Here is a 122,639-nt window from a genome sequence, read left to right as displayed (position 1 = left end):
CCTCACCCTCCCATTAGGGCCATAAGACTATTTAGCATTAAGATGTAAGCAGGGGTGTAAGGAGGTCATTATTTGCATAGGGATGCTAAAAACATCTACAGATCACTTTTGCTGGCCAGTGCACCTCGTTGTGCCAAGCCCAAGGCTTCTGTTCCAGGCCAGGGATGTGGACGGGCTCCAGGCCAGAGCCTGGCTTCAGGTGATGGCCACCACCAAGCACTCAAGCACATGTTGCACTCCAGCAGCACAGGATTGTCTCTCCTGCTGACCTGAGATCCTTTGGCTCATCACCCTGTGAGCCCTGGATCTGGCCTTGCCTGGGAAAGAGCATGCTCTGGAGTCAAACGCTGGTTTGAGCTGAGAGCTTGGGAAAGTGAGGAGAAACACAGCTGTGCTGTCCCACTGAGTCCTCTAAAGCTTCGGCCAAACTACTGGAGGGGTGTTTGGCTTGCGAGTGACTTTGCTAAAGCCTCGCTCAGTCCTGCCAGAAAGGTGCCATGGTTGCAGCAGCCGGCACACTGCCCCTCGCTCCTCCACAGCCTTGTAGATCCAGCACTTCACACCACTCAGCTGCTCAAGTATTCACATTTTAAGGGCCACTCAGTAAAATTACTTCCCAAAAAAACCACAATTAAGCATCTATTGCAGGGAATGCCCAGGAAAAGTGATTAAAGAGCACCACGGGAGCTGGTCCTGGATGACCCTGCACTGCCCTCCCTGAGGCCTGGCAAAGCCCTCCAGAAACCACCCAAGACCTGCTGGACTGAGGAGCCACAGTGGCAGTACCTTGGGCTGCAAGCTTGCCCATGGGGGCTGCCAGCAACCTGCAGCCAGTCCCACAGCTGCCATCGTTGTTTATACATGTATATGGAGTTATATACATATGGCTCTTGGTTTCTGCCGTAGCTCAGGTGCTGACTGCAGACGAGCTGGTGAGGGAACACAGGCTGCACTGCAGACCATTGTCAGGGCAAGGAGCACGTGGTGGGAGAGGAACGGGTGTCTGTAGTTTCCTGTGTGTCTGGGAAGACCTCTCCTGCTCTTGGTTAGCTGATCACACTCACTGAGCTATGGAGCAGTTAGTGCCCAGCTCTCCTGCAGTATCACAAACAGCTGACATATGTTCCAAAATCCTTGGAAAACGCCAAGCACACAGGGAATGCCTTTTTTATAAACCTTTTCTGGCTATGTAAAGGCTGGATGCAACTGGATGAGGTTTGCTTGGATGGGGAGGGGGAAGGGGCTGGAGGAAGCTGGTGCCGGCACTCTGCTGGCCAAGACTTTTCAGGTGATTTAATTTCCGCATTGCCCAGGTGTGGACTCTGCCTGAGAGACATCGGGAACCAGCTCTCACATGGCAGTTTGTCCCCTTTGGGACTTGCCCTTAGCAGAAGCACTACACTGCACCCCATATTAAGTCAGGACTGCCCCTCCACTGCTCGGGCAGCCTCCTTTTGTGGAGGCAAATGCTTTCATGGGCAATTTCCCACTTAATAAGATGTTTTCATATCCTGGATTCTTGTTTGAAAAGACAAAGTCAACTTGTGGAGAATAAAATGGCTGGTGATAAATGTTTTACTGCAAGATGCATGGCCAGGCATCCTTCAGTGCTTTTGGACACAGTAGGAACGGATCAAGGCAAAGATCTCATCCCAGGGGCCTGGGACTCGCAAAGACGTTAGTGCTAGTGCATCCAGCCAGCTTCCCAAGACACTCCAACATGCCACAGAATTGCAGAGGTTGAAAGGGATCTCTGGAGGTCATCTGGTCCAAACCCCTTGCTCAAGCAGGGACACTTAGAGCTGGTTGTCTAGGAAGCTTTTAAATATCTCCAAGGATGGAGACTCTACAATGTCCCTGGGCAACCTGTCCCAGTGCTTGGTCACCCTCACAGCACAAAAAGTGCTTCTTAATGTTCAGACAGACCCTCCTGTGTTTTGGTGTGTGCCTATTGCTTCCAGTCCTGCCACTGGGCACTGAAAATGGCCTGTCTCCATCCTCTTTATATCCTCAAGTATTTGTACACACTGATTGTTATGTCTATGGAGCCTTCTCTTACTCAGGCTCAACGGCTCCAGCTCTCGCAGCCTATCCTTATAAGAAAGGTCCTCCAGTCGCTTATCATCTTTGTGGCTCTTTCCTGGGGTCTATCCAGTATATTCTTAGAATTATACAATGGTATATTCATGTCTCTCTTGAACAGTGGAGCCCAGAACTGGACACAGGTCTCCAGGTGTGGCTTCTCACTAGCACTGAGTAAAGATCACCTCTCTCAGCCTGCTGGCAATGCCTTGTCAGTGCATCTCAGGATACCATTTACTGCCTTTGCTTCAAGGTTCATTGGCTCACGTTTAACCTGGTGTTCACCAGGACTTCCAGGTCCTTTTCTGCAGAGCTGCTTTTCAGCTGGGCAGCCCCCAGCAGGTACTGGTGCACAGGGTTGTTCCTCCCCAGGTGCAGGAGTTTGTTCTTGTTGAGTGTCGTGAGGTTTCTGTGCTCTGGATGGCAACATGGTCCTCTGGCATATCCATCACTCCTACCAGTGTGGTGTTGTCAGCAAGCTTGCTGATGGGATGCTCAGCACCGTCATCCTGGGAATTAGTGAAGGTGTTGAGCAGGGCTGGACTTGATCTTGACCTATGGGATACACCAGCAGTCACTGGCTTCCAAGTGGGCTTCATGCTGCTGATGACCATCCTCCAGGCCCAGACAGTCAGCTTGGTGTCAGTTTGCCTCATTGTCTGCTCTGACAGTTTCAGAGGCCTTAGTGAAGTCTGGGTAGACAGTATCTCCCCTGTCTGCCAGGCCGCTCACTGAACCCGTGTTGGGGATTCATTTTTTCCATTCTCTGATCTTGTTTTCTCAGAGGAACAAATTTCTGTTTTCCTTTGTTTGAAAAGTTTTCTGGGCTCAGAGGTAGGAGCTGGATGCCCAGCAGGCAGCAATACACACCCCAGCAGCCAAAACTTTATCTCATACATAGGAATATTTATTTTTTCCTTCTTAAAAATGTACAAAAAATAAAATAACTGTATTTACAGTTTATCAAACCCCTCTCCCAGTTGCAACACTATTAAGTTACATGAGCTATTTTCTTAATATAAAAGCACACTATTTATACATAAAGGTTCCTTGTTTGCCAGAAAGAGGGCTTGTCACAAACTTTGGCACAAACAGTCTTGTTTGTATCTTGTCACAAAATTCATAGGAAATGGAAGAGCATATAAACATTTCATAAGCTTTACATTTTAAAAGTCATAAGACACTCCTTTCCAGTTCTATATCAATCAATATACAGCATCTCTGACAGATGGAGAGTTTAGTTTTTACTAACTGTTTTGAATTAATTTACAACATTTAAACAATTCATAAACTGAAAAAGGAAAAATATACAAGAAAGACACTTGATCTCTGAACTCCATTGACCAAAAACTTCATTAGAGAGGACACACAGAGGACAAAAAAATCCCTTCTCTTTGTAATTTACATTCAGTGGTAAAAAGCTTGAAAAATGTCTTGATGAGGCTGTTACTGCACATCAACTAAGCTTCACTGCAAGGACGCACTTTATTTTGGGGATATCAGCGCCTGACTGCCGAAATAAACTTTGAGATTTGGAGGTTCCATACTAAGACATCAAGTGGACAGACATGATGCCAAATCTGTAGTGGGAACCAAATTTCAGGCTTTGGAAGACCATTCTCCTTTTGTGCATCTCTATCAGAGTCTCTCAAAACCCAACGCTTAACAGCCACTGAGCTGCTCTAATCCTTCCTAGGGAAAAGGAGCTGAGCAGTGAGACACCTTTCATGCTGCACTAGTTAAGATTCAAGACCACTGTCTTGAAGAAAGAAAGGGAATGAGAGTTTTGTTCCTTTAAATAAACAACCACAGCAGGGCCACAAAGGGATAAAAGGAGGCAAGGCAGATATTCCTGTCCCCTGCTGAACAGCAGCCAAATCTCACTTCCATTTAACTTGTAATATTTGGAAGCTCTAGTGTTAATGTTTTTCATTGAAGAAAAGCAACATGTATACTTGAAACAATATACATGTAAGCACTTTGTACTCCTCAAGACCCTGAATCAAGCAGGGTACGAGGCAGGCCACTGCTTCAGAAGTTTGTGTTACTCATCCTGGCCCTTCCCCATCACCTTGATAACTGTTTGGGACCAAGAAGGTGAGTCCTGAGAGCTCATCACTTGCCACAGCAACACCCACGGTTCAGAGCTCCTCCAGTAGCTGATGCTGTCACTACAACTGCAGGGGTGCAGGGTGATCTGGTCTTTGCAAATGTCTTAGGTCCTTGTGATGCATCTGCATCTGGAGCAGAGAAACAAAGCCCTCAGACCCTGGCAGATAAAGTTCAGTGAGATCATCCTTAACTAGCTCTAGATGTTTTAAAATAATCTTACCATCAGGGTAAATCCTGCTCATCTTCCTCAACTCTGCTGCCTTCACTGAGTCTGTAAGAAGGAACTAAAGGCAGGACTACGAGGAACTCATACATTTTAAGATTTATTTAGAAAAGCTTTCCATTAATCTTGGAAGCAACTTTCCTTCTCTGGACAGTGCCTGACTGAAAGCTCCTAAAATGGCAATGGAAAGACAGCTCCTTGAGCCCAGTATTTCTTGGAACATTGCACTGCTTGCTGACCCTACACTGCTCCTCAGCACAGGATGCTGCAGCATCCAGCAGACCCCAGCTTGCCTCCACCCACATGTAAAATACGAATGTCCCATTAACCTGAGTACTGGTGCTGCCAGGACAGTCCTGTTCTTCTCACTGTCCTCTCTTAATGGAACACATCCTAATGCAGGCCAGCCCCAGCATTACCTGTAATGGAGAGAGCTTGGATGGCAGGTTTGCTGATGGCAGGGAGTAGAACCAGGGCCCACTCCCATGTGCATTTACCCCTATGCTTCAGCTGCAGCTTCTGTCCAGACATCACAGAATCCCAGAATCTCACAAGTGAGAGATGCCAGCTGATACCCTTCTAATCCCAAACTTCTGATCCAAGTGACACCAGTCCTGTGTGCTGGTCCCAGTCCCTAACGCCACCTGCCAAAACTGTCTTCTTTTTTAAGGAAAAAAGCAGCTGGGTTAAGTCAGCATAGACTTTTTATCTGAGCAAGCCAAGCAGAAACTGAAGCACCTTAAATCCCCTGTATTCCCAGGATGTCTGCTCCTGAGCCAGGTGGCAAGAACATCTCTGCTGGAGTACATACTTCTTTTAATAATAGAATGACTACAAAACTCCGCATCAGAAGGAAAAAAAACACATGACAAAGGAAGAGGGAGGGAGACAGAATAGATACTTTTGCTTTGCAGACATATGTGGATTCTGGGTATGTTAGCCCTGATGCTAATGGCCTGATCCTTTTATAGATTCCGTTCCTATGCGACCTGATCTAGGTGAACTTGCTTCTGTACAGGGGTTGGACTAGATGTTCTCTAAAGATCCCTTCCAACCCCTACCATTCTATGATTCTATGAAACTTTGACAGGTTCCTAAGATTTCTATCTGAAGTACATATTTTAATGGGGTGCTATTGCTAATAAAGTTAAGAAAGAGTGCCAGAGCTTGCAGAAACAAACCCAATGCAAAGACATGACCAAACCAGACTGGTCAGCTATCCCAACTACTTTGCCTGAGTGTCAATAGCTCCATACAGCTCAAAACACTACAGAATGAGCCCTGTTAAATGAGGCAGCACTTCTTTATGCCACTAACCACCTATATAAAAAAGCAGAGTCTGTGACCAAATGAAAAAAAAAAATTAGAAGGAAAAAACTACAAAGAACCTGTAAATGGTGCATGTAGGAAAGGACTCACATTTCTGTCTGTCACACAGGATCCACACACATGCATGGAGAACAAAATACTTGCAGATGAAACTCACAGGCTTGTGTGCTGAGTAAGGAGCTCTCTATGACAGTCAGAGACGTTGGAAAGGAGAGAGTGCGGTGCTGGGTTTGGATGTGCTGGAGACGTTCAGGCCTTGAACCATTTCCTGGTATAACTGCAGCCTATGCAACCTTCTCTCTTCACAGAATTCATGAGACAGGTGTTACTGGATGGGATAACCAAGTAGCTCAACTCGGGTTCAGATCCAGCCCTTGTGAGAGAGAGACCTACACCTCCACACCTCAGTTGTGGGATACTCGGTCTCCACAGATAAGATTGTTCCAGTTGGATAAAGTATTTACATCAAGGCTGGGTTTATACCTCACCTAAGAGTTCTAGGAATCAGAATCATTCAGTGGAGATACAAGAGCAAGTACCCTTAAGAAGAAGAGTTTAAAGTCCTGTTTCTTACAGTTTAGAGGAATGCTTTAATGAGCAGGCTGTTGCAGAAAGCACCTTTCCCTCCAGAGTCTTGAGAAAAGCCCACTTTGAGAGCCTCCACTTCATCAACAGAACAGGTAGAAGTCCCTTCTGTACCTCCACCTGGCACACCAGGCAGCAGACACATGGTGCCTCTTGGATTTGGTGACAGCTGGATGGAACGCTCAAGTATCTCCAGCTGGGACTTGGGCAACCTAAGTGGGTCCCATTGTGCCAAGGGTATTCCAGACCCTGTAGCATAGGGTTTGCTCCAATAATTCACTATAAAACTGGGTGGGCAAGGGTGGAGCATCTGAGTCCAGGTGCAATTATCAGCTTCTCGGTACACACTCCTTAACAGACTGCAGTAGTCTAATCTTCTAGGAAAGATTCTGTTAAACCCTAAACCCAACACATACAAAAACATAGTGGCAGTAAACATGCCCACATACAGTAGTTAAAATATATTATTGCATATTATAAACATTATATACATGGTTAAAATGGTTTCTTTACCATTTACTTACAAGTGACATCTGTAGCTGAATGCCTTACTTACAAGTCCTCATTGCTACGTGCTGAGAACTACCAGAGGTATTTGGCAAAACTATACACTAGAGAGAGATATGGATCAATCTGAGCAAGTGAACTGTCAGCCACTTTCCCCACCTTTAGCACTACACCAGTGTTTTAGCAATGACCGAGAGAACTACTGGTAAAGTGATTTACACCAGATTTGTGAAACTAGACCAGCATGGATCCTTAAAGTGTTTTAGAATGAGCTTATCCACACAAAAGTATGGATTAAAATGCTGCATTTCACATCCTGGTTACAAATCTGGGGGCTGGTAACTGCTTTTACACTACAGAGTGGGGAACAATAAATAAGGGTCCTGGTTAACATGAGTGGCCTTGTGCTTGACAAACCCAAGTCTGTATGCAGTGGGTGCACACATGCAGAATGGACAGTATTTTCAAAGCAGTCTTGTAACAGTTTCTCTGATCAATGTCTGTCAAGTTCCCGGGGAATCCTCTGCTTTTCAAGAAGGATGAAATGCTGTGGTTCCTTACAAAAAGGCTCTGCATGAAGCTAGATCTCTGTCAGTGTAATCTTGAAGCCTTCGACCATGCTCTCCATGTGCAGGATGAACGTGTCCTCATTGGAGTAGTGTTCAATAATGTTGTCATCCATGTTTACCAAGATACTGGTGACAAAGGCAAAAATCAATATGTTTCAATATCAGGACACTGAAAGGGAAAGCCATGCACTCCACTGCATGTGCTTGTTTCACTGCAATGCAAACCCAGGCTGCAGCACTTGCCAGCACAGGGACAATGGTGGGAATCATCACCAAGATCTGCTACATAGTCCCTTACAGGTCTGGCCAGCCAGTGCTTCCCATGCCCTGTGGGCTCCCACATGCACAGCTCCGTGGGCTCCCTGGGCACAGCTCCTCCTTCTCTGCCTCAGCCCCAGCATGGGAGCAGCTGTGCCTCTGGAGTGGGAGCTGCTAGCATGGGGAAGCGGTGTAATTTGCACTTTACACACAGCTCACAGGCCTAGAACTCAGCTTGGATGTGAGAATATCAACAACAACTATCAGAAGTGTATATGAGTGCTTTCCTCCCTCTTTACTGTAAAGTGTTTCATCCACCAAACACATTTCTTGGAAACAGTGTTAGAAAGAAGCAAAACATGAGAAGTTTCACCTGTCTTCTCAAAAGCTAAAGAAATTCCCAGACAAAATGATGCCCTAAGCTAGAGTTACAGCTGAAAATAAATGATTGATTTAAAAGTGTATCACCACAGCATTGTGGTTATTCAGATGTAAAAAAAAGTTAAAGTGGAGAGATTTAGATTTATGGGAAGGAGCAGTAGCCTAGCTATTCTAAAATCACAGCTGTGATGCTCATGTCTAAATTTACTGAGCTGAAACCCCTGCAGCAAACACTGCTGCCTGCCTTTCAGATTCAGATAAGTGGCCTACTTCTTCCTAAGCCTGCAGGGAAACTCCACATCGCATTCACAGCAAAGGCTGCCCCTCTCCCATGCCAGTGCTCCGTGGTGTTGCCAGGCATACAACCTATGAAACAAACTTTACTACAAAACAGGTTTTTTCCAAATACAAACTCTGTTTCTTCACAGTAAGCCTACCAATACTGGCCATACACAAAGTGGAGACTTGTGTTTGCCCCTCTGAAACCCCTTGCTGTTTCCCCAGACAGTAAGATTTGAAGTGTATAGACTTGTCTCCTCCACGTGCTCACACTGCCCAGCACTGTGAAGCCCCCAGCATAGCTGAGATCTGAGTACTTCTGAAGGATCCTCCAACAGTCCCAAGTCAGTGAGGTTTACTTACCCCTTTTTGCTCTTCTTATAAAGTTTTGCAATCTTTTCAACTGGCAGCCCATATTTCTCAGAGATCTGAATTGATTAAAAAATAAATATCATTAAAGACTAGTGAGAAATAGGAAATGATGACCTCTCACTTTAAATATGGGCACTGACACACTAACTCTGCAGACTTTGACAGGATAGCTATACAGAAAAGTCACTTGCAACCACACCATACCTTCATTTAAGAAGAGAGGAATCATCCTAAACACTCTGATTAAAAAAACACAACCATTTTTATCTAGAAACTTGGTTTTCATGGGATGTAAGTCACCAAAACTGCCTCAGCATCTCCTACTGCTCTGCTCAAGGAGTCAGCACTCTTCCCAGGTTCAAGTTTTAGCAGGGAATCTCGACATGATCAGTTGCCTTTCTGCCATTTCTTATTGCCGTTTTCTGGGCTAGTGGAAGCAAAGGCTTCTTCCACTGGGCTGGGGGCAGATGAGCAGCAGCACAATAGGAGCTGACAGACTGATGGATCAACACAAAAATAAATGTGCACATCTCTGTTTCTCAATGGCCTTTCAAGGTCCATCAAGATAACAAAACCCTCCACAGTATTTCTTTTGCGGGAAAAGCATCTTCAAGGGAGTACCTTTATTGGGGGAGGGCTACAAACATGCCACACACAGCATCAGGACACTTCTGTATTGTTGGAGAGGTAACTCAGTCTAGTTACCAGAGCAGCAAAAAGGGAATGCTGTTCTCTGAGTGTACAGGTAACAAGATGAGATGCCCCAGAGAACATGTTAACAAGGTAAAAGACTTCTAAAATAAACCTTTTGCCAGTTACTCAACTAAAGCAGCAAATACAGGAAAACTTTAGAGCAAAGAACTGCTTAGCTGAAAAATTACCAAGACTAACAAGCACTTCACTGAGATGCTTTAGCATTGCTCTGCAGTAGTGTATTAGTAACTTTTTTGGACATCCATTCTGCAGTGAGCCTGTGGTGTGCTCACGGAGACAGTGTCCCTGTGCCCTCCATCTGAACCAGCTTTCCTTTCCAGATCATTACTCTTTTTTTTTAGGAGACAAGTTTCACAGCTCACACTTTAGAAGAGGATTGTCCCAAAAGGGAAAATAATTACAGAAAAAATTCTTTTTGTCAGTGATTTATGTTCTGTGCTACCCTACTGCCAACCAAACTAAGTTTCCCATCCTTCCCACGTGAAATGAGTTGCAGCTAAACAGCTGACTATGTATTTTGGCATTACAGAGTGGCAATGCACAATTAAAAATCCATTTAAAGACTGGCAAATTATCAGCCACTGTAAAATCCTTTATTTGGGTTTACATTCAGACTTTGCCTGAAGAAAAAGTGATATTTTAGAGAGTAAATTAAAGCCATTATCATGAAATAAGAAATGGAAAGAAAGCAGTGAATAAATGAAAGCAGTGGATAAACTCAGCACCAAGGAGAAATTCCAACAGCCACAGGTTGAACCCCAAGCACAGCTCCTGGTCAGAGAGCCAAGATTCACTAAGAGAGAGAATTAATCAGCCTACACTATCCTACATCATCTGTATTTGTACAATTGTCATCTTACCCAAGATACTATTCTGTACTAAAAAGTATAGCGTTAACTCCAAGATTTTAAAGAACCAATAAAGTTGCCTTTACACTGCACAGTGTCCCCTGACCACAAGGAGTGGCCCCCTTCATATATTTACAAGAAGAAGGACTTCTCCTCATTTGCCTCTCACACAAGCATCCTTGCTCCCAGACTGTAAAAACAATCTTTTTCATGCTGAGCTCAGTGCAGCCTGTGCAAAAGGCTCTGTGAAGCCTATGGAAACGCCACACGCACAGGGTGGAAATGCATCCCACAAAGAAGTTCCATAACACCCTCAGCTCATCTGGAGCAAGTTCAACTGTTTGCTCCAAAGTGGGCAGAACAAGGGTGCTTTGTCAGATCCCTGTCTGGGATGTACTCTCCATGGCAGATGGGACACTCTGCCCTGCCCAGTCTTCATGGACGCCGGACACAGCCTGTGCACACAAAACCAAGGGAGGATCCATGGGCAGGATCCCCAGGAGAAGGAACTGTCTACCTCTGGCCAGAAGCATTTGTGTAGCTACCCAGTCCTCATTCACACTCTACCTGTGCCTGTCATTATCTTTCCAAGCCTCCATCCCTTCACTGCCTCATTCTGTGCTGCTTACTGAGGGCAGTTGCCTGACCTGAGGCTGGCTACTCCTCTGGGGTACCCAGGCAAGCTTTGACTGTCTTAGAGAAGTTCTCAGAGAAACTTTCCTGTTCTCCTTGTATTCTAGCTTTGCATACTGTGGATAGAATGACATTGCATAAGTAATCTGGTGGTGAACTCTCATATCTCTGGTTTCATTGTACCCCTGAACTTTAAGGTTTCATGTAAAGCACTAATAGAAATGTCTCCATTTCATCAGATTGTTGAAAAAAATCCTTTGTAACAGGAATCAGAGAAAAACTGCAGACTGAAACTGCAGAAAATGTCACAACTGAGCAAATATGAGGAAACAATCTATATTCCTCTCTGGGTTGTTAACTCTGAAGTCTAGTGATATTATAAAGATCACTTTAAGATTCTTTCACCGACTCCATGCAAATAAACAAGCAGGCAGAAATGTTCCTGTTCTGAGGAGGATTAATAGCAGCTAATATACAGCATTCTGCACATTCCAGCATAAAACTTCCCCAGGATATTTGGGATATCTAACACTCATGCATTCCAAATGTTGCTCAAAGTGGTTTGGGACTCTGGGACACCATTTCCTACAGAAGCTATGAGAGGTTGGGCTGAGAAAGCCTTGCCTGTCACACTGCCTATGACAGGTGTAGGATTTATATAACATGCAGGGATTAGTGAGCTTTGTGAAAGACTTCCAGCTGACTGAACAAGCACATTTCTCAGGAACCCCTGAGGATTCAACTAATTATACTAAATAGCAAGCTGGGAAAGCAAGGCCTGGAGTGGGGGTATGGGAGAGCCTCCCTCTCACAGACTCAGAAAACAAGTCTCCAGTGCAAATGTGCCAAGCCCTGCTGCAGAATCTGAGAAAGCAGAGAGTTAGCATCTGCTAGGGCATCTCACTTAACACCCTCTTCTGAAGCACTTCTGTTGCCAGCTGAGGTGGAACACCATTACTGCCAACTTCCATCTGAAACAACAGGATTTCCCACCTGACCTCAAGCAAGCTACAATAAAATTCAAAAATATATCTTTATTTGGAGGAATATATTCCTTTATCATTTCCATTGTCTGTTTCTCAGTCTTCTGAGCAGAGAATTCTTTCCTTCCCATAGGAAGCCTGAAGCGGTGGGAGAGGCTTCACAGTGGCACTGAAATAACATTCTGGGTGTCCTTTTGGGCTGCAGTCCCTTGGCATGGCAAGTTTGTAGCACGTCTGATTGCACAAGCCACCAGAAATGCTTTCTCTGATGGAGTCAGGAAGACAGGAAAAGCAACATCTGGGCTGGTTGAGGCATGTAGGAAAACATCTTTACCAACATATTTCTGTGGAACGGTTTGATCTGTTGCCCCGCATTGGCTGAAAGGACACATGCAGAGACTGGTATCTAATACACATTGGTCTAAGCAAACTATTAAACTCAGTTGTTAGATTTAATTTTAGAAATTACTTTGAGAGATGTCTTAATTCTGCAATTCAGCCCACTTTCTGTAATTTGAGCAAACAGATGAATCTGCTCAGTATAAGACCCGAGTACCTACTGAGATCCACAAAGTTAACCCGGCTTTGGTTCAGGGAGAGCAGGATTTAGAGCTGGTCGGTCACCACGTGCGTGATGTTTCGTGACGGGCAATTGTTTTGCTATTTTCTGTTGATCAAGATCAGCTAGTGTAGGATGCAAATACCTTAAAGACCAAACATTTGCACTGCTTTCTGAGATGTACTGTATCTCTGAAACCTGAGGCCTCTAGATATCTGCCAGAAGAAAGAAATCTGAGAAGGAATTTGACTGTTCATTTAGGATGGGGGCATATGAGAGAATAAAATAAACATAATATCTGAGAAAACAAAATCATTATTCATGGAAAATTGGGAGAAAGCCACAGGCCATGAACAGTGATTTAAAATTTAAAAAAAAGGAAAAACCATAATCAGAGAAGATGGGCATGATTCAGGGTCATTGCTGCTATCCTTCAGGCCTGGAGCTCCCATAATATTGAGAGCCTCAGTTTTTAGGTTTAGGTGCTGAGTTTAGAATTGAGCATTTAGGACATGCACAATTCCAAAATTACATAACTTGCTGAAACGACTGTAGAAAGAGCACTTAAGAATATGCACTTTGACAGCTTTTTGGCATTGATTTACCCACAATATCCAACCAAAGAGAATTAAAATTTTCTGAATGTGTTCCTTCCAGTGAACTGGGACATTTTACAACAGATCAGATTTCTCTGGTGCCAAAAACTTGCCACTGAGTCAGCAGCTGTGCTGACAGAGGTATGCAGAAACCTTTCCTGTTTCTGCATCAGCTTTGTTTTTTATGTTTCACAGTGGCTGGAGAACAGGCATGGAGAGGCACAGTCTACTGGAGATAAAACATTCACGTTAGCTTGAAGGTTTAAGGAAGGATTATAACACACTTTTAACTTCCATACAAAGACAAGATGAAATTGTGTTACAGCTGATCGTGACTCAGACTGCAGCCTCTTCAAGCGAAGCCTGGCTTTTATTATACACGTGTATTCTGCCTAACAACTGAGCTGCAGTCACAGCTAACAGTGTCGGCAAAAGCACTGTTGGGACATCCTTAGAATGCAGCTGACTCACCTCAGATATACCCCGCTCTGAATAGCCACTTTAAACAGCTTCACTAACCCACAATCCTGTTCTGCCTTCTGCTACTGGTCAAATAATGACCAAATAACTCAGTCTTTACAGCCTTTGAAGTGTCTGGTATATGCAACAAGACTAGCATTCAGTTGAGCTTTCTAGGGACAGTTTTATCCATTCCCATCTCTTCTCCACAAAACCAAGGCTGGAAATCAAACCAGAATCCCGTGTGTCAATCTCACATTAGTCCCCACCACCAAAGCAGTGAGACATATGGTTGTTTCTTAACTGTTCCTCAGCAAATTTCACACATCTACTAGCCATCAGCTCATACAAACAAGATTAAATGTGGAAATAACCACTCATAATCACAGCTAACTGTCAACGAGCAAAAACTCAAGTCAGAGAAGCAGCAGGAAGATCCCTCCAGAAGTGAGGGCTAGAGAAGGAATTTGAGACAGCAGGTATGAAAGACTGGTCTGTATTGGCTCAGCAATTGCCTTATATGCTGGACAGCAATTACAGAAAAGTCATATGAAATTCACACAGAAACAGTGCATCCTTGGGTCTCTTTTTTAAAAGATGGCTGTGGACACACTGATGGGCATTACAGGAGAAGATCCAACAGGCTCTGAATCATTCATTCAGAAAGAAGCATTTCAGAAAACGAAGCCTGCACCTTTCTGCTTCCCTGACACTAGTTAATTACCACCATTCCTCAAGGCTCGGGCCTCCAATAAACCAGCTCTGTGACACTATTTAATCATAGCTGATAGCACTGAGTTCAGAACATGCCAGCATTTCAGAGATGGGCTCCATAAAGCCTTTATGAAATGCTTTACATGTATGTGAGAATAACTTCATCTGTATATTTTGTTTTATCTTAATAATACATTGAAAGCCTTAAGATTTTCTTGCCAAGAAAGACGAATACCGTGAGGACGTTGGATACTTACAGCTTCCATTAGCCCCTTTACTGTGGGTGATTTCAGCATCAAAGCATCAAACACCTCATCTGTCTCCTTCCTCACATACAAAAGCACTGAAACAGAGAAAAAAGTAAAACTTGGAGGAGGTTCAGTCAACTGAACTGATGAAACACCCCACACTGAGTAGAAAACCAAATATTAATCCATGACAGGTAAAATGAAGTGCTGAAGATGGTTTGCACTTAAAGAAATGTACTCTCATATCACCAGCGACCTAAATGAGAAAGATATGTCACAATTGTTTTGAAAACAAAGAAAACTTAGCAAATTTCATTTAATGTGCAGAATCTACATCTTTAAGAACTTAAATCTCCTTTTACTGAAATAAGCTAAAAGCACCGATGCCTTGTCTCTGGGTCATAGGACAAAACACACGTTAGGTCTTCCTAAACTTTTGTCTTGGCTTGCACCTCTCCAGGCTTCATCGAAAAGGCTGGGAAAAGACATTCAGAAAAAGCAAGTCTGGTTTGCCTTTTGCTGAGCCTTTGAGTCCAAAATCAATTAAAAGGAAAATAAATTATTTTCTCTGACATTACTTGGACAACTGCAAATGGGCCTGGCCAGTCTACAAATAAACACTTGTAAGAACAAGTCCAAAGTCATTTGAGACATAATAGGGGAGACATCGAAAAGCACAGCTGGGGGGCAGGCATTTACCTGCTTGGGTACCCAAATGCCATTTGTACTTCTGAAAACCTCCTCTTCCTCCCTCAGACGTCCTGTCAGGTTTTAGTAGTTCACAGGTGCAGCGCCTTGCCCTCTCTAGCTCGTTCTCCCCTCTGACTTGTACAGGTAAAAAGAGGAAACTTGCTATTACATGGCAAAAGCAAAGCAGACAGCTACAAAGAGAATAAACATAAACACTAGAGAAGTGTTGTAGGTATAATCTCACGTGACTCTCATAAGGTTAAACAAGATGTTCTGCAATTCATTTTGTTCCCTAAATAAATCACCTTTTCAAAAAGCAGTGCTGCACGTTAGCCACAAATACATGTGCACTGACAGGTGTTCTATGTCTGGGGTTTGAGGTTTTTTGGTAGACAGAAAAAGATATCTTTTGCAACAAATAATCCAAAACATGGTCCAAATGTGGCCAAAAAACATCTTCACCAGGTAACTCAACAGATGACTTGCAGATGAATCAACAAGAGATTTGACATACAGAAGCAATTGTTTGGAAGCCAATTCCTCAGGTCAAGACTGTGGCAGGGTGGACTCTGACTCATTTGCAGAGAATTGTAGCTTTTCTCTACAGGCTTAAAACAGGGGGAGATCAGTCCCCTGTCTTGGTCTACAAAGCAGATCTGTGACACAATGGTGGTTTTTACATCTTTAATTCAGAAGTAAGAGCCACAGAAGTGCTACCACATCCTTTTCACCTATGGTTGGTAATTCTTTGGGACCTGCCTGATGCTGTCCTTTTAGAGGATTTAGAAGCTCAGATAACTTTGGATCACAACCTAAGTAACTGTAAGAATGTAAGAGAACAAAAAAAAATCCACATCAGTAGTTAAATTGTATTTTGTCTGACACCTTTACTTGCATGAGCAAGCTCTCACTCAAAGTGCTCATTTTACCTGTACCAACACTTCTATTAATTCAGGAATCCTTTTCTTGTGACTAGAGGGCTGCCCTGTTACTCCCAGCTTTTCAAGCATCTGGACCTCTGACTGCCTTAACAATTACAAACATATTTAAAAGCAGCAAAAAATGACTCGGTCTGGGATTAAAGTTGGGGCCATTACACAATCCAAGTGTTGAGCTTTAAATCTCTCTACTGTGCTTGGTGTGTCAGGCAATGTTATGCTGAGTGAAGGATTCGTTACAAGGATAATGGGGAACCTGAGTTATTCTTTCCCTCGACAGGTGTGAAAACCCCAGCTCTGATTCACTAAGGCACTTTTCCATAAATGACTTCCGATGACAGTGATGCCTTAAGAAGCCCCTGTGTCATCCCTGCCCTTAGACTCCGTTACTCTGGCCTGTCTCAATCAATTTTCCTCCACGATGAACTCTCTCACGTGGCTGATGTAAGTGAAAAAAACACCCTTTTCCCCGACTTGTTCTTCAGAAGAGATCAGGCCCCTGCTTCAGTGAGGCCCCATGGCAAGGCAGCCAGCTGGCCCACACCAGGAGGCACAGCTGGTCCAAGGGAAAGGAAACAGCTGCTCTGCGGCACTGCCACTGAATGCCAAGCAATGACTGTGACAGCGTGACACAACTCATACTTATGCCCTCTGATCTCACTCTCATCATGTTCATGGCATCTAAAGGGGCTCACTTTAATAGCACAGATTGCAATATTGAGGGTGTGCGGAGGCAGAAATCTTGTACCAGGCAGTGAACTACTTTTGACTGAAAGTTAAAAGATTAATTCAAATTTGTCTGGTCTCTACATTACCTGGCCTCAGTTCTTAATCTTTTTACCAACATTGAAATCCATTTTACTCCCTAATCCTCTTTAGATATTAAAAAGGATTGCAAAAGATGGGGGTAATGAAACAGTCCTGCTTGACAAAGTTGCAAAGTGGCAATCAGCTTCTGTTGGAAGGCGAGGGAGGTTGTTGCACCTGGGAGATGTTTGGAAGTTAGGCCACTGCATGGGGGGATTTAAGTGTGAATGCAAAAGAACAATGCTAAGACTTCTTTCAAAAGTGTTAACAGCTTGGCTCTCTATTGGCAAATCTGCCAGGACAGAAGGCACACAACAGACACATGGCAAAAATGAAACTAAAGACATGATGGGACTGTAAGACTTGGGCCCACGTTTGGAGTTTTCACTAATTGTCCAGGCACAAATTCCCTAGGTGCCAGAGTGAATACTGTCCTCTATAGGGATGGTTCACAATACCCCAACTGTTATGAATCCAGAATGTTTCAGGCAAACTAACAAAGCTTTCCTGAGATGAAAGCTAGACAAAAATATTACTTTCTTCAAGCTGAGAACTACAGGACTAGAAACCTCCCTGATGTGTAACACAGTTGCTGGATTTATAATTAATGGGAAACTCCCTGTGAAATCTGAAAGGGAAAGTAATTTGAAAACTCTTACTGAGAACTCAAAACAGGAAAAGGCCACAAGTCTAGCCAAGTAACTAGCTTCAGCTGCACACTTGGTACAGATTAACATACTTTATATTTCTGTGTTGGGCACTTATATCTCCCTTACAGGTGAAAGAGACAAAAGAATAAATCACAAAGAGGCAGTACTTGTGTGAGATTATGAACCTTGTTTTACTGACGGTTTCCAAAACCCCTTCAAGACCTGTTCTCTTGAAGGCTGCCCTCTAACACTTCTGCTTCCATCAAACAGTATTACAAACAGGTGAGGCCACACACTGTCACTTCAGTTCTTCAGCTGGATCTCTCACTGGGTGCTACTTCTCTGCACTGCTCTGATAATGAGCCACTTTGGGATTACACTGCTTTTCATTTAAGATTTCACATACCAGACCTGCTCTCTTTCAAATGTTACACCAGTGCCCCATCCATACCTGCCATCTAGGAGCCACTGATTCTGCTCTGCCAAATACATCTGTGAGAAAAAAGGTTACTGGTATGGCTAAGCCTGGAAGAAACAGCTGAACATTTTACTACCCGGTGACTCCTGTGGCAAAGACAGTATTGTCAAACAGGCAGATTCAGCTGAGCTGTGCTCCATCAGCACAATTCCAGATGCAGGGTTCCCGATGGCAGGAAGTTCACCAGAGCAAAGGCCATGCTGGAAGAGGCCTGGCTTCCAGCCAGCATAATCCAAGTTTCAAGAAACACTGAACAGGAAAGGAATGTGAAGAGACCATCCTCTAGCTTCTCTGGTTCTGTGTCTCTCCTGGATTTAATTATTTAACATAGTTCTGCCACCAGTTGAAAACAATTTTTCCTTTAAAATCTTCCCATTGAAATGGATGCAAGCCCTGCATGATATTAGAACAGCTTACTACAGCAAAGGACAGGAATAATCAAAGCAAATCAACATCTCCTTGCAGGCAACTCTCCAGGCTTCCAGCTGGGAAAACCAGGTGAAATTGCAGCCAATGACAAGTTTTTTATATAGCCCTTGTGGCTGTTCTCTTCTGTTTGATGGACTCCTGATAATGTGAATTTGGCCACGGCCTTGAGTCAACCAGAGGTAAGGTTGATCAGTGTTGACCTCACATAATTAATTGAAGATTTCATTAAAAAAGGAATATGTTCATGATTATTCTGGGAAGGTATCAGTCTCCATCCTGTAATTTTGTGTGCTTCCCATGGTTCAAGCACACCACCCTAACCAAAAGAGAAACTTTGCAAATACAGCCTCACGGGAAGTTGTTTCTGTAAAACTCAAATGAGTCTTATAAAGGTGAAACTAAGAACAATTAAGCTCCCCTCTGTACCTTGTTGTTTTGTTGTCTCACTAAGTGATGGGTGAGTCTCCAAAACACTTGTGAGTTTTAGTTATGTAAGGTGGCCAAACCCTTGGAGCCTCCAATAAACTTACATGCCAGAACTCACACCAACATTCTCCAGGGTGTCAAACTGTGGCAGTGTAGGAAGTTACCACCTGGGGCACTGCACTGGAGGTGACTATACACAAAGCAAATTTTGTAGACAAAACCACCATCTGCTCATTCCTACCTTCGGTGCAAAGGTTAACAGCTCTATCTAAACCATTGCTTCAATGCTACTCCACCAAAGCTTCACTGCAGCAGACTGGAAAACAGGACTCAAGACTGGTACAGTATATGAAACATGACTGTAATAATATTCACCCAAGGCAGTAAAACCAGTTAAGGGAAACAAACGCTTGAGCAATTCAGTTGGGTCTGCTGGAGGACATCTCTCCATGCCTTCTCTCTCTAATTGGGTAGGAAATTTTTGAGATTTTATTCAGGCTAATTTAAGTCTGCAGTCAGCAGGAGTTTGCCTGTGTAAGGGCTCTGTGTTTGACCCAGTGCATCTTGCATATTTGCCTGTGATCCCAGCCAGAACAGAAAAGATGAGCAAAAGTTAAAAATAGAAAACTGCTGATTTGCTACTGGACCATTTATGAACTATGTAACTTGGCCAATGATCAAGAAACTTTCTAGCTTTTTTAAATTTTATATACACTTGTGTCCTGATCCTTTCTTGAGATAGCATAGTCTCTTTGTTTGGTTTTTTTTTTCCTTTCTGCTTTCAAGCCATTTCTAGCATTTGTTAAAATGACTCCTAATATACTGGTAGGTGAAGAAGATCTCTTCTCCCATCTACGCAACATTTGCAGTAGCACCAAACAACTGACTCGGTTTGAGCCACACTTGCCCTTCCCAGCTTGAGGGCATGAGCCTCACAGTGTTATTTTTAACTGCTAAGAACTGACTGTTACCTCTTTTAAGGCCTTCTTCTTTCATTTGTTTCAAAGGGGATGGACCAAACTCCTCCTCCACAGGCCGGAACATCCTTTTGACCAGGACACTGCCACTGGAAAACATACAACAGGAACCACGTCACAGTAAAACTGTGCTCCCATCAGAAGAAGAGACAACAGCAGCAGTCATGACTCACTTTGTACCGTGGCAAAATCCCCATTAGCTACTTGAATAGCACTAGACCACAAACTGCATGGATTTAGCTTTTAATGCTTATCTGAACTCTCCAGGCTTCTCAAATTGCCAAGGCTGACTGGCTGGGACAGGTGACAGAAAAATATGCTCCGAAGTTACATACTATTTTGAAACACTCCAAAGCCCTTAACTATTTAAATATTATGAGGTGGGAGGGGTGAGGAGGAAGGAACAATTAAGTAAGGAGCTGAATCCACATTTACACAATGATCCACCTCTCTTTGGGGTCAAGGCGATAACCTCAGGAAATACCAGCAACATTTCTAAAATCTGAGAGTGTACAAGCCAGTAAGTTCAAAAGGAGTAACACACTGGGCCAGACCCAGCCCAAAACTGTGACATGCTCCAGTGAGGAAGCTAAGGGTTGAAGCCACTACAGCTGCTCCCTCACCACCTCCCCTGGGTGCAGCTCTGGCAGGACTCAACATCTCGTTTTAGTCTTGGAGAAGAGAACTTAAGCCAATGTGCTTGGTGCAATAAACCTCTTTGTTTCTCAAATTCCACCATGAGCCTTATGAAGAACATTAGTTGCATAAAACAAAACAAAAAGGGCCTCGTGTTTTCCAGTCAATGCTACCTTCAGGTGCCCAGCCACCTCCTACCACAGGCCACTTTTTGCAGGCTTACATGCGTACAGCTGTCTGAACTCCGAGATCTGAGGCTGTTCACTTGGGACTCAGGCAACTTATCAAAATATGGGGCTTGCACACATTACAGTTAAAACTGTCTGAACTTCACCCACACACAGTAAAGCCCTGATTTCATGACACTTCTAACTATTTCAGGGTCTTTCTGCAATTATTCCAGTCCCTCCAAAGCAAGGGATGGCGTTTCCATTTCCAACCTTCCCCCTTCCCAAGATGTCCCATTCTCTTTCTGCCTTTCTCTCCTGGCGCTTGGGCATTCTCTCTGCAGTTCCTGTATTTGTTGCATACACACACCTGCACTGCTACACATCCTTCAGGAACAAAGTTCAGTGCTTCCTTTAAAAAAATTCTGTTTTTTTTTTTTTTTTTAAATTATTTGAGAGTCTCTACATATACAAAAGGCACTTTATTGTCAAACACATTGTCCTGTCCCTGTATTGAACTTTATAGCTCTTTAAACTGGTTTACTTGGAAATGTAAGAAAAATAGACAGAAAAAGCTGCCAGTTGACATGAAGGAAAACAAAGTTACCATTAAAAAAACCCAAACAGGCCCTCTACTAATTCTACATATTATTCACCTACCATTAGTAATGGGAAAACATGAAGGAAGGGGGAGAAAGGGGATCAGTTTTATCTGGTTTTGTGTTTTATGTCTGCTTTCTGTGACTTCAAACTGCAAACTGTGAATCTGGTGAAATAAGAAATGTCTTACCCTTCTCTCTCATCATCTGTATTATAGTAAACCTAGAAAGGTGGAAGAAAAAACAATTATTCCCAAAACTCAGCCACCTGCTTAACAAAATAACTTCAAAAAGGGAGAAAAGACAATAAGCAGCTTGCAGTTTGTCATCTGTTAAAAATCCTTTTCCTTCCATAAAACGCAAACATCTCTGGCTCTAATTGTGATCTGGAATAAATATGTCTTAGAAAAACTGCTATTGAGTATCATCTAGTGGAAATATATCAAAGCATTTTGTCAGATGTTGCCCTCTCCCCTAGTTTACACAATTTTCCCAATTATTTTACAAACCTCTAAATCAGATCACTAGTCCCCTAAATTACCCCTAATACAATTCAAGCTACAACACTCAGAAGCTTTTGTATGTATTTAATACTGTCTGAAAATCTAATTAAACTATAAAAACCAAAGCTGAACTACAAGCCTAACGGAAATACAATTACTAATAGTACAGCTGAAGCTTTTTTGCACAGGCTGTGGGCAGAAGCTCGAGTGCAGACTACTGTTCAGTGTACATCAGTATAGCTCACAGTCACTGGCATAAAATTTACAAGAGCAGCAAACGTGGCTCACAGAGGCAGGGGAGGTATAAAATCACAGTCTGTTGTCAAAGGCTTTACAGTTACTCAAATTAGTTAATCAAATTCCTGCCCCCATGCCTGTACCGTGGGTCCATCGCAGCATGTGTGCCAGCATTCCAGCTGCTAAGTTACTGTGAGAGTGTGGGGCAAAGGCAGGGCACTGCTGGGGCAGGGCAAGGCATCTCAGGCAGCTTCCCAGCACTTGTGTTGGCAACTCAGAACACACCCGGCTCCCACCAGCAGCCTTCACCTCTAAACCTGTACAACAAAAATGGTTCACTGGTGGGTGTGTGCTGAGGTCTGTAACTCGTTCTATGACCAGGACCTGAAAATGGTTCCACTTTCATAGTAAAACATTCATAAATAATAAATTACTGTCATAGTAAATAATTCTTTCATTAAGTAATACACAGAACAACTGTAAAGTTCAGGATAGCAAAGATGACACTACTGCAACCGGAGGGCGGAGCGGAGGGCGGAGCGGAGGGCTGAAAATGGCCTGAGAGCTAGCAAACTAGGGCATCTTCCAGGTAGTTTAGAATTTTTTTTACAGGATTATATATCTTAAAGAATGCTTCTACTTTTTCCTGTTTTGAGAGAAAACCACATTCTGCTTTGAAAGCCATGAGGACAGAAGGTACCCAGCCCTGCTATGTGAGTGGGCGTCTTTCCAATTTTGGAGGCTAAGTCAGTAACAGCTGTGATTGCAATGTCTGTGCTCTTTGTGCTTTGCTCTACCACAATTCTCACTGCTTTAAAATAAATGACAATTCCAACAGTCAGCGTCATTTAATCTTGACTATTTTAATCTTTTGTGGCAGGATGCATATAAAATGTCCTCTTCTATTGTTTGTCTTTATAAACATATGCATAAAGGTCTCATTCTACTCCCTGAGATGCTAACAAATAACAGGTTCGTATTAAAAACACTGTCAGAGCTGACCTTCCAATTCAGGTTTGTAATTTCCCAGCAAGCAATAAAACAGGTCTTAAAAGAGCCAAGTCAGCAAAGACTTCCTCATATTTACTGATGATAATGACTGCCAATATTAAATATTAACATCAGCATGACAGATTTTCACTTTGAAGAGTGAAAATATTTTCTTCCAAGGAATTCCCAGATCTCTAGGTGATGTCAATAGTAAACGGGGCAGGGGTATTTAGTGGTCCTACTCGTGACTTCCTTACACAGGTAAGAGCTTGGTCTCTGTCTGCAGTTGTCACAGGGAGGGGGATCTCTGCTACCACAAGGTGGCATTTAGTTTCATCAAGCCAAATAGCACATTCAAAATGAGTCTTTTTTTCAGCCACAAATCAACCTTCTCTTTCAAAATTACTATTAGTTCCATACTTTCTTCTTAGTAAAAGAATGGCAAAAACCTAACAAACACAAACTAGTCAGTAGTTAATGAAGTATAAACTCCTTTTTCTCATACAGAGCTCAGAAAGGCACTTGATTCTTGTACCGTCATTTTTAAGTGACTCACCAAGAGCTGCATTGACCAAAAACGAGAGCTGAAACAAGCAGCCTCCAGGAACAGTGATTTATTTTCCTAAAACCTGCCTCAGAGCACAGGCAGCCAGAGGTAGATGTGCACCATCTCATCTCATTACCATTTCCTACCTGTCCTGTTCTTTGTAGGTTTCCAAAGTGAACATCTGGTATGAAGAGAACTGGCTGGGAATCCAGGTCAGACATTGTTTTGAAGAAGGTGATATCACTCTTTTTTTGCAGAGGGAGTGCACTCAATTTCCCTTCAGCTGCTAGGAAGATCACAAAACCACATGGTTACGACAGGAGGCATGTTAAACGTGACTCAGCCCCAAACCAGAAAGGCCCGTCTTACTCACAGTTATTGCACGAGGCTTGGGATGCCTGGCCTTTGCCTTTCTTTCTGTTCTGCTTCCTCTCTTCATCTCGGATTTTCCTTTCCGCTCCCTGATGTAAAAAAGACAATCCACAGACATTATCCAAAGGGGTGAGCACAGTGCCACAGCAACAGACACATCAGAAATGTGAAACACTGACTGGTTATATCAGTACAGGTAAATCTGTCCAGAGTACTGGGAATGTGCCAGCTTCAGAGAGAACATCTGTCTCCAAAACTCAGGCTGATACATCCAGCAGCCCCCATGAATGGAGACAGCAAGAGGAACATATCCAGTGCTGGCTTGGAGGAGATAGGGTGGCCACCTGAGGCAGTGTGCAGTCTGTAGCAGAGCTGTTGGCACCACAGTTTGCACAAAGGACATCTGAGTCCAGCACCTCAGGGATGGCCGGCGAGCTCAGGCCAAATACTCTGCGTATGTACTGACGTAAAACACCTGCAGGATTGCTATCAACTTACATCACGTCTGTGCTAAGCTTTTCCCTAAACTCGCCTCCACCCACCTTGTCTGGGGGTGGCATTGCTCTACTGTGGCCGGCTTTGTTGAGGCCTTTGAGATCTGCCAGCGTAAGAAAGCTACACTGAGAGCTCGCCAAGAGTGCAAGTGTTCTTACAGACAAATACAGGCATTTCAAAGAGGGAAAAGCCCTCCAGAAACTAGAAAGTGATATAGCGCTGCACTATTAGGCCTCAGGAACTCCTGGGAAGTTGCAGGCTTCTGTTATGTAAATAGGCTCTCAAAAGTTTAGAAAATAAAGCTCGTTATTGACATAAAAAGCAACAACACCTTCTTTGAAGTTCTCCTAATTCACTTTATAAATACAAATATCCATGTTGCAAAGGGTATTAAAGATCCATATGCTCCCAGACAGTCAGCTTGCAAAATTAAAGACTTTTTCCAATTTAAAATTAGAAGTTTCCTTTAAAAGAAAGAAGGCAGAGGGAGGGAGGTAAGGAAAGTCAAAAATATCCACTCAAGATGGCAAAATTCACACACGAGCCACTGAAACGAGCTTAAAAGAATGCCAGGAAAGATGTACTCCTGGTTGTGATGTATGTGTAGATTTCCAGAGGTTGAAAGAGGCGAAGGAAGAAACAGCTCTTTAAAGACCATGAAGGTGTCTAACAGAAACATTACCTCCAGACTCAGGTCTCAGTTGTCATTGACCTCAAACACAGAAGCCAAGGGATTCAGAATTGTGCCCTTATTAAAATTGTTTCTAGGGGTACATTTGTGTTTTTAAAAGTCCCCTTTTCTTTGGCAGAAAGAAGCACAAAATACGCCTCAGAGCCACTGTCCTGCAGAAGGCACATCCCCAAGAGCCCCGTGCCAAGGGCTGCAGCCGTTCCAGCCACTTAGCGCTGCGCTCGGCTGCCCCATGCAGCAGCACGAGGCATCTCCCACACAGCAGGAAGCCTGAGTGTCCTCTCAGGAAAGCAGAAACTGAGGACAACTCATCCTTTCACATACAATGAAGAATCTATGCTTTTCTAATTTTTCTTTTCTATTCTCTGTAACTATAAACTTTGTAAAGCTTCACAGCTTTGCCTTCATTCCTTTAAGGCAAGGCACCTCCCAAGTGCTCTGAGCTATGGGCAGTCCCTGAGCAGCATCGCCATTCCCACCCAGCCAGTGCTTATTTGTGCCACAGCCACCTCACAAACACAGCAACTGAAATACTCACAAACCTACGTGCCAGTCACTCTGAGCTAGGAGCATCGCACATGACACAGCGCAGGGGCCAGTCAAGCCTACATGATGCACATCACTGTTGTAAGCATTGAGACAATGGACCACAGTAAGATTTTTGCATGTATTTCTGCTGGACAGTTTTCACAGCTGAGCCCTCTGACACATATCTAATAAATTAAGAGTTTGTACATCTCTTTAGGACAGAGAAAAAATAACCCTTTCATAGGGCACTATAAATTAGGCCCTGACCAGTCAAACAATTGAATGAGTTTTTCATTGATGTCTGTACTTTGTATAAGTGCAATGAGTACTTCTGCTACTAATCCTTAGCAAAACACAACCTATGAATTTCAGCTGATTTCATTTTTTTTTTCTCCACATATTCAACATTTAAGCTTAAGTCTTGCCTTCTAGCCTAGTAAAACCCTCACCATCCTAAGGACCACTGGCATCACTGTTATGAAGCTCATGTGTACACCTGTTTCTATTTAAAAGTGAAAGCATTCCACGTCTGTAGGGCAGGCCCATTGACTTCAGCCTTCTTCTCTGAAGAGATGAAGACTAATAGTCAATTAGAGTTGCTCAATACGTTATAATAGTCCATTTTCTCTATGATGATCCATACTGAAGAGAAGAAGGCAGAACTGCATGAATTTCAAACATGTAGTTTTTCAGAGTAAAGAAAAAAGGATTCATTTATTTGATTTTGGAACAATGTTACAGTATTTGCCAAATCAAGTGCTTTTGTTTCTTTTCAGCAAAACTAATCACATGTAGAAAATCAAAATATCTCTGAATTCCCCGTTCCCTCATACATGGTGGCAAATGATCTTGAAACATATAAATATAAATAGGCCTGGTAGCAAGTTTCCCTGACAACCTACTTAAGGAAATTTATACTCTTATCATACTGCAGCATCAGCGAACTACACATGATAAAAAGACTGCAGGGGTAGAGAGAATTAGCACTGAGAAAACAAGATGTGCATTGGAACAATTGAAGATTGCTTAGTGGAAAATAAACATGGACAAAAGACTGAAGAATGAATAGGGAGCAAGAACACAATTACAACCTTTTGTGCCTTTATCTCCATAAATTTGTGTCACAGCACACACTGAATCTGAGTCAGTGTCGCTCCTTAAGTTTATATGTAAATGAATACTAAATTTAAGCAACTGCTTGACTAAATGCCAAAATATATATAATATGTAACACTTTTCTAAATGCAGTTTTATTTCCACAAATATTCCAGTTTTATATCTTTCCACAACAGTTATGCTGTGTCTCAGATAGAGGACAATTATTTATTAGCTAATGATTTTCTTAAGAACTGGACACCTGTACCTGTGATTTACCTAAGCTGATGTATCAACAAAGAGGCATCATCACCACAGAAAAAAACGTTTGTAAGCACACCGTCAGGCATAGGAATATATTTTCTTCCACATTTCAAACTAAGATACATTTCAGTACCTGAATGAGAGGAATTTAGTATGCAGTTCCTCTGATCCAGATGATTGCAATAAATCGGGCACTTTTCTCACCAGTTTCTTTTGGAGTTGTCAGACTAGCCCATAATGGTGCAACTCATGCTTTTTTTAAATAGATAAAAATTATTTTATGTTTGCTGGGTTTTTTTTAATGGCCACATAATAGTACTTTAATTATGACAAAGAGGTGGGCAATAATTGTCTCAGCTTCATGCCTGTCCCAAAGAGGCAGTCAAGCCTGGCTTTGTCACTAGAGGACGAGTCACAGACTCACAAGAGAAACTGAGTCCGGAGCCTCCATTTAGCACTGCCTCAACCAGCACCAAGGGTTTATTATAGTATCTTGGAAAGATGAGGGTATCTAGCCTCACCAGCTACCTTCCCACCATGAGACACACACAAAACAACCAAGGGTTCAGGCCCAGCCAGCATGGGTTTATGAAAGGCAGGTCCTGCTTGACTAATCTGATCTTGTTCTATGACAAGGTGACCCACTTAGTGGATGAGGGCAAGGCTCTGGATTTTGGCTACCTGGACTTTAGTAAAGCCTTTGACATAATTTCCCACAGCAGCCTCCTGGAGAAATTGGCTGCCCGTGAACCTACTCTGAGATGGGTGGAAAACTGGTTGAGGGCCAGGCACAGAGAGTCTCAGTGAATGCAGTTAAATCCAGTTGGCAGCCAGTCACCAGTGGTGTTGCCCAGGGCTCAGTGCTGGGGCTTGTTCTGTTTTATATCTTTATCAATTATCTGGACAAAGAGATTGAGCGCACCCTCGGTAAGTTTGCTGACAACACCAAGCTGGGCAGGTGTATAGATCTGCCTGAGGGCAGGAAGGCTCTTCAGAAGGACCTGGACAGGCTGGAGTGACGGGCTGACACTAAGTGCCAGGTCCTGCATGTCGGCCACACCAACTCCAGCCAACACTACAGGCTTGGGGCAGTGGCTGCATATAAGCAAGCACTATGCCCAGGTGGCAAAGAGGGCCAATGGCATCCTGGCTTGTATCAGAAATAGTGTGGCCAGAAGCACCAGAGAAGTGATTGTCCTCCTGTACTTGGCACCTGTGAGCCTGTAGCTTGAGTACTGTGTTCAGCTTTGGGCCCCTCACTACAAAGACATTGAGGTGCTGGAGTGTGTCCAGAGACGGGCAACAAAGCTGGTAAAGGGTTTGGAGAACAAGTCTGATGAGGAGTGGCTGAGGGAATTGCAGTTGTTTAGCATGGAGAAGAAGAGGCTGAGGGGAGACATGATCACTCTCTACAATTATCTGAAAGAGAGCTGTAGTGAGGTAGGGGTCAGTCTGTTCTCCCAAGTAAAAAGTTAAAAGACAAGAAGAAATGACCTCAAGCTATGTCAGGGTAAGGTTAGATTGGACATTAGAAATAACTTCTTCACCAAAATGGTCATTAAACACTGGCTCAGGCTGCCCAGGGAGGTTGTGAAGTCACCATCTCTGGAGATATTTAAAAGAAGTGTAGATGAGGAGCTGAGAGACAGGGTTTAGTGGTGGGCTTGGCACTTTTATCTTAGTGGTTGGACTTGATCATCTTAAAGGTCTTTTCCAACCAAAATGACTCTATGATTCCTCTGAGCAACACAGATTCTCTCAGTGCCACCAGCAAGCAGAAATTCTCCAAAAATGTATTTAGTTATAAAAACAACATGACAAATAGATGTCGGTAAAGATACAGCAGCATAAGGGAGGGGAGCAGCAGGCCTCAGTCCCCTTGGAAGAGTCAATTAGCACAAACTGTCATGTGAATTGACCTTGATAATTTTCATTCATTTTCATTCAACTCCTTTTCAGTCTTGCATTATATTAATAAGCTCCCTGAATGCATTTACATTGCACAGATACATACCCTGTTATCAACACCCTTGAGCCCTCCAGTTCCCACTGTCAATGCAGTTTTGATGTGGATAACGCTTTAACTACCCCCTGACCTTTTCTTCTACTTTGAGACAGTTTTGATTAAAAGACTCCACGTTCATTTCCTGCTTTCTAGTCTGGATATTTGAAGTACCAATTAAGCCAATGGATGCAATGAACATGTTTTATTCAATATCTCCACCAGTTGTGTCCACAGGTCACCCTTAATGAGTTTGTGCTCTGAATTTCCTTCCTTTTTTAAATAATTCAGATTTTTCTAATTGCTTTACAAAAACAGGTAGATGAAAACGGCTTTCTACTTTGATATTTACTGAGCTTTTAACATTCAGATGGAGCTTCAAATCTCTAAATGTTTGACATTCAAAGTTACAATTAAAAGCATAACATTTTGACTGCAAGACCTCAGTGCATGCATTTACATTCATTACTTTCAAAGTTTTTGCTCCTAACACAACTGACTGATTAGCTCTCAAGAATCCGTTGTCAAGACAGCAACAAGGGAACCAACTGAAAAAGGGGAAGGAGCAGCAGTACAGAGACCTGCAACAGTTGAACTCTTACCCTTTCCATTAAAAAGTTAATGCTACATATTGCCTGGGGCATGGCCTTTTGTCTTTCTATTCTTACCTGTAAGATGGTAAGACTAATTTGGGTAAATTTCCAAGTCATTCAAACAGATGTAGGCTCCTTAATCCCTGAACCTTGACTAAAATCTAGGCAACAGCTTCCCTGTGGAAAAGCTTTCCTGGCAGGGACAAAGTCATCGGCTGGCAGGTCTTAATCACACCTGAAACGTGGTCAGGCTCACATCTAAGAATTGTCACTGAGCTAACATTTCTGAGCAAGTGTTTCTACTTGGTGATACACAGCTGACCACAACACTGTCAGACTCATTAAGGCATGATCTATGTTTTGCTGCCTGTAAAGGAGTAGGGAAATACATTCTAAAAGAATAGAATTTTACAAGAGGAGGAGTGAGGAAAGAAAAAAATGTTACTGAACTACAAAATGGAAATGATTAATATAATTTTGCAGTTTACTTTTAAGAAGAAAATCCTAGCAATATAAATGGCCTCCAAAATAACTGCTTGTAATTAAGTGTGGAGGGAGGTGGTACGTGTGGTGTGTGGAAACCATCACTGGCATCACTGAGACCCGGTGTTTTCCACTGTATCATGAAAGAGAGCTTAGCAGGCCTTTACTGAAAGGTGGATTTCTCTGTCAGAAATCTCTCTGCAACGTTTACATGTTGCCCAAACTGGCTGTTACAGGAAGAAATATGTTGTACTTTTCTATGGCTTTTTTGATATTCCTGTATCATGATCTATATAACATGCTGTCCTCAAACAGTCCAACTATTGTTCATAAGCTAAGGATTCAAGGCCAAAAAGGCTGTAAAGCAGAAAAATAACTACATCACAATCTGTTAGATCTATGACACAGCTGATCCAAATTCTACCAAACACATATTTTTAGGGAAAGAAATGACATTTAATTACACCTGAAATACAGCAATTATAAAATATTGTAAAAACCTGCCTAACAAGGTTCCTCTTCTAGCAGCAGTAACTGTGCTTTCCACTTACCTTGTCACAAAAAACTTTGATCTGGCAGTAGGCTCGGTGGATGGGTTTATTGCTGCGGTTGTTGTAGCTGTAGGTATCAATCTGAATCATCAAGGGAAGCCCTTTTACTCCTTTTTGTGAGGAGAAGTCTGTGCTCAAGCAATTCACTGTGATGAAAATCTGTGTGCCAGAGAGATTGCTTTTAAAATGTGGTACAAGTAACTATTAAACTTCGGGAAACATGTGACAATAAATGAGAAAAAAAGCAGATTCCCCCCTCAAAAAGATAAATAATTCAGCAATGAGCCACACTCTGGCAATTCACACATTTATTCTCCACTTCTGTTTTAAGTCCAGCAAAGATGCTCCCATGCTGGGAAGAAAGATAAACTTTTAAGGCAGATATCAGAGTTTCAGTTTGGATCAGGTGCTCACACTTAAGGTGAATGACTTGATTATCCCAATTTGCCATGCTTTTGTTCACACCATAGAGCTCAGAATGCATGAGCTAGATTCTTTTTAGAAGAGCCAAACCAGAAGATGTATTCTAAGAGCAAATCTCACATGCTCCAGCTGCTAATGGTTGCTCAGTCTGTGAGAACTAAGGATAATCTGAGATAAAATCTCCTAAAATCTACCTCATATGGATATTAGCTTTTTTGTCCTGACTGTTTTCACTCTACAAACCTGCCCTGTATGTTTGCTCTATTTGTTAATATAGACACAGGAAGATCATCTTGCATTGTGCTTTCCAGCTGTCTTTTAGTCTGGCTTGTTCTTCTGGCAGCTCACTACTTAAATTCAGAGTAGCCAAAGAGAACTCCTATTATTTTTCAAATTCTCCTTGCTGTCATCACCAGTACACCCTACTCTGTCCCATCAACAGATACTCTTGATCTTCACTTTAAGAGTCTTTCACTGTCTTTCTTCAATTTCAAAAATGCATCTCATCTTGTCTTGCAAACTAGGAAGGAGTTTCTCACATATTTATAAAACTATTCTCTGCCTTTTCTCGAAAGTGTCCTTTGCCATCCACACAACTTGGCTTTGCCCTCTGTTCCCGAAAACCCACCCTGCCTGCTTCTGCTTCAGAAGTCCATCTCTCGCTTTCCTTCTGCGCCCACTTAACTCTGCTGACAGTCACCTCCTGCCCTCTAACTGCCACTGGTGCTATGGGACAAGGTGTGACTGACCTGCCATGTGTTTGTACAGGACCCTGGGATCTCCCATCACCAAGTCTCCCAAGGGCTGTTCTGATGCAAAACAAGCATTGTGAACTGAAATATCACTGATATCTCTCAGTCAGGACAGCCTGTGTGAAACTTGAAACTGCATGGAAAACCCTATTATTCTTCCCAGTGAAGAATATGTGCATTATACTGGGACAATTATGTATTAATCTGATTCTGTCTTTCACTTTTCCTCAGTTTAAAAAACAACAGCAAAACAAACAAACAAAACTCCACAATGGTGAACTCATGAAAAGGACAAAGAAAATCACCAGTAGTTATTTCTTGAACCAGGAAGATGTAAAGCCAGGATTTTTACGATGCAGTCAGAGCAGCTTGTTTGCCTGACTGAGCTAATGGCCAGCTCTGTGTTTCTGCTTCTGATTGTATCAGAGAGCTGCATTTACAAATGAAGTAGTTGAACTTTAACTGCCAGGGAGAGGAGGGAGATGGGGAAGGGCCCTAGGTGAAGCCCTGATTTTGAAGCTGATAGTGTTATTTCTGTTTCAAATTACAACTTGGTCTCCTCCAGCTCCAAAGGTAAATGTGGATATGTGTGCACATGCCTTTGAAATACAGCCTGAATTTTCATTTGCCTTCAGTCTCCTTTTCAGTGTCAGGGCAATGGTTTGAAGTGCATGTGAATGCTGCAGTGGAACACTGCAGTGGAAGGAGGTCAGGCATAAAACAAACGCTGCTCTTGCTATACCTTCACCCATACTTCTGCTCAGGGATTTTCCAAACCGTACGTTAAAATGTGAGAGGGGATATGCAGGCTTTGCACACTCAGCACTGTGTGCACCTACCACCTTTGCTGCATACTCAGCTAAGAAACAAAAAAAAGATCTCGTCTCATCTTAATCAACTACATACACTGTGTGTCATCTCTTCTACTGCTGCCAGAAACACTGAGCAGAGTAGGGGTGGCTGGGGAAGACACACTATCGTTTCAAGAGTCCCCATACAGCAATAACGGATTATTCAGCATGAATAATAGATTGATGCTGTAAGATTCAATATCCTTGTCCTGACACTGCAATACATCAGGATGTCTCTGAGGAGCAATGACTGTATGTTCATGCGCAGGCAGTGTACTATGCTTTCTGTCATATCATTTTCACCTCGCAGACAGACAGATGGATTCAAATTAACACACATCATTTATTTTGGGGACAATTTGCTGTCTCTACACAATCTTCTATTAGCTTTGATGTAAAGCACAACACTGACTTTGGATTTGAGGAGTGTGCAGAGGGAAGAGAAAGGAGGCATTAAAAGAAAGTTGTGCTACCTTAGTTAATTTAGTGGTTTTCTTCTTTGTGTGACTGAAGATTGGCACCAGTTTTAACACCGTGATGCAGCAGACTGCTTCGTAGACAACCTAGGGAACCCTTCTCTCAGTCCCTGCTCTGACCAGAACCCTTCATCTCTCCAAAGCAGCAGCTGAGGAATGCCACCTGCTCTGAGCAGTAATGATTTCATCCCCCTGCCCAAGCACAGCCTGCTTTGCACTTTACAACCCTCATTTTTCCCTCCTTTGCAACTCCTGTCCGTAATGCAGGTACTTCCACTCTCAGTGACACAAGGAGAAAAACAATCCCACAGGCAGACATGAAAAGACGAAGTCCCACTCTGCCTCCCCAGGAAGGTTTAAGATTCTCCTTGCTCTGGTTTCTTGCATAGTAGAGTTACATGGTTAGAAAATGTAAAGTTAAGGAGAAACAACAGTAGCTGGAGTAGAAATCACTGCTTTTCTGCTTTTTTTTCCCCAAGACCTTGTCTACACTTGACTTAGAACAATTTTAATGGATGACACCATAGCTGTACATGAATTTACGTACAAACTTTTTCCCCTCTGTGCAAACCGGACTTTAGCGATGTTTTGCTATCAGCAACATGTTTAGGTTGTCATTATAGTGATGTCTCTTTTTTAATGTCAGCATATTTTAGATTAGAGCAATTAATGACAGAGTTCCACCCATCTAAGTCTCCAGCTCAGGCATGCCATTGGCAATGAAAAACTAATTTGGAGAAATAATTGGTGCCTGAGAAAGTTTCAAAAGTGGCCTAAGATAACGAGAACTCTTCTGTTTGTTGTAACACATGTCTAGAAAAAGCACTCTTTCTCTCAGGGAAGGCGCCCCTCCAGAGTGTAGCTGTTATTATGTGAATTACTGATTGTTTGTTAAATACTGCAGCATAATTAGTGATGTACAAGACATAAACACTGTAATCTGCCTTAAGAGAAAGCAAAGCTCAGAAATGCATTTCCCCTTTTATCATTTAATCCAGCCAACATGACTCCTGCTGCGGTAACTTGGTATATACACTCTAAAGGTCTACAGTTAAGAAATTTCTAATATAAGCCTTTTATTACTGTTTACATTTCTGGCTCCCACTGTCTCACAAAGAACCAAGGGCAGAAGGAAGGCAAGAGTGTTACAGCACAAAATCAGAAACTTAAAGCAATTTCTCTACTGAATCTCAGCAATACATAGAATCTACATCTAGGTGATGAGCCTTCACAAAATCTTTTTCTAAAAGGTTCATTCCTCCAGACAGTAACAAAGAGTTAAATGACTTGTCTCTCAAATGACTAACATCAATCCCATCATTCCCGGTATACACAAAAAGTGTGGGTTTATAGTTTCTCCTGCCAGCCTTTACCTTATAAATCCCATACAAAGGTAAGACCTTTGTTTTATTTCAATACAAATGTCTTCAGCAAATGTTTACACTACTCTTTTGAAGCTTCCTCAACCCACACCACACCCTGGCAGCTACATAAAAATGCCATTTGCTTTGAATCCCAGACACATACTTTCCAAGCCATTTGTATACACTGAAATGTCAACATTATTTGCTACCACAGGTTAACTTTATTTTAATAAATACGAGTGTGTGTGCATGCCTAGCACTTACATATATTTCATATATATATATATATATGTATGTATGTATGTATGCTTGCACACACAGACATGGATGTTTAACGCAGCTGCCAAATCTAATCCTACATAATTTCTGGTACTAACTCCTCAGAATGAAGTATCTTTTCCTCTGACCTATAAATTTTGAGAGTAGAGAAAATATTAATTCCCTCCCTAATTAAATGAGATTTCGTGCAACTTAGGAAGTAAATTAATAATTAAAACAAAATAATTTTTATACTAGTCAAAACCTACATAAACAATCACTGGCAACATTAGAGAATATGGACTGTCGTGCGACAAATCACTGCTAGAGACCGGGCTACTCCATAAGCTTGATTTTACCAATGTGCCCACTGGAATCATAGTTCACTTCAGCCCACAATATCCAAGAATCTATTTCTGCAAATCACTCAGTCATTGAAAACAGCTTATTACAGTCTGGACTATGCCAAAGCTCATTAAATAGCTGGAAAGTTTCCCAGAGGCTTCAGCATGCTTTGGATTAAAGATCTACATTTCAGTTAAATATAGCAGGACAATGATTGCACGCAAGTATATACAACAACTGCACAGCACACGACTACTGTACATACAAAAAAGCATATGCCAGCACCTGCCTGAATAACATATCCACCAGTATCTGCGTTTACGCATGTTCACTTGCAGTGCTTAGCACAAGTCAGTAACTTCTTGATATCATTGAAAAGTACTTTTTGTCTGCTTTAAGGTGACGTTTTTCTTTAACAACTATCCACTGAATTCACAATTTTGAGTTTAAGGTTGAGAAGTACTTTCTGTAAAAATACAGAAGTATTGTTTCATAGGATCACAGAATCTTAAGAGTTGGAAGAGACCTCAAAAGATTACCCAGTTCAACCCCCCTGCCAGAGCAGGACCACCTAGAATAGGTCACACAGGAACTCATACAGGTGGGTTTCAATGTCTCCAGAGAAGGAGACTCCACAACCCATCTCAGCAGCCTGTTCCAGTGCTCTGTCACCCTCACAGTGAAGATTTTCCTTATGTTTCTTTGGAACCTCTTACGTTCCAGCTTGTACCTGTTGCCCCTTGTCCTATCATTGGACATCATTGAGAACAGCCTGGCTCCATCCTCCTGACACTCATCCTTTATGTATTTATAAACATTAATGAGGTCACCCCTCAGTCTCCTCCAAGCTAAAGAGCCTCAGCTCCCTCAGCCTTTCATCGTAAGGGAGATGCTCCACTCCATCATCTTGGTGGCTCTGCACTGAACTCTCTCCAGCAGCTGCCTGTCCTTCTTGAACTGAGCGGCCCTGAACTGGACACAATATTCCAGATGTGGTCTCACGAGGGCAGAGTAGAGGAGGAGTAGAACTTGTCTGCCCACACCCCTTCTAATACATCCCAGGATGCCATTGGCCTTCTTGGCCATGAGGGCACATTGCTGCCTCATGCTCATCCTGCTGTCCACCAGGACCCCCAGCTCCCTTTCCCCTACACTACTCTCTGAGAGTTCATTCCCCAAACTGTGCTGGTACATGTGGTTATTCTTTCCCAGATGCAAGATTTTACACTTGCCCTTGTTGAATTTCATTAGATTTCTCTCCACCCAACCCTCCAGCTTGTCCAGGTCTCATTGAACGGTTTCAGAAGTAACATTATCCTAACCACTTTAAATTACCAAAGTGTTAATCAGAGAAAAGGCATATCTCAAAGAGTTGGCATCATTTATGATAGTCTCCTTTGACCAGGAGAATTCTGGTTCTTAATTAACTTTCTTGCAAACTTTACTTTAGTCAGCAATAGGACTGCAAACAGGCAGATATAAGTCTACTGAAAAATGAAGCTGTCTTCTGTTGAAAAACCTCCACTAGAACTTTGCCAAACAGACAGATGCTGCAGCAAAACCTTCTGTAGAACAACAGCAAGGCAACTAAATATCTCACAACATATCATAAAGACTTTTAAAAGATGGTTAAAAAGTCAGCCAATTCTTGTTAATTGTTGCTTGTTTCCTCACCTTTTTTTAAAATAACTCCTTTAAAAACACCAAAAAAAGCACTCAGGTTCAACTAAAGGGATCCAACAAATTACCTTCCTCATAAATGTTGTATATTTACACATAGAAGTAAATTTGAGAGTGAAACATAGATGGACTGTACAAAAAGTGTTCTTCATCTTCTACCTCTGCTTCCTTACTGCACAATATTGCTGTCTCAAGGAAGCACAAGGAAGAGTAGCCCTTCCACTCATTTCCCTGTGTTCTGCTCTGAATGCCATGCCCCGCAGTAAGCTCTAGACAACAGTCCCAAGCCGAAAAGGATGTAGATCTAGAAAAATATAAGGCATGCTGGGCCCAACTTGTTTGTGCCAGATGGCAAGGGGACTGCTGTTGCCAACTAAATACAGCAGAGGAAATGCTTTCAGAGTGGTCTTTCTGACTTTGGTGCTGTTCCCTTAGTCCACAGTGACAGCAAGATGATTCCTCAGTTCATCACATGCTGTACAAGATTCCCTCTTCCATTGACTTGTCCTGACAAGCAGCAGCCAGAAGACAAGTGACTGAGCAAGGGGAGTGTCATGGTTTAGCAAGGAGCAGCTTTTGCTTGGTAACAGGGTGAGGGGGTTGCAGTGAAGACCCGGTAAAGAGTTTGTGGACTCTCCCGCGGCTCCTGGGTTCACATCCACCTCCGGCCCGGCTGGGCCAATCTGGCGCCTCTGCCATCACTATTTAGGGGACGGGAATTTTAAGTGCTGGCGGGGAGGTGTCAGAGTGATACAAGATGGAGGCAACGTGGACCCCACAGTCAGAGAAAGAGGAAGGAAGGAGGAACACCAGACCAGAGACCCCTCTGCACGCTGTAGCGAGAATGCAGCTGTGCCCCTGCAACCCATGCAGGGCCACGGCAGGACTCAGAGTTACCAGCAGCTCTGTGTGAGTGCACCTGGCCAGGCGAGAGACTGTATGAGGAGGCAGCCATGGCGCAGGCCGTGCTGGAGCCTGCGCACCACAGAGCAGCCCCACACAAGAGGCAGAGAGGAGCTGCAGCCTTTGGGATAAATGCACATCGGAGCAGCCCGTGCAGGGCTGTCGTGTGTGTGAGGTACCTCAAGGACTTGCACCTGCCCTGAGGAGGGACAAACGCAGAAGCCATCAGGAATAGACTGAATCAAACCCCCACTCCCTGCCCCCCTGGGCCGTTCACGGGGTGGAGGAGGTAAAAACATCAGGATCAGGGTTCTGAGCCCCAGAAGAGGGGAGGAGTGGGGAGAAGGTGTTCTTAAAGGGCTGGTTGGACTCTTCATGGTTGTACCATTCTGTGTTGTTTTATTTTGGTTATGTTTTGGGGTTTATGGTTATGCTTTAGTTGGCATTGCATTAAATTGTTTTCTTCCCCAAGCCCAGGAGCCTGGTCTGTTTTGTCCTGGACCTTAAGTGGCAATTAAGCTCTCCCTGCCCTTTGGCAATCCTCAGGTCTTCCATACTTGAGGTTAACCCTGGTCTTTTTGTTCCCCGATGGGCCAAAACCATGACAGGGAGCTAGAGATAACACCCCAGTTCCCTTCACATTACTGAGGCAAGAGACAGAGACCTCTGCCTATACTCGCCGATGGCCTGCTTCTTCCACATAAGATTCAACTGAGCTGCTGCCTCACAAACCCTTCAACAGGCTTGCCAGCAGTAGGCAGATTCTGGTGGTCTTATCTGTGCTGCTATACCCTCATCCTGAAAGGCTTGCAGGAGGAGGGTACTGCTCTGCTTATGTGTGGGAGAAATCTGGCTTTCAACCAGCTGCCCTCCAGGAGGAGTAGGAAAGTGAGGAATCTGACGCTCCAGGTTAGTCTTCTTAGATCCAGATTTAGTCTCCCAGAAGAGACAGTGACATTTGGTGAGGTGATTTTTGGTTAGGCTGCTCTTACTCGATTTTGCAAGATTGCTCCCCTCTGTGCTTCCAATGACCAGACTGTTTTCTTTATTTCTTCCCGGGCCAGTAGAGCACTTCATCACATCGTATCTCAGAGGCCCTGGAAAGAACTGCTCTGTGCTGCTTTTGTCTGACTCGGAAGAGAAAGGTCTTTGTGCCTGTGAGGTTAAGTTTTAATCTTGAAATTGTAATGAAAAGGGAAAACAACACTGAGCAGAAACAATGGAACCAGTTGAAAGATCATCGTTCAAAAAGTTAAGAAATGAGAGTCTGTAATCAGGCCTTGGAATTCTGCATCTCACCTGGATGAGGTAATTGCTGGAGAAAAAACAGCCTTCAGGGACACACCTCAGAGTGCACAGCTTTCAAACACTGCAAGAGCATCCTATGGGAATCCCCAGCCCATCTGGTTATTGTATTGGACTCTCCAACAGGAGCAAGCATGTGGGTACGTGTATTCTTGTGTGGGAAGGGAAACACTTCAGTGCATGATGATAAGCTTTCAGGTACAACCTGATTTATGCTTGATAGCTCAATACCAAAGCAAGTTATTAATTCGCTTAGTTTTATCAATACATTTGCAGTTCAGGCTCCTAAAAGATCAGATATTTGATAATTACCACCAAAATAAATATGTATAAACCAATTTGCATTTTAAAGACTACTTCTTGCAGAAATACAGGTGGCTTTCTTACATTTCACTCCTGATACTTTTTTTATCCAGCAACAAAAGAGAGTCATCATTTTTAAATCTTACTATGTTATATTTCCAGTGATCACTATGAGAGTTGTGTTCTGAATGTTCTGACACTTAAGGCAAGAGCAGCGTGAATGGTGTGAGATTAGAACAAAATGGCCAAGGATAACACCTGACATTTGTGGATGTGGCTTTCTTGCTCCTAGATCAACAAAGTGTCTTGCTAATTCTGGCTTGCAGCTGTGAATGCAAATGTGCTAAAGAACTGCCAGTTCTGGCAATGGGGATGGTAGCTGCAGGTGGGACAAGGCTGTCCTGCTTTAGCACTCGAAGAGCTTCTGTAAAGGTCCTTGGGAATGTCTGTCTTGTTGGGAGATGTCAAACCTGTATTTGCTCACATGATCACATGCACACAAGGGTCATCTGTTGTGACTGCAGAGAACAACATACCACTGTATTTTGCAATTGAATCACATAACAGGGAAATATCTGGGACGGTGAGAATGTAATCATTATATGAGTAAACATAGCACTATCAGCAACTGGGCCAAGTACAACTCTGTTTACGAAGGCTAGCTTTTGAAAGAGCTGAGCACTTTTTAGAACCATTGTCTTTTCTTTAGTTCTCTATTCTTTTAATCATAATCATCAGAGATGAAAATCCCTGTTACTACAAACCTCAGCAATCTCAGTCAGCAAGTCAGGAGAGTGGGTGTTAATGCTCGACGCAGTCTCTCATAGGACTGTGATCCTGCAAGGTCTCTAATGCTCAGTTAGTGGGGACTCGTGCAGGGAGATGTCTCTGTATTCGAAAGATCCCTGCCATTACTTGAACATTGGGCATTTTATATTCACTGTGAGAACAGTATCAGGAGTTTGCTAAGTTCAATAGTGTTTGCTGCTTATTATTTCTACATCCCCATGAGTCCCACATTACTCCCACTCACTTTAAACAGCATATTTCCCTTGTTTGCTTTCCATAGACCAACTTCTGGCAACTTTTCATTTCTGCTACATTGCGCCATGCAGCTGAAACACTCTGCCACCCTTTGGATAGCCTGATGTGTATGAAATTTGTTAAGATGCTTCACTGTCCTTGTTTACAGGTCCTGTAGCAGTTGCATCCCCAAATGTGAAACCCCATAGAATCATAGACTGGTAGGGGTTGGAAGGGACCTTTAGAGATCATCTAGTCCAACTCCCCTGCAGAAGCAAGTTCACCTCGATTAGGTCGCATAGGAACATGTCTCAGAGTACTTAACGATTTGAAAAAAAAAAAAAAGGGATGCACCAGACCTCAAAACTCTGCTCATTCCCAACAAAAAGTATTAAAAACAATGGCACCACTGCAAGGGAAGGCACAATCTATCTTACAGAATATTGATTACTGGAGATGGTAATAGGAAGTTGACAATTTAGAGAGAGAAAACATTCACCTTGTGTCCTACAGTAACTCTGCAAATAGGAAAAAAAACTTAGTGCTTCTCATGCTGGGCATATTTTAAATGGAAAATCACTGAGAGGACTTAAGAAAGAAACTGCACTGTGAGAGCCCTGCAGGCTTCCCTCAGAAGTACACCTCTATTTATCAGTAACACGGATGTGAATGCAGTGTCATTCCCACAGCCGGTACACTTCATCTTGCCTTACACAGATGGCCAGAATCCCTGGGGTCAGCAAAGGACCACAGTTTGCTTAGCTTTGCAGAGACCGAGCTCACAAACCTGCATCTACACTTCTTAGCACTTCTTAAAATGGAAAGAAGTGGAGCAGTGACTAAGGATGGATGGTACTTATAAAGGGATACCATCTACATGGCTTTTCCTCACCTTTGCCTCCTCATTGACATCCCAAGTAAAGGACACAGCATTGAATGCGATTTCTTCAATATTTCCGATGGTATTAAAACTCTCCTTGTAATCAGCTGTAAGAAATAACAAACAAAAGACTCATGAAAAAGGTTTGAACTTTCTTTTTACGGGTTGTAGTATATCTTTGGTTTTTCATCTGGGTTGTCTAATGCATCAAAACTACCTCCCACATTGTTTATGTTGAATTCTTGATCAGCTTAATTGCAAAGATGTAAGAAATATACTGCAGCTTGAGTCTTATGCATAGTACATCACTAACTAAAGTTCTTACAAAATAGTGCTTGCTCTCAAAATAGAATTGGTGTGTCTGTAGTGGGAATGAGCAAGTGCATTTATTAGCTTGGCACTAAACTGGAAAATTAACTAAAAGCTATTACAACGTTTCAAATGACCATTCAAAACTTGACATAAATAAATGACACTGTAGTAAAGCCTAAAATTGCAAACAAACATAACATTTTTTAATTGTCTGTCTACAAAATCTGCACCTTCTTCTCACTTCCTTCCACAGGGCTGTTAACACTATCAATAAGGAGCATTTCAGAAGGACTGGAAAGCAAGAGGAAGTCCAAATTTCAAAAATTACCCAAAACTCCCCCAACACCTGTAAGGGTGGAAAACCACATAAAACAGACAACTTTCAGGTCTTCTTTATATTATAATCAAAAAGAGGAACAAGTTCCTATTTTCTCTCCCTTTGCCAGCCAGTTTAACACATTTTCCTTTTTTTGATGACAGATTAAGAAACAGCTTTGTAAGGATGGTACTATCTGCTTGATTAAAGGAACTTCCAGATTGTTCATGCAAATGCATCAACCCTCTCTGGGACATATAATTTTCCTTAGAATCCCTCGAGGGCTGTAATTGGACCCAGGGCTAAAGGGCTGACATTACGTCATGCAGCAATCTTGATCTGCTATTTGCCCAAATCTGTGCTTCAGAAGCATGCCGACTCTTAGCTTTGTGATCTGTTAAGAGAAAGAGGATGTTTTTGTATTTTATAAACGACACACTCAAATGGATCCAATATTCATTTCCTTTTCTAAAAAGAAACTGTTGGTCTCTAAAAAATAATTTCCAAGTAATAACTGGTTTTAGTTCATTTATAACAAAACCATTTCATTTCTGCAAGGACAATCACATTTAACATTTAAGACAAGTAATCAGTATACTTTTCTCTCATCTCATCTCATCATCATTGTGCAAGGATGATGGCATTTCACTGGGCAAATGAAACTGTGTAACCGAGATACAGGAATGATTTTGGATACAGTAAAAATTCTCTGTTTTTACCGTAGGAACAGCGAAAGATATTTGATGATGCAGCAAGTGAACACTATGTTTGAGAGGGCAGGCAGGCTTTTCATTCCCATCATGAACTCAGATCTCCTTTCTAACTAGTCATTGCCTTCACTATCTAAATTCAGTGTGGGAATGCAAATGAGAGGAATTAAAAGACACATAAGCAGTTTAATATGCATGTGCACACATCCACCCACCCCTTCAAATTCATGATTCACCAGAAAGTGCCTTGTGCAACTGACTGCTGCATATGGGCGTGCTGTGTAGGTGCACTTTGGAAAGACATGAACAAGATGTCTTGTAAAGACATGTGTTTTCTTCTCCTAAAAGGCTGTCAGAACCTCACATCCCACAAGCTTTTCCCTTCCCCCAACATATGCCTCCGCTTCCCTAATTGTCACACACAAATCTCATGGATTGTCTGACATGCTGTTTAAAAGCAGCAGTGCATCCTATTCCTCTCAACTTACAGATAATTAAAGAAGGATTCTCAGTTGATTAAGAAAGCATTTACATCCAAGGGTATTTGAAAGTTGTTAGTATTACTACGATTTTTTCTCTTCTGCTGCTGTGAGTTACCAAAAATAGATAATGGGGATCTGTGAGATGTAAGAAAATGGCTCTAGAAGAGTTATTTCCTCTTTTGTTGGGTAAACTGCATATTAAACAGTGGTAAATGTCAACATTAAACACATTAATCATTTGCATGCACTACCAACCATTTTAGTAATTTTTATACTAGGCACACAAATAATACAAAGTAACCTGCAAAAAAATATGGGCAAGATTCTGGAGCACAAGTAACCCCAATCTCCAACACTCACTCTGTTTCCGTGCTTGAATTTGCTCCAAACTATGCGATAGATTGTAAATAATCAATATTTGCTGCAATCTACTGTAAGATTCTTTAGCTGACTAAATTTTAAAAGAAAAAGCTAGTGATCCAAGGGTAGAGCACTGTGGAAAAGTCGTCTTTTTTTTCCTTCCTTCACTCCTCCTAAAACCAGTGAAAGTGTCTCCCTCCTTCTTCACAAAAATACAAAACAGTACACTGCTTACATTTGGAAAACACCTTCCTTGCTTGCATTTCTTTCATGCTTGTCCATCCATCTGTCCTTCCTTCCTAACTGTCAAGTCCTCAGGTTTATTCCTCAAGCACTAAGGACTAGCTTACACGTAAATACATGTTTATCCTATTAATATCAATGCACCTTCAGACTCAGTACACCATCTAATCCATTCAACCAACCCCTCCTCTCAAGAAATGCAACAGCCAGTACTCAAATTAAAGCAATGATCCCTGCATGTCTGGAGTGAGGAAAGAAGTTACTCATTCCCTCTGATCTCCAAAATACAACTACAAGCCAGAGAGCAGACAGACCTGTGCCACTGGAGAGAGACCGCAAGCACAGCCCTCATCTGTGTCTGAGGACTGAACAGCTGGACCCCAGACCTAGAACGTCCCAAGTTAGAACATCCCAAGTTCACTTGGCTCTCTGCCTGCTAAGGCCCAAGACATGCTCTAGGTTAAAAATGTATTCATAAACAATTACAAAAGATTCACAGATGTTAAAACATATGCTACAAACATTAAATTAAAATAATGATTATAAACATCTATGGAACAGGATAGAGAGATTTATGGCTATTCACAGATAATTCTAAAGGAGCCCAATGCAGTATTAACCCTTCATATACCATTGATAGTTGAAGTGAAATCCAAAATAAAAGGGAAGTGAGGTTATCAACAGATTGCCAGACCAGCCCCTGAAGATGGAACAAATCTTACACACCTCTGTCCCTAGTAAGCTTCTCTCACTGGCTGTATAAGTGGTTCTCCAGAGCATATCCTGGCATTTACTGATCTCCCTCATAGACACTTAAATTCTCTCTTTTAACTACACAGGGCCTGGACACTAATTCAGTATTCTTCTACAGAAGCTCTTCAAGGATCTGATTTTTTAATGTAAAGGGAAATCTTCATAGACTCACCCAGTAATTTAACTTGGATGGGATCCCTGGAGTTTATCTGGTTCAACTCCTGCCCTACTCCCTCCCAAAGCAAGGTCAACTTCAAATTTGGATAACTTGCTCTGATGCTAAAACTAGAAGATTTTGCTGGCAGTAATTCTGCCTTAATAAAGCCTAATAGCCACAATATAAGTCAAAAAAGAAATTAAATTTACTTCAGAAGCATTCTCTTGGTAAGAGCTAAGACCCTATTTTCAGTTTTCTCAAGAAAACAACTGAGCAACACCTAGGTCTTTCTTCTGAAAATGCTGAGATGAACTGTGCTCTTACAGTTCTTATGTCTGAGAGGGAACGCTGTATCAGTAAGTCTTACTACAGTGGGCTTTGCTTATGTTTGCACTCCAAATAAAGGGTATGTGCCAGAGTGCCTCAAAAGTCAGCACAGATCTATTTCATCTGAAATTAATGGAAACATAAAACACTCACTAATGCAGACAAACACAGAACTCTGGCAGAGTCCTTGTTCTGCAGAGCATTATTTTACAGAATATGCACTCTAAAGTGACTGGTTCAGGTAAGGGGACTGAAATGTGACCCTAACACCACAAGCACAGTGGAGTCAGAGGGTGTTGGCACTGCAGTGGAACGAGCACATACCTTCAAAGGTATTAGCACTGCAAGCTTGTAGGGACTAGCACCAAAAAACAAGCAGCCTTCAGAAATAGCTGTGACGTGACATAGTTGCTCTTTTAATGTGTCATGATGGGAGTCATTTGCTCTGGGGTGAAGGTTTTACTATCCCAAAGGAATAAAAAGGAAAAATAAAAAAGGTTGGCAAATGATTTGGGCAGAACTATGATGATAAGAGGCAGAGAGGAGATTCACCAAGAGCTGCTTTGACCAAACACACTTGGCTACGTATAATGCCAGCCTCAGTGGAGACTGCAACATTTGAAAGTCAAAGCACTGCATAAGTAGGACTGCTTAGGGACTGATTCCCTAATCACCCTTGTTCAATGGCCTCTGTAGTCTCCCAGTGCTCTCCCCAAGTAGCCTTGCTTTCCCCCCGTCCCCCTTTTGCCTCCTCTCATTCCTGCCATTCAATGGTTTGGTTCCCTCAGGCGGTCAAAGCAAGAGACTTTGTCTGCTTTGGTCTCACCGGCTCCTTTGACTGGAATCTGCTGCAGATGGCTGCATGTGTAAACTGCACGTGGGAGGGGAGAAGTGCTTGATGTCTAGACACTCCCATAGATTTCACTTCAGGCTCCTTGGCACCAGGCACCAGGTGTTCTTCCTCTGCTAAAATCTCCCAAGCATGCCGATTGGGCAGTTGTGGCTCAAATGGGCTTGTAAATACCTTAGATGGGATGAACGCTAATGAACTCTCTCTGAATAGCAAATGAGAGATCACTTCTCCCTTACTTCTGTCTGACAGGGACAAGACTCAAAAACTGAGGGTTTAAGAGTCCTGTGCCCCCCTGTGCAGTCACCCTAATGATGGCATCTTCACACTCAGGCTGTGCTTACACATCAGATTAGCTAACTCGACTGTTATGTGGGCTGCTATTGTTATTGGATCAAAGAGTGGATCAGCCTTTGAAAAACTAAAGGAAACAAACACTGCCATTCAGAGGTGCAGATCTCTGCTTCCCGGCAGCAGAAAGTGGAACATCATTCAGTATGCATACAAGGGGCAGCTTTTCTTTGTGGGCTCCTTCTGCATGGGCTCCATGCTGCTTCACAGAGTTCAGAGCCCAGCCAGAGCAGAGATGAGCCATTGCTAAAAACTGTGGTACAAGCCTTACAGCCATTGCCGTTATATCCCACCACATCCCTATGCAAAGCACCAGAGCTTTACAGATTCTGCAATCTTCCTTGAAACATGTGGCGATCCTGTTACACTCACCAATGTCAAGGACCCTCTGTTTAGCTGTGTGCTGTCGAGAATGCCAGTATTTCCAGTATTTCAGCTGTTCATCTCTGTTTTTATCCTCACTGAAAACAACCATGACCACGCTCTAAGAAAATCAACAGAACCTGCATTAGTAAATATGTAATTAACAGAGTGAAATGCAAAATTTAAAATCTCACAAACTGCCTGATGCAGTCTCTACCGTCCTCCAGTATCTGGGTTGCAGAAGATTGCTGTTTTTTATTCCAGTCCAATGTTGCTATGCACTTTAAAAAAAATCTCAGGGCAGAAGAAACACAGTTTTAAAGCAAAGCATGGCATAGGATTACGTTCTTGATAGTCCAAGTAAAATTTGTGTTCTTAGATTTTAGAAGCCTAAGTTGCCCTAAGTAAAAAGTGGTAATTCCAAAGTCAGAGGATCCCCAATTCCAATTCTGATCCAAGCCCAAGTGCTGGAGTTCAGATTTCTCGTCGCTCTGGAAGATGACATTCCACTGTAAAGGGATGCATTGGTACAGAGTTTAAGCTCACTGGCTAAAGGCAGAACATTTTTGGTTTTAGTGTACATAGTCCAAATAGAGGACTCTTAGATACTTGTATTTAATGACAAACTCAGTGTGATTATTTACTGATACCTGCTCAGCTTTTGAGTTAAAATTCTGTACTCCATTTGTTAATCTGTGTGATGCAAAGGAAACACTGAAACTTTCTGCGAAACTTCATGTGTAATACAGGCCTTTTTTAAAAGCCCCCTAGTAGGCCAGTGAAACAACACCCAAACCCGTGATGTTTAAAATATCCTCTTTTGTCCCATTCTTCCTTTAATCCTGAGTCATCAAGCTCATAAAACACACCAATAAGCTATTTCATTAGCCGAGCACCTGGGTCACAATTGATTCATGATCACCATCATAACTCTATATATGCTATGTGACCTTCTCCATTCCACCTATAAAAGCTAAATGTGATCACCGTGTCTTCCACGTTGAGCTTCTGCATGGGCAGAAGGCAGCATGTGCCATGGGTGAGCCCTGAGTTATGCACATGTGTAGTGGTTGGCCACCAGGTTTGTGCTGGCTGGCCCACTGAGGCTCTAACTAGAATTGGCTGCACGGACTGTAGCTTTTCCACCAAGGACAACATTAATCTTTTTCCTCTGCAAACCACTTACATGGAACTTGTAGAGGTTTCATATCTTCAAAACCTCTTGCCCCTCTATCGGGTTTGGATGGCCTTGGCAATAAATTCAACAGTTGCTTGGCTGGGGGCCTGGCAAACGGAACATGATCATGAAAAGTTGTGCGTGGTTTCACAATCTCCTGTAAGCTGTATGTCCTCCAAAAGAAATGGTCTCATCTCTCCTTCACAATTTCCATCCTTCTGCTCCCACTGCATCAACACTCATGTGACTGTGCAGTGAACGAAACTTAGGAGGACTGGTTTTCAGCCAGATCAGTGAGCTGTTTCAGCTGCACAAGTACTAGAGCTGGCATCATAAAGGGAAAAAGAACGGGTGACTCTCAGGCAGATTTTTCAGCAGCAGAGAAGTCTTACATCAGCTTCAGCCAACAATAAAACCCCATCACCAGCCTCAGGTAGCCTCAGGAAACCAGGCTAAAAATTAACTGCTACTCAGATTTACAAATCGTTGCTTCCCTTTAGGAAGAGTCTCCCTAAACTTCATGTATGGTAGAAACATGTAAGTTGTTGCCTGCTTCACTGCTCACATTGACTTTCACTGGTTCCTTTGATTAAAGTAATAACATTTTTTATGGTACTTCATTTATTTGGATGGAAACACTTTTGCAACCTCATACATATGCAACACTTCCAGCTTCAGGGTGAAGTTTGCACAGTAGCAACTCTGAGACTCATTGTTCATTCCAAGGTTACTGGGTTAGGATTTCTTACTCAAAAACATTACCAGTGAAATCAGAAGTCCTGTTCAGCAGGCAGAGTTTGCTGAAGAAGCTCTACTTCTACCAACAGAATTCAAGATGCAAATCATCCATTTGGTCATATTTCTGAGCGAATATCAAGTGAAAGGTCACACTTGTATGATGTAAGTGATTTAAAATTTATGTCACAAAAGATGATTTTAACTCTCCACATTTTATCTGAAAATGCACTGGAAAGCAACTGCTGAAGTGCATGAGTGAGTGAAGATGGACTTACACGGTCAATGAAGCAGTTCTCTGATTTTTCTGCTTTAATCATGGCAGTAAGTTCATCAATGTCAAGTGCACTATATACAATATCTGTGCAATTATCATTCTGCTAAACCATGCACTGAGGCACATATGTATATAACTAACTCATAAGATCACAGTGAAAAAAAAATGAACCCAAAGACTTGAAATTGTCATCAACATTACTCTCCCATCTTTACACTAGACATAGAAGAAAAAAAATAATTAAAACCCAACCACAACTAATTTATCCAGGAAAAAAAACGGACTATACCCTGACTTTGCTGATGGGATGTCGGAAACATTTGTTGTCCCCTGTCTCACTCAAGGTGATGGCGTAGAACTGTCCTTTGTTTAAGTAGGTCATGGGCCCCTCCCCTTGCTTCTGACGCAGAGATTTGGTAGCTTCTAGCGTATACTGAAAAGTGCTGCTGAAAAGACAGGGAGAGAAACACCAAAGTCCATCACTTTTTCCTTTTCTCTCCATCCCAGTTATTTGTTTTCCATGCATTGTATAAGCAGGGCATAAGATGCTAAGAATAAAATTCCAAGCAAAGGTCAAGAGTGTATTTTTAAATGCCCTTTTTTTTTTTTAAATCAGAACTGACAAGAATAAAACTATCTGGACTGAAAGCCTTTTGGATTAAGAAAACCATCTTTACTTTCTCTGAAAAAAAACATCATTAAGTGTAAGACTATGTTCCCCACAGTGAGAGTGACAAATACCAGGAGGGAATTCAGTATGATTTGCAGGAAATCAGCTACCTCAACAGGCATTTAAACTTAAAAGTGTTGCAGACAAGAGAAATTTGAAAAACAAGCAAGCAAATAAAAACTAGAATAAAACTTGTTTCAAAGGATGGACACAGAGAATCGAAAGTCCAGCTGCTAGTTTCAGCACAGTGCAGAGAAGGAATACAAGCAGAAGGAACAGCAAGTTCATTTGTTTAAAGATAACATGCAATCAAGGTTTTTATGAGCCTTCTTATCAAAGTTAATCAGACAAAATGAAGTACCTACATTTAGTTGTATCTGCAATCAAGTAACCTCCCTTTAGAAAAAGACCAAAATTAGAGAAGAAGAGTTTGCTCTTGTGTTGGAAGTCAGATTTTAGAAAAGATCCTCCTTCACAGAAGAACTTTTCAACTTTAAAGCAGTTCTCAAGCCACAAAAAGTTAAAGCTCCATTAACAAGTGAACTGTTATCCAAACACAGTCCTCATGGAGCCACTTCCAGCCATGGCCTCCAATAACGGACTTGAACAATAACCCGGTAAAAACCATATCTGCAGCTCCACACATTCTCTTAAATGTAAAATAACATTAACCTTACAGAATATTTCTTCTCTTCAAATTGCATTTGGTCACCACGGGAAACTTACTGCAGGGAGTCATTTGCAGAATGTCCTCACAAATATCCTCACGGAGGAAACTTTTTCATAAAGTTTCTAACTCATCAAAGTATAAGCAGTGCTGAAGTAGAACCAACGGGCCAAAACAACAGCATATCTTTAACTTTCTAGTTCAAGCAAATACTCTGGATCATCATAACCCTGCCATAGCAATATGGAAATAGAGGGAAGACAAAAAAAACCTGAACCACTAGAATCCATAAATGATTATACCATTTAAATGCCCACTTGAAGAGAGGGTAAAAAAAAATTATCATCTGATTCAGTCTTTCCATACAAAAGAACTTCAGACAGTTTAGTATCAATTATTCAGTTTAGTATCAACTGTTCAATCAAATGAAGACAATTTCTAAGTGTTTCTTAGCTTATTTATGGAAATGTAGTCATTTTTTAGTTGCTTAAAAGATACAAATCAAAGGCAAAAAATAAAGTAAAAAGTAAACAGTAGACTATAACTATCCAGCCCACCGCTGGCAGTACCAGCACTTCCCAGCAATGCAGGGCAGCCAACAAGGCTCTGGTGCACAGCAGCCCCTCTGAACCAAAGGCAAGGGCAACAGAGGCTCTGTGACTCTGGCAAGCAGAGCAGACTGCAAAAGCAGACCCATTGGTGCTGCAGACTCAGCATCCATCCTGCTGCATATGCTTGTCCTATTGACTGACCCCCATTAGTGGTAGAGGCACATCCTGATTCAGTGCCACACAAAGAGTGTGAAGGTTGTGTGCTGCAGATCTACTGCATGACACATGCCAACGCATGCTGAGGGCCCTGGAAGACCCTCCTCAAAATCTCCCACCAGACAAAAGACCTAAGGAGGATTTGTGTTGAGAAGGGCTTCTATTTAACATCTTTATCAATTATCTTAATGAGGGATCAAGTGCACCCCCAGTAAATGTGCTGATGACACCAAGCTGTGCAGGAGCACAGACCTGCTTGAGGGCAGGAAGGCTCTTCAGAGGCACCTGGACAGGCTGGACTGACAGGGTGAGGCCAAGCACATCAGGTTCAACAAGGCCCAAGTGCTGGGTCCTGCACCTGGGCCACAACAACCTCAGGCAATACTACAGGCTTGGGGCAGAGTGGCTGGAAAGCTTCCTGGAGAAAAAGGACCTGGGGGTGTTAACTGAAAGCTGTGCCCAGGTGGCCAAAATGGCCAATGGCATGCTGGCTTCTATCAGAAACAGTGTGGCCAGCAGGACCCAGGGAGTGATTGTCTGCCTGTACTGGGCACTGGTGAGGTCACACCTCACTACAAGGACGTTGAGGTGCTGGAACATATCCAGGGACGTGCAACAAAGCTAGTGAAAGGTCTGGAGAACAAGTCTGATGAGGAGCGGCTGAGGGATCTGGGGATGTTTAGCCTGGAGGAGGCTGAGAGGAGACATGATCAATCTCCACAACTACCTGATAGGGAGTTGTAGTGAGGTGAGGGTCAGCCTCTTCTCTCCAGTATTGAGTGATTGAGGAAAGAGGCTCAAGTTGCACCAGGGGAGGTTTAGATTGGACATTAGAACTGAGAGGATCGTTAAGCATTGGAATGAGCTGCCCAGGGAGGTGGTAGAGTCACCACCTCTGGAGATATTTAAAAACTGCATAGATGAGGTGCTGAGGGACACATTTTAGTGATGGGCCTGACAGTGTTAGCTTAGTAGTTGGACTTGATGATCTTAAAGGTCTTTTCCAATTATAATGATTCTAAGGTAAGACACACTGTGTCTTAATAGATCTCCCTACAGTTTGGCACAGTCTAGTCTTCTGTTTCCTGACATTCTGTATGTTTCACAAAAAATGTGTTTTCTTTTTGAAAAATGTAAATCCCAGACACACTGCATCTGGCCAATTTTGGAGTCTGTGTGGTACCACTTGGGAATTTTCCTCTTGTTCCCAGCTGGCAACCAAAGTGTGCCCTATAACAGGAGGATTACTATTATCCTTAAAACTTGCTGCAGTTGCTCACATGATTATAACACTATTCTGAATCTCAATATGAGTCTTAACTAAAGCCCCATATAGTCATTAAGACATCTTCTATTAGGTTTCTAATTTCTTTCATATTCACTACTTCTTTTCAATCTGAAGTTTTCTTTCTGAGCACCTATCACTTCCAAGTAACTCCCAGGAAAGATGTATTTTGTTTTCCTAATGCACAATTGAAGATTTTGTTCTATCATGGACCTGGGCCACAGCACAAAAGACTTAATATCTGAGAATTGTTAGCAATACCAATGCTTCAGGATTCAATTTTATAAACATCCAGTGTAGTAAGTGAGCAATCTTGATAAATATCTCTTTTATATATACAGTCTATATAATGACTTAGATCTGAGATCACTGTAGTTAATAATTGTTTTGATATTCCTCAGAAGGATCAAGCTGTAAGGAACTTCCACTACAGAAGCAGTCATGTCTACTCCAGGAAAAATACGTAGGCATGCTCCTCTTTCTAAGTGACAGCAATCTCTCAGATACAAACAGAACTATTCACAAGCATAAAATGAAGCACCAGCTTATTAATTTTACTGCTCACAGTCTCTATCAGTTAAAAAGTGACTCTGCAGCGTTTGCCCACTCTATGGATGCATTTTTCTGTGCTTAGGCAGGACACACTATTGCTTTCAAACTCAAGTTTTTTAAAACATTTTAAAAAGTTTTTGGGATCCTTGGGCTTTTTTACATCATTTGTAATAGATACTTCATTTATTTTATAGGTAAACATGAAGTACCACAAGACACGCTGTAAAAAGACAAAGAGTTTCTCAGAAAGGCTACTAAGAGTAGCTAGAAAAAAACAGAAGGCAAAAATAAAGATGGGAATTCCGAAAGGGTGGTGGAGATAGTTCATCCATCCTGGCCATCTGACTTGTTCTGCCATCCTGAAAGATGGGGAAGATTTCTCTCCACCTCACTGTCAAAGCTGTGCCCTGTTAGCTTGAGGACCTCCCTTAATAATTTTAATCTTGCAAATCTCATGGGGCCTTCAGAGGAGTTACTAACTTAGATCAATGTTGTGGGAAGGTAATAGATGAAGATGTAAACTGGTCAGATATGAAAGCTAACATATGCAGAAGGGGAAGGTGATTCTGGGCAGCATCAAGAGAACCCTGCAGATGCCTCAGGATGACGAAAGGTAAGATGGAAAACTGACACAGCCTCTCCTCAATATATTCCTATGTGATGCCAGACAACACATTTTAAAGCTTATGCCATACCTTGTTTGTTCATAAATATATTCTTCAGCCCCCACTGACACACTGCGATACTTCTGAAAAAGAAAAACAATAATTAAATATGGTTTGATACAATCAAAATGCAAATATCAACAAAAGAAGAATTATGTTTATTTAAGGACCATCAGACATTCAAAACTCAAAATCCCTTAAAACTGGAGTGGACCCTATATGGTCTTTGAAGCTACAATTGACAGAGATAATTCATTTATGTCAAGTTTTTAGAGCTTTTCATAACCTAACTGCTACAAGGCTAAAGCTGAAAGATATCTTCTGTCTTATTAAACTTCTTGCCTACGTATCAATATACTCTAAAACAAGCCTGTAAAAATGTACTCCATCTCAAAGATAAATAGATTTTCAAATAAAATAATAGCTTTCCTAGAGACTGTATTTTTTGTTTCATTTTGCTTTATTTAAAAATATGTGTGTGGTCAGCTTTCCTTAAGGCCTACAATGAAATGCTGACAAAAATTCAGATTGCTATACTCTCTGTTTTAATTAGGAGTGCTGATGTGGGCTATGAAAGTATTTTACCTTCAACGGAAGATTCTGTTTGAGTGAAACACTTTAACAGATGAGAGGAGACTTACATTCTTTAAAAAAATAAACACATATCTACTGGAACAAAAAAAAACCATCAAGAGGTGGAATTGTGAAAAAATGCAATCTTTTTGCACAGATTTGTACTGTGTCTCCCTGAGCAAACAAGCCCCTTATTACTCCACTAGGTAAGCTTTGCTGCTTCTTGGCTTGCCTTTTGTCTGAAACATGTTTTTGCTGATGTCTCCCCTGATTCACTGAGGGATCATTACATTTAATCTCTAGGATTTCTTTTGTGATCACCAGTTAGCAATTCAAAGCTGTTTGTTTTCAGAAGTGTTAAGTCATGCAATTTTGAAAACAGTTTTTAATTTCACCTTCACAACTGTGCCACACCAAATATCCAGTCAGATACCAATAAAGTGCAAAGGCATCATGTACCGGCTACTCTCACCACGTGAATAGGAAAACTAGTAAGAATAACCGTATTCCTACTTTAAACTATAATTTAGCACATTTCTCTTTCAGGATGTTTTGACATTTGATTTGATACTTATGCTCTCCCTACACCTGCTTCAAGCAGCTCTACCTACACAGCAGCACGCAGATGGAGAAGCAGAGGACCGCAAGGACAAAGCACGTCCTGCCATTTGGGTAGTTGAGAAAAACTAGACGGACAGCCAGAGTATAGAGTGTGGCTGCAGTAGGGTGGGAAAGCTCTTCATGCTCCCGTGCCACATACTTATGAGTGTTTGGGGCTGGAAAGCCACCAATAGTGGCACACACTTCCCCTAACAGCTACAGGTGAGATAAAGTTGGTTGTTTAGTCTCCCTGCAGAGTTAACAGGGGAGGTGAAGATGGAGAGCAGTGAGTGCACCTGGCAAACTATTGTTATTAACCAAACATTTTAAGAAACGTATAACAAAATTATTACCATTGTAACAAAAATTTCAGTAACAAGGAGTTTGGGATGCAAGGGCAACTTATGGAAGTGAACTCTTTTTTTTATCTCTAAGTTAAACAATTTTGCACATTCAACAGCAGTGTGGACAGTACAGACTGACCGTCTGGGTCACTCTCAGCACTGTGTCCCAGAACAAATCACGTTAATGTAATCACTGGGATACAGCACCCCAGGGAGAGCCATGGGTATGTTACCACTGGACTCCTATAAAAAGTCATCCACCAGTAAGAACAAAAAATAGCTGAAATAATGTGATTTGATAATGCAAAGCAGTTTTTTTAATCCATAGCTTGTTCTTACTGATTTGTCAATGGCAAGCTACATTCCTTCATTAATTATTCATATAGTTGACCTAAATGTACTCTACATCTGAAAATGGATTTCACCTCCAGATATCCTGATCTATAATGCTTGTGTGGAAACAACTTGTTTTTCTACAATACAAAAACACACTGTAAATTTCTCATATATTCAGCCTTAAAATAGCTTGCCTTGTACTTTCATTACATTTATAACTTCATAATGTTGGAGGAGAAAAATCTGAGGAGAGTGTTATCACCTAGTATCTCTTAATTCTTTGCAGACATAACATCAGCTTTAAATATTTTTTTTTTATTTTCTACATTTCTGGCTTGTTTGCACTATTCTGCAGCGTGCAAAAAGCAGCCAGAGGGTACTCACCATATTAAAGCTGACTGTATAATTACTTTGCCTCAGCATAACTGTAAAACAGTCACAAGTTAGCTCCTCATCTCTCTCTTCTCCTCCTCATTCCCCTACATGTACATGCATCCAAGTGTCTCCCTGCCTGTTAATTTCCCTATTCCCCTCCAGTCACTTAGTTCTACTACCTTTTCTCACTTGCCAATGTTGCAGAGTAGATCTGAGCGCAACAGACAGCTTCTGAATAAATTACTCAGGTTTATCTAGCAGCAGAGGCTGGCACTGCTCATTTGCACTTTCAGAAGAACATGAAGAACTTCCCAGTTACAAAGTGGCTGCTATTTTTTACTATTATGAATAGGTCTGAAGGCAGATCTTGTTAAGGGAAAACAAATCTTCTTTCAGACTGGTAAGCTATCCTCAACTTGACACAATATCCAAGAAGACAAAAGGTCAGTATCTATTATTCTCAGTTTCCAATAAAAAAACTTTAAAACTGTCTTCTGAAATGCTTAATGATGCTCCCCTATAATCAGAGCACAGACTGATGGGAACACGGCAAGGAGCGGAGATGAGTTTGTTGAAACAAGCATCACTGTTCTTCTAATGGCTTTTGCAGGACAGCTCAAATTTCCTTATCTTGTTTACAAGCTCAAATCTCTTTATCTTGTTTACAGATTTTTATTGAGTTCTTAGATGCTAATTTGAAGTGAAAAACTTACTTCTGTTCCTCCCTCTTTGAAGTTGTCGCTGTATGTACTGTCAGGAGTACTGCGCTGGTCATCCTTGAGATAATTTGCATGGGGAGCAATGTTCGACACTTCATAGGGTTCAAAGATAACTCCTCGGTGCTCCTCATTCTCTCCTCTTGCATAGTGTGCTTGCGGGCTCATAAAAACAGGGGTGAACTCCTCTACTTTAACCACAGTCACTCCAGTCCCCGTGATGGGCGTCGAGCTCCCAGACACGTTTGTGTTGTATTCCCTTTTGGACGGCTCCAAAGGATCTTGGTTCAGGGAAAGGTTAACGGGCACCGTCTTCAGGACTTGCACGCGGTTCTCTCCCCCACTCAAAGTAGTCTGAGCTTCCGTGGTACTAAGGCAATTTCTGTGACACAAAACCAAAAACTGTTATGAAGTGTCCTGACAGAGAATCCACCCACCCCTTAAATAGCTTAATGTTCCTAGCTGGCAGGGAAGGAGACTTTCCAACTCCACTACCCTAAGAAGTAGTACGTTAACAAATGCTAGGCAAAACATGTCATTGAGGAAAGCAAAGAGATCCAGAGCTCTTTAACAGGTAAGGAAAGATAATGTATTTGATTTGAGCTATAATCGGTATGACTTGTTACAGTAAATTCTGAGTGCCTGGGGTTACTTTTGCCTTGGTTTATAATTCTGATGCAAAATGCATCCACTAGTGCAACAGCCTTCAGGCACAAAATAAGCATAAAGAGTAAGACAAGGTATGGATTATTCACAGTAGATCATTTGCACATGAAATAGGCAGAATATCAACAGCAAAATTCATATGCTGATGCATGCTCCTTCAGGCTGCTGACAGGCCACTACTGTTTGTGTAACTCTGGTACTGAGGCTGTTCTGAAAGAGCAAGCCCAGCAATCCCATCGTATCAGAGTAGATCAGTAACTATGGCGGCTGCAAGGTACCCTCCAGCAGCATTCCCACGTCTACCTGTGGTTGCTGTCGAAAGGAATCCGATTGCTCATAGCAGTTGCACTGGCATAAAACTGTTAACTTGTAAAACTTTCCGTAGTAACACACTGCTTTGTTTTCAGCCCAAGAGATGTGTTCTGACATTCCAGTTCCTCTCTCTTGGCTTTCCACCGAAGGCCACTTTTGTCAATCACACTCAACTTAGGAATTTCTCTGGCATTCACAGAAGAAAAACTCCTCCTCAGAAAAAGTTTCCTATTCTGTTTTGAAACAGTGCAATTTTTTCTACAACCTACTTAAACTTTCACCTCACACAGCTAGTGGAGACCATCTAAAGCTGACTTGTATCACACTGAAATAAACCTTGTGTAGCTTCTCTCTACTGTAAAGGTATCTTCTTATATGTAAAAAGTTCTTTCTACATAAATACACACTCTCTCTTGTCCATAAGTCTAAATTAATGCAGGAATTAGCCTCTTCTGGTCCTTCAAGTCACTTTTAGCCTACACAGGAAGGCTGAAATCTGAGAGGAGTGGGAAAAACATTTTGAGCTAATTTTAAGAGAGTTTTATTTTATTTGCTTCTTAGCAGACCCCAAGTTATGTTAAACAAAATTGTTTTAATCAGATTACTGAGGCCAAATTACTCACTCTTGCTATCTAAGAAGAAAACTGAAAGAAAGCAGCCAATAGCCAAAAGCAGTCAATATAATCCAATTCTACTAATCTCAGCAGCAGCAAAAATGCAACACAAATCAAGAAACTTTCTGATACTTTGTAAATGGCATATTTAATAATACTGTTACTTTTTTCTAATACATTAAAAGTAAAAAGGACTAAAGTTTGCTTCCCAAAACAATCTTAATTCTTTTATCTTTTGGAAGAAAACCACAAACCTTCAGGCTATAATAGTTCATTCCGTTCACAACTGATCAATGCTCTTAGTAGCTGGGTGTATGATTTTGAATAATACTGTACCTTTTATCTTGGTCTTCTTGATTATCACTCACTTTGTTAACAGACAACAGCCTTTTATCTCTGGGAACCTGAGAACAACACCAGGCATGGGGTCAGGTAAATATAACTGTCAGGTATTTGCAGTTTCAGACTGCTCTACTGCACCAACTAGAAAAATGTAACCATATCAGTGTTGTCTACTACACAGATGCCAAAAGCTGTTTTTCTTTGAGAGACTGAACAGACTGATAATTTCCAAAGGGGAAAAAAGAAAAGTAAAAAGTAGTGATTGCTTTCCTTTCTGGTTCTGGACACATCAGACTGGAGCAAAGCATTCTTCTATATGTCTTTATCTTTGGAATATCAAGCTAGGCCTAGCTATCTCAAAAATCAAAGCTTATATTCCCAAACACATACACACATTTCACTGAATAATAAATAAAAGATGAGAAGGAAGAAGTAATGCTTTGATGAGTTCTGCATGGAGACCCTTGCAGCTCAGACAAAAAGGGGTTTTCAATTAAACCACAAACATCAGTTAAGTCTTCCAGGACTCATACCTAGGGAAAGTTTGTGTATCCTTCCCTTTCCTAGCACGAGGACAGGTCAGGGCATGCTGGCATGTCATCAGAGAACATTGACTTCTGCTTTGCTGAGTGCTATCAACAGCCATGAGAAGTAAAAATCCAGTCAAATCTGGCCTCTCAACAGACTCAGAAGTGACACCAAATGATTGAAAACAGTCATCTTCCCACACACCACTTTCCTGGCACCAGCATAGACGTGAAATCACCAAGGGCAAAGTTGCTACCATGACTGTGTTTTTTTCTTGCTGAACCAGCAATTTGGGAGCTAAAACTTCTAATCTACCCACTCCATCACAGCAGTTAACTCAGGACTAAAAAGCAAGATTTACCTAAGAACGGGCTAAAGCTGTGCCTTTATCTTTAAACATTTTAAAGAAATATCAAGAAAATATCTGAATGTAGAGCAAAAACAATACTACAGTAGCCAAGGTTAACATCATCTGTATCTGCAGGACAGCAGCAGAGCCAGAATCTCTCCTTCTCTTAGGGACATCCCCTCTGCCTATTAAGTATCTCACTGGTTAAGTAATCTCTTAGACTTTTCAGAAGTGGGATCCAACCCACAGTTTGTACATGTTGATTCCCCTGTTAAGATCCTATATTTATCTCTGAAGGAGGATCTATGTTTAGGTAAATATCACTACAAGAAAAAGGAGAAGGGAAAAAAACCAAAACAAAAACACAGTTAGGATCAAATAATTCCTATTGACTGGAAAACGTACTTAAAAAATACCCAGCATGTCAGAACAAATGAGCTAGATGATAAATAAGGGCAATCCAAGAGAGTCTGGTGCACTGGAAGTCCTCTACACTTATGTATTTATTCCATCTGATCCCCAAATCTTTTGCAACTGCCCAGAACAAGAAAAAGGCATGTCTCTTAGAACATAGTTTTGAGAAGGAAAAGGGCTGTTCTCTGGGTTTTATTTAAAAAATCCAGTAGATTAAAGACCTGCTACATACAAAGGTATTACGAGGACAGAAGCCAACACTCCAGGTGTTCATATACATCCTGAATTTTACCAATCTGCATTGACCTCACAGACTCTGGCACTGTGGTAAGTCCATCAAGTAGAGAAAAGGACCTTTCTTCTTTCTCACTGGGAAGAGTTTTTCTCTACTGACAACACTACAGGGAAGTAAGGAACAGTTCTTGAAATATAATCAGTAAGGAAATGAAAACAGTATTTAACCATAAGGTTGTTATGTGGTATCTTGCCTATAATCTTTTGAATACTCATTTATGATCATAGCAGAGACTAAAAAGAGTAGCCCACTCTCTAAAAGCATTTACACTAATAAATACTAAAAGCAAAGTAATGGGTTTTTTTATGACAGCTCCTGCTATTTCTTCATTAGTTACAAGGGGACTTAGCATTGTTCTGTTGGCTTTCTCAGAGGAACATCTGTCCAATGCAGGCATCAGTGGCTTCAGGAGTACTGACATAGTTCAAGTGAAGCAACTAATTGCATACTTAAGTGCTTGGTAGGCAACACTGATTCGATTTGCAGAGTGCAAAGGGGTCAGACTGAGTTTCAGAGTGAAATTTCTGCATTACTCTGCATTACTAGGACTTTCCTCTGATTTGAGTAGAAATCTCAAATGTAGCTCTACTTAAACACTATGAAATGCACCAAAAAAAAAGTGGTATCAAAATAAGAGGTAAAGCTGGGCTTAGGGCCCAAAATAAACTGAAACTCTGACACTGCTTCTCCTGTAAATTGACTTAAATCTTTCATCTCTGTGTCCAGCTCCATTTCTGTCTTCCACCTTTCTAGTAAGACTGCAAACTTGCAGTGCAGGGGCTAGACCTCTCTGTATGTTTGTATACAGCCTACTGCAATCATTATACAAATAAAAATAACATGGGAAACTGTCAGATGAGAGATACTCCAGTTAAAGAGCAAGTTGAAAAGTGTGGAATGAACCAGAAAACAGACAAACCTACAGATGGACAAAGCCTCTCTTTTTCCACTGTTTAAAAAAATACTGCAAGTATCTGAGCACAAATAAAAAGGGGGATAATTCATCCAATGGTCTTGCAAGGGAATAGCACAAATGCTACGCTCAAAAAGAAATCATGGTTGCAAATTTCATACAAGAATTCTGGTTTTCATTCTCTCCAGAACCAAAGATATTAAAACAGCCTCAGACAGGCTTTCTAAAATGAAAAGGGTGTTTGATGCAAGTATCAGAGAGAAAACAAGACGCAGTGACTTGTGTCTTTGAAAATTGGCTCTTTTGACATCTTTCAGAGTGGTCCCCTGCTAGTGCAGCAGGGAGGAATAACAATAGTTACCTACTTTATAATAGTCATATAATAGGCCAAGAGCAGCAGCACTGTCCTCATCACCATTTATGCTCATCATAGCCTTGGTAGCTGCTGTTAGGGGATTCTCCAAATACGACTTCCAGGCTTCATCTTCGCTGGTGTAGGCTCGTCTGGTGTTGAATGAAGTGTCATTTGGCACTAAGGCCACAAGTCGCTTGTTACTGCATAGACAGGGAGAATAAAATGGTGATCCAGAAGGGATTATTTTATTCACAAGGCATGTTAAAGAACATCACATAGCTCAATGAAAGCAGTATGATCACATCAAGCAAGCACCTCTCTAATAATCTTGGTGACATACAGATATTTACCTTCCAATCCTACTATTCTACGATTCTATGATTTCTTAGTACTAAGTATCTTCAGTACTTAAAAAAACAAATGTGTGCAGATCTTGTGATAATCAAACATATTTCTACTAATATTCGGATAGAGCTATCCAAATATTCTTAAACTATTTGGAAAATAAGGTAGCAATAATATATCAGAATATTTTGCTCCATTATTTTTGCTAGATGTACACTTGATTAGGGAAAAAAAAAAAACATTTAACTGAAATCAGTTGTAATAAGAAGACACAAATGAAAAGATTTAAGTTGACCTGCTTCTGCAGAGGGGTTGGACTAGATGATCCCTAAAGATCCTTTCCAACCCTACCATTCCTGGATTCTATGATCCTAATATTAATCTAGTGTTCACCTAAATCAAGTATAAGTCCAGTATTTAATAATTGGGCACACCTTCTAATCGACCTATTCTCTGGTTTTAGAATGCAATTTGTCCATAATTTCAAAAAGGTTTCTCTGTAACAGGATATGAGTAATGGCTCCAGTGGATGAAGCATAAGAAGTCAACATATTCCATCTCAATTCATACTCTATCACTCCCCATATCTAGTTATAGACCCATGGCAATACATACAAGACCATTAGAAAGTGGGATTTGCAGCAGAATAGTTTCCTCCATCCTGAAAACGATAAAAACTGACCACTGCCTATGTGTATCACAAGAGAAGCGGCTGTACCACAGCTGTGGTTGAAATTTCCAGTATAATAGAAACATAAATGAGGATCATAGTACCTGCTTTTGTAAAATGTTCAATAAACCTATGGATAAAAGAGCTAGGAAAAAAAAAAAAACAAACACAAAACAAAACAAAGTTGCATTCCTATTACACAAGATGGTAGGCAAACAGATTAGGCAGGGATATAGTAAAGCAAGGAGTGTGCTTATGTTGCAAGAGCACTGTCAAGAATCGTGTCTCAAGTTACAAGGATTGCGATGAAACTTTTAACACATTACACCTTACAAATCTGAAAGCTGCAATGAGGTTGTAAAAACTGAATATCTTGACTTAACTGGTGAACTGAGCAGGTATTCCTGGTGACCTTCATAAAACATTTCTTGCTACCTTCTCCATAAACCCCATTCGGCCTCATTTCTGCTCTCCCCTGCCTGCAGTGGTGCCAGCCCCACAGACCTAACCCAGCCAATTGCTGCTCTTGCACTGCATGACATTCAAACACTGTGCAACCGAGCCTTTTATTTGATTTCAGAACCAGGATTTGATAAAAGCAGAAGGGAAGGCAGGCAGTAAATGCTCCAGGCAGGTGTGGGGCCCCCAAGCCACAGTGACAGGGCAGGCTGGCGCTCTGCCTGGGGTGCCATGTTTAAGGAAGAGGAGGGGATGCTGAGATTATCATCTCTATGGTACAGAGCACTGTTTATACCTTTCTTTATGTAATGAAAAACAAAATAATCCACCTGTACACAGAGAATAGTTTCATGAGCTCAGCAGAAGAGAGCATTTTGTAGCTTTGTATCACAAAATACAGCCATGAATTACAGTTCAGATTGTACCCTTTCATCTAAAATACCTGGATTTTTAGAAGATTCCTTTCTTTGCTGAGGACCCTTCTGCCTGCCCTTTTGCCAACTCTTCTAAAGATTTTTGTTCTTATTGGTTCCACATATACATTTGTGTTGTTACAGGTTCTCTTTAGCAAGTGAAGTTGAAACATAAATTAGGAGCCAGAGGAAAGACAGAGAGAACTGCTAGGTGTGCTTGCCTTTTCAATACCTTATTGTTAGCGACTCAAATCAGATTTCCAACAGCCCTGCTGTTTGTGCCAGAGGTAGCTGAGGGCCTGTTCCCACTCTGGAGTAGCCAATTCTCCCTGGCTTAGATGCAATTATTCCAGGCATGGATTCTCCTTTCCTCAACAAAGCTCCCCTTCAGCTAAACCCAGGCTGTTGCACCACATGGGCAACTGCCCATTGCATTCAAAATACCGTTTGCTCTCCTTCCTGTGGCAATCTTCTCTTACAATCAATAACTACCTTTTGTTACTCGCGGCCATGCAATAGACGTAACTGATTTATGAGCACTATGGGCAGACTGTGAGATGCCCTTTAAAAATACACCTTTATAAGAGTTGTGCCGTGCTTGTCTGCAGAAATGCTGGAAGGGAGGAGTCAATCTCTGCTGCTCTAACTTAAGAAAATCCTAAAGCAATTAAGCTGTTCCTCAGAGGTGTTGTATACGGTTGTGTTGGGGAAAAAAAACAAAGTAAAAGGTATAAACGCTCTAGGAACATCCACTTGTAAGTTAACAGTTGGGATGGCTGGAAAGGCACAAGTGCCAAGACCCAGAGCCTCCCCAACATCCCCCCTGAGCACATTTTCTCCAAAACCCATGTTTTCACCTTGGAAAACTAAATATCCATCTCCTTTGGCTTGAGAGATGGTTTGCAACACAATCAACTGACAAATTCATTGTGTTTACTCTGCAAATAGACTGAAACAATAGCACTAAGAAAAATAAAAAACTTCCTCATCACCCCCATCCCAGTAATCAGCTCTGTGGGAGGTTAACGGTCAGAACTAATTATCATTATCGTGATTTAACACAGTCATTTCCAAGATTATTTTCAAAGCAATCAGCCAAAACAACTACATTCACCTTAAGAAAACTCCCCTATTAAGGTTGTTTGGATGGAAGGGAAAAGTGGGACTTGCGTGTGCACACGCATTCCTTTTCCACAACCGCTGAATCTCCTGTCTCCTGTTAACTCCCCTGTAAGCAGAGATAAATATTTCATATTTCCATTTCTGCAAGTAAACCTCCTGAGTGAGCTCTGCACAGGTAAGCTCCCCAGGTCCTGTCAGGCACCCTTCCATGCCAGGGCACCGCAAGCTGTTCTAGTCATGTAACTGATGACAAAGAGTAACTCTGGGGTCACCTGGACCAATGGCAAAGAAGAATGTTCCCATGGGAGAGAAATGCTCTGAATGCCTGCCTGGAAGAAAAAGCCTCAGTTGGAGCCTGCAACTACCACGCACATATACAAATCTTACCAAAAGCTGCAAGTCCATCAGTGACCACATTAACAGAGAACCACTCAAAGAAGGAAGATGGGTAGAGATTGCAAGTAGAAGATTCCGATTCAACCTGGCCAGCACCATTAGTAAATATCCGCTGTAGCCCCAGGCGCATCTACCAAAACAGCCTGTCAAGGAGCAGAGAACAACCCAACCCTGACAGTGCCCATTCCTCACTGGTACTCAGGACATTTGCTCATCAGAACATAGCTATGAGGGATGTGTCTGTGTAAGTCATTATCTATGCAAGCCCTTATCTTACCATGGAGATAACAGCTTAACAATTGAGGATACTGCATGCCTAAAAAGTACACCTTTCCTTTCAAGCTATCAGTGGAGCTCCTAATGAACACAAAATGTTTCAGTTGTTTTATGTTAAACCATAGTGGTCAGGCATCTTAATTTGTAGGTGAGGATGAATGGTATTTTCTGAGGAATGGTCTAGTTTAGGAGCTAGATTGCTCTTACACTTGAGTGTTTGTCAAAACTAAATTTCAGAAACAAAATCTTCTGCCCCTCCCAAGTATTTAGTAGAGATTTTCTTGTTTGCCCCATCTTAGGTGACTTCTGTGCTTTCCTCATAAGAAAAGATATAAAGACATATTTCAGTTTTCCAGATTTATACTAGTTCTGGTGGTATGTTTATCTGATAAACTGGGGTTTTTTTAACTTCTTTAAAAATGAAGGTTATGGAATTTTATAAAACCTAGACAGGTGTATTGTATCAATGAGATGTCCAAAACTGCACTCACTTCAGGTCAGTTTAATTACTGCAGTAAAAGTCCGTGAAGTTGGAGAGATACATTGTACTTAATGTCAATAAATTAGCTGAAAGGGCTGGCTTTTCAAGCTCTTCTTCAGATTAGAGGTAATGAACTCTCAACAGCCAGCATTTGGGGCTATAAAATCCTACTACAGGCAAATTCTCACCCAACTTCATGTAATTTGTTAATTAGCTTACACAGAATCAGAAGTGCGCATTAACACACTCATGAACAATAGTGAAAGACCACAGCTTTGTGATCAGAGCTTTGGTTTCATTCAGAAACAAGATGTCCTGCCTAACAGTCTCTCTCAGCCAATTTTGGTGCTCAAGAGCTTTCTCTTGAGTTTGAAAAGTTCATGCAGACCTCATCCTCTCTGATGAATTCATTTGCCACCGAGTATAAAGCAAACTAGTGCAGCCAGTACAGTTGCATCCTACTCTCCTCCACCATACATGCAGCATTATAGCCTGATCCAACTGGTGCTAATGGAGAAGAAAGTCTCGTCCTGCCTGCCTCCAACTTGTGCCTTGCCCAGCAAATTCATCTCTGAAATCCAACGTAGACTGTTAAAAAGGACAAGGTGGGCACCCAGACGAGGCATTTTTTGAGGATTTTTTTACTGCTTTTTTGGACACTACATTTGTTCATCAAACTTAAAAAAAAAAAAAGAAAGATGAAGAAACAAGCTGTTCATTCAATGCACATCCCTGCAGAATTCTTTGCCCCCTGATAATGCCTTAGGACATTCTTCTCCTTGCAGGGATAGGTGCCAGATAGAAACACAGCAAGCAATGTGTGTGAGGCAGCAGAATGGGAGACATCCCATTCCCAGGTTTCAGCCCAGGCCTGAACCTGCCTATTCTTACACCTGTGAGACAAGAGAACCAAGGACATCTGCACACATCCTCTGTGAACTGTCCCCTTCAGGAGGAGATGGGAGGCTTTAGTCCATACAGCTGTTATAAAGTACACAGAAATTTTAGCACCAGGCAAGTAACTGGAAAAGGAAAGACAGACTCATGTAATCCTGGCTCCTAGCCCTGCATGTTAAGGCCATAGGATATTTATAAGCTCCTTTTTAGTTGGATGGTAAGAAGGTGCACAGGGCAACTGTCTCCATTTTAGAAACCCTGGAAGAAACACAAATTCTAAACCAAGATGCTAGCCAACGGGACCCATTGTTTGTTGCGTGCTGATATGCACCACATACTGTGTTACATCCTAGGTTTCTGATTCCTTAATTGTTCACAGCAGAGACCTGGCTGGAGTAGGCTGTGACTCAGTGTGCAAAGGGAAAAACACCTGCCTGCTTAGTTTTTTCTCCAGTGCAAAGTAAGAAATGCAGAACTTCAAGAACGCTCAAGTTTCCTCCAAGAGCTCGAAAAAGAGCTTAAGCTCGTACTTCAGATTTGACATGGCTAAGGAAGGCAGTGGCTGATCATTTACAAGCATTTCAGCAGTTCTAAAACCCTTTGTAAGTTTATTTTACACTTAGACAAATCTCAGTTCAGCTATAAGGCTATTATAAAATGGATTTAAAACAGATGTTAATACAGTTTATCTTACAACCAACATACATATATTTCAGTTCATAGCCACAAATTGAACTATTATGACCATTTAAAAAGCTGCTAAGGACAGATCCCACAGAAGCTGGTAAATTAACAAATTTTGTATTCCAAATCACAAATTTACGTCTGTGTTCATTACACAAAGAAGTATAAACCAAAGCTAAGCCTAGTGCTTGAAACCATTTGTTTTAAAGATTCCAATGTTAGCCTAAGTTTACTACCCTGCATCAAGTCTAAAAAAAAAAAAAAAACCAAACCCCAAAACCATCATGTGCGACTCACTGCAACTTTTGATTTATTTAGTTAAAATAAGGTTTAGCCTCCTCGGGATCTATTGCCAAAAAGTGTAATTAAAAAGTCAGCAACATTGTTGTTTCAATTAGATAATAGTGTTCCTTTAAAACTACAAAGAAGCACATGTTTAACGAACAGGAAAATAATGGCCCATGTGTCTTGGTATTTTGTCTTTCATAGCCAACAATCATATCATTCCCAGAAGCACAAACAGGTCTCCAAAATGCACTTAGCCCAATCCAATGACTCCAAAGTGAAGGAAAATCAAAGCATTTAGACAAGCAGGAAACCAAAAGATAAGATGCCCTCTGGCCCAGCCAGCAGTCCATACCAGGGAAAAAACTCCCATTAAAAACACTGAGTAATTTTGCCTACTAATGCATGTAGGTTTGGGACTCCTGCAATTTTGGGACAATTATTCTTTTTGAGCACAAGACAAGATTACACTTGTTAAATGATTAAATGAAATTATTTTACCTTTACTAAACAGTCTGAGAGGAAGTAAAAATAATACACTGAGAGCAGAAATGGTGAGTGGCAAAACAGACTGGTTCAACAATTAGATACCTACTAGAAGTTTTGTTTGTTTTTACTCAGAACTAAAATAACTTGAGCATGTAATAGTGATTTAAAAGATTAAAACAAATAGGTGATTCATTAACATTGACAAAAATTATTAAGTGTGTCAAAGTGGAAGTACAAAAAGAAATCTGACATAAAGACGGAATGTATACAGTAAATGCCTACTGACGACTAGTTCAAGTAGGCAATTACCCTGAGACAGACTTCTTATGATTTCAGAGACTGTTTCACTTTTAATTAAATATTATTTCTACCAGACAATCTTTTGTTATTAGTGCACTAAGTAGCCTGTTACCCTTTTTTTTTTGGAAGCCAAGCAGAAAAGGCAAGTTTCATCATATTTGTAAAAAGAACCACTGCCATCTCAAAAAATGAGGGTACTCTGGAGTTCACAACATTACTGCAGTAGCTAATAAAAGGCAGTTAGAATTAGCAGCTTTGTACCAGGCCATGCTTTTTTTTGCTAAGAAGTGTACCTCAAGCTGCTCATAGAACCCAGGTTGCTTTAGCTCAATTGCAGACAACAGTAGCCTTTAAAATTAAAAGCAGGTCATGACAAGGCTTCCCAGACCTGCTGCAGTTTAACCTGACCCTTGGCCCTGCGGCCCTTGTTCATTCATTGCTTCCATGGAGTTAATGGAAATGGAAGAGTTATGGCACTGACAGCATACAGCACTGTTTTTTCAGAATATGAAAGCTTTTACGTAGTCAGAAAGAAAACATTAACTCAACAGCTGAGCAATCCTGGGAGTCAAGATTTCCCACAAGTATCTAGAAAAAGCACACAAACTCTCAGAAATACTTTACCGAATAACTAAACTACAGAATCAGGGAAGATGCCACTGTAACCAAAATCTCTGGACTCTGTTATCACTGTGATTTCCCACTATTACAAAAATTAACTAATCTATAGACGTACATAATCTTTGAGGTTACAGACATATTCTCAGGCTGTAGGTATGTTGCAATATTTGACTTCTCCATAGTTCACACGCACTCAATATGGTTTCCTTGGTTAAAGATTTCACAAACAACAGTTTTCTTCTTTATGAAGTTAGTGCTATCAAAGAACAGGATAGTGTCCCGATATGCTAGGATGTCTGAAACGTTTACTTATCTTCTTTTAATCAGCTACTACTGTCCCAATCACTGATTAAAAAGTTAATGAAGATTCACTCCAGGATTAATTCCTCTTTGTTTATGTCTGTGTGTATGAATTCCTTTGTGTATGTGTGACAACAAAAGTCAGTCAGTGTAATATCATTTCCCCTTTGTATGCCCCTGCATCCAAATGAACCAGAATGATAAGGTCCCTGCTGACTCTTCTGAAGGGACAAGGATATGTGATCATTACAATCAAGTAAGTGACACAGGAAAATTACTTCCCTCCTATTCTGCTTTGATCTTCACTCTAGTCTAGTCTTCAGCAATGGAGACATGGTAGTGTTGAGTAACCATTTGATACACTTACTCCTCTCCATTAAGTTATGGTTGCAAGTTCTGTGAAAAATCTGCACACAGATTTTCCACCTTTCTTGCACAGAGATAGTTTTTTGGGGAACACTCATGACAGTGTGTCTGATATTTTAAAAGTGCAAGCACTATTCACCTCTAAATCCTGTTTCTCCATTCATTCCCAGATGAGCAACACTTTGGAAAATTCATCTCAATGGATGCCCCATACGGACACTCAGCAGTGGGGGTGGAAAATCAATAGTCTGTGACTTAATAGCCACTCAGTATATGCTGATGGGAGACATTTGGTCCTCAAAGAAAAAATTAAAAACCACTCATAGAATGACACTGTAAACCATCAATGCCCTTTGTTGTTATAGTACTAGGTGCTTATGCTAAATATTATGATGACAACATCTACAGTTACACATTAAGAAATAGGAAACCAGGGCAAAATTACTCTGTAGAGTCCAAAATTAACCTCTGCCACAGACACTGTGAAGTAGACAGCTGGATGTGAACAAGCCTCCACTGACACATGGGAGCAGGTCTTAACTCATTCCCATCTCCTGGCTTGTTCTCCCTTCAGTTATTTACCCATAAACACAAGCTCAGCTGCAGACCTGGGCAGCCCCAAGTCCTCCTTAATGTGGTCAATCTGAGTATGCCCCAGCCCCGCCTACCTGGTGTCCCAAGTAGCTCTTGCACATCCTGGGGATGCTGGAAGCCTGGCTGCCAGGCAGTCCCGCAGCTGGCTGGCTAGCAGGGAAGCCACAGCGACCAGCATGCCCAGGCTTGCTCCCCAGCCCGCTCTCCATGCAACTTCAGTCCCAGTCTATGTGAGACTGACAGCTTTACACAGCACCACGAGCAGTGGGGACACAAGTGAAGCTCTTACCAGGTAGATCCCAAGTGTCTGTACAATCACTGCTCCTCACTCACAAGAGTATAGGCCATCCCTAAAAATCTCACAAGTATTAAGGTCACTTATTAGCTTCCCTTCCTGTACTTTTTTTTTCTGTATACTACAGTAAGAAGAACTTTTCAGCCTACAAATGCAGAAGGGAACCCTGGAATCACCTGTTTGCTCAAATCCCAGAGTCCCCTCGTGATGGCTCTCGGAACTGGATGGCAGCATAAGCAACTGCTTGGACCTCCAAAACATTCCTAGAGAGGAAGGGACATGTTTCCTTCTGCAGAGGATCTAGTTTGAGCAGTTCCGTCTTTAAACACCAGACATCTGCTTGCACTCCCTTTACATATGAAGAATCCAGACCAATGAAAAGTGGAGGTTAAAACTAACCTTCAAGAGGAGACCAGGCTACTCTCAACCCAACACTTCCCTGAGTTGGTTCTTTAACTACACAAACAGCTCTACTGATGCAGCTGAGAACATGGAATGGAGGCAGGAAGAAGTGGCCACAGCCTGCTTAAGTCAGTACTACCTCTGAAAAATGCATGTGAAACCATGCCTTATCTCTTCTGATGACAGGAATTTTTGGAAGCAAGCAGGCAAGACCCATGTTGGGCAGAAAGACTAAAGGGAAAGATAGGGAGATATGCATACTACCTTAAGGATAATCTCCCCTTCTAAGCGCCTCAGTTAGCATTACAATCAAATGATGTGTTCTTTAGCATTTGCACCTAATTGTCCACCTTCCTCCCTTAAAGATGACAGAGGAGGCAGCTCTATAGCATCTCTGTCCCTGCTCTTCCCAGCAAAGAGGGATGCTGCAAGTGGTGCTGGGGAGCTGCTGTGCAGCAGGATATACCATCTCCCAAAAAAATCCAGCAAATCCCACTGAAAGGTGAGCTAGGAATATGTTTTCCCACACTTTCTATATCCCCTCTGCTGCTTAGTCCTCTACATCAGCACTTTACAAGCACAAACCTCAGAAATATGTCCAATGATCCTGACGAATTAACTGACTTCGAAAACACCGGCTTCTCTCTCTAGTCTGGCCTGTAGGGAAGATCTGATTTTAAGTAAAAGAAAGGTCATGTGGAGGAGAATAATGTTGTATTGTCTGGATTTGGTTTTAATATAATTAAGAGCCTAGAAAACCCCTAAAAACAAACATAAAAAAACCCAAACAAACAAAAATCACTTTGCATGCAAACTCCCCCCCAATATCTCATTCCACCTGGTCATCTCTTCTGAAAACAAATGGATTTGTCTTCTTGTGTTATGCCTGTATATTGAGAGCCATGGGGATTTCTTCTCTTTAGCTTTTATTTCCTTTTCAAGCTCTTACGTACCACCTATGAACTTTTCTAAACACTTTAATCAGAAACCTATCACAGGCATACCTGTAACTGGGGAAGTGCTGTTACTTGAGGGTACATACTCTGCAGTGCTCTTACATTACTCACAGTAGTAATAGCAGCAGCACTGCACAGAGCAGGGAAGGGCACTAATGCTCCAGCCTCAGTAGCTTACACCTATGGCACACTGTTCCTGTTGGGAAGGACGGACAGTCCTGTAGCTTAGTAGCATCCTAGACCCCGAGGGGAACCACTTTTCCCCTAGTTTGTTGCATGAGTTAGGCTTCCACCACACCATTTTTTCTGTTTTAAAGCCAAGAGTGGTACAAAGTTGCTTTCTTCCCGATCATATTCCTCTTTTGTCCCCATCAACTGTGCTTGATCTGCTGCACTCTAGTTTCCAACCCTCTGGTGAAACTACTGGCCACCAGGCTCAGCTAGGGAGTAATTTATGAGTCTCACTTTTGTGTAGTTCTGGAACTGCCTTCCACCACTGCTGCTTGTCACCTCTCAGTTCTTTCAGTTAACCTCCTTTCCCGACTTCAGCTCAATGACTGCTCTTTCAGCTGCTCCTCCCCGCCTCACCAGCACCCCTCAGGGCTTTGTCCATACTCCTTTCCTTGCACTTAAATCGTTTACTGCTCTTATCACAGTATCACAGGTAAGAAGGTTGGAAGGGACTTTCAGAGATCATCTAGTCCAACCCCCTGCTAAAGGGGGTATGCCTAGATCGGGTCACACAGGAACACATCCAGGTGGGTTTTGAAAACGTCCAGAGAAGGAGACTTCACACCCTCACTGGGCAGACTGGGCCAGGGCTCCCTCACTTGAACAGTAATATAGGTTTTCCTTACGTTTCAGTGAAATTTTTTGTGTTCTCTCATATGTCCATTACTCCTTGTCCTGTCACTGGACACTACAGAAAAAATGTGCTGACCCATGATCTGACCTGCCACCCTCTTATCTGACTACCTAAGGCATTAGTTCCCACCCCTACTCAGATGAGCTCCCAAACTACTTTGTTTTCAACTCCTACCACAATCAGCTTTATTTCATGTCAGCAACTACTTCTGCACAATCCCACTGTCAGATGGTGTCTGAAAACGCCAGGATTAACATTTTGCTTTTACTCTTCCTTCTCCATTTCCTCTCCATCAGGGCATCCAATGTTGATGTTTTGTTTTGTCAGATAATCTTTTCCTCTCACTCCTTGACAGACAGGCTGTCACCAAGCCTCTCAAACCTATTTCTCCAGCATCATGCTCCTCCTCTCTACTTGCTTTGCCACAAAGGCTCGTGGGTAGCCCAACAAGGGCTTCCATCTGAGCAGCACCGAGGGTAGGTGAGATTGCATTCATGACTGGGGTGCTCCCACCTGCACCAGAGCACCAGGAAAACAAAACTGCCGTCTCCTGCTAGGCCCCTCTAATCTCCCGCCCTCCATCTTCCATGCCCCGTTACTCTCCCTAGCTACCTCTTGCAGAAACAGTAATAACCCGAGCAGGTAAAATGGCCTTCCCGCGCGGCTGCCTCACGGTGGCTCCTCGGCACCGCGCCACAGTAGGCCGCCGCCGCGCTCTCAGCCAGGCCCCGGCCCTCACACCAAACCACTCCGCCGCCATCTGGGCAGCACTGACTTTACCCCACAGCGTACCGGGTGGGAGGGGGATAAATAAAAGTGCCCCGAGTTTTGGGCCGATCGGCACGAAGCGTTGTTGGAGTCGGACACACGCTGGGGTAGAAAGAAAAGAGCAAGTCGCGGCCTGCACGCCCAACGGTAGCTCCCGGCGCCTCTGCCCACCGTGGGACAGGCCCCTCTCCCGCCGAGCCCACCGCTGGCTCCGGCTCGGTCCCGCTGCGTGCCCCGGGGAGGGCCCAGCACCACAGCCGGCGTCCCTCGGGAAGCAAGAGGGGCTCCCCATCGCGCCGCTCTTCCCCCAGCCTCGCCCGCCTCGGGGCTGACTGTTCCGCATGCCTCGCAGCTTCCAGGCCCTAGCGCGGCCGCCACGGCCTGCGGCCTCCGCCGCCCTGCGCCCGCCCGGGCGGGATCCGGGCTGCGGCGGGCCAGGGACCGGCGGGAGCGGGCGGTGACCTCCCCTACGGCGCCACTACTGCGAAAGTTACTTTTTAACTGCGGGCGGAGGCGCCGATCTCCGGGCGACCCCGGGCCCGCCGGCGCGTCCCGCCGGGAAAACAAGGTCGGGGCGGCAAGGCTGAAGGCGCTGTACGCAGCGGCTGGGGCGGCCGAGGTTAGGCTGCAGTCGGGCACGGCCGCGCCGCCGGCGGGACGGGCCCAGGGCGCCGCGGGCTCCCAGCCCGGCCCGGCCGGCACCGGCCGACGGGAGAAAGATGGCCGTGTCCGACTCGGTATAAAAGCCCCTTTGTTGCGCTAACACAAAAGCCAAGAAGCGCTTTTCGTCTGGGGCCTTCGGCGGGTGAAGGCCCTCTTCGAGGGCGAGGAGAGCTCCCTCCCGAAAAGAGACCCTCGAGGTGAGGGGGCGGGGAGAAAAAGGAAAAAAGACAAAAAAGGAAAACTCCCTAAACTAAAAGGATAACTTAAAAAAAATCGCGAAGCCCCACAGCGGGATGGAAAGTGAGGTGGGGGGCGGCGAGCCAAAGCCTTGTCCTCGGGCGCTCTGGGAGTTGTTGTGCCGCCCGGTCCGGCGTCCTTTTACGGAGGGAGAAACGCCGTCCCGGCAGGTACGCGTCCGCCACCGGGGAGGGGGAAGCACAACCAGCCAGACGGGCCGGCCAGCCCCGCGCAGCGGGAGCAGCGGCGTGCCTGCGATCACTTACTTGTCCGTCTCTTGTGACATGTTTGATCCAATGAACTCTCTCCCCTTTTCCCGGTGCCTCCGTCTCCCTGGCGGAACTGGACTTTCAGGTCTGTGCAGGTGAAGGTGTGTGTGAACGCCCGGGACGGCAGAACCAGAGCTACTGGTAATTCTGCTTTCCTTCCCCCCCTCTCCCGGCTCTGGAGCCAGCCGCCGAGGTAGGACAGGTAAAGCCCCCTCCCCCTCGCATGTGGGGAGCGGCGGGGCTGGGGCGCCGGCTTGGCTGGGCTCAGCTCGGCACGGAGAGCGGCCGGGCCAGGCGCACACAGGTAACTTTCCCGAGCGGCGCTGGATTCTTTCACTAAAGGAGCGGGGCAGAGGGACGAGCCGCCAGCTGATTGGGCGGCGCGGGCCGGCAGGTGCGCTGCCATTGGAAGAGGCGCGCACAGGTAAGGCTGCTGCCGAGCTCCAGGTAACGCACCTCGCGCCCGTGGCTGCGCCGCGCCGGGAGGCAGCCGTGGGGGCCACCGCCGACGGGGAGGGAGGGAGGGAAAGAAAGAGGGGAGCCGGCGCTGTGGCAGCGGCGGCAGGTAGTAGCGGCGGCAGGTAGTTTCACCGGCAAACAACCCGTGCCTTCCCCCGACGCGGACGGAGCGGGCTGGCCGCGCTGAGGCGGCGAGACGCGGCGGGGCGCAGTGAGGCGTGAGGCACAGGGCCGTTGGTGCCTCGCGCGGCGGCTGTTGGCCGCTGAGGCCGAAGAGAGGCCCCTCGCGTGTGGTGCGGCGCGACAGAGCAAGGCGGGCCCGCCGGCGGGGCTGCCCCTCAGGGAGACAGCCGGGCTGCCCCATGGCGAGAGCCGGCCGCGCTGTGCTCCGTCTCCTCCCTGCGCTCAGCCGGCGGCCGAAAGGACTGGCCATGCCCAAAATGCCCTGGCTGGCGCGTGGCAATCGTTGCATGGTGCCCAGAGGTGGGTCGGCCTTCGCAGGGTAGCTTCATAGATGGGTGGTTTTGCTGAGTTTCGGGGATTTTTTACGGGTTTTGCAGGAAGTTATTTTACATGGTTGGGATGGGCTGGATTTTACATTTATTAATGTCATGACACAGAAGGCATCTCCGTGCAGAGGGATGAAGTGGTGCCAAGAGATGACACCCAACTGCATGGATCTGAGAGCTAACAGTCGAGCAAGCAGGTTGGAAGATCTGTTTTTTCAACAGAGGAAAGCTGGAATGGGGTGTTTATTGAGGAAGATACGTACAAAGTGGACTGTACAGTCACCTGTCAGAACAGTATGCTCTACTGTGTACTTTGCCTGAAGACCTAAGGCTTATGCGGGACAGGATCAGGCTGTGTGGGGAGCAGCTTTTCCCCCTGATAAGGGAAGATGAGGAAGAGGGCCTTTCCCCATGTTGGGTCAGTTTGAGAAGAAGGAGTAGAAGGGTAACAGAATTCCATATGCTCTCACCCATTCTGAGTCCCCATTCCTCCACTACAGGCAGGTCAGGACCTCAATAATTCTTCCTGCTACCACCTGTCCTTCCTATATGAGGCATCTAACTTGACTGCTAATAGCCTCTGCTGTACACATAGTGCACTAATGTAAAAAGTGTACCACTATGTGGGGTAGACCATTGTATTAATTAGTGATCTTTGCAAGAAAATCATCCAAATTATGCTAAAACCAGCAAATCTATATTCTCTTGGGTTAAAACATTTTCCGTTTTCTATCATTGATTTGACTGACAGTGGAATGTAGTAGAAGGGATATTCACAGATATATATATCCAAATATACATGTATACACATATATAAATATACATTTCTATAAAAAAATGTAGTATTGAGATATGGGTCCTGATCTTTCACCTGCTCCTGTAGTTGAAATCAAACTTGGCTCTCTAAAGTCTTGGTATGGGTTCACAGTCAGGCACAAATATCTATAACAGGGGTTCAGTCTTTATCTGTATTGATAGTAACTAACCAAATTCAGCCAATTTTATAAATCATCTTAAGTCAGCTTAAACATAGCCTCAAGAAGATTTCTGTCACTTCAACTAAACAGAATTAGAAAAACAGCTACATGAATGATGACTGGATTGAGCACAAGATACCCGTTAATTGTTCTCTCCCACCATTCACTAGTCACAGGAAAGCAACGTTATTGTACAATCTGTAAATTCAATCAGAAGTTGCTAACATGGCATGAATTTTGAATAACAAATACTGATGTTGAACTTGTAGGCTGTTATTCCTAACAATGCATGTATGAATTGTATAGTCCATTTTGAGGAAACTATAAGGCTCCATAAAACACAGAATGGAACAGTAGTTTATTTATTGTGAACAGTCGTTTTGAATACTGAATTACTATGTAATCTTAAAACAAGTTGAGCCTCTCAGGCGCATAACTGTGACCTACCATGAGTTGTTTTGTATAATTAGGGATGGAATGCCATAACAGTTAAAATTAGTGAAGCCTCCCCTCTCCGTTAACTGCAGAAATGATAAGGTTTCTTTCCCAAATATTTGTTATGCTGAAAGAAGCTTTGAGACCTGAAAAGGTTACCTGTTTGAGCACCAGCAAGAGGATTAGCGCCAATTCAGATATCCTCTTTCTCTTCTTTCTTTTTTCAATTATGAGAAATATTTTGATGACTGGATCGTTTTTTTCCTGTGCAGAATGTATAGGAAGAAGGAGAGGAAGATAATTCTGAGCACTTCTGAAAATGCCACCTTCCCCAAGGTAGAAATGCTGCCGATGTGTGATTTTACAAGAAAGAAAACTGCATTTGTTGCCATCTGCAGTCCTGGACCAAGCCCAAACCGTAACTCTCACTAAAATGGAGTTTGTTGTTCTACTACTGGGTCAAATACAAAACTGGCTTTAGCAGCCTGCTCTCAGGAGAGATTCTCTTATAATGTGGTAGTCGGGAGACTGAATTACTGTTCACTGTCTTAGATGGTGTTCCAAGGTTGCAGCTAGGAATATAAGTAGAAAATGCAGTAATGAACTCTGGATTCGAGGTTGTTGTAAATGACAAGTGTTATTTACTTGGAACTTATTTAGATGGAAAAATATATCCTGAAAATTATTTTAACTGGATAAGTAGGCATGGGGCTCATCATTTACTGGAAGAGCCTTTTGCTTCAGACTGCAGACTGCGATTAAATGGTAAGTGTCAGAGTCCACCTCTAGCTGAGCAGGTCAAACGTGTCCTATCTAATCCAGCTTGATGTTCATTCTTCATGATCTGCAAGATTATTATATAAATGAATCCGTTACTCATTGAAAACTCAGCTAATGTTATTTCTGACCAGACCAGCCTCGCTTCTTGTAGAATAAAGTCTGTGTAAAGCAACAATGGAATAGTAATGCAGTACATTATTGACTCGTCTTTGGAGTGTACTGGAAAAAATTAAACAAGTAAACTACTATTTTTCATGCTGTGCTTGCTGCTTTGTTTGCACAGCAGCTGATAGGGGGGTTTTTGTGGCATTGTAAGGATTCAGTGCAGAATTCAACTGTCTAAATGTTTGCTTTATTTATTCCTTAGCAGCTAGCATAAATGGTGTTTGGACTTGCCAGCACTGAGTAAAGGAAGTAGAGTGTACAAATAAAGCTTACTTAGTGCAATTAGTGTACCTAGTTACCTAAAATATCTTTCATAAAACTATTAAAAGAAGTATGTGATAAAAGATATTAGAGAGATATTTATGTCAAAACAGTGTTGTAAAGCAGTTTAGTGAGAGAGCAGATGTTTGAAAACAACTGTTTTCAGTAGGCAGTGATTACCACCTGTTTTTATTTGTGTCTTTCTATGTCATTGATGGCTGTTGACAGAAGATGTACTCTCTCACAGTCAAGTTCAAAGACAACCACCTACATACTAATTTTCTGATATGCAATATTTACTGTTAATCCTCCCCATAGTCTTTCCTTTGTAGTCATCCTCTGTATGAAGCTTTATTTATTGGAATTTGTGCAGACCTTGATCCTCCACTGACTTCAGTGAAGCTGTTGTACATCAAAATAATCTGAAAATATTTCAGAGCAACCCTCCTAAGCCCCAAACAGATCATTCATCTGCTCTGAGAATTAATTACTCTGCAGTGTTAACTTTAAGTAAGTTATTCTGTGTAACCAAGATCTGATAACAGTTTGCGTATAATGCTTCACAATGAAACTACAAAAGTCTTATCAGAATAGAAGATTTTGTGATTAATGGCAGTGGATTTCTGCCCCACTGCCTGAAATCTGCAACTTGTGCTCCCCAAACAGGTCTGCTGGGATCCTTTTAGCAACCTCAAGCTCACATCATGCATGACAGCAGCAGTTCAGCAGTGTGGAGGGCCATGGAATATCAAGCATTTCCTGGCCACAGGGTAAGGTGTGGAGCTGAGCATGGCACTTTCTATTTGAAATGCCGATTTGCATTTCTTTTAGATTCATCAAATCAGTATGGAAACATGTAAGGAAAAAAAAAATGAGACCTTTATTTTTGTTTGGCTCCTTATGAGTGTAGAATTCATGGTCATGAAAGATGTCAAAGTTATAACATGACTGTCCTGTATGTCTGCAACGCTAAACTTGGGCGGTGTGGTACACATAATGTTGTTGCAGCTTAAAGCAGAAGTTATTTTTAGTGATGGAATTAACTCACAGCATGGAAATCCTTTCAGGATTGAGACTTCTAAGAAGGTGGCAAAGTCTGACAATAGATTGCAATATTGGGTTCGTACTCGATTAGCAGACATTAAAGTACCAATCTATTTCATAAAGATTAGTCACAGTTTTGGAACCAATTCAGTAGAATTTAATATAGAATGATAGAACGATAGTTTTACTGCAGATGCTTTGATCTACCTGATAGTGTTTTTTGGTGATTCACTCAAGCATTTTGAAACATTGGGAAAATAGAGTTAAGTCATCTAATGATGGTAATTTTGGTTTCAGTCTAAAAACATAGCGTGAAAAAGAATAAGAAGGTGTCTCTGAAAGACAGTTTAATATGATGTGGGCTCTGGGACTCTGGAAATATGTTAATTAAGCTGACATTAAAATTGTGTGATGTCATGATTGGGCAGAGCTAGAGAACTTAAGTAACCTGACCTGTGAGAAAAATGTTGAGAGTGCATCTTCCTGAAGCTTTGTCCAGCTTCCTATGTTAATCAGTGGGATCTTTGCATCATCATTGAACAAAACTGCAAATTTATAGACACATTTTGAGTAACTCTAATTTGAACTGCTTTGGGATGAAGGTAAAATGCCATTAGTTAGGTTTAAGTTGTGAACATTTCCTGGAGGATGTAAGGAAAAAAATATTCTAATACAAATGTATCCTTTTTTTTCTTTAATTACTAGAACTTTTTTTTTCCAATTGACAGTAGTAGGTTAAACCCAACATTTTCTCAAAATTAAAGGGGATTCTTTCCCTCCCTTCCCTCTGTTTTATGGGAGAGTTTTTTCTTTTTTCCTTTGTATTTTTTTCTTTCCCCCTCCCCTCTCCTTTTTTCCCCTTCCTGCCTCTTCCCCCTCCTTTTCCTCCCCATTTTCCCCTCTTTTCCCCCATTTTTTATTCCCACTCTTTTCCTCCCTGTCTTGTTTTTCTTCTTCTCCATAACACTGAATTTCTTCAGTTGTACCAAATGAGCCCACAGCTGTTCTTGGTACTGCAGTGGGTACCTGAAGGAGATGGGCTGGGCTGGGCAGGCCAGCCTTGTGCAAGTTCCATGGAGTTCCAGAGTGAACACTCTCACTGGGCAGCAGAAATGGCCAAGTCTATGTTTGCCACTGAGGCAGCTTCTCCTAGCTCTCATCAGCCAGTTCCTGAGCTATTAAGACTTACAAGAGCATAATTTTAAGGGAATCTGAAATAGGTGTGTGATCAACATGTGGAAAACCTAAAAGCTTCAAATGTCTTTCCATTGGTTATAGGCATATTGAGAGTTAAAAAAAATGTAGACACTCTACAAGTCTAAAGTACTGCGCTGTGATAATAAGCATTTTAAACCCAATGACAAATGTGTCTCTTTTTGCTCAGTCTGTTCTAAAATAGGTGCAAGTGTTCCAGCATGCAGACGCTGAAGGATGACATATGAACAATTGCTTGTTTACTTTTCCCACACTTGGGAACTAGAGTAAATGCAAAGAATCCACAGAAATACTTTCCAATGGGAGCAGCATGAGTTGGGAAACAGAGCTATGGAGGTATCATCCTGTTGGCTTAAAATCAATCTGGTTTTCCCTCAAAATAGGGCAATACTATAATCAAATACCAAGGTGCTTAATAAATCTCAGCAACTGGAAAAAGCTGCTTTAAGAATCTGCTGAATAAGAGGTGGAGTTGATAACCCCCGGGCTGTGGCTGCCCTCAGGAGCAGGCAAATGTTATTTTATTTGAAGGACAGTGTATAAAGAGGATTGTCTGGTGGCACAAAAGGAACCAGTGTTGGAGCCAGCAGATCTCTGCAGTGCCTTGTTCTGTGGAAAGGTCACTAGACCGTGTGTCTCTGTTTCTGTTTAAGCTTTGTGAGCTCTGCCTTTAGTACCTTTACAGACAGGTATAGCAGTGTCACTTTCTATTTGTTGCTATTCTCTTTTGAAATACAGGAGTATTTCAGAAGAAAGCCTCCACCTGATTTTGTTCATAAACATAAAAGCAGTAAATAGTATTACTCCAATGGGTTTTTAGGGCAATGTAGGATCAGAGCTTGTTGACATAATCTTTGGCTTTTCTTATTGCCTGGGTTTGGTTCTTCAGTGCTCGGGAGCTTCAAGGTCATTCAGTCTGTGGCTTGAGGAAGACCCTGGTTCTAGATCCCCTGCAGCTGCTTCAGCAGCCTCTCCTATCAGGTTCACCATCTCAGTGATACTGTGTTTATACAGTGCACATGTTCTGCATGCACCTACAAGCCTGCTTTATCTCTCAGACTGCTGTGAAGGTAGATTTTGCTACTCCTCTGCTGCTGGAAGGACTTCCCTGACACCCAGGGAGATGCAATAACTGCTCTGTATTATCTGCCCCTGTGTTGTGGGTTAGCCATACCAGGCTCATGCAGTGTCATTTGGACTTGCTGGTTCCAAGTTCCTTTACACCTCTTTTTTTATTTTGCAGTATCTCTTACGTGTGTGCAGTATTACACTTCCTAATCCAGTATTGACTTTTTTGGGTTTTAGTGCAGATTGGGTTTACTATGTAATTCTAGCTCCTTCAGCTGTGTTCCATGGCTGTGTCACATGCTGCTTTGTAACCCTACCTTTGTATTTCTGAGTCCCCTGTTTAAGAGAAGGATCAGACAAAACATCCGTGTTTCCTCAATTCATTCAGGATGGTGAAATTTCTTACCATGTCATGCCCTAGACACTGCAGGTTGCTTCCTTTGTTTCAGTACAGAAAACAAATCTCTCAGAATAAACTGATTTACAACATCTGTGCTTTTCCCTTTCATTTTTGTTTCTTTTACTTTTTCCCAAGTAGGTGGAAATCTTAGCTTCAGGAAGAAGCAAAGTGAAAGTATTCTGCAGAAAAGAAGTTTTATGTGGCTCCAGGATAGAGATGCCAAGTATTTGCTTGTCTCAGACTTGAAAACGATACCTGGAGATGGCTGTTTATGTGCAGTGTTTGGGTGTGAGGGGCAAAGCAGGCAGAGTTACATTTGCATTTCTTTACTGCTTTTTTTTTCTCCAGCTCCCACACATGAGCAATACCCCTGCAGGGTAGGGTGGGAGCAAGATCTGTATGTTGCTTCTTATTTCACCATAAACTTTGCATTGACTATTAGGACTTCTCAGGGAAGGCAAATCCTGTGTTGCCGTCATTGAGGGTATAAATCACTCCTCTGCATAATCAATACCACAGTTAAAATGCCTGGGGACAGAGGCAAAATCATACGCTCAGGCTCTCTTATTCCAGAGTAAAGGAGGTGCAGGAGGACATGTTCAAAGTTCCAGGAAACTTCTGTGCCAGGGAGGCCAAACTGACACCCTGCAGCCTCCTGACCCCAGGGCGAAGACACCTGGGATCATGGAGGTGTTGCGCAAACTCTCACAGCCCAGGCATCAACTGCCAGAGACAGTTCCTGACCTGTGGAGCTTTCAAAGAGGTGCATGAGGCAGATGTGGGGAGGTGGGTGCAGCACCTCTCCATTTTATACGTGAAGTTTTTGAGAACAAACTTGCCAAAGGTTATGTGGGGAATCTGTGCAGAGCCAAGAATTTATTACCCCTTGCCCAAACCTCAGGCTGGTGCCAGATTGCAGACAGGTAGTTTGCTGAATGCTCCAGCCTGACTCCTGGAAAGTACTCTTGCATTCACAGGGAAACCATCGAGTTCCCCCGGTTAGAATACCTTTATTTTTAAACTGCATGGGCAAGGATTGTACGTTTTAACAAACTTATACTGAAGTGTTGAGTGCCTTGCGGATTCTTAGCCTCTGAAACATCATCATGCCTAACTGCTCGTTAAACCTGCTGTCTAGCAGAATCCCTCAGCCCTGCTGTGGGCTCCCAGGCTGTGCCTGAGAGACTGCACAATGCCTTTCTCAGTCTAGCTTTGCCCTGCTTTTGTTTAAATCACTACCAAAGGTGAAGGTAAGAGTTTAAAGGGGGAAAACAATTCAGAGTGAATTGCACTCACAGAATAGACAAACTGCATTTTAAATGTAGGATTTTAAACCCAAATGTCTTTGATTTTATCAGGCTAATCAGCTCAGCCTAAGAGCAGCATAGGTTGAATTTTAAATGTTGCACTGGTAACTCTTGAGCTGACATCAGTACAGGACAATTGATGATGCAGGAGCATAGTTGGCTTCAAAGGCACCTTTTATGTTGGGCACAGTGAAGTCCATTCTCACCAGAGTTTTGTAACTCTTGATAAAATCCTTCTCAGTCTCACATATGTATGATATGCAGGTGGTGTTAGCCCAGTAGAAGTGCATGTGGCTGCCAAAGGGGTTTTCTGTCTTTCCTAGGGTAACTAAGGTCATGCATTTCTGCCCTCTTGTGTCACAGCAGCTGCCTTGCTCTTTCATGTTCCTGAACACTCTTCCAGTTTGGTTTTGGTTTTTTAATAGGGTTAGTTTTCAAGCAGATGTAAGTAGGTTGGTTTGACCTCCTAAAACTCCATTGTCAAACTGTGGGAGTACTGGAGCCAATAAAAGGAAGGGGGTGGTAGTTGTAGGGCAGGTCCACCTCTTTTGGCAGCAGCCTGGTTTTAGTTTTGAGTTAAAGTGATTGTGAAAGTGCATGCAAAGCAGTCTTCTGTTTGGGGTGAATAAAACCTTCCAGGTGTAAGCACAGGGAATTAATTACAGCATTTGCAGAGCCCAGTTCTCCTGGCATCTCACACATGGCTGGCTCATATAAATCCTCTCAGCATTAGAGATGTGGCATCAACAGCAGCATCTGTTTCTTACACCTTTCAGGCTCCTCCAGTGGCTGGAGTGGTGGTGAATTTCCGGAAGTGCAAGACATCCCACAGCACCAGCAACACTGTAGGCCCTGTGAATTCATAGGAGTGTATGGAGTGCAGTTCTCTGATCAAGAAGGTATTTTGCAAGTCCCAGGTGAAATGATCCATCTTTTTTTCAAAAGCTGTACATGTAGAAGGTGGTGTGCCTGCTTTTTATAGACAGTATTACAAAGCACGTCAGTCATCCAAGTTGTCCTTTGCACTGCGTCTCCATTCTTTGCTTTGGAAGTGACTCCACAGTGCTCAAATTCTGTTGGCTTTAGATAGTACATGCTTGGGGTTAAATTTAATGCTTTGGCTTTCCAAACCCAGCCTTGCAAGAAGGGGAGGGGGGCGGGCAAGGAGGGGGGATTTCCCCTTGATCTGTGCTTTCCCATTTGGGTTCCAGAGCTTCCACTGGGGCAGGGAGAGGGAGGGGAGACTAAAGATATCAGTAAATCTTCTGTGTAAACAAGGCCAATTATAGGAACAGCAATTGCCTCAGTGTAAACAACCAGTAACACTCTAATAGGGAGAAACTTTTGAGCCTGAGGAGGGTGCTTTGAAGTGCCTGTGCTCAGAGATTGCCTATTAATGCAGAGAATTGCCCCAGCTGCAGCTGTTGGCTCCAGTGACCAGAGTTTGATGGCAATGACAATGGAGCTGGGCAGGTTGGGAGTTCGGTGTGATATGGCAATACAATAGTTAAAATTCCAACAGCAATGGGCAGTGGCCAGTGGCAACCTGGCTGAAGGCTTGCTTGGATCAGCCAGAACGTATCACTGATGGCAGTATATGTGTAGTCATTGTGTCCAGGAAACTGGTTGGCCTGCACTTCACTGACCAGTCACTTTCCCAGTAAGTACAGCCAGCTCTGGCTTTTCTCCTTGGAGCACGCCACGGCTTGTTCAGAAGGCCTGATCCTATGGGAGGTGGAGTCCACTGAGAATCTCATTTTGTGAGCTGCTGATCAGGCCCTATAGGATTGCATTTGGTCTGTTGCAGGTGAACAGTGCTACCTGAAGCAGGTTACTCAGCCCTGGTTTCTGGTTCTAGAAGAGGAATCTAACTCAGTGGTTTCTTCACAGGCTCTTATGCCCGTGCCACGTCTGCTCTTCTCTACTTCCCTTAACATTCACTGCATACAGCCCCCATTCAGTCTGGGATCAGCGTGCTGGTTCTGTTTTGCATTCAGCAGACTTATGTCATCTGGCTCTAGACGTGACACATTGGTGCACTAAGGGAAGACATTTCTCCTGTGAGAACACTGGTGTAGCAGTACCTACACGATTTCTCACATTTTCTGTGAAAGAATACGAGTTGTAGCCAGGTTAACATAAATGAGTCTAACAGCTAGGAGAGGATTATGTCAATTTAGGCTAATAGCTGCTAAATAACTGACTCGCAGATACTCTCAAATTGGTTTAATTTAGGTCTGCTGGCCCTGACAATTGGAAGAAAGGGTGAATATACCCAAAGCATTCAAAGCTTGGGGTGTTATGATGCTAATTGAAAAGTCACCAAAGGAAGCCTGCCGTGCTATGTGGGAATCTTAGTGCATGAGATTAGCGGGTAATTAGCAGCTGGGGGCTGGAGCCGTTCCTCCCACCTATCTCACTCCTACAATAGATTCTTGCTCCTGATAGCAGCGATGAAGCACCAGTGGAGGACAGATGGGAAGATATAAGTAGTATCAGTGCCATAGCAGGCTCTCTTAAATGGGCACAGAAGCTGTCAGAAATGCTGCTGTAGGTGGCTTGCCATCTCCCGAGCCACAGCAATGAGAAAGGCATTTAAGAACCGAGCTTATTTTTTTCTTTGTAGCAAGTGCACAAATCTTGTTATCTTACTTTCTGCTTCTTTCATGCCATGTTTCCAGCAAATGGCAAAATGCACTCCAGAGGCCCTGAGCTTCAGACCTGCTTTAGACTCCGAAGCGAATGCATACAGGCAGTGGCACCCCCCTTCTTTTCATTGTGTTTGAGAATGATGACATTTTAAAAAATAGAGGCTTCATCTGTCTCTCAGTGTCCCATTATTTCCCTCTTATGCATTTCTTTGGTGTACAAATGAAGTATAGAATCAGAGATTTAAATAATACGCTTCTGCTGTATCTGAGAGGTTGGCCTTTAGAAAGAGAGACATGCAAATTGAAGGAATTGGTGTCACTGATGCATGACTGACACCACTGAACTTGTCAGGGCTTTTTGATTTGGCACACATCTATTTCTCTCAATTGTTTTGCATTCATTTGTGAGATTCCCTTATTAATATCTTTTCATTTAAGAAAGTTGTTTTGCAGTTCTGAGAAGTAACATGTTTTCTTCTTTTCCCCACAATTGCTTTTCCAAAACTGAATGAAGTGTTAATGTAGCTTTAAACTATTGCCCACTCTCTTGATGAGACTAACTGGTATTAAACCTCACAAAGGCATCAAGTAGCAATACTGGGATGGTTCACTTCTGAATGTTACAGAAGCTAGAAAACTTCCTTTCTGTGTCACCAGCTCTCTAAGTAACGCAGTTTTGCTCAAGATGGGGTTGGAAGTGGGATAATGGAAGCCTGTGGCCACAGGCAGTGGCCTGGGACTCTGTGAAGTGGTAGCTGTGGTTGTTTTTTCTAGCTATCAGTGCATGGGCACTTCTAGTTGGTTTCCTTAACCCTGCAGCCAATCAACTGTCTTCTCCAGCTGTTGAGTAAAAGCCAAATGATGTCCATCCATGATGTCCACAATAAGAGGCTGCAAAGAGAGCATCCTTCATATAGTAGCCATGTTGTGAAAGTTATGCTATGGGGAGAAGTAAGATTTGCCATCAGAGCTTATGTCTTGTTTGATCACATACGTAGTTGGGAAAACTTAACTGACTTTCAGACATAGAAGTTCTTTTACAAGTCTGAAAGAGAAAACTCAAACTTTGAGCTACTTTTCCCATTCTCAAAAGTCCTGTAGAGAGAACAGACACGGCAGCCCCAGGCAGTCGGCTCTGCCATGGATAGCGCTGGCTTGCAGAGCAGTCCCAAGAGCCCAGGTGCTCCAGGAATCTTAATAGCCTGTGTGGAGCAACAAATTCCTGAAACCTCGCTCTTCCTTCAGTAAATGTTTATCAAAACAGGAATGAGAGAGACAGGAAAAATCAGCATTTTCTGGCCAGATTATTTCTGCCAGGTTCTGTGGCTGTCAGTTTTTACATTATGGTTTTTAAATGGACATCCTTTTATTAAGTCATCTTTTAAGATATCTTCTCTTTTATCTTAAGCAAAATACTCATGGGGACTGTTACTGATGGTTTCAGATACTACTGGACAGTATCATTAAGACACCCAGTGAAAGCTGGTTGGAGTGGCTACTGATACAGTTCAGGAATCAGGTGACAGTGCTACAAGCTGAATGATACTCCATGCTGGAGGCTGGCAAGGAGCTAGGGAGCACTTAGGACTCTCTTTAATCTCGCTGTGAGGTGAAAAGGAGGAAGAATCCCAAATCAAGAATATTGAGCTGAATGGAGCTTGTGAAGGGACCACTGTTGGCTTAAATAGCTTTTGAGAGGAATTTTTAGAGGACTTTCTGGCCTGGTGGGCAGGTTGCCTCTGCCAAGATGCTGCCTGTTCTTGGGATACACAAGAGCAAACATTGGCCCTTCCTCCTGGGCAAATCAACACAGCCCCTCCTCCTTCCTGCCTGCTCCCTGCCAAGCTTGGGTATCTCCTGTTGCCAAATGGGGGGCAGCGGGGCCAGCACCCACTGCTTCTTCACAGCATACATTTAAAGTCAAGCCTTGATACTGGTTGTTGGTCCATGGGCTCCTCTTCACTTGGGGGAATGGCCCTGTCAGAAAGGTATCTCAGATAATGCAGGTGGGTGCTAGCAGACCACAAACAGTCCAGACATCTCCGCAGAGGGGGCTCTAGGAGTCATCCATGTAATGACCTCGGGATGCTGTGTCTGATCAGTTCCTGTATTGCCGAGGAGTACTCTAGGGTTTCAGTGGGCTATGTGTGAGAGAAGACAGAAGAAGAAGGGTTCTTCTTTTGTGCTTGTTTCTCCTATAACGAAACGCAGCCAATTGTCCCACCACCTGTGCCTCTCTATCAACAGGCTAGGACACAGGCAGGGCTGGAAAGATCTGGCAACGCTCTGGAGAAAGTTAGTTCTTTCATCTCCTTACAGGGCATTCTTTATCTTTTAATGTTTTCTGCAGAGTTAAGAGAAGAAAAAGTGGAGCTCAAGAGAAAGTGCTGCAGAGGAGTTTCCAGTTCCTTTAGGAATCTGTGCATGGCACATTGGGTCTTCAGGAACCCAAAGCTGTGCTCAGCTTCACAAGACCTGATAGCTCAGCTGTAAATCCCAGGATTGCTTCCAGTTTCTGAGACAATCCCTCAGCATTTAGAGAAGCTACTAGACTGAGATGAAGTTGTGGAAGTATATCTGATATCATGTCAGCTTAAACCCCCTAAAAATCAACTTAAAGCACTAGCCTGTTCCAAAGAAAAGTGTTGAACTTCAGTCTGGAGCTTCTGTTAGCTTAAAACCAGAAATTCTTCTTCAAATATAAAAGTATAAAAGCAAATTTGCTTTGCAATCGCTCTAACAACTGCTTTCTCTAGGAATCTTCTAAAATGAAAATCATCATTAAAAAAATTACCTGTTACAGAAAAGATCACATATTAAAAAAATTAAAAATCACATTAAATTCAGTGTCTGAGGTGACACCTGGGAGAGCTACAGAGCCTGGTTTAACTGGGGTAAAGCTGAGGTGAGAGACAGGTCAAAATGAAGCTTCCCATGGAGGCTACCTGCAGCCTTTGTGAGGCAAGGTTACCATCTTGCTGGGGAGGTCATGTTGCTGTCCCTGTTATCAATGCCAATCTGGGTCATGCCATTTTTCCCCTCTCTTGGTTAGGTTTCCTGCCGAGAAGCCGGGAAGGTGCAGGGGAAGCTGTGCTGAGGCTGAGCCACTGTACCAAGGCAGAAGTGTCCTGGGCACACACTCTGAAGATGTGCCTGCACCATGTTCCTCTTCACAAAGCCCTTACAGACCAAGCCAGAGAGCTTGTAAGGAAAAGGGTCAGAGCAGAGTAGGGACATCTCTGCTATTTTGAAAGTGGTGATTTATAGCTGCATTTTTTCAGTACAAGTATTTTTTGGTTTTATTGCATTTTGATGTAGAAGCAGAGGAAACCTTACAATGTTACTATAAGAGCAAGCTACCACTGTGCCTCTGCTTCTGAGGATAGGTGTGTTTTCTGTGCAATTAGCCAGGAAGATAAAGCTTTATGATGAAGCATTTTGGTTTGGGCTGCTTCCCCTTGCTGGTCTGTTCAGAAAGCACTAAGAGGAGCAGAGTCGTTACAGCCTGTCTGGGTGACAGTAACAGGCCTATGGCTGAGTGCAGAGACCCTCCCTGCCACAGGAGCCCATCCCATTAACAACACTCAGTGGAGCAAGTCTAAACACATGAAATGAAGAGGAAATGCGGGTTCCAGCCCTCCCAGATGGCTCCCGGCTACTTTGTACACTAACTTTTTCAGCCTCGGGAGATTTTGCATATTAATTCCTCTGGAATTAACAGCTTTTGGATCAGCGCTGCACTGCAGAGATCTTGGAAAGCCACCCTAGTTGTGTTATTTGGGAGATGTGAGCTACGCTGTGTTTATTGGGCTGCCTGCTTTTCCCTCCTGTTTTGGTAATCCTCTGCTCTCCTGCAGGTATTAACACGTTCAAGAAAGCAAACAAAGGCCAAACATGCCACTCTTTTCCTGTCCGTCAAAGATACGATCGTACTTTCAAATCAGTCCCAGCAAAAATCATCAGTGAGGCTGGAGAAAGGTCAAAGGTTTGCGGGTTTAGGATTTCGTGGGAATATAGGCTTGTTTGGACTTGGCCCAAGAGCTGCGTTTACCTGTTTGACAGGTACCAATTAGCAGTAATAGCTGTGCGGGCTGGAATGCGGCTGTGAGGGCCAGCGGGCGCTGGGTTACCCGGTGGGCAGGTGTGGGTGCAGCGCCCAGATAGGTATGTGCATGCACAGCATTCCTGGGAATCAGTTTTCCCTTAAAGATGCAGCGATGACTGCAGGGCACAAAAGGGCTGGGCTTAGCCCAGGCTCCAAGCCCTGAGCTGTTTGCAAGGTAAAGAAGTAAAGTAAATAGTGGAAGAGGAGCTGAGGAAAGGGCTCTGAGAAGCAGCAGCCACTTCTTTTGCTTGTCTGGAGAGAGGAGGAGAGTTTTGATTCTTCCCTGAGACTCTCAGTAATGGAGAGTCCAACGCAATTACAGTATTCTGGCAGGTGAAAAAGTTGAGAGAATAGGGCTGACACGAGGAGAAGAGCATGTCTGTAGAGGCTGCATGGTGCGAGTGGCACCAGTACAGACTCTGTGTGCATTGCTCCCAGCGGCACAGAGCACAGCGGGAAGCTCACAGGGCACCCTATAAACCTGAAGTGGGGAATCCTCCATCGATTGGCTTAGAAACAGTTAAACTCCTTATATGCAGCTCCCCTCAACTGCCTTTCCCAAGAGTCCAAGGGAATCAGTGTATGGGATAAAACCACTTTATCTGTGGCAAATGGCCCCATTTGCAGCTCCTGCAGCAGTCCAGATTCCTGGATCAGCCCCTCCCAGCCTCGAGTCCCTAGAGGGAAGCTGGTATAAATTATGTAGACAGTCAGGGACTTTGCAGGTGTTTTTAAGAGGTTTCATTTTTTTTTTTAACCACAGCAGGTGACCCTTCTCTTTTAGAAACAGAAAGGTTTGCTCATTCTTTTCATATTTCATTCCTATTTGTGAACAGGATTCTGTGTTTGTGTGTTTCCACTTACCTGTTTCATACTTGACAATTGAGCTATTGTGTGACTTTGGAGAAGCCACATCCTCTTTCCTGGTCTCTGTGTTTTCACCTGCAGAATTGCAGTAGCGAGTCCCGTGTTATTAACCATTAGAGACACAGATGACAAGAACTGCTAGTTATAAACATGTGTCTTACTACAGATATATATTTTACTTAGATCACACAGTAATTCCTTATTTCACTAAGATGACAAAGTATTTTGCATCTTTAATAAAAATTGTGTCTTTTTTTACTTATAAATGGCTTCCCTGGCTGAAAGGACTTTATACTTACTGTACTGGTTGATGTCATTTGAGGAAGAAGAAATCAAAGTATAATTAGAGACCATTTTCCTTGATCTTAAAGGACGCAGCATGGCTTTGAGTCATTGCTATTTGTACACAGTTGTTTAGTATGACCCTCGTTAAGAGCCAGTCTCTTTGCTCAACAGCGTCTGGGCCAATAAATGATCATTAAGCCTGACTGCTAGCTGACACAATAGAATCATAGAATCAAAGAATGGTAGGGATTGGAAGGGACCTTTAGAGATCATCTAGTCGAACCAACCTCCCTGCAGAAGCAGGTTCACCTAGATCAGGTCGCATAGGAACATGTTCAGGTGGGTCTTGAAGACCTCCAAGGAAGGAGCCTCCACAACCCCTCTGGGCAGCCTGTGCCAGGGCTCCCTCACCCTCACAGTGAAATAGTTTTTTTCTTGTATTTAAATGGAACTTTTTGTGTTCCAGCTTCATCCCATTACCCCTTGTCCTGTTGCTAGCTACTATAGAAAAAAGGGATGTCCCAACCTCCTGACACCCACCCTTTAGATATTTATAAATGTTAATAAGATCACCCCTCAATCTCCTCTTCTCCAGACTAAACAGCCCCAGTTCCCGCAGCCTTTCCTCCTAAGAAAGATGTTCCAGTCCCCTGATCATCTTGGTGGCCCTGCGCTGGACTCTCTCCAGCAGTTCCCTGTCCCTCTTGAGCTGAGGAGCCCAGAACTGGACACAGTACTCCAGATGAGGCCTCATCAGGGCAGAGTAGAGGGGCAGAAGAACCTCTCTTGACCTGCTGGTTTTGTATTTATTCTCACAAACTCTTCACAAGCTACAAGAAAGCACTACACAAGCACAGAGGCATCTCTGCACTGTGGACCGAACTAAAATGACAACCCTTTCTCAGAAAGTGCTGAGAAAGATGTGACAAGCCCCTTCCCACACCCGACTCATAGCTGCTGTGCACCAGCACGAGCTAGCTCTGGGCATTTTGGGAAGAAGTGAGCAGCACTCTTCCCCTTCCAAGCATCCTCCATTCTGCATTCCAGGCTTCCTCAGCTGGAGCTTGGGTCTACATTTGACTCTTCTGAGTCAACGCTTGGCATAGTGAACCTGTCTGACCACCGTTTGAACCTCTGTGTACTTTCAGTGTCCATAGTAATAGGCAGCCATGAGCCTCACAAGTGATGAGCTACTTCAGATAATCATTTGTTTGTTATAATCCACGTTTCTGATCGTGGCATTTGGCATCTACAGTACTGTGTGAAACAGCAGGCAAACTGTTCCTTCTGACTTCTACAACCTGCACATTTTGGTGTGTCTTCCTCCCATGGCCAGTTTCACCTTGTTTCCCATCACCTCCCCTGCAGGCATAGAGGACAGGAACTGCATGCAGTGTTCAAGGCCTGAGGCACTCTAGATTTACCCATCAGTGTAACAATCCTTTCTGCTCCTTACATTTCTGATGGCTTCAGCCATGCTGATCATGGGAGCAAGCTGAGCATACTCAGCAACACTTTCATCACACGTCATGGTCACAGTTGTGCTGCATAAGCACAAATGCCTTGGAAAGAAGAATTCTCCTCCTTCCCGCAGCTCCCTGCCCACCTCTAGGTTTTATGTGCTTGTGTGGGCTTGATTGCCCCATCACTTGATGTGAGTGGAAAGGATTCCTCTGATTTCAGCAAGACTGGAAGTCTCAGGAGCACCTCTTCGTAAATATCAAGGGGAGCTGCATGCAGAAGCTGAGTGATGTGCCCTTCTAGCCCTTGGGAATGGGCAGTTTCACGTTTGCAGGGAGACCAGACTCATTAAGGTAGAAGATAAATGGCGCAATACCAGCGTCCTTCTGAGAGAGTTTTGTCTCACCTTTCACTTTCTTAAATGCTTTCTGTGAACAGAAGGAATTCAGCTTTTCAGTTTGGTGCTGCTACATCAGCACTTTAGCCAGAACAGTTGTAAACATTCAGAGTGCTGTCAATTAAAGGTGAGTTGGGAACAAATGTGAAGAACTTGAAAAAACTTGAAGAATAGTTATTGTAGCAAATACTTTCCTAAAGGGACGCCTGGAGGGATGAAGCTATGGAGGGGATGGTTTAAGAGGCAGCCTTCCTACTTCAGCAGTGCAGTCATGGTGATTAAACATACCTTTTGGAAGCACACACTGTTTGGAAAGGGCTTCCAGCCATCACCAAATGAAGCTTACAATGAATGACCCCGTTGCGTGTGAAGAGGCAGCATGACTCCACCCGCTATTTGGGTTCTGTACAGAAGGCTGGCAGTACTTCAGGCTCAACATGGGGACTCGGCAGAGTATGACAAGAGCTCTGTTGTTCACTAACAGTCCACTAGATAAAGTGGGTCATAAATGGCATCTGAAGTAGTCTTTCCAGGAGAGCAATGCAGGAAAAAGACTGACTCAAAGGAATTCACCACTGCAGGTTATTCCCAGGCAGCACCACACTGCACAAGGAGGAACTGAGAACACACGGCCTTATTCTCTCTCAAGTGTTTGTAGAGGTTTTTATCACCATAGTACCAAGTCACCAAACACAGAAAGGTTCCTCCCGTGGTCCGTAACTGAACCCACACTGGATGTTGCTGTTGCCAGAAGAGCTTCCCTTGTTGCCTGCTGTGTAATAGCTGAAAGGGGCAGTGCTGGACACTTAAGAGGCTTCTCCATCCTACCAGCACATTACAAACATTGCTGCACCCAGCAGCTCTTTATGAGCTTTTCCAGGCAGGTGAAAAGAGAAGATGGTTCTGTGGATGGTTTCATGCAACTGTGGGTTTGATTGGTGTCACTAGGGTAAGGATTCAAAAGAAACTGCACTGGGAGACCTTGGGCTCATCTGCCCATCAACACACCTGATCTGCTGGGGAAGTTTTCTGAAAGAGTTACCAGCTTGAGGCTGATAACCTGGAATTAAGAACATTTTAGCTAAAATGGCAGTAAGGGTAGAAGAAAATACACTATTTTGTCCAATTTTGTTTTCATGTTTGTCAACAGTTCTGCCATGCTCCAGAGAAAGATGCTGGAAGATAGTATGCCAGCAGGAGAGGCAGAAGGAAAGAAGCAATAGTGCTTCAGGAGTCTGCTTTGAAAATCCCTTTGAAGTTCACATTTGCTCAGCAGTAGAGTTGCTAATGCAGCAGCTGAATGTACCTGGAGTCCATCCACACCAAGCACAGGCTATGTGTGGCCTAGGCTACGTGTGGCCTAGGAGCAGATGCTTCTGCGTCCTGCTAGGACTGCCACCCTGAAGGCAGAAGTCACCTTTGAAGACAAACTGCCCTGCAAGGGAGAGTTTCTGGAGCCAAGGAAGAGGGGTGGATCATGACAAGGAGCACAGGAGGGGAAGACAGTGACTGGAGGCTGGAAAGGTGGGCAGCCAGACTGGGAACCAGAGTGTGGAGAGCCCTGGACTTCTTGGCTGAGACTGGAGCAAGGGGAGGGGACCTCCAGGCACAGCAGTAACAGCAGGACAGACATAGGGTTTTGGGAAGGACCAGGACTGAATGAAAGAGAACTGAAAGCTGAGAGGGAAAGGGAAAAGTGGTGGGGCTGGTCTGTGAGGGGCTACTGATGACTGAGTGCCGTGGTGGGGACCCAGTCTGGGCAAGACCAATAACTTGGGTAGCCTCCTGGCCCAGCCACCATGTTTTCTGCCTCCCTTTGGTGCTGGAATGCAGAGATATCAACATCACTGACACCAATTGCACTGCCAGGAGCTGTGGCACTACAGGAAAGTCCCTTCCCAGATGCAAGCTGGACCACAGATAGATGTTCCTTCAAATGGAGGGATCACAAAATCGTAAAACCACCCAGGCTGGAAGGAACCTTGAAATATCATCTGGCCTAACCTTTCCCAGGAAGGGGAGCCTGGATGAAATTAGCACCCTGTCCAGCTGCATTTTGAAAACCTCCAATGCAGAATTGAACACTTTGGGTGGGAAAACAAAAAAACAGATAACTGGAATAACAGTAAGAGGATGTTGTCTTAGTGCTGTGCCGGTACCAGCTGCTGGAGGCTGTCAGTGGAGCAGGCAGGGAGCAGAGGCCAGCTAAGGTGGCTCTCCTTGCCAAGAACAGGGCAGTGAGCAACCACTGCTGTGCCACTGCTGGAAGCATCTCCAGGCAGGGAAAGCAGTGCTGGAGCCATTGCAGGAGGAAGTGGTGTGACCTGTCTTGTTCTGCCCTCAGAGGGTTGTCTTCAGCACGGAAAGCAAAGGCTGTGAGGAGGTACTTATACCTCAAGGAAGTAACTACCAGGAAATAAACACGACGTAAATTAAAGGGCAGTGTTGGCACAAGGACATAGGGTACAGAGTTTGACGTATTTCACATGGCAAAGAAAAGGTGGCATCTGACCCGGTAAGAAGTGAGTTACTGGAAGAGATCCCCCAGGAGGAGCAGTGAGAAAGAGGGCCCTGAGGCCTCAGAGATGCAATTTGGTTGGGAGACCCTGCCAGGACCACCCAGAGCTAGGGCTCAGTGGGGCACGTGAGCCCCTCCAGACTGCATGCTTCAGCAACTTCCATTTTGGCATCTCCTAGCTTTGAGGTTGTTACTGCTTTGCCAGGGCACTTGGGGAGCATCGTACTGGGTCTTATGTGGCTTTAGCTGTTTTGTTTCGGTGAATAAGGTAGCTCTCATATAGGCCTAATTATGTACTAGTAGTAGAGAAAGAGAGACAGAGAAAGGAAACTATCTGTATTTAATAAAGCTGATCTGCTGCCACCAGGGATTAAGAACTGACAAAGAGCTTGACTTACCCGAGACTGGTTGGGATAAAGCAAACAGCACACTGTTTGCCTGCAGCCCAGGCCTTTGTGGAAAATGCACTGCACCCATCACAGTTCAGGGGATTCTTTGCCTGCCAGAGATAATAAAAGTTAGGAAGGATGAGCAAAAGCATCCCTTGGATAGTGTAGTATGTAATCTCTTCTTCAGACTGGAGGAAGATCAACGTGAAAGAGTAATACCTTCCCAAGGAATATTTCATGATGGAGGAATCTAGATTGTAAATGATTTGTTACTTTGAGTGACACACATAGGTTATGAAATCTTTTCAATTCTGTGAAATAAAGAGCAAAGAAGAGTCCTCACACCCAAGCAAATACACAGATACTTTCTTACGCAACTCCACCCTTGTGGCCGCTTCTTGCCTATTTCCACAATGACTTGATTGAAACAAAATCCCAGGACGGAGGCACCCTAGAAGGCTTCAGCGTAACCTAAGCCTGAGCTTCCTTTGGAAGAGGCAGGTCCCTGGGTTTCCCTTCAAAAGCACACATGCTTATTGGCATCTCACGTTGTCCAAGGGAAACTACTGAGACCCGTCTCTGAGATTTGTGTAGGCCATGACAGTAGCTGCGCCGCTTGGAACTGACGGGATGTTTCTGTCTTGGTATGAATAATCGGAAAGTTCTGGGCATCAGCACTGTCACTGTACTCACTTCCCTCCCCACCACAAGCCTTACACAAAGAGCACAGACAAACACAACCTTTACGTGGCACCAAAATAATATCCAATTTGATACCTTCCAAGTCAGTTGGTAAGTGAGGCTTTTCATTAGGGCACTGTTAAACACAGTGACAATGCTTTCCTTGGAGTCACCATCCCTGGAGATGTTCAACAGACACATAGATGAGGTGCCGAGGGATATGGTTTAGTGGTGGGCTTGGCAGTGTGAGGTTAGTGGTTGGACTTGGTGATCTTAAAGGTCTTTTCCAACCGTAATGATTCTGTGATTCTACCAGCAGTGTATGTGACACTGGATCCTGGATTTAACCAGGATCACAAATAGCACAGATTAATACCGATGCCTTCCACATCATCAAAATGGAAAGGGAAGCTCATGGATGTTCCCAGTTCTGATAACTGCCACCCCACGCTTTGCTTTTCCTTCCTATTCCCTTGCCAGAGTCTTCCAAGCCTACTTCCCTCTGGCTTCTCTAGTAGCTGATGTGATGCTTCCTATTCAATGAGTGCAAAAGTCAAAAGGCATCTTTCAGTATTTGCCAGCAAGATTTGGAGTCCTGTCCCCAAGAATGGTGGGGAGACTGCTTTTGGTTCAGGCCCATCCCAGCATAAACTCACTGGCAGACATGCTGGATAGAAACCATGGGAGAAATGTTTCCTCCCATTAGGAGACTCAGTGGTTCTCATAAAACAACAGGTAACCTCATTTTCCTTCCTTCAGCTCTTGACTTTATCAAGAGAGGACAATTATGGTCATTTCCTACATAAAAAGACAAACAGGAAAGTTTAATACAGTGCTGTCTCTGTGAACACCGTGTGCTGCAGAGTCTCAGCCATACTGATTTTTTAAATGAAAATACTCTTTTTGTCCTTGTCACAAAAGAAAAATAAATGATGTATGCATTTTTAAAAGATCTCTACACTCCGCTCTTGGCATATGACATTAAAATGCAACCTGAAATTACATTTCAACTATTAAGCTAAAAACATTAACCTAAAGAGATGTAAATGTGCAGCTGACCCAGAACTAGGGGTCTGAGTTTGGCCTATTCTTAGACTTACTGAAGTTGTCATCGCTAAAGAAACTGAGCACAACTGAGCTTGGGCTGCCAGCAAGAGAGCTACGTGACTCTGTCCAAAACCTGTCTGTCTCTGTCCCATCCCACCATGAAGGCTGGGTAAGGAGCAGCGAGCAGCACAGCCTGCAGGAAGGCTCTCAGGACCTGAAGGTGGATGTTTTGTGAACCATTAGCAGTATAACAGCCTCTGTCCGGAAGGGGACTCACCTTCTTAGTGCTTTGCAGCTGGAGCCAGAAGAAGGAAATAATCACCAAGTGCTTTGGGTAGTATTCAGGGCTTCTGTCAACACTCCCCAAATTACCAGAGTACTTACCATAGAGGCAAACCTTGGGAAATCATGTCAAGTGTTTAGCAACCGATGATCTCATAGTTTTTCTTATTTGAGCAGCGCAGGATGAAAGCCTCCTATGAAGCCTGCGCAGACAACTGACATGTCCTAGCCCGTTTCCTTCAGTGGCTAAAAGGAGTCGTGGCAGACATTTAAATAAAATCTCCCTCCACATGTGCAATTATCTCTGAAACTACAATGGGGGATGAGTGCCTCTATGGGCAGCCTTCTCAGGTAGGAGTGACATTTGGGTTCCTATGCAACGCTTCGGATTTTGGGAAGTAGTTTAATCTGGTCTTGGAATATCCTCTTGCACTCCCTTGAAGGAGAACACTTGCCTAGAAATCTAACTTTTGAGGACATGTAATTTTGCACAGGTTATCCCATGCAGGAGATGATCAGCACTTTAAGGAGGCAGGAAGATCGGAGTGTGTTTCATTACAGAGCCTGTTCTCTAAGCCCTTCTAAGACTCCTTTTCTGACACCTACCAAACCTCAATGTCTACGCCAAGGCAGGGGTTGCTAAGAACAGTTATGTGACAAGAGTTATTAGGAAATAAACCAGGAGCATCTGGTGTCAAGAGACACCCCATAAAACATGCAGTACAGGCTTATCAGGTTCCATGTCCAAAGCCCATGGTAGTGCAATGCAGGTGAACATCTCCCCAATAAACAAATCCTCCCCTTTCTCAGATGCTGCCATGTCAGTCTGGCCTTAGGATCTAAGAACTAGAGGCCATTTTGGTTCCCTAATATCTCATGAAAACTCCTGTGGTCTTTACAAATGCCCTGTGAAGGGCTGAATGGAGCAGGGAGTCAAAAGGAAATTCACCTTTCTGCTCCTGAGAAGTGTCCTGCTAAGAGCTGAAATGAGCCAAGAAGGTCACTTCCAGAATATTTAAATGTTTTTTCACTGAATCACAGGCTGTTTTTTTCTTAAAGGAATGTTTTTATTTCAGTGTGAGAAATTTCCCATTCGATTTCTCTGCATGTTCTAGTGATTCAAACAGCCTTAGTGAAATGTCAGATCCTTTCAGACAGGTTTTTTAAGTAATCTGGAACTAAATCTTCTCAAGCCTACTTTGTCTTTCCCCAGGAGCATAGCCAGAAGCGTGAGATACTCTGGAAGAAAACACTGCTGTGCACTAAGTTACAACTTTATGATGGTGTAAAAATATTTTTCAAAGCCCAAACAATTAATGTGAACCTGATACTTATTTATGAGTGCACAGAAGCAATTTCAAAGCTGTAAAACCCCTCTCCAGCCTGGCTGAAGCTCAGCCTGTGACAGACATGGATACCAGTCACTTTTACTACCAGCAATGCAGAGACTGAGTATTTTAGAGCTTGTTAAATAAGTTGGGTCAGATCCACAGATGGTGTAAATCAAACTTCTGTAGTCATTCCAACATATCTGTGGTCACAGAGGGCTCTGGAGTAATTGCACAACCAGTGCCGCCCCAGGGAGCTCTTACTTGAGGTGTAACCTCTATGAGCTGCAGACCACCAGCCTCTTGCCTCTGATACAGGAGCTCCCGACCCCTGGAAGAAAGGGCTGAGCTGATGTGAGCTCTGTCACCTAACCCTGCCTGAGGCTGAGCCCCAGCTCCATCTTCCTCTCCTGGGGTCTCTGCTGAAGCCCTCTGGTCCATCCTTATCTGTTCCTGTCCCCTCGCTGCTGTAGTGCCATGTTCATGATCATGAACATGGCATGTCTGCATAGATCTAGCCAATGGTGGAGAAACGGGCATTTTCAGGGGAACATAAGGGCAGAGACCATTGGCTGGAATGTGTTTCTCCCCGCTGAGAACGGGAGGAGGAGCTGGCTGTTGGCAGCAGGTTGTGTTGGCACAATCCTTCAGGATGACTAAATCGCTCAAGGTAAAAGGGTGGTGAAACTTGATTTGAGTTGCTGTCAGCTGAGAAAATGCACTTATCACAGCCTTCTCCCACAGTTGTGGAACGAGCCTGCACCCAAGCTGCCAGCAGCAGCGGTCCCGCTCCGTCCAGCCCTGGGCTCAGGAGGCGGGAGTGAGGAGGTGCCGCTGTGCCTGCCCTCCCCGCTGGCGCTGGAGCCGAGGCAGCTGGATGCAGGCAGCTGGGTGCAGCCTGCAGCACTGCGGTGCACAGCTCCCCTGCAGCAGCACACCTCATCAAAGCCACCTCATGAGAAGTTGGAATAAGCACCTCTCAGCTCTTTCCCACAACTTCCAAGGTTTTATCCTCTCTCTGTGGGTATCTCTGCACACATCATCCTCACCCTCGGAGGGCTTTTGCCCATCACAGTGCTCAGAATTGCATCTCAGCAGCTCCCAGCCCAGCTGAGCTCTCCTAGGGATGCTACAAGGAGCCTTTGGTCCTGAAGTGGGACTTCCCCACCAGCACACAAATGGGAAGGTCACTCCTTCCAGTCAAGAGAGAAGACTCAGTGGGTCTGCCTCTGTAAATCTGTACATTCCCAGGGACTGCAACTTCAGCCTGCAGCAAGCTGAGCAGACTTGTTTTCTGTTTTCTCTTGAACAGCAGCGTCACAGGTGACAGCTCTTGCTGTGCTGGTGCCATCTAATCATAAAGTCAATTTGGAGTTTGGCTCTGCATTCTTCCCTCATGGATTTTACCTCTCAGGTCACTCTTTCCCAGCAGTCGAAAGACAAGCAGTTACATGTCTACACTTGGGGTTGTCATTCCTCAGCCAGTTATCAGACATGATACGTCAGGTAGCTGCAGCTGATTCACAAGGACTGTGTACATGTGCCTCCTTTTTAGCTGCAGTATTCTTCAGTCATGCTGAATGTGTGAACTCATGAATGATGCTTATGTGAATAATCATCTAGAACAACTATTTTTTTCCAGATCTGCCTCTGCTGTTGCTCCAGAGCCTCGTTTCTCCTTGTTCCCAACGCGAGCCCTGTCACTTGGCTTTGCCTGTATTTTAGGTGCGTGCTGCAAGTGTCACTGCTTTCTCCAGCGCTTCTGTGGAAGGCTGGTGAGAAGCATCACTGGCATTGATCTTGGATTTTCCACTCCTGATATGACTTTCAAGTGCTTTCACACACTCCTACCTGGTCTTGATGGTCTGGAGCATGCTGAGTTTCTGGGTTTCATTCAGTTTGAAATCCACTGCCATGGTTCTGGCCTTTGTCCCCTTATCTGCCTGGTGTGCTGGAGGCTCCTTCACCCACCAGCCTCTTCCACATCCATGACTGATTTTCAAATAATGCATTAGCTGTCAGCAGTATCCTGGGAGGGTTGGCATTTGTTTGCAGAGCTCCTCTTGGCAAAGGGACAGGGAGCTTGCAGTTGCTGCCAAATAACATGGGCCTCCCAACCATAAAAATATGTTTCTTTTTCACCTCTGGGCTCTGATAGAGGTAAGAAGGGTGGTTTTGGCTGCAGCATGTTATGTGAATTGGATGAGTGTCAGGTACCCAACTACTGTGGGGCATCCCCACCCCTTCCCCTGCGAGCACATCTGGTAGGCCGCAGGACCATGGCAATTTTTGTGTCAAATGCATCACTGCTGTTTGCATATAGAGGTGCACAAAGCCTGCCAGGATTCTGAGTCTTCAGATAGATCTGAGTCTTCAGACAGCTGAGATCTCACATCCCACCACTGAAACCACTTCTAGTGAGCAAAGTGTGCGGGTGCAGCACAGCATGGCACAGCACGACATAGCATGGCATAGCATGGCATGGCACACAGCCCTGCTCTGACTCACAGTCCTGCAGGCAGCCCTGCTCCATCCATCTTCCCAGGAAACACCTCAGCAGCGCAGGACTTCCCTGGAAATAGTTTTGCATCGCTTTGTGCCCCTTCCTCCACCACTCACACACGTTTGACCTCCCGTCCCATTCCACTTGCCAGTTTTCCTCGGGCCTCATTTGCAGGGTGGCCTTTCAGGTGCTGCAGTGTGGCATGCGCGCCCTCTCATCCCCAGGAGAGCTCTCCCCTTCCCCTGCTGCCCCTGCAGGTGGTGGCTGTGGCACTGGGGACGCCGTGGCACTGGGACCACGTGCCCCTGATGGAGCAGCCGACCCCGCAGCTGTGGCAGAGGCCTGCAGTCATGGCAGCCCTCTGTCTCTCCTGCTCACCTCCAGCAGCACTCCCTCGAGGCCCCCTTTTTGGGGGGTGGGAGGAAACCTTACCATATGGATAGGAACTGTGCTGAGCCTGTCACAGCACTGGCTGATATCAGGTCATCCGGTACTCCCCAGTGTCACCCTCTCTTCTCTACTTCTGATAACTCCTGCCAAACTTCAGCCAATTTAAGCTGAAATTGTTCTCTAGGGATCCACCTGTAGTATGCATTTCAGACTTGGCCAGTCCTAGTGGAAAGGGTTATCCTTTTCCAAGAGGAGTCTTGGGAGAGATGCTGGAGTGCTCACCCGAGAGCCCATGGTTTTAGCACCTTTCCCTTGTGATGTCCTCCTGCTGCTGCTGCAGCTTGGCATGAGATGTGGCCCTCCCCTGTGCCTGTGAAATCCCCCCAGACCCACACAGTTTGCAAGTGTTTCAAAGCAGTTCCCATCTACACAGCAGATCTGACTTCCCTTGGGGTTTTGTGTGGCTAATGACCCATCTCTCTTCCAGGAACAAGTGCATTCCAGATGGAGGCTTTCTTTTTGCAGCAGTGATGTCATATGGTATGGGACATCCCCTGAGTCAGTGCATCCTTCCTGTGCATCCCCAGCCCACTCACTGGTGGGATGGGATGAGAAGCAGATAAGGCCTTGACTCTGTGTAAGCGCTGCTCAGCAAGAACCAAAACACCTCTGTATTATCAACACTGTTCTCAGCACAAAGCCAAAACACAGCCTCATACTAGCTACTATGAAGAAAATTAACTCCCAGCAAAAGCCAGCACAGCTGGAAAAGCATTTTTGAGGAGCTTTGACTGGCTTTGGTCTCACAAGCACTGTGCAGAAAAGCCTCAGTCAGGTCTGCAGACCCAGAAGCCCCCCACCATGTCCATGTGCCGCTGCCACTGAGCTCATCAGGCTGCCAAGGTCACAGCAAGGGCCTGTTTTCCCACTTGAAATACCAATCTTAGTATGAAAGGGGAAACAACCTCTCCTGTGGGTCTCCAAGTCCCACAACCAAGATACACCAAGAAATGTTTATGCAAATCTCATTAAAACATGTTCATCCTCTCTCTGTGTGAGTCAAAAAGCCCCGGTACCATCTGCCAGAGCAACAGCAGGTGCCCAAAGCTGCCTGCATCAGGCTAAACCAGGAGCTGATCTCAACTTGGCCGGTTGAGAAACAAGTTGAAACACTTCAGGATTTACTCTCAAACTCTAATTGCAGGGTCTAGTAACCATCAGCTGATATCTGAAATGTGGATCACGCAGCAGCTTAAGCAAGTGAGCAGTGCAACAAAACCAGAATCATCACATGGACATTATATTTTGCAAGACTGAGTCAGAGCTCCTTCCTCTGCTGACACTGTGCGGCGGCGCTGGCTATTTTCAGAGGCAGAGTTGGAGGTGTTCACACTCCCAGGGCATTGCTCCTACGTAGCAAGACACAAAGGACCCACTTCCAGTCTGAGACAAGATCACCTACAGAGGCAGGCCCTCATGCCTGCTTTGTGCACACAGCAACTGCTGACTTGTTCAAGGGTAGAGGCGCAGGAAACTTGTGGAAGCAGTCTCTGCTAATGCACTCGCACGTTGAGAAGGCAGTGGAGCAAAAACATACTTGAGTCACAGCTGAACACACTCAATGGGGGAGACACGGACGTGTTTCACTATATTTAGATCAGCTGGGATCATCTGAAAGAGCATAAACAGCAAAAAGAAAAAAACAACCCCAGGAAAGAGAACAGAGAAGGCATTTTCTTTCATAAGGCTGTTAAAAAGTAGTCAGAAATTGAAAGGGCAAAGAAAATATTAACACCTACTTTGTGTTTCTGGCTGCAAGAGAACAGCTATTTTCTTGAGCAAGAATGTGATTGCAGAGAGCAGATTATGAGGAATTAAGAAACCAGGAGATAAGATCAGGAATAGTTAATAAAGAGCTTGGGGTCTGTAAAACCAGTAAAAGGGAAAGGCCATATGCAGGCATGCTGAAGGAAACAGGAAAGAAATTAGATGCTTTAGCAAACCTTTTCAGAAGTTCAAGAGAAATCCCTTGGCACTGGAAAATGTAACAAAAAGCAAGCGCTGGGGAAAGCAGCCTGAGGGCAAATCCAGGCTACATGCAGTCAGTTTGAAATCCATTGCTGGAAAGTCTTAAAGCTCTTTAAAAGATCGATTTGGAGAAATACTTAGAAGCAGCTCACTAAATTGCTGGAGTTCACTGGGGGTGTTATTGGCAGAGCACAACAAAGTAGTGGTACGTGGTGAGAATTTCTGAAACAATGTCTGTCTTGAAAATTGTTTTTTAAAAGAGAAAATGAGAGAGTTCCCTGAGTAGAAACCAGATGACCTGTGCAGAAGAGAAAGACCCACTAAAATGTATCTGTTGCAATTGTCCTTTCAGCTTCAAGCCCTGGACAAGTCCTATGGCAAATCCAAGCATTATTATGAGGGTTTTGTAAAGCAGTTTTAACTTATGTTAAAACCTATAATGCTGCATATGATACTGCAAAGACAACTCCATGTGTCCAGCCCTGTGTCACATGCAGAAATGTCAAGCTGGCAAGTCCCTGTTGGGTTTAGCTAAATGTAGAAACAAACCTCCACGGTCTTTACCCAGATGACAGCAGGGGTGACGCAGAGCAGACAGCAGGAGTCGTACCACTGCAGGAGCAGAAGCAATGGGCTTGCATTGCTTTCATTAAACTAGATGTGGTTTAAAAATAAAGCTAGAAAAATCTGATCATAGAAATGTACAAAGACAGAGGTAACACAGATCTGAAAACCTGGGAGATATTTTTTTAAAAGAGTTTTAATATTGGCAAAATATTTAATTGGGTGATATTATTTAGTCATTTCTACCTAAGCCCCCACCAGGATCGATTCACAGGAAGTGGCACAGTTAACGTATCTGGTTTATTTTCTATGCGTAGTGGTTTTCCTATCAAGTTTTAATTCCTTTAAAACAAAGTGCTGCTGCTTATATTCTCTGTGTTGCTATAATGCTCTGTAACTTTTTCTGTTTCAAAACAAGCTAACTGGAAGAAAAAAAATCCAACAATGCTGAAATTAATTCTCATTAGGCAGCAGCATCTTATAAAAGATGGAGCATGGCATGCTGGGCTGTGTGTGGTGCTGAGGATGCCACCCTGCTGCCCTGGCCAGAGGGCTGCTGGACCCACGGTGGGATGTGCAGGCCTGCAGTTTGCTCAGGCAGTCCCCTGCCTTAAACATCAAATAAAAGCTATCATGTAAGCTGTGGCAAGGACAGATGAGAAAAATACTACAAAGAGGAGGTGTGGGCAGGTGCCACATCTGTGTTTGCACTGAAAAGGCTGTGGGGCAGGCGAGGCGTGCACCTTGCAGGGGTGTGTGGCAATGGCAGTGCCCAAAGTCACCTTTCTCCTCAGGACAGTGTCCTCAGGCCAGGAGGGCAGCGAGGCAGCTGCAACACCGAGCACACTGGCTGGCACAGTGGGACACGAGCCCTGTACAGCTGTGGGCATCAGAGCTGCAGCAAGCCAAGGCAGGAGCTGCAGCAGGGGCTGAGCCCCAGATGGGAGCCTCAGGGTGGGCAGAGGAGTCTGCAAAGGATTTCATGCTCAGAGATCAGCACTAGGAAGGAGCTTACCTAAAACATATTTAATGACCTAGAAACTGACAAAACTCCAACTGGCCAAGTGCTTTGAAGTACCAGGGAGGGAAGGAGAGGGCAGCAATGAAAGTCTGAAGCCTAGAAATGTCCAGGCAGTGATTTGGTGCTGATGGGGCCTGGTGCTGAGCTGTGGCTGTGAAGCCATCGAGCTGGCAGGGATGCCCTGGTGTGTGTTTCACCACAGCCCTGGGGAAGCGCAGCCAGTGTGGTTGTAACTGCAGCACAGGGATACCAGGGCATGGGGCAGGTAATGAGAGAACCCTTAAAATGCTCCACCTAACCTGAAGGCAGAGGTGAAAAATTACAGGCAGCTTTGGTCATGCAGGCACAATGTCTAGGGAGTAGGGCTGAAGGACTCCCAGCACAAGGAATGACTGTGAGACTTGCTTGCAAGTAAGCTGGCAAGTGAATGGAAAACCCAATGACCATCCATCCTTCTGTCTACATCTGCATCATCTGTCAGAGCTTTGAATATGCAGGGAGAAAGATTATTTTTTCAAGAGACTCCAGAAACATATAAATAGCAAACCTAAGCAGTTTTGTTAGTTGCACAATACATGTTAATATAAAACACAGCAAGCACACACTTCAGCATGGGCACCCTCTCACATTCCTCTATGTGTGTGGAAACTGGTTAAGCTCTGGAGCTCACTAAGGGCAGATCCATGACCATAACAACTAGGGGAAAACTAGGGTCTGGCTCTGGAGGTCCTTATGGGGCAGAATCACAGAGTCAGTGTGGCTGAGGCTGGCAGCCCCCACCAGAGGCTGTCCAGCCAACCCTTGCTCTTGCAAGGTCAGCCAGAGCAGGCTGCTCAGGTCTGAGTACCTCCAAGGACGCAGACTCCATGACCCCTCTGTGCAGCCTGTGCCTGTGTTGGACCACTCACAGTACAAATGTTTTTCTCATCTGTAGCTGGAATTTTCTGTATTGCTGCATGTGCTGTTGCCTCTTGTTCTGTCCCAGAGCACCACTGAAAAGAGTCTGGCTCCTTCTTCTTTGTCTCATCATCAGGTATGTGATTGTCCTGAGCTTTCTCTTCACCAGGCTGAGCAGTCCCGTCTTTCTCAAGCTCTCCTGTATGCAAGTTGCTTCAGTCCCTTCATTGTCTTTGCAGCTCTTCAGTGGACCCCTGTTTCTCTGGTGCTGGGGAGCACTGGACTCAGGCTCTCCATGGAAGGTCCCACCTGTGCCATGCACTGCCTAACGCCTCCCAGGACACACTGGCTTCCCCACTGAGTGGGCACATTGCTGACCTTGACCCCTGGGGACCACCAGGGCCCCCAGGCTGTTCTCTGCAGAGCTGCTTTCCTGCTGGTCATCCCCCAGCATGTACAGGTGCATGGCGTTATTTCTCCCCAGGGGCAGATCTTGCCTGTTCCTCTTGTTGCACTTAGGAGGTTCCTCTCTGACCCTCTTCTCCATCCTGTCCATGTCTCTCTGAATAGCAGCACAACCACCTGGCACATCAGCCACTCCTCCCAATTTTGTATCAGCTGTGAACTTGCGTCATGTGGAAGGCCAGCACGTTGGTTAAGCATAATTTCCCCTTCCTAAATCCATGCTGACCCCTCCAAATTACCTTCTTCTCCTTCACCTGTCTGGAAGTAGCTTCAGGGATTAGTTACTTCCTCACTGTCCCAGGGATCAATGTGAAGCTGACCAGCCTTGGGTCCTTCTTGCTCTTCTTGAATATAGGAGTGACATTTGCATGCCTCCAATCTTCAGGAACCTCTCCTGAGTGCCACACGCATTTTGAGGTAGCTTTTTGTGCCACTCCATCACAAAGCAGCAGAAAGCAAAGAGCAAACATCAAGGACATTCATTTTGTTTGGTGTTTGTCATATGTGGAGCACCTAGAGAAGACTTTACACCTAAGACATAGCCATGAGGAGACTGAAACCATAGAGAGTCCCTGCTGCCTTCCAGTTACACTGGTCTGAATTCAAAGCAAGTCCAGCACATCTGGGCAAGCACTGAGGAGGAACAGGTTTCTGAAACACGGTCAGTTCTTGGCCATAAGCCAGCTTTCCCTGTAGGGCCATACCAGAAGTGGCCGTCACTGCACTGCCATCAAGCAGCTCTCCAAAGCAGGCGGCACCATGAGGCAAGAGCTGCTTTAGGTGTGAGCACTTCCCGTGAAGAGCCTGTAGCACCTCAGGAAGGGTCTTGTCAATGTTTGTACTGTTACTGTGAGGATCCACAGGAGCATTTTTTTTGGTCCGAGTGGTGTGAGGACTGGATTAGCAAAAAAACCTGTTACCATAGAAGTGTTTTGGTCGGAAAAGATCTTTAAGGCGATCGAGTCCAACCACTAATCTCACACTGCCAAGCCCACGACTAAACCATATCCCTAAATCCTACTCAGAGTCTCTGCACCCATCTCAGGTAAGCAGATAATTTTCTTTTCTGAAATAAAGGTATAAGCCTTAGGCAGATAAAGTGATCGCAGAAAAAGGATGTATGTCTTGCTTTTTCTCCAAGAGTGGAAAAGGGTTGTGGCAGCACTTTACACCAGTAGGTACAACTGCAAGGTTACATTACTTCATCTGTATCACAGCAGATGCTCAAATGCCTACATTTTGCTGTGAAAATCTGGAATTACTCTCTATAAATTGTTCAAAGGAGAAAGCTGCTTCTTAGCATGGCTTTTTGCTGCATTGCGGTTAGGTTTCTTAGCTAAATCCAAGAGTCACACACCACCCTGCTGCGGGAAGCCAGGTAGAGGAAATTAGGGTCAAGCCAACAGGTGAAAACAAAGTCTTTCAACTGCATCCATGTGTGTCCTGTTCATTCATAATTGGAAATCTCCTAGATCTGGCAAATTAACAGAAGACTTAACAGGATACGTGTGGTTCCAGCCTGGCCTGTCTCTGTGGGAAGAACTTGTTGAAATAATGTCTAGAGGTCTGGCTGGGGGCATTCTAGAGAGGTGGATGTTATATCCCTTTTGCTTTCTAGGTAAAAAGGGAGATTAAAGGGCCGGATTGGAACAGGTTCTTTTATAGGAAAAAGAATTTTGAAGTTCACCCCTAAAGGGGAAAAAATTACTGAAAGAAGCAAGGCAGAGTTTTATGAAGACCTTCCAGCTTCAAGACTGTGCATCCTTCACCCACCTTTTAATCCAAAAGCAAATTGGCAAAGTCAAGAAATAAGATTTGCTCGGGAACCAAGCAGAGGCCCTGGGGATGCAGCACCTCCAGCATCCCTCTCCAGTGGGGCTACAACAATGGTATGTGCAGAGGGCCCAAAGCAGAACAGACCTCAGTGTCTCTCTCCCATCCCCGAGCTGCTCCTCTGCTGAGCCTCCCCATCCTGCCACTCAGCTCCACTCCCGCAAAGGGGAGTCTGCTCCCTAAATCCCTGCAAGAAAGCCCAACAAGTTGCTGATGGTGTCCAGGCACTGAGGAAGGAGCCCTTTCTGCTAGATCATCAGTGAGCTGGGGCTTCACAGAGCAAACTCACAACCTGAAACTGCAAACAGCAATTCCCAGACAGATCACGGGGCCTTCAACTTCACAAGCAGCACAAGATGTACGTGTTAATTTGTGGTTAAGACCTATTTATCTGGAACAGCACTGGAGGGTGGATTGGCCTTTCCTGTAACGCAGCAGTTGGAACTGCCAGAAGAAAGAGGCATTAAAAGTTAATAAAAAAGTCTGAAACACGCTCATTAAAATACTTGGAAAACTTCACAGTTGGGCTTCATACCAGAGGGTGAGTATGTGGGAACTTGACCAGGCTTGCCTGCCTCCCTAGCAGACTGTCTTAACAGTTAAAATCACCTGGCGCCTGATGCCGTGTTAGAAAGCCCCTACCATGTCAGATACTGCTCTAATTTGCCCTGGAAATGCATCTGAAGCAAAGGAATGTGTGAGCACAAGTCCAGAGCTCAAACTGGGGAAGTACTAGTTGTTAGAGAGATCAGTGGATATAGATGGTATTTTATTCTTTGTAACCCTCAGCCCCAAAAGTTCCAGGGGCTGGTAACTGCCTCCCCTCCATGGCTCATCCAGCCTCTGGGTGGAGGGATGTGGCAGTTGCTGCTCTGGGTGCTGCAGTATTGAGCAGCCTGGCCATATCTGGAACCATTTCACAGAGAATCTAGCCCTGTATTTGACCTCATCCTTCTATTTACTCACCACACTAATTAGGTCAGGCGGAGGGAAGGCCAACAAGACAGGTAGGATGGACTATTTGCATAGCTGCAAGCGGTTTCTATCTGATTGAGTGGAGTGGATTGAACCAAAGGTGGATTGCGGGTCAAGAGGTTGTTTGAGTTTCACATCGGCGGGTGCCCTCTCCACAGGGCTGTCCTGCGGGCTGCACAGCGCTGCGCTCCTGCCAGCTCAGGAGCCGAGGCCGCGACCTCGGGCTGCGCAGGAGCGAGGCTGCTGGAGTCCTGTATCCACACGGCAGCCCCGGAGGAACAGACCCTACAGTGTGGGCCAGTGAGGCTACCCGCGCCCCAGCTCAGCCAGAGGGTCTGCCCGAAAGCCCGAGCTTCCGTGGTGTTAAGAGGCTCTGATGGACAAACAGGTGAAGCCATCTGTGATCTAGTATTTCGTTCTGGGGTAAAAATTTAACATGACATGCCAGCTTGGGATTCTTTGCCTAATCCTTGTGCCTCCTCTGCCTCAGCATCTCTGCAGCATGCAGAGATGGCTAACATTTGGCTAACATTCCACCCTCAGATTTGGGATTATCCTGTAGAACACCATGTTTACCCTGCTGCCTTCCAAGCGTGATGACTGCCTTGGGACCAGGACATGGTACCAAATTTTGCACCTATTGTGGGTTCTATGAGTGCAAAGTGTTGCACTTGGTGGCCTTTGGCCACCTTTTCCCTAGGTAAACTCTCGGGAGCCTTATGGCTTTTTTATGATAGGACTTTACCGAGGAAGGGAACTAGTTATTACGTTTCCATGTGCCCATGTGATGAGTGCAGGATTACACTGCGCTTTTACAGCAGTGACTTCTTGTTCCCAGACATCCTTCCTCAGGGACCCCACTGTAGAAGATTGGAGCTACATTTTCCCCATCTTGCAAAATCCCCAGGCAAGGCTATGAGGAGGCACGGAACAGGTTCAGAACAGGCAGTCACTCTGTGTGTAGGGAAAGGATTTTCAGCCTCTCCACCCACGTTCCCTGCCCAAAATGACTGCTGCTTGAAGAGCATCACAGTGCTGAGTCTGGGTGACTGAATCCAAAATCTCTGTGAAGGAAGCACACCTTAGCATCTCTGGATGGCAATGGCTGCTCTTAGGACAGTTCTACGTGTAAACACTGCCACAGTTCTCTGCAGCCTGGAGGCACATGGGATCAGGTATGACCCAAGGATCAAGGATCTTCCCAAGGATCTCATAAAGAGGAGAGATTCCTGAGAAAACCAAGAGCAGCACACAACTCTTCCAGAGCCCTTTGTCCTTGTCTCCTTTCTTCACAGGAAGCTCCCTGAAAGACTTCTTCATAGGAAAAGGCCACTGCTGAAGGGATGGAGAGGAGACCACACAGGGGAAGGTACACACATGCCTTCCTTCTACAACTTCTCTATTAGCAGTAAAGAACAAAGCAAAAGCAGATGTATATCTGATGTGTTTACATGAAAGCTGCAGTATTTACTGATGCTTTTAAGGTCATATTTTACCTCAGCCAAGCACTGACAAAAAAAAAAAAAAGTAGAGACTATCTTGCAGTTAGTTAGTTAACTGCCTCTGGATTGGGTAAGACACACACTCACAATACACTTTATCTGGGGGACAGCTCAAGGAATTGGCAAGACAGTCCAAAATCCACTAACTCAAGGTCGCTCGTGCACACAGAGTCCAGGCTGGCTGAGCAGTGGCTGTAAAATCATTTCATTTGACCTGACTTGGTGGCCTTTGTAAAAGGTGAGTGAGTCTGCACAGAGTGAGTGTGTGGCCTGTGTAAAAAGGTAAGAGAGCCTGCACACAGTTCCTGTGGGCGGAGCACGGTATCACAACTGCCAGAGACAGAGGCAGTAACTGGTTGCTTGTATGAAGCCGCCCAGACTCCACAGATAATGTGCACCTAATTACTGGGAGTTCTGTGTAAACACATAGGAGTGTGGCCAAGTCTGTCACCTAAACCCATTTGGATGGAGCTATAAATCCAAGAAACTGCAGTCTGCAAAGACACCCACGGCACACCCCGGGGTACTCTCACTTGTCAGACCAGGGGATATAATGTCGTGGATATTCCTCCTGGCATCTTAACTGCTTCCTGGGAGCTACGTGAGTTCCATCACAAAGGTATCCTAAAACATCCCAATGACCCAGTCTGACAGGGAATGTTACAAATGGGAAACTGAGATAAAGGAAAAGTGAATTGCCTAACGTTTTTTGGCAATCTATGGTTCAGACTGAAAAAAAAAAAAAAAAGGTCTCTTGAATTGAAGTTTCTTAGAATCATAGAATAGTGGGGTTGGAAGGGACCTTTAGAGATCATCTAGGCCAACCCCCCTGCAGAAGCAGGGTCACCTAGATCAGGTCACACAGGAACATGTCCAGGTGGGTCTTGAAGACCTCCAAGGAAGGAGACTCTACACCCCCTCTGGGCAGCCTGTGCCAGGGCTCCCTCACCTGAACAGTGAAATAGCTTTTTCTTATGTTTAAATGGAACTTTTTGTGTTCCAGCTTCATCCCATTATCCCTTGTCCTCTTGCTAGATACAATAGAAAAAAGGGATGTCCCAAACATCATTTAGATATTTGTAAATGTTAATAAGATCTCCCCTCAATCTCCTCTTCTCCAGACTAAACAGCCCCAGTTCCCGCAGCCTTTCCTTGTCAGGAAGATGTTCCATTCCCCTGATCATCTTGGTGGCCCTGCGCTGGACTCTCTCCAACACTTCCCTGTCCCTCTTCAGCTGAGGAGCCCAGAACTGGACAGAGGACTCCAGATGAGGCCTCACCAGGGCAGAGCAGAAGTTTGATGTTTTATGCACTGAAACATCCTTCCTAGCAACTCAGTAGTTGAAGCTTCCCACTGGCCCGTTGAGGTGTCAAGAAATTACATGCATGGCCAAATTACTCTCACAGTTGGCTCTGAGGTGTATGGTGCTCTCAGAGTGAGAGGCAGGGTACTAACTAAATGGAGTGTTCTGACCCAATAGTTTTTTAATTACTTGAAAGCCCCTCGAAAACTTTGGAGAAAAAGCCAACAGTTCCTTGTTCTTCTTTAGAACAGAAAATCTGAAGCCATTTTGCTTAACATCCCTGTTATCCTTCAAGACTGTCCACAACACACAAAACCTACAATGTAGCACGAGATAGAGCAAAGCTTATTGGGAGCTACTAATGCAAAAATAGAAACCTCCCACACCAAACAAAACAACAGGCTCCAAGACATGTGTGGAAAGAGACTACTTGTAAATATTCTCTACAGTCTGTGTAGGAGTTATGTGGAGGCAGCCTGAAGACCTCCAGCATCAGAAGGAGATAAATGGGCATTTATTTGGTTGAGAATCTGAGGAGAAGGGTTTTAATATGTGCTAGAAGAAACTGGGGTCTGAAGTTATCAAACTCTGCCCTTGTGAACTTTAATAAAGGCCTGAGCTATGCATTGCTGCCTTGTACAGCTCCCATTCATAGAATCATAGAATGGGAGGGACCTTTAGAGATCATCTGGTCCAACGCCCCTGCAGAAGCAGGTTCACCTAGATCAGGTCACATAGGAACATGTCCAGGTGGGACACATTCCATAAGGAGCTTTTAAGAAAGGTGAGAAAGTCTCTCATATCCTTTGTCTCTTTACCTGGCAGCTTTCTGTGATTCCTAGCTAAAATCTCAGAGAAATGAGTCACAAATTTACTGTGTGTAGCCAGCTTCCATTATCTGGAAATGCCTTTCCCTGGCTGCAAGAGTCCATAAAGTATTGGAAAAATAACTAAGCTTTGTAAACAATATTTTTGAGTTTTGCCCAGGCTGGGCTAATCCCAGCCTTGTCCCCACAGCTGTTCTCAGAGGGCAGGAGGGAGCTTTGCTGCTGGAGGCAGGGCATGAGCAGGCTGTGTGGCACAAGAGGCCGCTCCCTGCTCCCTCCTGTGTGGCTCTGCCAGCCTCTATATCCCTGCCATGAAATTTTTCTGTGCTGCCTCAGGTGGTTTCATTTGCCTTTGCACTTACCCGGGGCTTATATTTTCAGCCAAAAAAAGTTCAAGCATTACCAAGACAAGAGGAGCAGGGAAGAAGGAATAAAGTGCCTTCATTTTTCCAAACTAATGTGAACAACTGTCTCATGTGACTTGTGGAAGTGTGATTTCTTCCCTTTCTCCTTCTCCTTCCCACCAATACCAGACCCTGCAGTTTCCAACACTTTCCCAGAGCCAGGGAACCACGTGCTTTTCTCTAGCTTTTTTGAAAAGTAGTTCAGTAATTCAATTTAACAGTTTTTTATAATCATACAAAAGCCAACAACTAGGATAAACCATTTTGAATTAACAGCTGTATATTTGGCAAGGGCTAACGAATAAAAATAGTGCTGTTAAGGAGAAATTTCAGGCATCTCTATACCTTTCTCACAACAGGATCTAGTGACCAACATAAGGCCCATCCATCTTGGAGAAAGGACTGGATATACAGAAGCAAACAGTTTAAATCTATGCCATGAGTTTGATAATTGCAGCAGCTTTGAAGGTTCATCGGGCCTGCAAGTTTGTGACTGTAGAATCTGCACTCACCTTGCTGAGGCCAGGGCCTCTGCTTACACTGCGGCTGTGCCTCAGCACAGCCGGCTCTGGCTGCCCCACAGGGACCCGGCCACAGCAATGTGCTGCAAGGGGCTCTAAAAACTGATGCCAGCTCTGCGAAGAAGCATCTCTACTTTGTGCATGCCACAAGCCGACCATCTACAGCTGCAGGCAGCTACCCAGATACAATCAATTTGCCAAGTATGGGTGCAGTTTAAGCAGGCTCCCTAAATAAACCAATGGAGCAGGTTTTTGTTGCTGATATACCACGTGTCACAGGAACTGCGGCTTTGGGAAGGTTGGCTTGAGAGCTGTGCCTTACTAATACCTGCAAGGATGCAGTCATGCAGGATTGCCCCCACTGTGACAGCCTCTCCTACCCTGGGCTTTCATTTCCATCTCTTGTCTGCATCAACCGTTTGTCCCCTGGTGGGCTGGAGCCACGGGCCATCCTGCTGTCAGCAGGGATGCTGCCAAGGAAGTGGGAATGCCCTCCTGGGTTTGGCTCACTGTACTGGTGTCTACAACAACAATATGCTCATGGTGGCCTCTCCAGGAGAGGAAGCAGGAACTTGAAACTCTAGTGCCCTGTCACGTACACATGTAAAAATAACATCTCTACATTTGTACATGGACATCTTCTCCTCTGCACTCCCACACTCATTTTGGATGCCTATACATACAAAAGCATGTGCATGCACATGTATGTACACAAAGATACATGCACACACTGGCCAAATAGGACTTCAGAAGCACCGGTGCACACACATACAAGTATTAGTATGGACAAATACACAGCATGTTCCCCTTTCTATTTCTTCAATGCAGGTGTAGTGCTGGTATGGCAGCACACTCAGGCTCGCACAAGGACACACTTTGTCTATGTGTACCCAGGAAAGAGCACTGGCTAGGACTGGATGCAATTTCTGAACCACTGCCCATGTGGCTCCTTCAGTATCAGTGAAGCAGGAAATGTATCATTTCCTCCTTGCCGTTGTGATATTACCAGTCTTTCTTTGATGTTTCAAGAAGGGAGGAACATTTCTCAAATTTACTCAAGGATAGCTGTAAGCTTTGAGTGATTGCTTGAAATTTCATGCCCAATTGAAAATCATAGCAACTCACTATGAGAGAACTAGAGGATGGATGGCAGGAAAGTACCTCTGCCCTGTTCCCTGCTGTCAGTCACCACAGGGAAATACAAAATACAAGCCCTCCTAAACAAATCAAACACCATTTTAAATGCGTTGGGTTGCTTACCCCATACTCCTTTTAGGTGAAGCACCACATCTGCTAATCTGCTGTCTTGGTTTATCTGTGGTCAGCTCTGTCTTACTCCCTTTCTGTCCAGACTCTGAAATGCTGATGGGCACCAGTCACATCCCCCTTCACTTCACCCTGCCAGCAGGAGCAAGCCTGGCATTTCAACTGCCGCTTTTCTGCTCCCTGCTTGTTTCTGACGCCCTTCTCTGCACCTTCAACAAATGTTTTTCACCTTGTGAAGGCAGCTGAACACAGATTTCCAGAGGACAATGAAAAGAGCCCAGCATTAAACCTGCCCTCACTCTGCTGAGCAGTCTTACATTTTATACACGCTAGAGCTATGCTTCCCATGTATTGGTGGCTCACAGTCATGCTGTGACTGACTAATGCAGCATGATGCAGCTTGTGCACTAGTCCCAGCACAGCAGAACACTCTCATTCATCTTCTCCCCATGGTAAATGGCTGTTTTTGTAGCACACTGCCCAAGCTCTGAACATCTTCACCCCTTCAGCAGCCAGCTTAGAGCCTGTAGCTATTGCTCCATCTCTGTGCATCTGAGAAGGAACTGTGAAAATGCAGGACCTTCTTGAAGTGCCTGGCTAGAGTTTCTGCCTCATTATTAAAAGAATAAGGAGCATCCAACAGAAGCTGGAGCTGTTGTCATGTCCAGTCCATGGCAGCCTGTCCACTTACAAGGGTGGTTGTGTGAGGGGTGACATGGTGTGGCAAGTGAAGGCCTGAGCCACTGCTGTTACTGTCACAGCCTATTCAGTGAGGGGAAGAACAAAGTGTCCCAGCTCTTGGTAGCAAACGCAGTTTGAACTGCCCTGTACTAATACACACATAGATCTTCCCCACCCCTCTATTTCAAGCTGAAGAACATCTATGTAGCTGATGGCAGAGATGCTTCTCAGAAGTTCTCAGATGAGGCCCCATGCTCTGCACTGTTACATTTCACCTCATCCCCATTACTGCCCTTCATTGCTCGCTGCTCAAAGCAAACAGATTTCTGCGGGCAGCGTCTCATGCACCATAACTCACAGTACTCAATGCTGTGTCATCAGTTAATGTCACTGTCTCCTTTGGACTTCTGGTGCCACAGCTGGGAATCAAATATTAAATAAAGTCCATTCCAAGTCCAGCCCTGGAGAAATTACACCAGTAATTGCTTCTGGCGTGTTTGTTCTTGCTCTATTTTAACCCATGGTGATCTTCCTATTTGTCAGTGCTTTCTTTATCTTAAAATCCGTGTTTCTCCAGTATAAGAAATAATTTCTTGGAATTATTTCAACCTCTTGGTGCAAACTGACTGCATTTGCTTTGTCTGAAAAGGTCAGCTCTCTTATGAAAGAAAGGAACTGTGTTAATTTGGCATGATCTACCTTGTGCAAATTCATGTTGTATTTCATCCCATTTCCAGTTATCCCCTCTTTCCTTCAGCATAATTTTGGTGTCCATGTATGTAATGAATGAGCAGGACGGGAAAAAAAGATAAGAGAGTTAGTGCTTAATTCCTCTTTGTACTCAGCTCCCTGTCTGTGACGTTGCAGCTGTTGGAGTCCATGCAGGCAGCCTAAAACAGAAGGAAGAAAACAAGGAGTAAAGTCATGAGCTCTCCCAAGAAGCTCTCCCATGGAGCATGGACTATGTATCCTTCCTGATAGAACCTGTTGCCTCATGAAATTTGAAGCCTGAGGGGCTTAGCCAAATATCTTAGATAGAGATGAAAGGCTAGCAATTATTAAAAGACAATTAGAAGTATTATCTTTCCTCAACCTGCATAAACTGTTTTCTCCCTGGGCCAGAGGACACTGACTCCTCGTCTGAAGAGCTCTTGATGAGGTGCACAATGTAAGCTTAACAAAGTTCTCTGCACTGTGTGGCCACGCAGAAGACACCGCTGCGGATGAAGCAGGTAACTCATGGGAATTTGTTCTCCCAGGTGACAGGACAAGAGGAAATGAGCTCAAGCTGTGCCAGGGTAGGTTTAGATTGCATATTGGGAAAAATGTATTCACTGAAAGGGTTGTCAAGCATTGGAACAGAGTGCCCAGGGCAGTGGTGGAGTCACCATCCCTGGAGGTTTAAATACCTGGAGGTATTTAAAAGACGCCTATAGGTGGTGCTTAGGGATGTGCTTTAGTGGTGGACAAGGGCTGGGTTTATGGCTGGACTTGATGATCTTCAGGGTCTTTTCCAATCTAAATGATTCTGTGATTCTGTAAGAGAGCTAAGTGGCTAGCACAGTCTCCCAGCAACTGGAATAGAAAAGCAGAGGACTGGGAAAGGGAAACAGGGGAGAAATCAGCTGCTCTCTTGCCAAGCATGTCCTATCCCAGCCTCCTTTGTTTGTGAGGCCGCTGAGGGAAGCCCTGCCTGTGCAAAGCTTGGTGTGCAGACAGCCCTGAGCGCTGCCTCAGGCATGCCCTCCTCTGCCTAACACAGTCCTGCCAGCCTCTCCAAAGGTTTGTAGTACCCAGCTCTCCTGACAGCTGCTGGCATAGGAATGTGGAGAAAAGGCGATGGGCCTGCTTTCAGGCACCTCCTGGCTGCTGCTGGAGCCAGGTCCCCTCCAGGATGCAGACCCCCAGGAGTGGAGCAGTGTTATCCTTTCACCCCACGTGCTGTATGTTTCCTAGTCTTGAGCTACGTGGGCATTCTGCAGATCACAATGCCCTTCCCCAGGGGCACCCAGTGGAACCCTACGTGCCTGGGAAGGGCAGTTTAAGACTGATTAGTCCTTCAAAACCACTTAAACCACTTCACGTGTATTTATCCAGCTGCTGTTTCCTAAACTGACAGGACTTTCTATGAGTGCAAACCCTCCTAACATCCAGTGATCATCAACAATAACAAAAACAAATAAAAAGCCAATTCTCACTTAATCTTTTTACAAGCTTGAATTTCACAACTGATTAGCCCCAAACGGAGCAGAACCTTTGAGCGCTTGTGATATTGGATAATCTAGAAACCTTTTATTTAGAAAGAAAACTTAAAACATACTGAGGAGAGAATATTTTCCTTCCTGCTGTGAAATTAATATACTGGCTCCCTCACAGCCAAGTGGTAAAGAAATACAAAAGTGATTTTGCCCAAATACAGTTTTCTCTGTCACAGTTTGTTAAGTAGAGCTGACACATCACTCAGAGTGTTCTCTTCAGATAATGTCCAATGATAATGAGGCAGAACACACAGGCTTCAAATAAGGCAAGACAATAATAACACTAGGAGAGCTTATAATAAAACAATTGGCTCTGGGTTTCTTTAACAACATTTTTCTTTAAACAACTGCACTGAAATCCACCTCAGTTTACCAGCTTTTAAATGATACAACAATTAAACAGTCCCAAAGCTGATGACATTTTGACTATTCACTTTTATCAAAAGAACATAAAAATGCATTTATCTCTATAAAGGTTCATCTAAAACAACTTGAGAGCTCCCTCATTTTATTTCAATTTGTTCTAGTCCCTTGGCAACCAGGACTTAGTCACTCCATATAAACTATGACTCTGAGACGCTACATTTGTAAGAAGATCTTGCCCCAGAAGATGCTGCATATGGTAGCAGGGGACAGTTCTGTTTTCCTCAACATTTTCACAGCTTGGCATTTCAGAGGAAAAAAGAGCTCATTAAACAGTTAGTTAATGCGCTGGGAATGACCTTGCAAAGAGAGAAGAGCATGAGAACAAAGTTCTCACAAAACTCCTGTTTATGTATGTCAGCTTGGGCAGAATGCAAAAGGATGGAAAACAGTGTGGGGTATCTGAAGTCCCAATCCACCTGGTTCTGGCTTTGCCTAGGCAAGCTGTCAAGCTGCTTTCCTGTGTGGTTTATGGCCAATTCTTACTTAGCTCTATACTTTCCAAGAAGGCTGGTGTCACATAGTGGCCACCCTGGATGCCAGGCTCCCACCTATGGCTGCCATTTTGGCTGGTGATCCCCAGTCTATGCTCACCACAGCAACGAGTTTCTCCCAGTACAGGATGATTTAATTCAAAACCATTGAAAAATGGAACCCAGCATGTGGAGAGAAAGACTTTGGAGAAGAAAACATAGCTGTGGTCTGAGGCCGGTCAAATCACTCTGGCTTGGTACCACTGTCTGAGGAGAGAACAGGCCCATCCCAGACTACATTCTGTCCTTGAGCACTTATTACAGATGAAGACTTCAGAGGTGAGATTTTCAGACGGTATAAATTGTCACAACTTCATTAATGCAACCTGCTAAATACTAATCCCTGGTTGCTGCAAGCTACATCTGGGATACTTCTACACTTTGCTGGATGAACTAACATCCTTCTGTCTGACAATTGTAATGTTAAGGACAGAACAGTGATTTTTTTTCCCTAGACATGCTTTGCTGACCACAGAAAAGAGTTGGCAGGAGCCTCGGGCAACCGGGTAGCCCATCGTCTGTCCTGCAGAAGGATTAGCCCTACTTGCACTGTAGGCTTGTTCCACATCTTCAGATACCACAGGCTACAGATGTTCCCAGAAGGTTTGCTTTTAAGGACTGAGCAATTTCATCCGCAGCAAGACAAAAAGTGGATGGAATCTGAACCAATGCAGGTGCAGAGCACATTTAGAGGCAGATTCTTACCAAGATCCCACCTGGATGTTAGAGTAGGATTGGGCTGGAGAGTAGTAAGGAGCCCAAACTGCAAACACGGGCAACATTTTTTTCACATATGTATAGGCAGGGGTAGCAAACAGGCTCTGGCTGCTGGTGTCAGTCATATTCTGAAGAAGTGGAAGATATCCTTTGTGGTTGGGGCAAAGGATTATTTAGGTTCAGATGATGTGCTAAGGACTAATAAATCCTTGTACTAAGGACTCCATAGTACTCTGATGCTGTGGGCCCCATCCACAGCATCAGAGGTGAGTTTAATCATCATTCTCCATTCTTGTGCATGCTCTATATTGTTTGTTACTCCAGCTGTCACACATTTGTCTCCTTGCTCTCTCCAGAGCTCTTTTTTTTTAATGTGGCACTATGTTACTATGAGGGATATGATCAATAATTTAGCAAACACAAACTGCAAGTGTAAGACTAAGATTTATGAAAGATCATTTCAAGCAAAACCCATGCAAGAGGATTACTGAATGAAGAGTCCTCCAGAGTGTTTCTCTACCGAATAAAATAACTGCCATTTGTTATTTGCTCTACTAACCTTTTTTCCTCACACTCTGCTGCAGTTTGCACACTTAAATCAATACGAAGACACCAGACCAAGTGTCCTGACTGTCTTACGCACCCTTGCAGTAACACATTCACATATGAAAAATGGCATCTAGTATGCTGACTGCACTGATGATAGACAAAAAAGTCCTTCTTGCCATTAGAACCACCAACCATTCGCTTATTAATTTACTTTAAGTTCAGCAAATCACCCTCCAGTAATTTCTAGCTTAATCTAATCTTGCTTGCCGTTTAACACCCGATTAAAAAGACAGATATCACAATAAGCATAATAAATCAACCAACTTGCAGCAGCATCAAACACATAAACACAGCCACAAATCTGAATGGGGAACAACACCTGACAGAAGTTCTCAAGAAAATGATATTATCTGTCATTTCCATTGGAGGCTCCTTGTAACTTGAATCAAGATACAGCGTATGTGGACTTGGGCATTGTCCCAACATATACAAGGGCACAAGTCATAACCAAAAAATTCAGTGACATTTTTATGGAGCATTCACAGAAAGATAGTATTGTGTGTTCTTCACTGCACTAAGGGCTTAGTAGAGATGCTTTGGTGGAATTGGTGTCCTTCGGCATTTCTTCAGCCCGAAGCTGGACACAGCTAGTGAGGTGCTGCCTACTGAGGCTCACTGAGATGTAGGCATTTGTGTGAGCATGTACATGCTTGTGTGTGGAAGGGGAAGGCAAACAAAGTCAGAAAACAACATAATGTCTCAAGACTTTCATTATTTTTTCCAGTAATTACACAAAATATACATCTTTAATTAAAATGAAATTAAACTAGCTCTAGACCTCTGACCCTTGTCAGGAAGGAGAGTCAACAGCTGCCTGATGGGGTAATATCAGAGCAGACAGGGGTCTTTGATTCTCCAAGAGGTCAGTTGTATGCTGAAGATGTCAGCTGAATGAACCACCACTGTGCATTACTTGGAAAGCAGAAGACTTTTCTCTTGGTGCTGTAGAAATACAACTAATATTAGCAGAGCAGCTCATCAAAAGCTTTGGGGCACAACTGGAGTGCCATGCTCCTGTTCCTGCTATGTGGCATTAATGCCCTGTTGGAGGGGCCCTGACTCTGCACCTTGGCTGCCATGAGAAGGCTGCACGGCAGGAAAGAGGGCATGAGGAAAGCTTGAGAAGCCACCTTTCAGCACCCACCACAGGCACCACATCCCCTAAAACATGTGTCAAGGTTCTGTGGGCCCCTGGCAGTGTCAGTGGAGGGAACAGAGTGTCTCCACAGGTGCCACAGTGCTCCCGCACACTGAACAGGGACTACAAGGCACAGTCTGAGATCCTGACCATCTCCTCTTTCCTGCACTTTGTCCTCTCGATGTTCAAACAGGCTTACAGAAGACACTTGGCTGACAACTACTTTTCCCAAAACAGCCAAAGGGGAAGGCAGAGATGACCACCACCCTTTTAGGTTATACTTTAGTGGCTGGAGAGCACTTGCTCACAAAATGGAAGACTACCTCTCAGTTCCCCCTCCTCAGCATGATCATCATGCAAGCTTTCCTCCACCCACCTACACACACCCTCAGGCTTTCTCTCTTCCTGCTCCAGATCTGCCTTCCTATCTGAGCCCAGCTCTGCTTTTGCCACCCCCAGTCCTGGTGGTTAGAGAACATAAATCATAATGAAAACTGTGGGTTTGAATGCCTTCAGGCTGAGAAGAGCATTGGATCCAGGTGCTTCCTGATGCTCAGCAGAAATGCCAGCCATTATGCTTATTCCCAGTGGCAGACACAGTTGCCACCAATAAGGGTCACATTCTTATGATGGCAGCTACAGTGCTCAGTGGTGAACTCTGAGCTTATGTGTACAGACAAAAACAGGCTGGAAACTGATGGATTTCAGGCTCCCTCATGCTAAAAATCTAGATTTTGAGGAAGTTTACATGCACTGACCTTCTCAGAGCATTCCCTTAATTTCCTGCAAGCCCAGGGAACTAGAGAATATAGGTACTTTGGATTTAGGCTGTGCTGAAGAAAAGGTCTTTTAGACTGATTTCTGTAGGTAAGGCACCTACATTTCACCAAACCCAGTTTCAAGCACTCTGACTCTCACTGAAAGTTGCTAATACAACAGATACCGAGTAGCTTTATGTCACAATAGCAATAAAGTGTGTTGGTTTATCGGGATAGGAATTAGAGATGGTATTAAATGGGATTGTAAAGGAACACAAACTAAACAATGGGACGACAGATTCTTCCACTGTGCTTCAAATCGTGT

The 122,639-nt window shown here is 43.9% G+C and overlaps 1 protein-coding gene across 4 annotated transcripts; it reads right to left on the bottom strand.

The window, feature by feature from the left end:
- Positions 1–3,004: 3,004 nt before the first annotated feature.
- GRHL2 (grainyhead like transcription factor 2) lies at positions 3,005–74,369 on the bottom strand. Of its 4 annotated transcripts, none has more exons than XM_061995698.1 (16): positions 74,064–74,369; positions 60,924–61,113; positions 58,054–58,121; positions 56,123–56,507; positions 53,212–53,264; positions 48,865–49,021; positions 46,396–46,507; positions 41,175–41,269; positions 30,600–30,758; positions 23,899–23,986; positions 23,672–23,811; positions 21,440–21,471; positions 19,841–19,935; positions 14,461–14,546; positions 8,689–8,753; positions 3,005–7,533 (listed from the first exon to the last, which is right to left on the bottom strand). In XM_061995698.1, exons 1-16 carry the CDS (start codon positions 74,081–74,083, stop codon positions 7,419–7,421), a joined length of 1,860 nt encoding a protein of 619 aa, XP_061851682.1. In that variant the 5' UTR covers positions 74,084–74,369; the 3' UTR covers positions 3,005–7,418. The 4 variants fall into 4 exon arrangements, with proteins under 4 accessions (XP_061851682.1, XP_061851684.1, XP_061851683.1 ...); XM_061995700.1 differs by having other exon boundaries at positions 23,672–23,808; XM_061995699.1 differs by having other exon boundaries at positions 48,865–49,018.
- Between the last annotated feature and the right edge of the window lie 48,270 nt (positions 74,370–122,639).

The sequence above is a fragment of the Colius striatus genome, chromosome 4 (assembly GCF_028858725.1).
Source record: "Colius striatus isolate bColStr4 chromosome 4, bColStr4.1.hap1, whole genome shotgun sequence".
Classification (NCBI taxonomy): Eukaryota; Metazoa; Chordata; class Aves; order Coliiformes; family Coliidae; genus Colius; species Colius striatus.
Note: the sequence above shows the minus strand (reverse complement) of the source record. Positions and strands in the feature narration are given on the sequence as shown.

Bases quoted from the DNA above. Each gene is read 5' to 3' on its own strand.
- GRHL2 (XM_061995698.1), bottom strand. From the start codon at position 74,083: ATGTCACAAGAGACGGACAA. The intron at 23,987-30,599 runs GTAAGTGGAAAG...TTTTTACATCAG, and splicing joins TCAAAGTTTTTTGTGACAAG to GGAGCGGAAAGGAAAATCCG. The intron at 8,754-14,460 runs GTAAGTATCCAA...TAATCAATTCAG, and splicing joins TAAAGGGGCTAATGGAAGCT to ATCTCTGAGAAATATGGGCT.